We start from the raw sequence: 116,943 nt of genomic DNA, 5'->3' as shown, positions 1-116,943 counted from the left end.
TAAATGAAAAGTCATTGTAAAATGTTTTGATGTTTTTTTTTTCTCCAAGAAATATTTAAGACAGTTGTGATGGGAAATGTGATTAATGGCAATAATTTAAGCCATGAGTGCAAACAGCGCTGCTCATAAATTAAGGGAGTTGTCTGACAGCTAAAGAGGAGAGATGCTTTTGCTCAGTCACCGACATCCACAGCTTGCTGTCATTAAACAAACACACTGAAATGGTTTCCCGATTTCTACTGTGGAGTCGCCGTCTCTGCTTTCTCACCGAATCCCAAGGAACAGTTAATCAACAATTAGCAGCATGTTTGTCAGGCGTCTTCAGAGAGGAGCCAAAAATAATAATAATAAAATGCTTTTCTAGATGATCCTTAAGTCATATGTGGATGCTCTGATTTCATCTCCCAGGCTTCAAAGCCAGCGCTGTGCTCACTTCAAACAGCCGTCATGGAGTGTCAAACCCGTCTCCAGAAGACAACAAACACACAGAAAATGTTCATCAGGCCCGGCCAAGCGTCACCAAAGCAAATACAACAAATTGAAAACAGATGTCATACTTTGCTCCATATGGATTAATAAAACTGCCTGTCACCCTCCTTAGTATTTAATTCAGTGGTTGCATCCAAACTCCTCCACCTCTTGAACTTCATCCCAACCATTCTGCAACCATTTCTATGCGTCAGTAACTTCACTGCAAGCTTCTGCGTTATCCAGCCGAGAGTCAAAGTGAACAAACCAAAGTCTTTCTGAAAGCGGGGCTTTAAATCACTGCGTTTGTGTTTAAGCAATGCTAAAGCCATCACCTTTTAACCCCCGACCTTCTGACATCAAATGCACCCTGCAGCGAGGCAGGACTGAGGAACTCATGGATTCACTTTGGGGAAGATAGAAATGATGGACAACATTACTCATTAACGCAACAGACACAATCCTGATGTTTAAAAAATGTCAGGACTATTTGCTTTAGTCAGTCATGAAGTCTACCAGTGCTATTTAAACATAAAGTGAACATATATTGAGGGAAGCTAACTATCACTCCTGTTATGTATTTACTTTATTATTTTTGTTTAATAATAATTTAGACCTTTAAACAGGATTGTAATGTCAATGATGCACTTATTCAAATGATTAACAAACCAAAAGTTGTCCCAAAATTTGCACCCATATGCAGTCTGGAGACAGGAACCCTAATGTTTTTTTCTCTAACATTAATGCTTGTCTCATATTACAGCTAGACAGATAATGACGTTTTCTTTCATTCAAAATGTGAAAATACTATAAGAATGAAATGCAGCTGAGACTCTTTCACAAAACCTGACTTCAAAGTGGAAAAAGCAAATGGAAAGAAGCAGTCTGCAGCGGTGCATTTGAAGAAAACGCATGCCTTTTTTTTGTTTTGATCAGCATTTCTGTTGATAAGTGGGCGATGTGATTGGAAAATGGAGAGCTGCGTGAACTTTGTAAACACATTGCGGGTATGAGAAAATGTCAAGGCTCAGCTGTGGTCAGATTGCTACACAGATCAGTGAGTGACTCATTTTCAGCGTGTGATGCTGGTGTGTGTCTTTGTGCATTTGAGAGAAAAAGAGCAACGTGTTGTGAGCGCACGCCGCCCTGTGTGTCGAGCAGATGCTGCGATCGTTATCTCTCATTCATGGCGTCCAAGGAAATGTAGCGTAAGCTGGTTAACAGTCAGTTTCTCAGCATATGCCTGACAGATAGGAGCTGATAGTCTCTGACGTTGTTCATGAAGCCACCTGCTGCCTTGTTCTGTGGAAACTGAGGTAATGCTGTGTTGTTGCCCAACTCTGCGTGTTCTGCCACATTGATCACCTTCGAAATGTTAGTGGAGCAGCAGGATGCAATTCAGATGACAACGTCAAACCATTTAGAGAAGGCAGAACATAATTGGAAATGACAATATTTTGTGGTCACCAGCCCAGGTTAGACTTACTTAACATTATTTGTAGAAATAAGGGGGAAAATCTGCTGTACATCAATTTATTTAGTTGGTTTAATCAGGTATAGAATGTGAGAGAAAAAAAATTCAAATAAGATTAAGAAAAAAAGGAAAATGAAGTGATAAAGACTGCCATTTTCAAAATAATTTTCTTTTTCAATTCCAGATTTTCTTTTGAACCAAACATTCAGGAGAGGAAAGAAATTAGTAAATTTGGTTTTAAAAGTGAAATAGGATAAGAAAGGCATCAAGGCAAAGGGAAAAGCTAAGTTCAGTCTTAGAAAGTTGGTTTCCAATTGTCATACTCAGAAACTTCACTGTCCAAATGACAACCGACCTCTGACCTCAGTTTGTGAGACAACTCTAGAGGGTGAAAATAACATTTTATGGGTCAATTTACATTTTTCTTTATTGTCAAATGTCTTTCTTTCTCTGTCTCTGTGAAACATGGCTGACTGATAATTCAGAGATCCTCAGCTGAAGTGAAGGGAAGACTTTTGAAGAAGCTTCCTCAACAGACTCAGCCTCTCAGTTTGCTCGCAGAATCTTCTGAGCCTCCTGTGCGTCTTTTTGTCCAACCCTGGAGTTCAAAGCTCCAATGTTGTGAACAGGACTAAAGATTGTGAAAGGACATTGTATCAGTTACATTTTCCACCTGTGTTCTGCACAGCTGATCACTTGGTAAAGAAAAAAATATCCCTGTTTGAATATGTGACCTCAGGAGATCCTCCACTCTTGAAGTCATCCAGTAAAACTTTATTTATATAAAGTGCTTCTCATGCAATGCACAGCTCGAAGTGCTTTACATTTAAAAAGCAAAAAATAGACACAGGTGTTACAATAAAAGCCCTTTACTCTCACATACAACCCATGGTCCCACAAGCAATGAATACATATAAAGGTTAACTTCTGAAAGAAGCTTACGGCTGGGCTCTGCAGGAAACAGAACATTGGGATTTTTATCAGCTTCAACATTTCCACAGTGCCCAATCAGACCGAGACAGCAATGGGGTCCACTTATTTGTGAGGCTGTAGTGTTGAACTTCACCCAGCCCCAGCAAGGGCAAAAACTGCAGCAAAAACCCTGTGATGGGGCTTGGGGGGGGGACAAGAGGAGAGGTGTTTCTCTCTGGTTTGTCTTCTTTGTTTTCCTTTAGTGAGCCTCCATTTGCAGGAATGAGGGTGCCTAACCTGGAGGACACAAGTGTTGACTGAACCCAGCACCACTCAGACTAATGAAGACACTTGGACGAGCGGCGAAACATTTCAAGAAAGAAGATTTTAAGTCTAGTTGCCATGATTTAACTTCAAGAAAATGTCACCTGAATGAATAAGAACCTTCATTAAAACTTTCATAATAAAGTCCCACTCCAATCACCTTTTGAGCTATTTTAAAAGCATTCCCAGTGGTCTTTTAATCATGATTATATTGTTTTTAGACAAAATAAAAAATAAACAAACACGTCTAGAACATAGAAGCAAAGATCTGGTCTTTTTCAAGTGGATGCATCAGATGCATCAGAATGGAGTTTGTTGCCTGTCTATTGTAACCTCTATGACCCAGCTACAAGCTTTTTCCTCTGCTCCTGATTCACAACAATCTGAATAAAGAAATACTCATAAGCGTAATTTTGAGTTTAATTTACTTAATAAATGTCCTCCATCATCTGAAAAATGCTACAAGTGCATGTTAAAACGTTATCTTCATTGGAATGGATCATTGAGGAGAGCTTGAGTCACATGATCTGCATGGGTTTTTGCATTTCTAAATGAGACGATTTGAACCTAAAATTTGAAAATGATTCATATTTTCTGTTTCATACAAGGATTAAGTTATTTTTCACTTTAAAGCAAGAACTCTGTGATGGATTAAACCTTTCAACCATATTTGGATCAATGTTGATGACTGCTGCAGACCTCCATGAAACCTTGCAGTTGTGCAGCTTTGGGCGGGGCTTTTCTGTCAAGCATCCAGCAGCAGTTGTTTAAGCGTCAACAACCCCCTGAACTAACCAATATGCAAAACTAAAGATTAATGCAAGGAAATCTATATTTCACTTTATAGCACGATTCACATCTGCTGCCGATAACCACAATATAAAACCACAGACTTGGCAGCAGGGATTGAAGATCTGGGCCTGCCAGCACTTTCACCACAAACTTTCAAACTGCCACGCCGAACCCCGCCACCCCCCAGCCCCTACACCCTCCACACATACACACACACACACACAGAAACACACACGCTATGCTACATCCAGGATCAATGTGTGTACTGAATACTGGATTTTGTAATCAACACATTCTCCACATTATTCCCCTCAGGTGCCCCGCCAACATCAAAGGAGGTAAAGGATGGAGTGGTATCTCTGTGTGCCTGTGCCTTTCAGTGCACGAAGCAGCCCAGCTTTCAGCCCCGAGACACAGGCGGGGAGCAGCCGAAGAAATTTGATTTCATGACTACCACATTGCTACCCGGCAGGTAGGGCTGTGGTTTGTGAAGATCGCAGGTTTTTCCTACACCTGGTTGTGAGCTGATCACACCAATTCGGTCTTTATACCACAAGATCAGATATGAAAATCCTTGTGCGCACGCTTTTTATGGTTCTGCACACAGCAGAGGTACTAAAAGTATTAAAGTGTCACTCATTCATGGGGGGATCTAACTTTGACTCTGAAAATAACACGTAAAGGCATTTAAACATAGGAATAAAATATACGTTTCGTTGAACAAATTTACATTTATTTAATGTAAAAATGGAAATTATTCAGCAGGTTTCAATATTTGTGCTGATTTTCCCTAATTTGATGCAACAAACAAAACAAAAAATCAACTAATTGACATATTTAATATTGAATCTTCAAGATTGTTGGTAAGGTCTGTACAAACCAAAATATTCAATAATTGGTCCTCATGAAAAGAGATTTAATACTAATAATTATTATTATTATTATTTTTTGAGAAAAGTATTTCTCAAAGTGATATTTTTATGTTTTGCCGAAAATCAACATTTCCATCCATCCATCTTCAGAAGCCGTTGAATCCCTTTCAGGGTCATGGGGTTGCCTCACAGCAAGAAGACCCCGGTTCAAGTCCCGGCTGGGGGACCTGAAAACAGAATCATCAATGGGGAACCTTTCTGTGTGGAGTTTGCATGTTCTCCCCGTGCATGTGTGGGCTTTCTCCCAGCGTGGTTACTCTAAATTATCCTTAGGTGTGATTGAGGCTCTGCAACAGACTGGCAACCTGTCCAGGATGTCCCATGCCATCACCCATGAGGGGCCGGGATGGGCTCAGGTTTGATTTGTGATCTTCACTGGTGTCCATGGATTACATGAAATCTTTCCGCCTTTATCCACCTTTGTCATGGTAGGGAGAACACGTCAATGTAAGGGTGGGGGTCATCTAAGATAGCACAAGGGTTAATGAAGGAACAAAACATTTTACAGTCACAGTGGCATCCTCCAACTGAAGTTGGCTGAGCTGCCACGCAAAGGTGCTCACCGGCCCACCAGAACCTTCTTGCCAAACCCATGGGCAGGCAGAACAGGATCGGCACCGGACATTTTTCATTTTTACAGTAAAACCATTCCTTACATCTATTTCAGTGTTTCACCTTGAATTTGAAAACCTTCTTAAATTAAAAGTGAAAAATATTGAACCATTAAAATGATGTTATTAGAATGTATCATTTTTTTTGGCTTTAGGACAAATACCGGTACATTTCTCACATTAGAATAGGGGCTGTTATTCAAGACCATCATTCATTCTTTATGACTGAGCAGTTGAGCTTTATTTTGAAAAAAACAACAACCAATTGACATGAAACCAAACACATTACTGATGTTCATGTTGGATAGCTTTTTGGAATTGGAACTGATTTATTTCAAGCATTCAAAACAAGCAAAAAAAAAAAAAAAATACAAATGATGACAAGAGAGATTTACATATACATTATTTGATCGGAAAATAAGAAATCTAAAGTAAGAGATACATATTCAATTATATACATCCACATGTAAATGCTGTTATTATAATTAATCTTAATTATAAATATTTTTAATACAATGCATGACAGTGAATCCATGAAATGCAAAATTTGTCAAAAATAGTTTAATTAATTGCTTGAAAAGGAGTTGGAGAAAATTATATAATCCCGTCCCTTATATGCTTTTCTTAGCTATTTTACTTCTTTTTTTTTTACATCTAAATCAAATTGTGGTTCGTAACTTCTGATAAAAGACACATTATTCCAGAAACTTTACTTTTTTACTTGAAAGACTTGTATAGAGTTCCCTACAGCGAGGTTTACTACATTGACTCAGTCTTTATTTAGACTTTTGTTCAGACATGAAAACAGTACAAAGTTTTCCATAAGTTCTTCAGAAATGTTTGTGCACCAACTCTAAGATTCTCCTCAGATCAGGGAACATTTGCCCTGTTTTTTTTAACTCTAAATTCCCCCAAAAATATAACATTGTTAACTTTTGTTTAAGCCATTTGGCCACAAAAAACATCCATGATGTTTTCTTTCTACCAAACGTAGTGTTTTCTCTTTTACAGAAAAGTCTGTAAAAGCTGCTTGAAAAAGCACATCATTTAACAGCAACCACCCTGACTTTTTTCCTTTTCAAGTTTATTTGAGTCTTTTTTCATGCACAGTATCACATCATGTGGCTGAACTTTTGTCCACAAGACAACATTTTTTGCCTTTTACGTATCGAAGACAAAGTGTCCAAAAAAAAGCCTTTTAGCTATTTTTCAGGTCAGTTGCACTTTTCTATTGTCTTGTTTGAAGTATTTCCTCGTATTTTGTGGAAAATCTCTTGTGCAACTTCAGATGCACGAATTTCACTTTGAACCAGACAGTTAATTCCATTTCCACAGCACACAAAGTTACAGTTACCAGGGCGGTGCATGAAGATTCTCACATGTGTGTGATCAGCACTGACATCTTTCAGAGGTTGTGTAATTTGCTCTGTCCTTTAGAAGCATCGCCTTCACAAATGCTCTACTGTAGACGTGAAAAAGGCTCTTTCAACTGAAAGATAAGTGGAAAGAAAACCAGACCACACTGTTGTCTGGAAGTAAATACTGCGTTTGTCAAGAGACTGACGGTTAAAACTAAATGCCAAGTGCACTTCGAACTTCTAATGTACGAATATTCACACAAATGCATTCAGTCTTCCACCTTTATGCAAGCCACATCCACAATAAAAACACGTTTGCCATCTGATTTCTGCATGTGCACATCTTTTATACGTGGTCTTTCATGTAACAACACTAAATATTGCCCAATTTACTCATTTGGATACAAAAACATCATAAACCTTGTGTTGCACCCATATCACTTTTATATCTGACAGCATTCACATATGTGCTACTTTATATACATGAATTTACATAGATTTATTTGGAAATTAGCATGAAGGAAACCTTTTTTTTGTTTGTTTTTTCACTTTCCTCTCATCAATCAATCCTTATTTAATATCAAACCTAAAGTTAAACCAAGTCCAATCTAAAAAAAAACCAAAAACAATCCCCAAAAGATATCTTAACCCTTGTGCTATCTCAGATGACCCCACCCTTACATTGACGTGTTCTCCCTACCATGACAAAGGTGGATAAAGGTGGAAAGATTTCATGTAATCCATGGACACCAGTGAAGATCACAAATCATTGAAGAAAAAAGGTTCAGAGCACTGTCTGGTGGGTCTAGATGACCCAACTCCCAATGTTAAAGTGCCTAGGATAGCACAAGGGTTACAATAAGAAGATACAGGTAAATGTGTAATTAAAAAAAAAAAGTGGGTGGGGTGGGTTTAAACAAGTTATCTTCTTTCCACTTTCAATCAAGCGACTTGATTGCTTAAAATAAACCAGTTCCAAAGTTCCCATTGGAGAGCTTGCCTGTAGCCCATATTGACCAACAGATGGTGGTGTGGGTACCGGATGTTCTCGGGTTGCCGGATGTTCTCGGGTCCTTCGGGGGTCCTTCCAATGAGTTATATCACTAGAGGAGACATCACGAGGAGAGCACCGCCATCTTGGTGAGGTCAAGTTTTGAAGACCAAACCACTTTTTATAATATTTAATAAAGAGCTCTGTTTTTACTTTCAATCAGTTCATTATATGAAAAAGAAGAATGGCTTGAAATTGCTTAGTTTTGTTCAGAAGTACAAACTTCACGAGTACCCCTAACTTAACTAGTATTAGACTATTTAGATTTTTTCTATGTTCCTTTATTTTATTTTACTTATGTTTTTATTTATTTGTGTGTTATGTTCATTGTTTTTCTTTTTTCCCCTCTATTCTTTATTTTCTATGTTAATATTTTATTTGGCAATGGTGACTGATCTTCGAGGCAATATTGATTACATTGTTATTGTTCGTTGTTAACGTTAATGTCATTGTTAATGTATGATACCGCAATTGTCAATAAAGTTTTTTTTTAAAACTTAGCGACGTTAACTCATTGGTCGTGGCAACTTACAGCCAATCAAATAGTGTGACGTCATCATTGGTCGAAGGACCCCGAAGGACCCCGAGAACATACGGCAACCCGAGAACATCCGGTACCCACAGTGGCAGTGGAGCAGAACTACAAAACAACCAATCCAAGAATGATTTTTGAAGCTCTAAAGGATTTCTCAAATATTTTCAGAAAAAAAATTGAATTGCTTTGCTGCAAAAACAAATTTCTTAACACGTTTTTCAGTTTGAGAAATGTCGAATGCTAAAAGCAGCCATAAAAGAGTTGGTGTAAATCACGTTAAATGTATTATTTATAAAAGCTTTCCTGTTTTCTCAGCCCTATAGTTATCTTACAGTTTAAAGTCCTACTCCAACTATCTTTTTATCTATTATAAAAGCATTCCAGCTCAGACAAGTAAAATAAAGACGTTAATAAATCTATTTGTCTGCAATGGATGCACTGGAATGCAGCGGAGCAGGGAGCTTGTGACAACAACAACAAAGCTTTTTCAAATGTCTTTTTTTATTTTGTCTGTCCCTGATTGGCAACAATTTGCATAAACAAATACTCAGAAATCGAATTTTCACCCCAATTTCCTTCATATAGGTTCTCCATCATGAGAAAAATACCACAAGGACATGCTAAAAACACCAAAAACATTTTTTTTGGAGTGGGTCTCTAAGGAAGTATATCAAAAGTTGTCAAACAGCAAATACAAAAAGGGGTCACTTTTTCAGTACACCTTGACAGTTAATTCATCAGAATTATTGATTTTTCTTGAATTTATTCTGAAAAATAAATGTATTTCTTGAATCAATATAGTTTATAAACTCAAATTAATTAATTTATTTATTTTTTAAACTTGTCCTGCCTAACAGCTGGGCAAACAGATGAGAGCTCTTGTGTTGGACATATTACACTTGAACAATAGGGATTATGAATCTTCTGACAAACCAGAGGTATGTCTGAATAAACCCCTTTTGTAATCGAGGCCAAACTTTATTCATTTTAATCATATTTTAAAAACCTTTTGTGTTGGACCGGACGGAAAAGGAAAGGAGGAAAGAAGAGAGAGAAATGTAAGAGAGGGGGGGATAGGAGGGTGACCATGAACCATGAAACCATGAAGCAGCATAAAGCAAATGTGAAATATTTCATTCAATCACGCTAAATATTAGTGCAAAGGTGAGCAAACACCTGTGCTCGAGTGAGTGGTTATGTTTCTCTTAAATGGATGATGGAATGTAAAAAGAAGGGAGAGAGAGCCCAGTCACCCCCACACCATTGCCGCCACCATAACAGCAGAGGCATCCAGAACCCCCCCAACACTCGCACGGTAGCAGATAGTGAAACAACCACCCCCCAGGGCGATCACATCCGCCACCCAGGCCAGGGCCAGCAGGACCGCCACGGGGTCCCCCAAAGCCAGAGAGCAGGAGGGCATGGGGGGGACAGAGAGTGCAGCTCCAGCCCAACCGTCCTGGGGGAGGATCCCTCCTTCATGTGGGGACCCCTGAGATTTCTTCGTTTTTTTCGGAATCCGTTTTTTTTAGGAGTTTTTCCTTACCGCGAAGGGGGATCTAAGGGCAGGGATGCCAGTTTAGCTTAATCAGTTTGTTAGTTCAATTTAGTATTTTCTTATTGAATTCTATGAATTCATGATCCTTTTGAGTTTATGTTTCACTTTTTCAATTACCGATAGCCCATCGAGACGACCGTTGATGTGAATTTGGGCAATACAAATAAATTGAATTGAAATTGAACCAGGAGAGCAGCCCCCAACGGGGGCCCCGCCCCATAAAAGCACCCACATCCCCAGACGAGCACCCCGCCACCACCCAGGAGTTCTGGGCATCCCCCTGCCCCCCCAAGGGAGACCCGCACCGCTCCAGGCAGCCACCCACCCGGCCCACAGTTGGTCCAGGAGAGAACAAGGCAGGGGCCAGCCGTCCCCACCCAGGAGGAGGACACCCAGGTGAAGAGGGGGTCCACAAGAAGTGCTATAAACATGGCCCGCCCAGGCTCGCCCACAGTTGGAAATTTGGCGAGGCCCAACGCTCAAGGGCAAGGACCAGAACCCACACCACAGGGACTAGGACACCCCCCGGCTCAGATGTAATGTGATCCCCGGCTCCTGGCATTGCCAGAGAACTCAGGGATCCCCCTCCCTGCGTGGAGAGAGGACTGCCGGGCCCAGGAAGCCAGCACCAAGGGAACACGGCCGCCGTTGCCAAGGGCCCAGTACCCCCTACCAGAGATGGGGTAGAGGACAGATGGTCCGAGGTCCCACCATCCTTGTGAAATGCATGTGTGTGTGTGTGTTTGTGAGGGTGTGCATGTACGTATGTGTGTTGGTGTTGGAGTGTATATTTTGAGGGTTAAAGGGTGTGTGTACTGAGGGGGTGTAGTTAAAATTGGCGGGTAGGGCACTGAGGGGACATCTCCTGATTACTCACAGTGATGTCCCATCATCTTCCAAACAAGGTGCAATTAAAACCGGGGGGGGGGGGGGGGGGGGGGGGGTTTCCATACAGCAACCATGGGAGGGAGACCACTGCCAAGTAGCTCATCCCCCCCAAGGTGCATTGCAGGTTAACCCCCCCTCCCCCCCCCCACCCTAAGAAGAGATTATATGGGGAAGAGGGTAAGTCTGGGACAGCTGGTAAACTGTCCCCTGGTGGTCAAACAGCCAAGTAACTGCTTCTGGTGGCTTTAAATCATCGTCTTTGTATTTAAACGTTTTAGTTAAAATAGATTTAAGTTGCTGATATTCCAAGAAGTTATTTATTCCATGTTTGTCTTGCAGTTCCTGGGGTGTTATGAATCTTCTATCAATAATTAAGTGCTCTAGTAATGTTACGCCCCCTGCTTCCCAAGCTGGGAAGTGAATTTTTTTTTTTTGTTTATAAGGATGTCCGAGTTGTTCCAGATGTGTGTCATTTGAATTGACGAGTTTGATATTTTGAGAAATTCCCACCAGGCTGTTAAAGTGGTGTTTATATTAATACTTTTGAAACAATCCTATTTTTTAACTGTTTGGCTAATATACGGTAGATCTGACAGGTTGATCTTTCCACATAACACCTGCTCCAAGTCTAACCATGAGTTGGTTTCTGGATTATTTTTAAACCATTTTAAGATGTATTGTAATCTATTTGCAAGAAAGTACTTGTAGAAGTTGGGTGATCCTAAGCCTCCACAGCTCTTTGCAGATTTTAAAGTTTTTAGACTAATTCTTGCAGGTTTATTGTTCCATAGAAAGCTTGATATGGATGAGTCTAATGTTTTGAACCATTTTAGTGGCGGTTGTGTGGGAATCATTGAGAAGAGATAATTAACTTTTGGTAAGATTTTCACTTTAACTGTGGCTACCTTGCCCATAAGGGACAAAGGCAGGTTGGTCCAGCGTGTTAGATCGTCCTGTATGCTTTTCAGTAATGGGGTGTGGTTTAGCTGCACCAGTTCTGATAGTTTGGGGGAAAAATAGATACCTAGATATTTGATATTTCCTGATTTGACTGATATTGTGAGTCTTTGCTCCGCATTATTGTTCAGTGGTAATAAAACAGACTTATTCCAATTAATGGAATAGTCTGATATGGAGGAGAATTCATTTATGATCACTGCTGTTTCATTTACAGAACGTAAATTATTTAAAAACAGTAATATGTCATCTGCATGGAGACTAATTTTATGATGGCTGTGTTTGGTTTTAATTCCTTTAATGCTCTCATTCTGCTGCAGCCAGAGCCTCAATAAAAATAGCAAAAAGAGAGGGGGAGAGTGGGCAGCCCTGTCTGGTTCCTCTTCCTAGAAAAAACCTGTTGGAAGTCTGTTTATTAGTTCTGACTGATGCGTTGGGGTTGTTTTATAATATTTTAATCCAATTGATGAATTATTCTCCAAAACCAAACTTATGGAGGGCAGCAATGAGGAACTTCCAATTTACTATGTCAAAAGCTTTTTCAGCATCGATAGTATGGTCATTTCCTGGTTTTTAATAGTGGCTAATTCTATTATGTTAACGAGTCTGCAGACATTGTCACTCGAGTGTCTATCTTTGAGGAAACCAAGGCAGATCATGTGAGGAGTAAAACGTTGGTGCCAGTTGTTTCCAGAACTCTTTGAAAAAGTCAGCAGGAAAGCTGTCAAGCCCTGGTGCTTTATCGTTAGGCACTCAAATAAATTTAAATGCTGCATTTCAGTTTGAGTTTTTCAGTTTACAACTTATGACTTTTGATTCTGAATTTTGAAAGCAAAAAAACTATGAATGGAGTAGATCTAATAATGTGACTGACGTAAGGGTTTATCTCCTTACAAGGTTTAGTAAACAGTTAAAACTTTTCCAATTCAATTACTTTTCTGATTTGATTGCTTTCAAGCAATGAAATATTGGAATGATGCAATAAAAAAATTACTAAACACAGGAATAGCAAACCCGTTTCACATATTACCTATCAATTGATTGGAAAATAAAGAAAAATAAATGAAGATGAAAGAAGATAAAGCCATCTTCTTGACAATATTCCCTATTATCAAATTAACATGCTTGCAGTAGCGCACACAGAAGCCTCATTAGATTCATTTAATGTAATGATTAACAAAAACAGTCAAATGCAATTTGATTCATTGCTTCACATAAAGTGGGAAGAAGTAAACTTATATAACCCATCCCTATTTTGTTATTTCTTTATATATTTTGCATGGTTGTCCTAATTCAGTTCTTATCAGATCAAGAGCAGATTATTTATCAAGTTATAATATGAACTGTCCTCAAGGGCGAAATTTTATTTACAAAAGAAACTGATTCCGTCTAAAGGGCACACATATATGAAAGCAAAAATTTCAAACTTCTTTTGAAATAAATCTAAAAATGGTTTTAGGTAAAGTTAGTCGAGTATGTCACAACACTGCTGTAACTGTTCATTTAGCGAGTCTTTCCATGTTTCTCTGCCTACATGGGCTGATACATTTTCATTTTTCCCTCTTAATTGAAAACAGCTAATTTTTTCCTCATCCCTCTTTCAATAATTCAACATCAAAGTGTGTCTTTCCAGATCATTTAATACATTAAAACAGAAGAAAGAATAAATAAGAGCACCGGAAACTTAAAACCTAAATGAAAGTTTGACACAAAATGTCCAACTCCAAGGAAACAGCGAGACCACAACATCAGAGCCGTATCATCTGAATCTCAATAGAGGTTAAAAGAGGTCTGACTCTTTTCTCTGCTCATAACAACCAGGAGACAGATGTTGCGACACATTTTGTCGCCATAGCAATAAAGCCCTGTAATCTTCCCAGTCAGAAAAACCAGAGCAGATTGGGTTGTGTAGCTCTTCCAGTGTACTATCACTATAAATCTCTTTAAGGATGGACAACAACCACACTGGAAACAACAAATCCTGTGAGAATAATGTTTGTTCCCAAGCCTCCTTTGCTGATATGTGGTGATATACTGTGAGAAGAGTTCCATTCAGACGTTGTTTTGACACAGTCATTGCATGTTGGAGTAAAAGTATTTCTCAACTATAAGTTTGAGGTTAGTTCCTCGCTCTGTTTTATTACAGGCTCTGCCGGTTCTGAACAAATATCGAGCAGCTTATTGCTCATTGTCACTGTGTGAGTGTGTGAAGGCGCTTGGACACAATGGAGGAGAAAAATCTTAACGGAAGTCACACGAACGTAAAACAATATCAGCCTTTATTTGTTTGTTTGTTTGTTTTCCCCAAAAAGCTTTTCACATCTCATCACTGCTATAACTCAACGGCTTCTCCTTGAGATGAAAACTTTATCGTTGTTCCGACAATATTTTGGTCCCAGAGTTCGGTTAGAACTCTCGGAAAACACAATTTTCATTCTCAGTAAAACATGGGAGGTAGAAGTTAAGGAGAAAATGAAAAGGAAATAAGTTTATGTTCCAAAGGCTGACACAAATAAAAAAAAAAAAAGATTAATTTTCAAAATGAGACAGGATCACGCTGCATTACAACAGTCATATATTGAACTAACAAAGATGTGAATATAAACGTCTAAACTCTGATGGCTTTCAGTAATCTGAGTGGACTAAAGAGGATTTCTAAAACTCTATTTTTTGTTTACCGGATCAGGAATTACAGCAGATGAGTCATCAGACAGTTCACAATTCTAACACTTTTTGTTCAAATGCAGAAAGTTTACAGCACACCGTGTTTTAGGTCAATAAGATGTAATGGGTGCAATGACAAGCCTCCATAGGTGAGCTGACTCTGTCAATCAGAAGTGGGCCAGGAGCATATTTAGAAGGTCTGAGCAAAGAAGTAAGACCTTAAGCTTTAAAGACCCACTCTGGTCATCTTTGGAACTGTGTTAAAAGTGTTTCCAGTGGTCTTTTCATCATGGTTTTGTTGTTTTTTGCCAAAATCCCCAAAACTAAATTGTTTTCTAGGACATAGTTTCTGTAGAGCAGCAGGAGTTCATCTGAAATTCACCGCTCGGTTGTGGGTGGGACCGTTGCCATGACGTTAGCCTGCTCCTGCTTCCCCTCCCTGTAGCTGAGAGCTCTCCGTTTACACACTCTCCTGCTAGCTTAGAACTCCACACACCCCAAACCTAGCATTAGGAAGCAATATTGGAGAAAAAACAAAGGTGCACATGGATCCATTTCTCTCCAGGTGGATGCATCAGAACAAAGCATAGCAGGGAACTTGTGGCTTGCTGATCGTATTTTCTACGTTAAAAAAGCTCTTTTTTTCAACATAATGTTTCCATCTGCTCCTGATTCACAGTGATTTTGTTGAAGAAATACGCAGAAATGGAATTGTACGCTCAATTTTCCTTATATGTGTCCTCCATCATCAGAAAATACAAAAACACAATTTTTATCAAAGTGAAAACCTGCTATCTGCTCTGTCCTCTCAGACTTTGAGACTTTTAGAGAAGAATACAAAACATCAAAGCCTGAAATTTGTTATAATACCAGACAATACCAGACATTTCCTCACAGTCTCAAAAACAACCAAACACCAGTTTATTTTAGATTAATACAAACAACCACACCAAGTATTAGTTTTGTCATTTTTTAGATTAAGCTCTAAACAAGGAAACACTTAAAAATGTAGCAAAGTTTTAAATATTTTATTTAGATCTTGAAAATGTTCTCTTTAAAAGAGGATCGGCATAGAAACAGCAGCTTATTATAATAATGTAATAATAAAAGTATTAATAAAAGTACTGAAAAACAACAATTCTGTAATATATTCATGACTTGCAAGGTGCAGGTTCCCTGCACTAGAATAAGCTCAGAGATGTCTAAACATTTTGCAAAAGAGAAATCTTTTAAAATATGAAATTGTTTAGTATATTTCATGAAGGTTTTAAGGGTTTTTTCAAAAGGTTGACATATAAGCTTGATTAGTTTAAGTCAGTTTTGCGACTCACCCACATTTTCATGCAACCCTGAGCTCTTCTTTTTTGTAACGTTTCTCATTTTTCCACTGTGACAGAAGTCTGAGAGAAAAATAATGTGTACGTTATCCTTCCAATTGAAGGAAAACGTCACATGAACGTGAGGAAATGTCTGTTTCAAACACCACATTTATTTTCAGGGGAAGTGGGGAAAAAATATCTGGAGGGAAAAAAAGTGAAGTTTTTAGTGATCAAACCCAGATGGGAACAGAGTTAATCTTCCTGCTGGGGTGAAGTGGATGCTCTCTGCTTTTGTGTCGTTTTGATTTATGAGAGGGTTTTCTCTCATAAATGTAAGCGACAAGCCAGCAATTTCCAAAAAACATTCACGCAAAAAACAAAAAGCTTCCACTGAAACCAACAGCCAACGTCCAGCGGTTTTCCTGATATTTTTGAAATAAAATGTGTCTGTTTTGAAAAATTAGTTTTTAAGTTTAAGTTCACATTTAGAATATTTTGTTCATGCAACACATAAATGCACAGTTTTTTATATTTCAATAAAACAAAATCACATTCTTCTTTTAATTCCCTTTATTTACCTGAAGAGGTCAGTCTAGCTCCCTCTGCCAGCAGCACACGTCCAATCTGACCAATGATCTGCAGATCCGCAGAAAAAAGTCATTTTCACATTCAGGGACCTGAAACTTCAGCTAAGAATGATTTTAGCGGATGAGATGAGAGGAACACAGACAAAGCCGAATCTTTAAATACTGCAATGACTCTTATCGTACAATCAATTAAAAGATACTTTACATTTTACATGAAAATGAACCAAACATAGACCAAAAATATTCTTTGTGATACTTTAATATTTTATATTAAAATACCCAAAACACAAAACTTTTATGGATGAAATAAATTAATATCTATGATTTCTAGAGAAAAAAACAATCTTGTTTGGAATATTACATCATAATAATTGGAATTTACGAAGTATTTGGACAACCTTAAATATTTTTGTCGGATAATTTCAAAATTCAATAAATTTAAAAACTTTAATCAAAGTGAGACAATTTTTTTTTTTTTTGGTGTTTAACTGCATCAAGAGACAGATATAAAAAATACGGTCAACAAGAGAAAATGTGAAAGAATTCTGTAACTAATGCTTCGATCAATTTTTTTTTTTATATTCTGTTGTTTTTACAACTCGCAAGTTTTTCCTAAACTTGGCTTAAATATATAAACAAGCTTGCAAAAAGTTACTTAGAATTCTGAAAAGTTATTTTGAAATTATCAACTGAAAAATGTGTTGCTGTTTCCCCCAGTTGTTAATGAGCAAAAGTCATTTTAAACTTTTTATTTCTGCTTTTTTAGATGCAGACAGTTATTTATTAACTCAATGTTTTCTTTATTCTACAAAACCCACTGGCTTTTTATGGCAGTGTTTCTGCTTGTCAAGCAGAAAATGTGATTAAAGTCAACTTGACTCTTTTAGTGAAACATCTTTGTTAACTTTGGAGAAAATATATCAATTTTACACAGAATCGTTCCGTTGACATTTTACTATTAACAAGCACTTAGATCAATGTGTGTTTTAAGTAAATACTAAACAAACATTAGAAAATAGTGTAGTTTGCTCAAAGTATTAACAAAATTTTCTTTTTTAACTTTTTTCACCTTAAAACATTTTTTATAATTTAAATTTTTGCATGAGCAAACATTGAACAAATGTAACTCAATAGGCCATTTTTCCTAAAATATAAACATCTGTTTGTTCTTGTTATTTTTTTAAACAGCAAGAGTTCACAGATTATGTTAGCATTAATAACTTCTCAAGTAATATTTGTTCAGGTCAATAGATCACTTCTTCATGAATTCCTTTGCACACAGAAACATTTGGTATTTAAAAGTGCCTTCTATCATTTTAATGAGACTGTGGACTTAGAGACCAGGTTCCTTTCACTTCCATAGATCTTTTGCCCACCTCACATGATTTTATTTTATTTCCTTTTCAAATTTAAAAAGAAACACAAACATTTTATCCCAAAAAAACCTTCCTCTACAAAACAAAATAATAGCTGGTGTTTTCACTCTGACCTTTATTTAGGATCATTACACTAACATACATTTGTTCAAATAACACATTTTAAAACCAAAAAAAGAAATATTTAAAAATTAAAAATTAAGCAAAGACCTTTGTAGAACTTTATAGATTGATAGCAATTTACTTGTGTGTGTTTTTTTTTATTCTTGATCAGAATCTCTTTACATTATTAAGTAATTCATCTTTGTCATGTGCTTTATCGATATCTTATGATTTTTAATTCTGTCTGATAAAAATTGGGAACCGGATATTGATAAATCATGTAATAAAATGGTTACAGTATAATCGGGGTGGGATTATATAAGTTCGCTTCCTCCCACTCCCTTTCAAGCAATATTTATTAATATGTCTAATTATCCTAAGTTTGATTAGTTACTGTATGAATGTATAACTGATGTTTATATTGCTGTTGTGTATTATTTCTACTTAATTGCTTGAAATAAACCATTTCAAATCAAAATCAAATCAATTATTCCAGTTAATCACCACCATGTTTAAATTGTTTTAATATACTCCAATGGCTTTTTCTATTATTATTATTATTTAAATTTTAAAATATTACATTAAACATCTTTCCTGTTTGTGTCAGTCCCAACATGAATACAGAGGTTTCTTTTCTTTGCCCAGCTGCGCATATAAACAAAATATACAGAAACTAAATTAAGCCAAATGTGAAAGGTTACTAAGCTAATAAGTTCTAAAAACTCTGATTTCACACGTTTGTTTGAGCATACGGTACGTGGGCTCATCCAAATGTGAAAAGTATGGTAAAAAGGAAGATCATTACTTTGGCTGCAGGCAAAGTACTAACACTTGTTGCCCATTTTTAAACTACTCAATACTTCCCCTCATGTGAGGGTGTACACATGCACATACATTCATGCTTGAGTGTTTTTTACCCATGTGGGGCTGACTCTTAATCCTGCTGCATGGATTGAAATGGAGACACACACATGTGTACACATGCGCACAAACTCACAAACTCCTCCCTAAACCTAAACAATGATCCATCACAGGAATCCACATCCTCCTCCAGGCCACATCAGTCCCTTTTCTGCGGAAAAACTGATCCCAGAATCGGCTGCTAACTGTCAACTGCAGGACTCCAAACCACCCACTTCCCACTAGAAAGAGACCATAGGTTTAATGGGCCTGCCATCAGAGTAAATGGGGGCTTAGTTTGGGAGCGCTCTGATCTCTCTCTGGGTCTGTAACTTTTGTTTTGGGAAAAACCCCAAAAGAGGGCAAACACAATGTTGGCTTGAGTGTAGAGCTGGGTTTAGTTTGTGTCATTGTATGTGAATTATCTGGCTTGCTGCAGCTGTCATCAAAATGTGTGTGTTTGTGTGCGAATGAGAGGCATCAAGTTTTGCAAACGTGTGTGTACCTTCATATGCAAACGTCCTCTGCTGGCACACATGTGTTTGAACATATGAAAAGACTTTTTCAAAATAAAACCAAGTGAGATGATATAACATAATCTGACAGGATTAATGCAAACACAAGTTAGTTATTAACATTTCAACGGCAACTGTGTGTGTGTGTGCGTGTGTGATCATTCCTGTGTGTGTTGGTGTGCATACGTAATGATCATAAACCCCTCAAACCCTTGCTTCAGATGAACATGACCACCCACACGCTCTGACCTGCTCTACTGTTTATTTTTAAGTTCACATAAAGGACCATCTGTGGATTCTCTGTGGGTAAGTCATCAGCCTGACCACAAGCACCTCCCGGTTAGACTGCTCTGTCTTTATTTTTCACCATTTTCCAGCCTCTTTGCAGTTAAATCAACTGACTTGTAAAGGTGGACACAGTTGACATGAATGTTGATGCTTTGGTTCGTCGTGGTTTTTGTGGGAGATCTTGAACAAGGGACCAGTGGAGGATTGGTTTATTTATAAAAGAGCATAAATCTGTTCTAGATTCATTGCTAAAATTAAAAATGCAAAACCAACAGTTTATGGAGCTGAATGTGCAAAACTGTTGCAAAAAATTTTAATGGAAGTAGTTTTGGTACTCACTCTAAGCCTGGCCTAATCCTAGATTGTGTGAAGTCAACCATTTTTATATATGAGCAAGAAGTTTAAAGACTTGGAATGTAAAAGATACAGTTATGTATCAAAAAGGTTCTGGAAGGAAAAGCAGTATCAGTTGAAAACCACAAATATGGACACGATTATGTTGATAAAAAGGTATAAAACTGATTGGGAAGTCAATTTCTGCAAACGTTGTCAGTTTCTCTCCCTGGTGTTTCTCTGCTGTCTTTGCCTGTTTGTGTACATGTGATGCAAACAAGAAGGCATCCAATCACAAGCTTGTTTTTCTACGACGTCAGGTCCATTTTAATTGGCTGAAGAAAAACCACCGTGAGGGACGTGTGCACTAAACATATGTTAACCCTTTTATCACTGCACTGCAAACAATACCTCAATAAATTAATAGTCACATTTCTTTTAAACACAAAGACCCAAAAGGCCATATTTTAAAGGGCCAAGACCACAGAAGATCAACTTTTTAAGCATTTAAGTGTATTCCTCATAATAAACAAAGCGGTAGTTTGATCAATTCATGCATTTCCAAGTACCGGTATTCCAGGGCACCAGCCCCTTCCAATCCACAAAAATGAGTGAGTTCTCACATTGTGATGTTACAAAGTGGGGAACAGCCAAATTCAGGAAGAGTCTGTGCTGCCAGCACCACCCCCAAGCTAACACACCCACTTCCTAGGCAGAGCTAGCTGTGTTTGGCGAAAACATTTTCCTTTTCTATGCTTAATATGCACATCCATCTTTGCAAAAGGTTGGATGCTGTTTGTTTCTGTGGGCGAAACGCAGATACGCTGCAGAGGAAGGCTCTAGGATGATGTCATGAAATGGGCGGTGCCTTAGAGATTGAGTCGTCTTACATCCAGGTAGAAAAAAAGAACTTGCAAAAGTAACTCATATTAATATATGGTCATATGGATAGAGTTTATTCTGAAAGGCTTAAGAATAGCATGACAGGCCCTTTAACGTTTGAAGGTGTTATGTCCTATAGACATTGTGTTTTTGTTGGTTAAAATAAAAACAACAGCAAAAGAGTTTCTCTGTTAAAAGGTCAAATGAATGCAAAATATCCAGACTGTATCCATTATGTGGGAGAACTGGACTGTGTCGTATCGCCACAAAGTTAGTTGAATCTTTTATGTATCAAATGGTGGACCATGTTTGGACATGGTTATCAAATCATGTGAGATGGATTGATTCACAAACCTAAAAGTCTTCTCAGTATTAAAACAGACGAACTTGCTTTTCAACACTCTTTAGGTACTAAAATAAGCAGTACAGCACAGATGCTAAATACAATCTGTTACTTGAAGGGGGAAAAAAGTGACTCAAGTTGGAAAAGTTTGGAAGAAAAAAAACCTTCTGCTTTCTCAAGGTCCTCTGTCTTTTGATGAAACTTTGTACAACAGTCATTGAGGCCTCTTTGAGTGCGGTGAAAACACTCACCACTAATGTCAGGTTGGTTCAACAGAAGAGAAAAACAGCAAGGCCACAGTAACCAGACAGCTGCGGCTTTCAGCATTAAAAAATACAAGGATTAATGACAAAAAATGATCGAGAATCATAATTAAAAAAACAACCCATAGGTCGTTACAAAAATAGTTGCTACAAAAAACTGAAATGGGAAACTTTAAATTATCTTGATTCCACAAAAATGAATCAAAAAGCTTTTATCTGTTCTAGCTTTGTTGCTTTATATCTCTAAAGACCTTATAGGTTTTCGACCACAGGATGAACCCTCAGATCTCAAACACAATCTGCAGTTTGGTTTTAGTAGGCCGACACCATCCTTACACTGTAAAAATAAACAGTTAAACACCTCACGCTACAATTTAGCTTAACTAGAGACAAGAAAAAACCTGACGACAGGGCAGAAGCCCTTCGAAGGCAATATTTACCAGAAGACAATAAGTGGAGTAAAGTTTACCTAAATGTAGGCAATTATGTTCTCACAGTTCCACGCTTCTAAAAACCCTCTTGCAGGTGGTCGGTCCACCGGAGTGTTGCTTGTGAACCTGTCCGAACACTCATTTCCATGTTTGGCCATAAATGGAAACCAACACTTCTCTATTCTGTCGTTCAAATGTAAGAAAAGCATTTGAAAAAGAAACAAACAAAGAGGGCAGATAGAGCAGCTGAATCCACGCCTCGAGATTGGTAGTTAGATTCCCGAAGTACTCTTTAGTTTTGTGACTTAAGGAGCATCACTGGGTGTGTAAGCATTTTATAATGGGTATATGGTGAGAAGTATCAAAGCAAAACAACGTTTTAAAAAAAAACTTGTGAAAAGGCTTGGCTTAAGGATACAAATCCATGAAAAAAATTATGCTAAAAAATAAAGACGAAAGAATTTTTTCAAACTCGATGTAAGTTTTTTACTGTCTCCAAAATGCCCTTCTGTGATGTTTTGACTCAGAAGACTCAACATAAAACAAACAATGCTGTTTTTGTTTTATGATTACTTGATTTTCTTCCAGAGCTCCACTGCTCTATTTAAAGAAAGAGCTTGTTGAAATCATTTAATCAATCTGAGTAAGATTTTGATTCTTGTTCAACTGTGGTAGAATGGGAATCATTGTGGCCTTGGTGAAGACCAAGGTAGATTTCTGGAGGTTTTCTTTTTATTCTGGAAACACCCAAACTTATGCGCAAAATATCTGAAAGAGTCAGAAGTTGCCTTGGAGACCAATTCCGATCATCTTTTGATCTCTGAACCACGATTTTAATCAGAGTGGGTATTTAAATATAGTATTTCCCTTCTATAATATTTAATATTGTTAGAAAAACCTAGCCCTGCTTATAAAGTTTGATAAGCCAATTGTGATGGCAGTAATAAAATGCTGCCCAGATGCATTTTGTCTTAGCTGTCCACTCAGGAACAGAAGGTCTTGACGCCATGCTCAAGACTTCAGGGCCAGTTAGGGGTACATTTCCAGCAACACTCTTTAGGGGGTTTGAGCATGAATAAGGGGGTGAATAACCTTGGCAACAAGAAATCTACAACAGTCCTGGTGCCCCTCTTCATGGAAAGACACAAAGAGACGAGGGCATAGCAATACCTTTGAGGAACAAGTGGTTGCAACCATTGACTGTATATAGAAGATGAAGAAAAACTAGAGTGACCCCTCCTCCTCGAGTTCCAAACAGGAAGTACCTGCTGGTTCCAAGAAGCCAAAATCCCATAGACTTCTACAGAGAAGTAAACAACTGTTAGATTGTTGTTTTGTTATTGAACTGTTATTTGTCAGAAAAACCATTCACTCTGATACCTTTTCCTTAACATCATCTTGCTAATCCTAATTTTTTTCATTATATATTTTCTCTATCACAAGTTATTCAAGGTGTAAACTGACCAATCAGTTGCCTTCTGCATGTTGTACCCCTTGGCCCCCACCATGAACATTTGACAGATTCTCTCAAGCCGCTGCTGTGGACGTTGAAAAAACTTGCTCATGATTGGGGACAGTAGTTGCCACAGAAACGTTGACTCTGACCACTTGGACCAATCACTGTCATTTGGCTCCAACACAGCGGCGTTAGTATCACGGAAAAAATGACGACTGAGCTGGAGAAAAGGCATTTTTAATTGGTGACGTCACACCCGCTCTGTCCAGTTTTATATGTACAGTCGATGGTTTAGAATATGGCTTGACAGCTGGCATGGTGTGACTTAAATAAGGCTCCAGGAAAACCTGGCACGGTGTGGCAAGGACCCTGCTACTGCAGCAAAGAATCTCGTGCAGGGACCAGGTGGGCAATTCTGTCAAAACCAATGGTTAAGGGTCCAAAACATGCAGGAGAACGGGCTTGATTGTAGACAGAACTGACTCATAGTGTGACAAGACCACAAGAAGGAACAAAGCAGCAGATGACTTACTGAACTAAAAACCAGGCACTTCATTAAATACACTTAGAATGATTACATAAATGAAGACAGCTGTGGACAATTGTCGAATGAAACCAGGTGAGATTGTTACAGGAGGAAACATAAAATCTGAAAACAGCACGCGAATCAAGAAAACATAACAAAGGAAACAAAATGGCACAATCTCCACACAGACTGTATATCAGGAAAACAGAAGTTTGTTTGTTTTTATGAATCTTTAAAGTTCATCGAGGTTAAATGTGTGTTCATTCAAACCTCATTCAAGTTTATTATGTCATACTTTAAATAGCAGAGACGCCGCCTCAACTCAGAGAGATGACTATCTTTTCAGCGTTTTCGTTTATTCTGTGGTGAAGGCTCCATGTCTGTGTATTTGCACACATGCCTGCTTCTGCAGTTCTGCATGTGTGTGAGCGAGTAGCAAGGAGTGAATGGCTTGGCTCCACATCAAAGGACCCTCTGAGTCTCTGCATTAACGAGGTCCTTTGTTTCCTGCCTCCCAGATTACAGCACGTCTCCCCATGCTGCCAGTGTGTGCGCCTCTGCATTTGTGTGAATATGCCCGTGAATGTGTAAGAGTGTTAAGGGCACAGTAACCTGCAGACCAAAGGCCAAGGCCTGATCCTCCTCCTCATTTTCTTCCTCCAAACTTGCCAAAACCAGGCAAATGAAACCGGCTCCTCTGTATGATTTCACGTTGATTCAAAAGGCAGCTACTCATACCAGTAGCTTTATACAAGCACTTTTAGTGACTTTAAACATGCTGATCTATTAAACTCCATTATATTGAGAAGTATCCAAAATATTCTCCTATTTTTTAATCCTTTTTCCAATTAAAATCATCAACATGGCTAAATAAATCATACTTCCCTCTGGTGTTTGACTATTGTGTTACAAAGCCACGATGCAGCCAGCACAAGTACGAATGCAAACATTTACACCATATTTAAGGAGGTGGAACTTGAAAATTTTTGGTCTCACTGTTTTGACCTGATGAAGATGTAAAGGTCATGGAGATATGTTAGGGCGTCGGTGCAGAAGACTTGCAGCAGGCTTCTTCTGCCATTGATGTTGCACATTGCGATCATCGTCAGGTTCATCAACAATAACTCCAGCAGGGAGACCAAAACCCCTCATGTTTCTTTAAAGCGGAAAAGCATCAAGGACAAATAAACACAATCAATCAGCTCAAAATCTATTACATGAATTGTTGTGATGTTAAAATAAACTCCAACTATTTCTCATAATTTTACAATAATCTGTTTTCATCACAATATTCTAAAAATAGGCTGAAATCTTTTTTAGTTCTAAGAAACAATTAAAGACTCTAAAAAAATAACTTTATGACAATTGAATAAGTCTTGAAGAAGCCTGTGACTACATCAAATTGTTAAAACAAAACAAATCCCCAGGACCTGATTCATTTTATACGTTATTTCCCAGCAGACGGCGCTCTTTCAATTGGAAGTTTACAATGAAAGTATTTCCAATGATACCTTACCATGGAGCTTGACCCAAGGCCTTATTACTCTTATCCCAAAACCCACAAAGATTGACTCTATTTGATCATTGGAGACCCATCTCTCCTCTTTATAATGACTATAACATTTTAGCTTTAGTTTTTACGAAAAGAGTGATGATGAATAACGATCATCATGATATTGCAAATGTTGTTTCCCTTTTGGCTTTTCCCATCAGGTGTCGCCACAGTGAATGAGTTGCACGGTAAACTTGGCAATGTTTTACACCGGATGCCCTTCCTGTAGCAACCCTCCCAAAGCAACTGGGCTTGGGACCGGCACAGAAGTAGAGAAGGGAACAGGGAGCAGCCCGGAGTTGAACCCTGGTTTCACGGACGGAAGGCGCCGCAAACCAGCATGAGCTAAAGCAGCTCTCCCACTGATGATATTGCAAATAATATTTCTTTAGTTCTGGACATACTTGAGTACTCGTGTCTAAGCGCAGATGACTCATTTATTTTATTTCTGGACTTTTAAGGCTTTTGACACAGTAGAACCTTACTTCCTGTATCGTTCAGGACAAAAACTTGGTTTTGGTAACTACTCCTGTAAAGTCATTAAAAGTCTTTATGCCACCTGCTCTATTTAACTTAAGTCTGGTTCATCACCTTGGTTTGATATAAAACATAGAATTAGACAGGTATGTCCTCTTTCTCTATAACTATTTCTTCCTGTAGCTCAGCAACTCCGTGATCATATTAAATCCAGTCCATAACAAGGTATCTCCATCGCTAATAGATCCATTGTAATATATATATATACATCATATATACATATATACATCATATATATCTATTGTCATAAGTCAACTTGCAGATGATACGACTCTCTTTCTTAAAGACAATTCACAAATTTCATCAGCGATAGATATAATTAAGTGTTTCTCCAAAACTTCTCCCAATTAAATCATGTGATTCAGATTCTCTCTTTAATATCCCTGTAAAGACGTCAGTCGCATATCTTGGTAAAATAATACCCAAATTTGAAAATGATAGAGGCAATACTAACTTTCTTCCAGTTATTGATCAAATGAAAAAAGGTTTAACCTCAATCTCCTACGTGAACTTTCCATTAAAGGTTGAATTATCTGCTGAATTCTGCTTGCTTGGTCCATGATTTATAAACATAACCTCGAGTGTTAAGATATTTTCTGTACAAAAACAAAACTATCTTTACCAACAGTGGTTTGATAATAATAATATCAGATTAGTTAGTCGATGATTCAATCAGAAGAGTCAACTACACTTACACTGATTTCATCCAGTTCTATAAGATCCCTGTTTCTATGAAGGACTTTTCAGTTGTTCTTGATTCTGTTTCCCCCAACCTCACCTATCTTTTTAAGGGAACTTCTACTCCATCCGCTCTCCAACTACAGCTTTACGTGATGGACACTGTTGTCGGAAAACGTTGCCTCTCTACTTTGAGAAATCAAAGCAAAGCTGTCTAATGACTGTTTCAGCAGAAATCCCAAGCCATAACTTTCATGGACACATTTGTTGGTTGTAGGTCTGACTTCTGCCAAACAAATATCTTGTAAACAACAAAGTGAAAGAGGTTTCATTCAAGATCAGTCATGGGTTTTATCCAACAAATCAGTATATGAAAAGGCTAAGAAAGGATATTGCTAAAAACTGTTCTTTCTGTTTTCAATTTAAGGATACATTGATACATATTTTTGGGACTTGCAGGTACTCTGAAATTATTTGGGACAGATGAGCAAATCTGATAAAAACTGAAATTTATCCACATTTTACTTCAACATTGAAAAACATCTTATTTGCTTTTATTAATTATGATATAAACTCAATTTTATTAAAAAAAAATCTCCTGATTTTGTTAACCAAGTGTTATATTCAGTAATCCACATTTTTATTGACTCAAATTGGATTTTACTTACCGGCACATTCCATTTCCCCTAATACAAACAAAAAAGCTATTAAAACATGCCATTTTTAAACATAATTTTATTTTTGTGTATCTGTGCTTTGAATTTTTTTTTTTAACGCCATCTTCAGACATCCCTCCTGATGGCAAACAGTAAAAACAGTGGACTGAGGGAACTTGAAAGAAGGTGCTAGAGAACTGTGCAGGTGAGTTTACAGTTTATCAGTGCGCCAAAAACCAGGAACCCCTGTTTGGCAAAAGCCTTAAGAATATATGTTCTGAACACCAGAACACAAATGGTTAACTCTGAGAACCAACGGTTTGAATCAGGGGCACTTCCACTGTTTTCTGGAGGATTTTGGTTCAGATGACACAGATGCGACATGACTACGCCAAAGCTGACTACGGAGTCCTGAAAATGCAGGTTAGACGTGCTCAGTAATCCATTTGTGGTCAAAGTAGAATGTGCACCAACCATCCTCTAAATGAAGCTGACTGATCTCCAGAGTAATTGTGACTCCGTGGCTGCTGCAATAATTCCTTGTTTCCTCCCCCAACTCTGATGCTCTCTGTGTTCAGCAGGACTTATGTGAGAAACTGTTCTAAATGACCCAAATGAAGAAAACACCACATCATCTCACTGTTCAACATTTTCAATGAACCCTCCTGATTCAAACTACTATAAGGTCAAGCTGAAGACTTTGATGGACTTTCACTGACTTTAAGGTCCCACTCCCATCATCTGTTGATCTGTTTTCAAAGTGTTTCCCGTGGTCTTTTAATTATGATCATGCAGTTTTAGCACAAATCAAAAAGTCTATAGACTTCTGAAACAGTTTCTGCAGAGCGGCAATAATTCATTAGAAATTCACTTCTAAGTTGTGGGCAGGACTGTTGGCACAGAGCAACCCCGCCCCCTTTCCCTGCCGTTACTGACAGCTCTCCAAGTGGCTTACAGCCCCTCAGAACCCAAGCTAACATTATCGGTGCAACGAAAATGGCGAGCAATATTGGAGCTGTCCAGCTGTACAGTTTTGAGCCAGATGCCTTGCAGATCAGACAAGAATCAATGGATCTACATGGATCCATTTATCCACAAGTGGATGCGTCAGAATGGAGCAGAGCAGGGGGCTTGTGGCCCTCCCAGTGTCTTTTCTACATTAAAAATAAGCTCTTTTTCAAACAGCCTTTTCTTCCTCTGCTCCTGATTCACTACAATCTGAGTAAAGAAACACTCAGAAATTCAATTTTAAGTTTACTTTCCTTAGTACATGTCCTCTGGGGGGGGGGGGGGGACAAACCTACAAGAACATGTAAAAATGCAGCAAAAAGAAATGTGATTTTCATCACAGTGGGTCCTTAAACCCAGTGGGCATCATAGTGTAGAAATGTAGCTTGACTGAAATTTGTCTAATTCCATTTCTTTACTCCAAAGACCAAACAGTTCATTTGTAAATAATGTAAGTTCATATTGTTTTTAGTTGTGTTGCTTTTGGCTTGTGAACAAAGATTCATTTTAAGGAGAAACTTGAAGGGCCACAGATAGATGATGTAAAGAAACACTAACATGTTTTGGTCCAAAACAGTCCCATCTAAGTTGGCATCAGTGCTGCAGGTGAACGTCTGTCATGCTGGGGATGAAAACAAATATGAATGCATTCTCATGGTTGCTACAGGGGAGGTGTCACAGGAAGTGGGTTTCTTCTGCTGGTTTAAAAACAAAAGCCACCTGAGTTCTTTCCTTTCCATTTTTTCAATTTCATAAAGTAACTCGGAGGTGATTTGTTGAAAGAACAAGTCATTTACTACATTACTACATAAAATGATCCAGAGTTAAAGAGGAAATGAACCCTTTGGTTTCAAAAAAGGTGTTTCTGTGGTTATACTGTATGTTTTATCTATGTCTTCTGCATTTTTAGGCCATGATATAAAAATATATCATTTGTTTTTGCGATTCTTTGTAAATGGGGGGGGGGGGGTATTGACAATGGTTTAAATTGGTGAGAATTGCCAAAAATATCAGGCTTCAAACCATTGAGTCAGACCTCTGAAGGATGTTCCAACAAACACATTCTGTATAAAAAAAAGTAAATTTAATAAATCAATGACAGAATTAAAATAGGGGTTGGAAAATATGAGCCCACTTCCTCCTTTTCAAGCAAATAATTAAACTCGTTTGGACAAATATAATTGCATAATTTATGTGGATGTATTTATATGAATATTTTTTTTCTCATCAAATCACTTCATCAAATCATCCAGAGTTTGATGTTTAGATGAATATCTATTTTCTTCATTTTCTTTAGTATTTTTTTTCCCGATTTGCTCAAATAAATGAAATCCAAGTCCAAACTGTTTTTATAACAAATAAAAAATAAATCCATTTTACCAGATGAATTAGGAAGCAAAGGCTTTATCACAAATATTCCTCTTGTCAAAACCATCATTTTACTCAAGTTTTTTCTCTCTTGCCATTCATCGATCATTTCTCGCTGCTGCATTTCCAAACGCACAAAAACCAAAGATAGTTTATCTGTGACTGTCACACCTGCTAACAAGCTTCTTTCTTCCAACCCCCCTTGCTTCTTAAACTCGAGGAAAAGCTACGTAACAGACTGAACTTGATTGAGGAGTTCAGCACTTGAAACAAAGCTTGATGCAGAAGCTTATTTGTTACTATTTCCAGCCCCCACACGAGCCCTGTTTCACAAGCCGGGGCCTGATTTGTTTGTGCCCTATCTTTAAAAAGCTCATGAAATAAAGCAGAGTGGAGATGGAGACTTTCCAACCACAGATTGCTAGTTCCTTCCTCTGATCTTTAGAGGAGAGCGCACAACATTAGAAACTTTCAGGCTGGTTTGTTCCAAACAGAAATTTAGCTGGTCATGAGTCCTTTAAGTAAACCTGGAAAACGTGACTTTTTTCACTTTCTGTTTTCTTATTTGCTCACAAATGAAGAGGGTTTGTTTTGTTCATTTGGTCATGAATGATACTTTATCACACAGATGTAATTATTTTAATAGTTTCATCCCCAATCAGGACAACATCAAATGAAATTCATTGCAGGCAGACTGTTTGCTGGTCTTCTGTGGATCAGTGGACGGAGATGCAAAGTTGTTTCAAAGCTCTTCTCCTGTTTATGTTTGTTGATTTTCCTCCCCAAAGCCCGCACAGATCTGTGATATCACCTCATAAATGATTGATTAGGAGTTAACGAAGAGGTGAGGGGACTGCATTCTGCCAAATCAAAAGAGACAGATTCAAATCAGTAAACACACAGGATTCGTTAGACTCCTCACAACATCGACTTCAGTCTTTTATTTATTTCGAGCAATTTCCGTCCTCCCTTTTTTTTTTAAAGTCACCCAGCTTTAAAGAAAGTTGTCTGTGTTTTGCGAGCAGGAGCTGGAAATCGACCTCAAGTTGAAAACTTCCTAATTCAAACCAATGGAAGAAATCACTGAACTTAAAAGCTGCCTTTTATGATCTTTACTCTCTTAAAGAACGTTTGATTTTTAGCCTCCTACACATAACAAACCCACCCACACATACATTTTGCAACACCCGCATATTGAACTTTTATTTATTTATACATTTTTTTAAATAATAAAATCGAATTTCTTTGTTTTAGTCATTTAGACGGCAATTGCCTGCCAGCTCATAAATAACTAAACAGTCATTTTTAGGAACTATGTTGAATATTGAGGTTGGGATTTTACAGCGAAAAAATGGACATAAAACAAAACTGCTGAAATGATTGGTTGAGGTTCCACTCAAGCAGCTGCATGCTGCCTTCAAGGACATGCTTTTAATTGTAGGAAAACTGCCAATAAAAAAAAGCACACAAGTGGTTCCAGTTAAGAGCCGTTCGCTTGGATGTGGCTTCACCCCAATGAAAGGACATGATTTAATTACTCTACAGTTTTAATGCGCCTGATGTTTCTTCAGAACTCCTAGTGTGTAATTTTTTTTCTTCTTTTTTTTTTTTTAACCAATTCATCTTGAATTGGTTCATTGATTCATCTTTAAAGAAACAAACACGTTTGAGAGAGTTTCACCAGAGCTGACTAAATACTGGAGAGACATGTAAGAGAATCAGCTTTATGTGACAAATTAATAATGTCAGTGATGAGGAAATGTGTGAAACCTTCAGATCATGTAACCTGCCGGTACTTTTTCTAGTTTAATTTTATTACAGGAGAACATTTGTTGTGGGTTTTAGACAGTAGGGGGAGGGGCTTCTGTTGTTTTTAAAGGTATTAATTAGGTTTTTATGTACTAAACTAAGTGAAAAGTTTTATCAAGTTACACAAAAAAGGAGTTACAATCTATCATAAAGAGGACTCCGTCGGCTCTTTTATTTTGACAGGAAATAAGGGGCGTGCTTCCTCGCCGACAACAGTCCCGCCCACAACTCAGAGGCAAAATTTCTAATAAACAACAGCCGCTCTGCAGAAAACATGTCCTTGAAAACGACAGTTTTTTTTTAATTTTTACTAAAAACGGCTAAATCATAATCAAAAGATCACTGGGAACACTTTTAAAATAGATCAAAGCTCCATAACCATATGAAAAGTGGCACACGAGGACCCTTGATGACTGCATTTGACGTAATGGAAGCTGCAATCGACGCTAAGGCAATACACAATCAAATTCCTACCAGCACAAAGTTGCTGCGTTCACACTGTGTGCAGCCTTCTGGGCTCTTAAGGAAAACGGGCATTTCAGGGCTCAAGTGAGCAAAAATAACTGTGGTTTCAAAATGATATTTTATGCCAAACTGTGATTTCAATCAGCATCTGTCTCATTTGCTGATCCCGCTCAAGCTGTTTTTTGTGCCAGTAAATTATTTAGTGCAGCAACATATCTGTTTATTTATGTTCAACTCAGAACAACTTAGCTCGTCCCCAATAGTTAGAGCTGATAGTGGAAAAACATTATGCAATAAATTCACTGCAGAAGTAACATTTAATGGAGAAATAAATAAAGTGCTGTCCTAACTGCATTATTTTGGTCCGTTTTTGCTGTTTTTATTGCACCAGATTAATGGTAACTTTGACTTTCTATTGGTTGAGGTTTTTTTTTTAGGTAAACTCTCATCCTCCAGCACATTAATCCAGAACAAAGTAACGACCTGAAGAAACATTCAACTGTCCATCAGGACAGGAATTCCTGAGCTCAAAAAGACAAAAGATAAAAAATGACTATGGTATGCATAAAACTGTTTATTGAGTTCTATTTAACTTTCATTATTAATCCTAAATGTCTCATTCATCACTGCATTATAACGTTTTTCACAATATAAAGTAATGTAATCCTTAAAAAAAGGAAATACTTGAATTTCAATTAATATGTATCAACGGAATATTAGTTAATGCCAAACAATGCAAATTATTAATACATTTAAAGCTTTAATCTTTCAAAAACAAGGTTCAAGGTTCGCATGCAATGAATAACATAATTTTTATCAAATGTAAAGAAAATAATTAAATTTTAAAATATACATTTTTTTTATTTTTGAGAAAAACATTGTATTTTTTTTTAGTGGTGGAGGCTCTACAAGTTACTTTTTTTTCATAAGGTTTGTAATCCATCTCAGGTTTCACTCCTCTAAAAAAAAAAGTGAGACCTTAAGAAAAAACTGTTCATAGTTCTGAAAAAGTTTGGATGAAAACACTTTTCTCTTGCTTCTTCCTTATTTGGACCTGCCTAAAATGTACATTTTGTTTGATAGCTTGGTAATTTTTAACACAAGTCTTCATAAACGCATCACAAACTAATTTTGAACTAATTCAACCATCTCTTAATATGAGTATGAAGATTTTTCTCACAGTTTTTCTGTCACATTTTGCTTTAAAATGTGACTGTGCTCCCCCAACTTCTGCTAAATATAAACACGAACATCTTCCCATCAGAGACGTTTCCTTTATCAACCACAGACGCTGTGTTTTTCTGAGGTGAAGCTGTATCTGGGCTCACCTTGTGGGGTCGCAGCAGCCATGCGTTTGCTGTTGTGTGTGGGCTGCGTATCGTTTCTATCTGCTCGCGTTTCCTTTTTTGGCCTTTCCTGTCAACAGTTGCTCTGATGTCACAAACGGCACTCATTAAAATGTGAGATAAAAGACAAGGAGAAAGGATGTTTGTAAGGCACAAACCCCTTGACTGGCAGAAAGAGCTGATTTAAAACTAAAACTCAACTACTGTATGATCTAACAAGATTAGACAAACCACTCAAACAGAAAAAAAAAAAAGGACAACAAAGCACCAAATGCTAGAAATGCAGAGATGTCTGTCGGTTTGAGTCTTGCAGGTTTCAGATGAGACAGGTTACATGTTCATCTCTTGCTTTCTGTTTTGTGTCAGCCTTTCCGCAGACTTGCATAGCCTCAGGTGAACCTTTGCACCTCTATAATTAACATGTATACATTCATCCACGTTCTCAGGGAAGGTGCAGAAGGACCAGAGTGCGGCACGCTGACGAGACGCCGTGGCCCGAGCAGGAGTAGTGCTGTCTCTTTGGAAAAACAGCTGTCTATATTTAATCAAGGCGAATAAACATGGAGTTTAAACAACTCATTTATAATTTAGATTTGCATACATTAAAACTGCTCATTTTAATCTTTTTATTAATATGCGTCAACGATATTGTATAAATATGCAGTTTTATGCAAATATCAGGCCCCTTTTCTGTTTGTATTTAATTCTGTTCCCCAGCTGTGGATCGTCATTTTCATTCCAGGCAACAGACTAAGATTAAGTCGAATATTAAGTCACAGCATGGGAGTGTATAAATATTTCTCAATTAAAAACTCTGAAGACTAGCTAGACTACGAATTCAGCATTAAAAATGCATTGGCGTTTGGTGATGCTGGTGAATGGGGGGGGGGGGGGGGGGGGCAATTATGAGTTTGATAAGACATCAGAACTTCAGTGCTACATCTTTGAACTGTGTCCCCCCCCCCCACACACACACATCTTTCCCTCCTCCAATCAAGTAGTTGCAACATCCAGCACTTTTTGCTGTTTTGGAGACTGCTACAAAATCTGTGGGATGTAAGGACCAGCCAAAACACGCTGTGCCTCTGTTACTGATGAGCCTGCCTTCTGATGTTTTTACAGAACGTCCTACATTTCCTTCTTCCTGCACAGGCTGACTCTTTGCAGTTCAGTTCTGTTCCCTGATGTAGAAACAAATGCAAAAAAGGAAAAGAACTGAGCTGAAAATTGTGAATTAAGGACTAAAAAAATCTAATTAAGATGTGTGTGTGTGGGGGGGGGGTAATTTACAAATTTTGTGCATACTTTTATTTCTTTTCTGTCAAATAATCCCTCTGGTTCTTGAAAAAATTTGGATTAATATTAAAAAGAAACGTATTTACTTATTTAAGATCATTTTTAAAAATTAAGTCAATCTCTAGAATCAGAGTTTGATATGAAAATGCATCCTTTCGTGTTCTGGGCAGCAAAGTGTTACTAATGAAGTTAATTAAAGCAGCTCAAAATTAAACTTGATTTACTTGAGTATGAAGCACATCAACTGAGATTTTTTTTTTTAAACTTAAGGGATGCCACATTTAAATCTAAAACATGTAAATTCAAAGAAGAAAACATTGGAGTCCACTCTTGTTTCAAAGAACTGAAAGCTGTTGCTCTTCTTCTTGTGTGAGGAAGCCTCTGCAACTTTGCCCTTGAGGTTCCAACTTCTTGTTAGACAATACTCAGAAAATCTTCAAAGACTCCCAGCCTTCATGTTGAATGCTAAAGTTCATAAAAGCCCAAAAATAACAGACTGCACAGATAGCTCTGCTTCAGAAAAAAAACCTGGCAGCACCAGGTTTGCAAAGTTGCACAAGAAACCACAAGACTTTTGGCAGTGTCTTTGTGAAAGAAGAGAAAAAAAATGGAAATTTCTGGCTTTTGATGAAATTCAGACGGAGCATGTCACATCAAATGCCTCATGTGAGGTACAGAGATGGATGGGTGATGATTTAGACTCTGCAGTCAACGATGTAACCATGACCCGCTCTGTAAATGTGTAGCGCTGCTTGTTGTTTTATTGTCGTTTCACACAAAACTTTTGCATCTTAGCTTTTCAGTTAAAACATGAAGGTGGCATGCAAGAAAATGGAGGAGGTTCCCACATTTTACACATTTTTCTTATCAAAATTGTTCATTTTCTACTTTTCTGTAGCTGATTTTCTAAAAATGCATTATTAAAACTTGATGTTTTTTCTCCTTGAGCAAAGCAGGAAAAGGAAGTCCTTTTTCATGAAGATGTTTGATTGTGTGGCATGAATTCGGCACATTAAACTGAAAAAAAGTCACTAATTTAAATTATGGTAATTTGTCTGCAATTAAATTATTATGATTAACATAATAATTTGACACACCATGAAATGTACATATATAAAAAAAGAAATGAGAAAAAAACGCCCCTCAGCCTCCGCGGGTGGTTTCTCACTTAAAGGTTACATTAATATATAATATATATATGTATGTATGTATGTATGTATGTATGTATGTATGTATGTATGTATGTATGTATGTATGTATGTATGTATGTATGTATGTATGTATGCATGTATGTATGTATGTATGTATGTATGTATGTATGTATGTATGTATGTATGTATGTATGTATGTATGTATGTACACTCTAAAAAGGAAAAAGTTGATCCAAATTGATTGAATCCCTTCAATTGGTAACACCTAATTGAATTACAGTTTTTCTCAGTCGCTTTAGTACAATTCTCAGATCAGAATGAAATTCCCAAAACTATTTGTTCAATCTTCACATCATGATGTCACTTGTGCACATCATATAAGCAGTTTCTCACTTCTTTGAACAAGTTGCAATTGCTTTGGTACATCCATGCAAATGATTATGTACAATTCTCTGCTCTTTGCTACATTATCAATTGTTTATGTCATGTTGATCAAAATGTATTATATAGTTCACTGTGCAATAGTCGTACTCCTCAAAACACCTAGTCATTAGTTCATCGTATAAGTCATTAACTGCAAAATGGTTGACCAAGTTGTCACAATGTGACAAACATATTTCGCTGCATTGCAAGAGAGGATATTCGCTGTGATGTGGATGAGAATTTGTGGCCTAACATACAGCAACGACAAGAGGTGTAGGAAGACCACACCAACTCCTACTGCACTGCCTGTACTGTTGGACAGAATATTGTCCTATATTTTTTTCGTTTGTGTTACTGTTTGCAGTGGGTTTTTTCTGTTTGTATGACATGGTCTGTCAACAAATTACAGTTTTTCTCAGTCGCTTTAGTACAATTCTCAGATCAGAATTGAAGTTTGCAAATACGTGTGTGCATTTCTCAAAACAATTTGTACAAACAGCAAAACACTATAGATTTCTTGCAAAAGCCTGTAACTTGCTCAAAATCTTTAGTTCATCTCTCAAAACTAAGTCTATATGTCATTGAACATGTCAGTGCCATCAGAATGTCAAGTCCTTGTGTCATTGTTTACGAACAAGACAGTCAAATTACTTAGTCATGTTGTCAATATAACTGTGTACTTTAGAGTGAGGTTCTGATGGAAACTATGGCGAAAGTTTGGATGACAATTATTGTAAAATGTAAGTTACACCCTTTTTGTCTGATTCCAAGAGACTGGACAAGATTCACATTTAAACTTTTGTTGTTCATATTGTAATTTGTTGACAGACCATGTCATACCAACATAGAAAAAACCCACTGCAAACAGTAACACAAAGGGGAAAAAAAATGTACAACAGTACAGGCAGTGCAGCAGGAATTGGTGTGGTCTTCCTACACCTCTTGTTGTTCCTGTATGTTAGGCCTCAAATTCTCATCCACATCACAGCGAATATCCTCTCTTGCAATGCAGCATGGAAAGAATCTTTTAGTGTCTTATCCAGCCTCTGTAGGCGTCTGCTGTGATGTCATAACACGCTGCATCCATGGCAGCCAGTAGGGTCATTTGTGTATGTGGCTGGCGATCATAAACTTTCCATCTCCATGCTGAGAAAAATTCCTCAATAGGGTTAAGGAATGGAGAGTAGGGTGAAATGAACTCCATCCGCATCCTGTTGTGGGCTGCAAATCATTGCCTGATGATGTTGGAGTGATGAAAACTCACATTGTCCCAAAATATCACATACGTTGGCAGGTGATGCAGACGTCACCTGAGAGCAATTTACCGATTCAGGACAGATTTAGACAAAAACATATAATGGAGGTGTATAGAAATATGTTTGTCACATTATGACAACTTGGTCAACCATTTTGCAGTTAATGACTTATATGATGAACTAATGACTAGGTGTTTTGAGGAGTAAGACTATTGCACAGTGAACTATATAATACATTTTGATCAACATGACATAAACAATTGATAATGTAGCAAAGAGCAGAGAATTGTACATAATCATTTGCATGGATGTACCAAAGCAATTGCAACTTGTTCAAAGAAGTGAGAAACTGCTTATATGATGTGCAAAAGTGACATCATGATGTGAAGATTGAACAAATAGTTTCGGGAATTTCATTCTGATCTGAGAATTGTACTAAAGCAACTGAGAAAAACTGTACAATATGAACAACAAAAGTTTAAATGTGAATCTTGTCCAGTCTCTGGCAATCAAACAAAAAAGGTGTAACTTCCATTTTACAATAATTGTCATCCAAACTTTCGCCATAGTTTCCATCAGAACCTCACTCTAAAGTACACAGTTATATTGACAACATGACTAAGTAATTTGACTGTCTTGTTCGTAAACAATGACACAAGGACTTGACATTCTGATGGCACTGACATGTTCAATGACATATAGACTTAGTTTTGAGAGATGAACTAAAGATTTTGAGCAAGTTACAGGCTTTTGCAAGAAATCCATAGTGTTTTGCTGTTTGTACAAATTGTTTTGAGAAATGCACACACGTATTTGCAAACTTCAATTCTGATCTGAGAATTGTACTAAAGCGACTGAGAAAAACTGTAAGTTTATTCAACTTACTTATTTTTATGTCTATCCAACTTAAATTGATAAGTTGATCTAACTTCGATTGGCCTTGTAATTTTTATATCAAAGACATAAATGACCAAGTAATGTCTTGTATTACAAAGTAAGAGCTAAAATTCAATATTGGGACATAAGGTGTTTTTTCCGCACAGGGAGGTTGGTCATCATCCTCTACCAAACTCTAACTCATGATGCAGAAAGGAATAAACATAAAAGTTTAAATACTAGTTCAAACAGAGTAAGACAGCTAGACAACAAAACACATGGACAAAAACTCAAACTTAAACCCCAATCTGCTCAGATAGGCAAAGAAAATGGTGTCCTACAATTCCTTGCGCTGCCTTACGTTATGACGTCATGACGCATTGACAGCTTCACACCAAAGTCACACCAACTTCATTGAATTAAGTTAATTGAACGTAAAATAACTATGTCAGACAACTACGTGATATTTTTAAGTTGAATGAACTCAAAAAAATGATTTAATTTCACCAAACTAAATAATTAAGTTAGAACAATGTAAAAAAGTTCCTCTTTCCAACTACAGCCCATATACTCTTTTTAGAGTTTATGTATGTATTTATATAGATAGATAGATAGATAGATAGATAGATAGATAGATAGATAGATAGATAGATAGATAGATAGATAGATAGATAGATAGATAGATAGATAGATAGATAGATAGATAGATAGATAGATAGATAGATAGATAGATAGATAGATAGATAGATAGATAGATAGATAGATAGATAGATAGATGACTTTATTAATCCCACAATGGGGAAATTTCCTTCATCTGTGGCAGCAAAAACGACATTCAGAAATAATCTATATAATATAACATCAAAAAAAGACATCACAAATGACATTCATATTAAATAATTAAAAATATTAAGAATAGAATATCCTTGCATATTTATCATCTGCTTTAAACAATTTAGCGATGACGGCACCGTGCGTATCTGGGGTCCCGCCCCCTTTCAAGACTCACAAGAGGCAGATGGACCCCATGAAAATTGCAGTAACATGGACAGTTGTTGTTCAGTTAATTATGAAAATTATTATCAAAAATGAGATTCTTATTAAATAAATAAATAAATATTAAATAAATACAGCTGCAAAAGTGTAAAAAACATGTGGTCTGCAAAACATATGATCATCTGTAAAAAACATGTAAATCCTCCTTTTTTTTTTTAAATATATATATAATTTTTCTTAACAGGCACCCGAGTTGTGTCACAGTGGGCCCGTGAAAAGCGCAGAGACGGCCCTGGAAGTGATGAAAAAGCCTGTTGAGCCGGGCTCAGGGAGGTGATGTCTCTTTAAGAGGCTCAGCCGAAACAATCGTACAACCCCCCAACAAGTCATCGGGCCTGTCAATCATCCGGTCGGCGCCCTTTGATGTCGGGACTCCTTGCCTTGTGTTGAGCTCATATGGGCTGTTTGCTGTTGTAGAGAAACATTGGTCTTCTACCGATCAGGCAGCCGGGGGAACGCCACAACGCAACTTTTTCTGAATGTGCTGCGTCTTTCTCTACTTTGGAGGCGCCCAGACTGAGGAGCGTTAACAGAAAAGTCACTTTTCCCCACTTTTGTTTCTTTTTTTCATTTTGTTATTTATTATTTTTTTTATCATATAAATTAATAAGGTCGCAGGGGGGAGCAGACATGCCTCAGCTCAGCAGTGGCGGAGGGGATGACCTGGGCGCAAATGATGAGATGATTTCGTTCAAAGACGAAGGAGAACAAGAGGAGAAGATCCAAGAAAACGCCTTCACGGAGAGAGACCTGGCCGACCTGAAGTCCTCTCTGGTGAACGAGTCGGAGATCAGTCAGAGTCCGAGCGCGGCGGTAGGTGGCACGGTGCGTGAACGGCTGTAACCATGCGTGGAAAAGCCAGGGTGAAGCTGACGGCGCGCTGAATGAGCGCACGGCGCGCAGCCGATCATGCGCCCTCGGGAGTTACAGTAGTTAAACTCCCGGGCTGTCTTGTCAGAGAGGAGGAACGCAGCCAAAGTTTGATGAAGCTAGACCTCCATCCCGCATCGTTCGGAGCTCATTCCATGTTTTGTTTTCGCTCACTGTTCCAGGCGGCTAGACGGGGGCACCAGGGCGAGCAGAGGGGCTTCCCAGACAAACACCGAGAGCATCTGGAAGGGGGTAAGAGGACAATGACTAACAGTCATGGTGAAACTATAGCCACCTGTCAGTGTCACAGAGTACCGATTTATCTCAGATTAACTAAAACCTGGAAAGTTTCTACGGCAAAGTGTGGTCATCATTTAACACTTTAACCCCGAATATGTCGTCGGCGACGCTGAAATAACACATTTTTTTTGACATGCATATAACTTTTCAAATGTTTACATGACCAGCATCATTCAGTGGATTGTAAAGTGGAGAAAGCGGGGCTTTGGAATGATGTTGGTCGCCTAGATGGTAGTGGCCTCACAAGTTTAAAAAACACACACACACACACACACACACACACACATCAGCACTGGAGCTAAAGCTCTGGAGTTAAAAAAACAACCAAAAAAATTATCAAATCTCTTATACAGGTCATCATCAGAACAGCATTTTCTTTCCAAAATCTGCACAGAAAGTGATCAGTCAGAGTCTCCCAACTTTTCTTTTGTTTGTTTTTACCACCCAAAAAGAACAGAGTAATTCCCTCCCTACATGTGGGCACAGAATGTGTAGTTTGCTCTGCAACTTTAATTACAGGTCTGCAGTCAGCGTACCTCTTTTCAGTCTTCAGAAAGGAGAAAAATGTTCTCACATTGTGGTCCTTTCAGCTAAATCCTCCCATTAAAATCCAGATTTAAAAAAAGGCCTTCAGAAAAAGAAACAAATGTGTTTGGAAGAAAAAAAAGTAAGGTGGTTGTAGCTGCTACCAAATCAACCTGTCTTGCTTAATATGGGTGGTGGAAATAATCTGGGGGAGTTCACGCCTCTCAGGCTATAGGTGACGACTGTCATGGTTTTGTCTCAGGCATGATCTCCTCTCAGCTCATACAGGCGTCTAACATGATGTAACTACTGGGTAACAGCTCACCTGCTTTCAGAGCAACTTTCCCTTTGGATGCATATTTATTTACTTTTACTCCTCTCGCTATAAATCTTTTTCCTCGGCGCCGTGGAAGTAAGTTCCACAGCTATTTTGCTGCACATCAAAACTTTGATTTATTTTTTTAAACTACACCATGATTGCATCAGTTCAGGCTTGGACTCTGATTTTCTGACTCTTTTCTCATTCTTTTATTTAGTGTCGAAGCAACAAGATGGAAGCATGTACAAGTCGGCCGCGTATCCGGGGTATCCGTTCCTGATGCTGCCGGACCCTTACCTCCCCAACAGCTCGGTCTCTCCATCTGTAAGTCGGCCTGTGTTCCTTCTGCTCTCCTGCATCAGCAGCTGAGGGCAGTCTGGCCTCTCTGTCTGTGGAGTCCCCTGTTTGCCTTTTTTTCATGTTGCTTCTGCTGTTTTTTTATGTTCATAAACACAGAAATGTTGTTTTGAGTTTTAACTCTATTGGATTTCTGTAGTGATGCTTCTGGCGCCACATCTCGCTGCAACTGAGCTCTTCAGAATATCAGCAAAATTATTTAAATTATTAGTTGTTTTTTTGTGCTGGCCAAACACATTTTATTTTTTTTTTAGATTAAAGACATAGATGTGTTCATTCAGTATGTTAGGATTTTTTCACCTTAAATTGCAATTTGGACTCTTCTGCAACCCACCTCTTAGAGGCCCTTTAAAACACACGTTTAATATATATTTTTAAATATTTCTGCAGGTTTTAGGCTCAAATGATTTCAAAAGAGGTTCATTGTTCAACATTTCTTTTTTTCCCCTGTTATTTTCCTTGGGAAATATGAATAATTTGAAACAAGTCAAAAGTTTCACGGCATCTCAAGGGAAAACAGGAAACTGTTTTTGTTTGTGTCTTGGCTGAACTTGAAACACGATGGAGTCGACGTCTCAATGAGCCGAAAGCGACCGATGGGACGTTTGTCGTTGACTCGACAGCACTTCAGAGTGTTTCGCTGCTGAAACAAACAGCAGGCAGTCTCGTGCACGTGCTCCTAAGCGTGCATGTGTTTTTCAACAGCAAAATAGTCTACATGAGAGTCAATGGGATGCTTTAGGATGAGACATGCAGGTCAAAATGGAAAAAAAAACAGTTTTTTAGGATGCAACGTTAAAGTTTGCCTTCAGTGTTTATTCTAGGCCATCCCATGAGTTTATTTCTTTAAAATACCGTAATTCTCCTAATTTTATCTTTCATTTTTCATCTTTTTCTTGTAGAACATTTAGTTATTTATTAGCGGAGAGCCTCTTAAAGATGAATGCTCATCCAAAAAGCTTTAAAAATAAAAAGATTGCTTTGGGACATAATCAGTTAAATTCAAAGATACCTGTATTGATCCTCAAATTAAATTCAGATTGAGCTTCATTGAAGCTCCCGCACCCCTCTAAAAAAGAAAAAGGTTTGATGTGGCAACCTTTGCTAAAACTGATTTTGTTTGTTGAAGAAAAATCCTTAAAAACAAATGATTTTTGTGTTTATGAACTTCTAAGAGGAAGTCACGCTGCAGTGACTGAGAATAGAACGGATCAAAAGTGTCCTTGTTGTTTTCCTAATCATCTTCATACTTGGCGTTGTGTAACTGTCTACATCCGCCATGGTGTCAGACAACGCCAATGAGCAAGTGCGATGGTATTTGTCAGTCATCAGTGTCTCACAGCCTCCTCTTGGAGCTGCAGAAAACTCTCTTGTCGCTGACAAGAGCACTCTCTTTCTCTGTGTGTCTTTGAGACTCCACACAAAGCTCTGTTGTTGCTGCTTCCCCTGTAATTAGCTGGCCAGTTGTTTCGGGGCCGCAGAAACCTGCAGCTCGGAAGGCCCGAGAAGGATTCAGCTGGTGGACCTGGAAGGTTCCAGGGGGCTGTGCTGCCTTCCTGTGTCCGGGTGGGAGCCGGGGCGAGCCGGCACACGTTGGAGTTGACGGTGTCCTCCTCCTTTGCGGCTTTGCTAGACACATTTCTCAAAAACGCAGCTGGAATCTCTAAATAGAGAAAAATGTCATATTTTTGTGTCTGATAAGGAGTTAAAACAGTAAAGGTTTTCTGCATTATCTTGGTTTAAAAAGATTTTCTGAAAAAGGCATCCAATGAGATTTAATCTGATTTATAAGAATGCTAGTTTCATCCGCTCCGCCATTATTTCAGAAAGCAACAGTTTCTTCAGCTCAAAGTGTTCAGGATGTGCCTATACAAAAGAAAACAATCTACCTTTAGTTTACGTCCACTTTGTTCTCATTTGAGAATCAAACCCATTTTTAAAAAAATGGTCCTTTCTTCTGCGAAAATGCAAACAACCTTTAAAATCAGGTCAAAATTGATTTTTCCGACTAAAGTAGCTTAAAGAGCTTCACACAAAAACATTTTCCTATTTTAAAAACCAGAAGCAAGACAAAAAGACAAGTTATAAAGCAGAGTGTTCTCTTGTTGTAAAAGCGTCTGTCCTGATGTCATCCTTTACTAGTTAAACTGAGCAAAACTATTAGTCGGTTCCTGTAATCAACTCCCTCAGCTGGATGAGTGGAGGTCAGATGTGAGGTGTATTCCACTTTCTGGTTGTTTTTTTGTTGTTGCATAAATTCACTTTGGTTTTTGTTTGGAGACTTTCACAGAGATAGTTGAACAGAAAAGCGGCTTTGGCTGCGTTTGGCAGAAAAAGACGTGTCCACAAATTCCCAGGACTGTCGTTGTTCAGACAGATTAACATGTTGTTTCTTTCATCAAAACACAATAGATCGTATGTCCTTCACGAATCTTATGAGAAGCTTCACATCTCTGCTGAGGAACCATTGTCCAAAAAGAAGTGGCTGATCGCTGGAGCGGCTGCAGCTTTTCTGGCTCGGCCTTAATTCTCCTTACACATCATAACAAGGGAGTTTATTGTCACAATAATGGAGATGGCTAAAGTGGGTGTATTTGTGGCACATGGAGATATGGTAGCCTGTTGTCTTAGAACAAAGCTTCATCCAGACGGGTCTATTTGTTTCAGTTCATTACATTAAAAGTCTGCATTTGAGGCTTTTGCACGTCTTTGTTTGGATCTGGATGGATTCTTCTCAACTCTGCTGCTTCAGGCTTGCTAGTTTCCAGAGTTCCTGTTGTGTTTTTGTGTGTTTGGGGATGTGAGGATGCAGGTTGTGCGTTTGATCTTGGATATTTGTGTCGGGATCATCGAAAGGATGCAGAGACAGTTTTGTTTAGTATGTTTGAATCCATCGATTTGGTTCCAGTTTGTAGGTTTTTCTTCCTGAGCAGCTCAGTGAATCACAGACACGTCAGGGGCTGTTGCTTTATTTGTTACAGAGTTAAACCAACTTTAGACATAAAAGATGCTTTTAGTTTGTGATTTGTTCTCAAAGAGGATGAGGAGCCACGTTTTACAAGAATCATTTAAAGTGAGGAACAGTTTGAAAGCCTCAAACTGTTGGAAACTGTAAAGAACATGTTTCTGAGAAAAGAATAGAATATTTGTAAAATTATTATACACTCAAGTCTCAATGTCAACACACTAACACCTAAATAATAAACTTAAAAAGTTTAGGGCTTAAAAAGGCGTCCGTACCTCCAAAGTGGTGACGAGGAGTTCTGTTCCTCCTGTTGGTTAGAAAGAGTTAGCTCTCTATACGCATTCAGACGGTGAATAAAACAATAAAACATCAAATCAAACTTCCTGAAGCAATTTCACTGTAAAACAATGAGACTGTAACGGAAAAAGCTGAGAGATGGCAGCAAACCCCTACATGGGGCGGATTTTCTAATAGAGAATAATCCCTGCTGGGCTGATGGCTAAATGTCCAGTTTGAACGTCCTTCATCTGAACGCTGAAAGTGAGCTGTGATGTCTGCCGGCGTTCCGCTGCATTGACATCAGGGAGGCTGTGAAACTCCCTGTGATGTGGAAGCTGTGGTCACAGCAGCGTCATCGAGCTCCGAACACAACACACTGCTTTAAAACCCTTTCCCACCCACTGTACCTGGACACTGACTGTTAGAGGGCCTTTTTGGGGGGATAACAGTAAATGTTTGATTAAATGACTGCTTGACGGTATGCAGGGAACCGGTGGAATTTACAAGCCTGTGTTTTACAGCACACTGTGCACTGTTGTTGTCTCATTTGGGGGAATTTCCTGCTCGTTTGACACTTCATTTCACTGAAGTAGAGAGAAAAAAACAGTGAAAATTGACTGGAAGGGAGCTGAGAGGCAACTGACATGTTTGGGAAAGGAAACAGTGAAACTTTGTCATTTCTGAAAACTCTGTGTTTTTGTTTTGTTGTAAAAACTTTCAAGCATCTTTGCCCCTAAAATGCTGTTTTTTTTTCACCCAAAGCATGGTGGGAATGTGTGTCTGAAGCCCATTAAAGTCCATTTAGAAATCCGCATCTATTGCCGCTCTGCTCCCTCCCCACCCGCATGTCGTCTTGTATTATTCAAATGGTATGAGGTTGATCCTCCCAGATCAAGGCAGCAGCGAGGCTGTGCGCCAGCGTCTCGGATCTCACTACTTCCTTGTTTCTCATTGTAGTGCCGTGTTGACAGGGGGTTTGCTCAGCCTTCCCCTAGTCTCTTGGTAAACAATGGCAGCAACACGCGCTCGCCTCGCTAATCCCCCTCCCCTGGCAGACCTAGGGGCCGGGATGAGCGGCGCTGGGACCTCCCTGCCTCTGACTGGATACGATAAGAGGAGGAAGCGCTCAGATTTAAGGGCAAAAATGCTAATTTCATCCTTTTCACCTTAAATATTGACACTCAGTTGTACTTCGACTGAGCAGTTTATCTGACATTCACATTTTCCATGTAGAGATCTCAAAAAACTATTTTAAAAAACTGCCCTCTTAAGAGCAGAATGAGCTAGTTTTGTTTTTGTGTATCTAAGAGCAAGATTAAAGTGTAAAAGCTCCAAACTACGGAGAGAAACTTGCTCATGACAGTGATTTAAAATCCAGATTCTTTATATCTGCCAAGGGGAAAAAAAGTTGCCTTCTTTTAGTGTTTAAACATTCGATCCCCCAACTTTCTGATTGAAAAACATCTAAAACTGCTCTGCAGAAGTAAATAAATATCACATTTTGCAGCAAGGTGCAATGCTCGAAGTCCTTTGAAGTACTTTTTGTACAAATCATTTTTATCATAGTTTATACATTCAGCTTCAATGGTCACTTAAAGTTTTCCTAAAGACTCACTCCAGTGAAAATGGTATTTTTAGGCTTTTTTAACATGTTGTTGTGGCATTTTTCTGACAACAGAGGACATATATAAAGAAAAATTAAGCTCTACGTAGCATTTTTGAGTATTTCTTTATTCAAATGATTGTGAATCAGTTGCAGGCGAAATAATACAGTTTAAAAAAGAGAAAATACGCTGGGAAGGCCTGGTCCAAGCTGTTAGCTATGGAGAGGGGAAGGGGGGCGGGGTTACCCTCAACTACAATAGACCAAAAGATGATGGGAAATGATTAGCATACACTAACATGAGAGATCAGGTCTGAAAGTACAAGCATTTAAAAACAAAAAAAGTTTCATTAAAGCGTCATTTGGTGTCTGATAACTCTAGTTTCCCCATCTACTAAGGTTCATATTCTTACAAATGGTTGAAAATAAATGTAGATGAATATACTAACTGGAATTTAAATGTTAGAGCTTGAGAAGAAAGGAGAGCAAAGAGGAGGGAGAAGATTGGAATACCAATGACCACGAGAGCCTCCTCATCGGCCTTCTGGCTCTGAGGTAGCAAGCTGTGAAGAGACGCTGTTTAGACGACTCTTTCAAGAGGCGGAAATGTTTGAAATAATATCACAAGAAGGAAAAAAAACCCTATAGATAGCCTGGAGGTGTTTATACCTGTAATTATTCATCCTCTTACTTATTTGGGGCGCAGAGCGAAGGTGGGGTGGGGAAGCGGTGGAGCAGTAAAAGACAGGTGTTAGCAGAGGAAGAAGTGCGGCTTTTCTTTGATTTTTATTGACAGTTTTTTTCTCCTAAAGACTCTGACATAACACCGTGTTTTCCCTCGGTTGTTCTCATAAAGCGTCAAATAATGAAGACGGCATTTCCAGTCATTCCTGCCACACTGGCTGTCACCAGGATGAACCCTTCAACCCTCCTCCATGAGCGCCAGCGTCCCATCCAACATTTGTGCGGTTCTTCCTGTAGAGTGCTTCCTGTTGTGCTGTTGAAACACGCGGTTTAAAGTCTTCCCTATGAGGAAGAGAACAGGGAAGAGGCTTCGCTGCATTCCTGCACAGAGAAGCGGCGTGTTTTGGATTCCCTCCCCGTGGCGCGGTGCTGCAGGGTGTGTCTTCGTTGCTTCATAGCGTGGTAGATGTTGCAGAGAAGGAAGTGACTTGAAAAAAGTTGAACCAAACATCCGTTTATTTGGGTGGGACTTTATTTTAAAGGATAAAATGAAGCATAATTTCATGGTCGCGTCCCGTCTCTCATCTTAAATTTCCACAGAGATGTTTTCTGAGGTGTGTTTTGGAGGGGTGGGGGGGTTGTGCAAAAATGCACCCAGGTGAGTCATTGACCCATGGAATGAGAGCACGCAGTTTCTCCTGCCTGTGTGTTTACAGAGTGAGCTGTTCGGGCCTCCCAGATGTTTGTTCTTAGCTTGTAGTTAATCAGTGACAGCACTTTCTGACTCAAATAAGAAGGATGGCAAAAAGTTGGCTTATGTCCGTCCCCCCCCATGTGCTTTAAAAATGTCTTCCATTGACTGTAAATGAGAACTAGACCGAGTGAGTGTGACATCACTCATAGAAAATGACTGACCTATGGCTCCAACCTAATGAAGTCAATTCAATCGCCATCTTTTGGCGACATGGGGGGGGTTGGTCAACGTTTCTATGGCAACACCTTTGCCGATCAGGACTGAACTTGTTGGAAGTCCACACCCCTACCACTAGAAAGCAAGCTACACAAATGGTAAATGGCGCATACTTATATAGCGCTTTCTACCTTCTTACAAAGGCCCAAAGCGCTTTACAGTCACAGTCCCATTCACCCATGCACACACACATTCACACACTGATGGCGGCTCTGGCACCAACCTCCCACCAGAGGCAAGGTGGGGTTCAGTGTCTTGCCCAAGGACACTTCGACACATGGGCGTGCAAGGCGGGAATCGAACCTGCAATCTTACGATCATGGGTCGACCGCCCTACCGCTGCAACACAGCCGCCCGTGAAACAAAAATTTATCCAAAAATCTATCCATCGAACGTGGGGCCCAGCGGCCTCTACATGCTTTTTTTAAGGCATCTGATTGGTCAGTTTATAACTGGAACAACTAGCAATAAAAATAAAATGTCATGAAAAAAACATCAAGAACATGTTAGAACAAGGTCTCCGAGCAATAATGGTTTTTCTGAGAATTAAATGACTGAGTAATAGCTGTTTCTTTCTCTATTAAAGTCTATAGGATTTTGGCTTCTTGGTACCAGCGCATACTTCCTGTTTGGGAAACAAAGGGGGAGGAGTCACTCAGTCCAGTTCTCACATTCAACCAATGAATAGAAAAGATTCTGGGTGCTCCTTTGGAGATGCTGCTCAGTGTTAGGATGAGCCTGCAGGTTTACCAGCCTCATATCTGGATGGTGCTGCTGACATCACACTTCTTACCAACTTTAACGCTTTTTCTAATGGTCAGGTCGCTCATCCTGAACACTAATGACACTGACACGCCCCCATATGGTTGGCTGTTCACATATTTTGGACCTAAAACATTAATTTGAAATCTGTATTATTTTTTTTTTTGCTTTTTCTTTCTTGATGAAGGACTTTTAAGCATTAACTTACTTTGCAAAATCATGTCCGGATGCTGTGGCTGCTGGTTCAAAAACAGCGTTGGTGTCTGTGTAACATGAAAAAGTCTATAAGGGAATTAAAATGAAAATCTACTTCCCATTGATTTGGAGTCTGTGACCAGTTTTAGCCTAATTTTTTTTAAACAATGTGAATTCTGGGTTTTACCAGCTGCAGCACTGTACGCATGTTTTAACAGGTAGATCTAATGTTTGTTATTTATCCTTTTGATGCTCTCTGTTTTTATAATTGTTTTTTTTGGGGGGGAATTTCATTGTTATTCTTGTAAAAAAGCATTTTTAGGGGGAATAAAGCTGCAAATGAGCTTCTACTGAAAGCATTATGATATAGTATTTATTTGCCATTATCACGTCAAAGGATGTGTTTTATAAGCAGTTTTTCAGCTCATTTTGAGGCAGCTTTTAATCAAACGGCGCCTGATGTTGCTTCATGTTCTGCAGAAGGATCTCACAGTGATGAGCACAAACAAAGCTGCATCACGCTTTATAGGTCAGCGAGCCACACACCCATCCTGGTCGCTGGGCCTCAAACCCTTCCTGGTTTTGGGTCCTCGGTCAGTCAAGTGTGGATTTGTCCTCTTTGGGTTTATAAGATCGTTTGGAGAAATGTTAAGTGTAAGAAAGAAAGTTGGTGTGAGAGAAACCTTCTGATGAGCTGCTAGGAAAGCTATCCAGTTGGTTTTAAAAAGCTACAGTTTGATCTAAAAAACAAGGAAGAGAAAACCCGCACTAGCATGAAACGCTGCTATGACTCTGACACGGTGGTTGATGCGCTAAATCAAGTGATGGTCTCGTGACCGTACGCTACGCTGGATGTCTATGTGGGATTTTATTTTAAGGTCAAGTGACCTATGGGAATTAAAAGTTGTGTTTCGTTTCCTCCTCATTACTGTCAATAATCAGGGAGTTTCACAGAGCAGTCAAAACAGGCCCGGATGAGCTCCGCTCTCCTCCAATGGGAGCTGTCGCCCTTTTCCACTCAAAGGGAAACAAATGTTAGGCAACACAAAATCTTATTTTGTTGTTGTTTTCATTCATCTGAATGCTTCATCATTAAAACCTAAAAAATAGAAAATATGATTTTTATGATCGTTTTTTTTTTGCAGAAAACCTGCATGTTTTGTAACAATCTGTGGTCAGTCAGCAAACGTTGGTCTGTTTACAGTCTCCCACTGAGGTCTCTCACATCTTGATTGAGGTGGGGGGACTTTAAGAAGCATTGGTGGCAGTAATGGAGCTTTTTTTTTTCACTCCTGGTTTAATACATCAAAAGAAAAGAGCAAAGCATTCAAATCAATTGGAGGTTAAATTGTTATCACACCAATCTGTGAATCATATTTAATTAACCTCCTTGACATGAATACAGGAATTTATAGCTTAATGAGGACAGTCTGTGACCTAACCACGGACTGACAAACAGAGACGCACATTATTTGTCTGATAAACTCTCCTCATTTGGGGATTTTCTCTGTGAACAGGCGTCAGACGGTTTGTATCGACGCTCGCTGTTGATAAAGTTCTGCAATGACTTTTCCCCTCCTTCGGGCCTCAGCCTACACATCTGACCTTCGTCATTATTTTAATATGCACTTTATTAAAATAGGGTTCACAAAAATAGGCAAGTAAAATGAAGCCCAAACCCCATCCTCCCTCCGCCCCTCTCCACCCCATGCCCTTGGGCCCAGCCCAGACCAGCTGGAGCCTCCACAGCCGCATGAAGCAGCCCACCACACATGGCTGAGATCTAAAACACACACACACACACAATCCGGAGTGCATGTTTAATCTTTCTGTTTATGACTCTAGCTCAAGAAGGAGGAGCAAAGGCCTTTATTTGCTTTTCACTTCACACAAATGACACATGTGTGCTAAAATCCGCCACATGTTGTGCACATAATGGCTTCGAGCTTATCTGCACTTTCAAGTGTCTTCACTTCCTTCTTCTGCCTTATTTACACTGACACACTTACATACATGGTGCGTATGCACACACAGAGCTCAGAGCTGCGGCAGCTGAAAACACACAATAAGGGCTTTGACAAGAACACTGTACAAGCCACCAAATCTACGTTTTTCTCCTTCCAGCATCCAGCTTAGAATCGGTTCGTCTTAAGCTTTTAATTTGACCTTTTTTAGTTTTCTGCCATAAAGTTGCATGAGATTTCCTGGTTCATGTAAAGTATTGTCTGCTAATGCAAAAAAGAAGGCAGATCCTTGGAGAGATGTTCATTCAAACTCATCCAAGTGCCATAGGGCCAATCGTCTTTAGTCATTTGAGCAAAAACTACATCTGAATGTAGAACAAGAAATCCAACTGTTAGACACCTGTTTGCTGCATCATTACAACCATGTTCATGTTTTTCCTTATTAAAATCGTTGTGAATCAGGAGTAGAAAAAGACTGAGAAAATGCCCTGGGGGGCCACAAGCTTCCATTCGGATTTATCCACTTGCAGACGACCAGATCTAAGTACGCCAGGATCTGTCTTCAAACTGTACGCTGGAGGGCTCCAATGTTGCTCACTCTTTTATGTTAGGGAAGGGGAAGGGGGAACGGGGTTGCTCCACACTAACAATGTTGACATGGAGGATCTACCTGATCCTTCATTTGCTGGATACAATTGTGACGACCACATCAATGAAAGGACAAAAGGGATAGGAGTGATCCTGCAGTGTCTTTGTCCAGGGCTGGATTTCGCTGCCGAAATACTGAATTCATTTGATTTTGATTCAACACAATTAGAAAATGTTGATTGTTGTGTTTCCATTCGAGGAATTTAACACAACAGTGGCAGAACTTTAAACAAGCGTACAGTCTTGTTTTTAAAAGCTACCAGAAAACCTCTTTTTGACTTTTTAAAAAGAAGTTGATTTAAAGAAAAATCCATTCATTGACCGGATAAACTGATGCCTCCTTTATAGGGGAAGATTAATTTATTTTGACAAGTAAAAAAAACTATTTTATCTTTGTCATCCTGACCATGTATGCATCTAAAAATGAAATTCTGACAAAGAAACAAAAAAGATGATTCTCTAATGTTTTAACTGATGTCCATGCCTGGAAAACATCATTACAGATGACCCAAAAGGTTCTTGTTTAGTAGAGAGCTGAGATGGAAGCCATATTGAAAACTTACTGTATGTACAACCCAGTCACTGAAAGTCATCATCATTCTTAAAAATGAAGCTGGTAGAGTTTTATGAAGTAGTTGGTAGTATTTTATTGAAAGGCTGGAATCAGTGGAACAGCAAGGAATAGTCGGGATCCAGGCGAGATTCGGGGCAGGCGGCAGGCAAACAGAGTCAGAGACAAAACAGGGTCAGGAAATCAGAAGATCAGGGGCCTCATTTATAAAACTTTGCGTAGCATTTGCGTCAGAAGTGGCGTACGGATGAAACATAGGACGTGCGTACGCACAGAAATATTCGGATTTATAAAACCGTGCGCACGCACATCCTACGCACCTTTCCCTTAATAAATCACAACCAATTCTAAATGCAGCGCAGCTTTTGCGGCCTCATGACACGCCTATAGTTGCCCATAAATAGTCCGTGAAACGCCCACAAATGAATATTCATTGATTGCGAAACCATGGCACACACCGAGAGGAAATCAAAAAAACGTAACTTCACTCAATGTGAAGTAGAATTTATCGTTGGCGAGGTGGAAAAGAGGAGAAAAGTGTTGTTTGGAGGGCACAGTGTGGGCATTACTAATGCCAAAAAGGCACGTGAGTGGCAGACGGTGGCAGACGCCGTGAATGCTGTAGCCTCACAACCTCGGACCGTGGTTAAATAAAAAAGGAATGGTCGGACATCAAAGTCGAGGCAAAAAAACGTCTGGCGCTGCATCGCCAGAGTGTGTCTGCCACGGGGGGGGGGACACCGGAGCTGACCCCTCTTGATGAGAGACAAGCAGACAAGAATTGGGGAATCCCTTCAGTGGAGTGGTGACTGAGGCGCAGGGGGACGCCGACGCGCCAGATGCACCGGGTGACACACCCCCAAAAGCCCGCAGAGGTCCAACAGGACGGCTCGAGGAAGTGGGAACCGGCTCATAAGCCAGTCGTCCTCGTTTGCCAGCACGTCTCCTTGCTGTCTAAAGATGCGTTCACTCCGAATTCTTCCATTTGCCACATCTTCTAAGAGCGCAAGATCAGCCATTGTGCATCATTACGCATTGTGATGGGGCATTTTATTTCCCTCCATTTAATTACATCTGACAAGCTACAGATGTCGGTAATAATCGACGTGGAAATGGGAAATTGATCAGCGCAAATGTAATTTCTTGTTGCTTTCTGAATGGTTGAGACATACGCCATACATTGTTTTATCAAAAATAAAACAAACTAAAGGCATATGCATGAATACCATAATTCCGTACCTTATGAAGAAATGTTTTACTATGAAACAACTTTCCCTAGTGGACAATTAATGCATCTCTCTCTATCCATCTGTCTGTCTAGTTGCACCTATATCTGCTCCGCCAGACGGACACATTGACGGGAATGTCAGTTTTGTACATTATTTCGTTCTGTTAAATATATTATTTATGAGGATGAATTGCACAACATGCCAATATTGCAGAACATATTTCACTTTTCTTTTTGCAAATAAGTGTTCATTTGAATTTCTGTTGTAAACTTCGTTTGATTTTTTTGTTTGTTTCACTGCTGATCGATCAAACGGGTCTTCGTGTAGGCTGTTAATTGTAAGACTTTCTTTGTGAAGTCTTCATGTTATTTCTGAGAGGCAGTATTGTCATTTTCACTTTCATGTGTTTCTTCCATCTGCCGACGGTGTCGCCGTTTCTCATTTCATACGTTTTTGTGCGTACGCCTGGGTCAGAGCTTGCGTGAAGGACCGCACATTTTCCCGTCAAGTTTGCTTTTTATAAATCTCAACTATTGCGTAGAGAGTGGCGTACGCCTTCTTTTGTGCGTACGCAACGTTTATAAATGAGGCCCCTGGTCTGGATATACAGTAATGCTCAGTAATGCAAGCAGCATGGCACAAACAATACCTTGCACTGAAGAAGGCTCAGTGCAGTGTTTAAGTAGACTGTGCGTGATTGAAAACCAGAGTCAGGTGTGTGGCATCCAGAAACTGTGCGCCGGGGTTGCTGGGAGATGTAGTGTGTTTGGAACTCTGCAGACGGATCCTGCTGGTGACCAGAGGGGGAGACAAACTCTGACCTCTGACACAAATACTTACCGGTACATTTAAATAAGTAAATGTATGAATGGCAGTTTATTTTTTTAATTTGCTTTGATTTATTTGCTTTTTCTGATTTTCAGGAGAGAATCTTGTCTTAAGTTTTTAATCATATGTAATGATTATGGTAAAGGTGCAGATATTTGTACCTCCTGATTCCTGACTGTTGTCTGCCGAAATGTATTTATATCCACCAAAAACTACAATTCCCAGAGCCCCACGCCTTCACATTTGTTATCATTGAAAAGCCCCAAATGTCCTCTGTAGAGACCAAAAGGAGATAACTCGTAGGATGCAGTGGTTGGGAGATTTTCAGGTTCAGAAATGTCCCCTACAGATGACAAATTTCCTTTGCCGCAAGTCAGGAGGATTGAGGCAGATTCTTTCTGTTTCATTAATGGGTTGTACTGTTTTGCTGGGCTTTTTCCAAAATGTGGATTTCTTTGAAACAAATAATGCAAACTTTGAGTGAAACGCTTTGAACCTGGGAGCTTGTTGTAGCTGCTGGGATGTCCAGGCAGCTGTTGGTGACGTTCATGGTCTCCTGCTGGTTTCATAAACCGGATCTGAGGTCTGATTGTTTTAGATCATCGCCCTAAGCAGCTGATTTGTCATGTGACCGCTGATAATCTTGTGAAAGTTTGTGTCTGCATGAATGCTAAACAGCATCAACCAAGATACTGATGCCTGAAAGGAACTGTGACTTCATGCTTATGACCATCGTCATCTTCAGAGCTTTGCCGTTAACTTTTCTCTTCATGCAGCTTCTTCTCTGGCCCATTCTGCCACAATGGAGGCCTTAAAATCTCCAGGCTGAGGAGGACAGTCTTCCAGGCTGGAGACTGACTTTGAATCAAAGAGTTTTCAAACATCAGTCAGAGCAGGAAGGATCTCAGTTTTTGTGGTTTCCATCCATTTACAAGCTTTTAAAGTTATGGAGACACTTGTTTTTCATGGTATGTCTAAAAGGACCTATAGAACAAGAATGGACTTGAAGAAGAAAAAGAAAGAGAAGCCTCTGCAGGTTTTACCTGCAGTTTCTGGAAGTCACTGCTGTGTCCATCTGTTCATGTCGTTTTTGAGCTCAAGCGAGGAGGAATTCCCTCTTCAACAAGTTTCCTCATAAGAAGCTCATACATGCGTCAAATTGATTTCCTACTTTTGTTTTTGTTGAGCACAGGCGTACCATCACTGCCATTTGTGGGCATGGGAACCTTTTCCGCCGCCTTACGGGGAAAAGGCCCCGAAGCTTCCAGGACACGCAGAATCACGCAAACGCACAAACGAGCGTACATGGTGGTATTATTTTTCCTATCGACCTTTATCCTGTTGCCAGGGAGAAAAACAAAGCCGGTTCTGCTTATCCTGCCGGGGTTTGAGCTGATGGAAAAGGGGTGAAAAAGTTTCCTCAAGGAAACAAAAGAGTTGACAAACAAGTGGATTTCTCTGACAGCCCGGTGTGTATCAGGAAGTTAGGGAGCTCATGAAGCATTTTCAGTCAGTGATTTGAACATGTGTGGGAGTCTGTGACAAGGTGTTGTGGTAAATCGACTTGTTCGGGGCCAAACAAAAACTAGAGCAAGTGTTCGATGCACTGCACTGTGGTCGACAGGAGTGAGCGCGCTTGTGTGTGTTTGTGTGTGTGTATGCGGACAGCACGTGGGTGTGCGTGACAGCGTAGGTGTTGCATGTAGTACCGGACGCGCATGTGGGAAACACTGTATGCACAACAAGGACAGATGAAAGGGAAGAGGTGGGTGTGCAGGAAGTGAACAACAAAAGAGAAGTATCATCTGATTTGTCTGATGCGTACAGATTGAGTTGATCAGGCTCTGCCTGTCTGAGAGCTGATGGAGAGAAGGAGCTGCAGGAGAGCCGGACGGGAATTGAAAGAGGCAGACGGAGGGACGGTGCGACAGAAACGGAGAGAGAACAATGACGGAAAGAGATAAGTGCACTAGCGGAAGGGAGTTAGCAGTAAACAATGAGAAACCGGTAACCACGCTGTGCACCTGGTAGAAGAAAACCACAGCCCCAGTTGAAACAGACTATGACACCCTATGAACACCTTTAACCGTTTCATCACCGCACTCAAGGAAAAGAAACACAAATCCAGGCCTAATTGTGACTCTCGAAAGACAGTTTTTCACTTTCAACAATAGGAAGTGGACGTGTTTGAAGTAACCAAAGCGAGGTGCAAGGCTGCGGCAGTCAAACTGATCAAGGATCGTTTTCAATATCTTTGATTATTCTCTGTTTTGTTTTTTTTTTGGGGGGGGGGGTGCATCAAAACAACAGTAAAACAGTTCCCTTTGTGTTGATGCTGATATTCACACAATTGGTAGACTTTTAAAAAAATCAGCAAAGCAGGACTGAAGATTTTTCACTTGAATATCATCTTGCAGCTTTTTGTTTTTTTGTTTGTTGTTCTTCAAGCTATCACTAGATGAGTTCATTTTTTTGTGGCCAAAATCAAAAAGGAGATTGAAAAATATAAATCAGTATATTATTGATTGTTCTGTAAAGATATGGGTAAAGTAAAGGCTGTGCTGCTATGATGCAGGTACTTTGTATGATGTATTCTAGCAGCCATTTCTGTGCAAAAGGCCAATGTTTCAGTAAACTTGACCAAAAAAAGAAAACATGAATCTGGATTTCCTTCAACACATCTGTAAATATCTCAAAGGGGTTCAAAAGTTTTGGGTTGTGTGTTTGCTGCTCTAGTGTGACACAGTGTGGTTTTCTGAGGACACATCATATTTCTTAGTCTTCAACATTACTGTACTGTCATTTCAGGACAAAATAATCCAAATATTTAGTAAGAAATATATATTTTTGCAAAAAACATTCTAAAATGCCAGATCTATTTTGTGTTTGTGCATAATCCTTCTATCAAGCACTTTATGCATTTTTATTTGATCAGATTGACTATTTGTAATTAAAAGTTTTGAAGACCCACTCAGATCATCTTTGGATCTGTTTTAAAAGGGTCCCCAGTGGTCTTTTAATCACAATTATTTTGTTTTAGGCAAAATTTAAAAAAAAAAACTAGGACATAGTTTCTGCAGAGAGGCAGTAGTTCATTAGAAATTTCCCTCAGAGTTTTTTGCGTGGAGCAACCCCGCCCCCACTTCCCCTCCTTGTTGATTGGAGGTCAAAGCAGGAAGCTCGTGGCCCGCCCAGCATGTTTTCTACGCTACAAATAAACTCATTTTATCTGCCCCTGATCTCAACAATTTGAATAAAGAAATATTCAGAAATGCAATTTTAGCTTAATTTTTCTTCTATATGTCCTCCATCTTCTATAAAATGTCACAAGAACATGTTAGAAACCCCAAAAACATGATCTTAATCGGAGCGGGACTTTAAGTTGAATGCCGCTCTGTGTAAGAGGCTGGCTTAAATAGATATTTCATGTGGAGAGGACAGATGAAAACAGGCTAAGTTAAGACAGACCTGCAGTCTCCATTAGTGATGTTTTTATGGTTCCCTCGCTGAATTATCCTCCAATCAGAAGCAGATTTACAGCAGGCAAAGGCGCAGTCAGCCCGCAGGACCCCAGAGGACTCCTCTGCTGAGACGCAGAGCCAGGCGACCCTCATTCCTTCTTCTTGCTCTCCTTGCATCGCATTTTTCTTTCATTTTCATTCTTGTTTGTCGTCTATCTTTCTTTAAAACTGGTCCCAGTCTTAATCCAGGCAGTAAAAGGCATTCATCTCTTTTATCGAGTAGCATTCAGTCTGCAGTAAATCTCAGCTGACAATTTCCAGACCATCTCAAGGTTCAAATTAGCATTTATCAGCAAATCATCAAGTCAGGACTTTGCTGTTTTGATTAAGAGAAATGTTTATCTTTTATCAGAATGATGCAAACCACTTTGTTTGAAATCATATTTAATCAAAAGCAGAGCCTTATGAAATAAAAGTTCCTTTAAACAGACTTTTGGAGATGTTTTTCAGACTGATTAGATCTGCGTAAAGACAGTTTTATATGAATCCAGATGGGACTTTAGATGAAATTGTGGTTGGATGGAAAGAAATTTTTTCATTTCCTAAATTTCTAATAATAAAGTCAACCTAAATAAACATTTAAAATCCTATTGTGAATGTTAACAAAAATACCTTTTAAAGGCCATGTCAAATACATTTTTCACATTTTCCACGTATGAAATTTCGTGATACATGCGCGACATACGTAATTCATAAGTGTTTCTTGCGTCCGCCATTCATCGTTGTGCGCCTATGTTCGTTAGGAGTTGCGGCCGATGGGTCTTTACGTGAATCTGTGAATTGCATATGCATTTAGTATGTCAATCTAACACAATTTTGGAGCCTGATTTTTGTGAGATGCTTACAGAAATTTTTGGCTTTCCGTGACTGATCCACGTATGTCCATGTACGTCTATATTGTATACGGCGCACATATCAATACCAGTTATGTAATTGAGGCATGAATTCAGGACCAGACTTGGCTTTTTTGTGGATTTACGTGTTCTTTGCCTGGTTTATTCGTACTTCTTCTGTGGTTTTAACGTGGTTCTTTCATGATACATCTGTGAAACATTCCTGTAAAGACCACAACTTTTCAGACTTTTTCCACGTAATTAGTGTATGACCAGTTTTCATCTGTGCTATACGTGCAAAATGTACGTAGAGGTTGCATGACACGGCCTTCATGTTCACATCTTTAGTCCCTCCACTGCAAAAACAGACCCCTCAGAAACAGGTCAAAAATTCTCACCCCCCATATTATAAAAGCAATAAAAAATATCTAGTGGTCTTACTTAGAATTCTTATTTTAAGATCAAAAAACTTCTTGTCCCTAAGACATTTTTTCTCCTGTCTTGTCAAAGCTTTCTTGATAAGATTATTTTTCTTGAAAAAAGGGTCTTTTTCCTTTCTGAAGATTTCATTTTTGCAGTGCGCTGGAGTGTTTTTGTCTAAAGAAACAATCCATCCATTCATAAGAGACAAAAAGAGAAAATTATTTAAAAGAAACTTCTGAAGTTTTTTCCCTTTTGGTTAATCTATGTTGCTGTATTCTGGATTAAATGTAGTTATTTTGGATGAACACTTGGATAAAACTACGGTACCTGGATGTTGTCGTTTGTTTGCCTTTGGGTGTCAACATGATGTGGGGTCCTGAACATTCAGGTTTAAGATGGAAACCGCCATCTTGCTGTTCTCATAAACTTTTGTTCAGATTAAACAAGTCTCTGGTATACAGGGGGTTAGAGCTGGATGTGTGTGTGTGTGTGTGTGTGTGCACTCAAGTGCACTGTGTCTTTGTGTGCGATTGTGTGAACGTTCATTATTGTTGTGTACAGTTAAACAAGATTGAGCCTGTTGTGGTTTACCATGGAAAATAAAGGCTTTGAGCCTCACTGTCACCTGAAAGCTCAGCTCCTCCCTAACTCTGCGTGTTTTCTTGTTGCTGGTGGAACATTTTGCAGATTTGTTCTCTCAACAGCATCTCCTTTTTTCCTACACAACGTGGAAAAGTTGTTAACCAGTAAAAACAATCACTTCTAACGGAAAAGTAAAAAGCATCTATTGTCTGGTGACGTGGTTTAGGTGTGGTGCTAGGAGGAATACAAATTGAAATTTAAACTCTCTTTCTTAAAGTCTTCTTAAAATAAGAAAAGAAAACAACAATGCAAACAAATTTTGTGTGAGAAAGAGACTTGTGAGAGATTTGCATAGACATGAGTGACTATATGTATTTTCTGAATAAAACGTTCAAAAGCATTTAAATGTGTTGTTATCTAAGTTATGTGAAAATGCAAATAGAAACTAAAATGCATCATAAACAAATAGCTGAACTAACAAATAGAATAGCTGTGTATCTTTACGTAAATAAATTGATCTTGCTGCTTTTGGATCGAGAAATATGACACACTTTGTGTTTATGTGTCGCACAGAACAAAGATGTTCTTCTAAATTTGTATTAAAGTTTGGTCATTTTGGTGAACTGATCAGAGCTCTAGTTGTTACAACAGGTGGACTAAGAATCAGGCATCACAGTCTTATTATTTCACCTCTCCGTTAGTCTCATTGTTTCTGTGTTTTCAGGCCACGTGTTTAGACGATTAGCTTCAGAAGAGAGCGGTTTGAGCCCAAATGCAAGCGAGCCTTGAGGGCGGCACATGCTTAGCTGGGGCGAAGTGGCGCTGACGGGGTATAGGCCCGGGAACAATTATGGCTTGGTAGGAATAACGGAGCTGAGGCAGCCAGCTGCTGGATGTTCTTTGACTATGTGTGCGAGCTCACGCTTGTATGCGCTCGCTCAGGGGGCGTCAAGAGGGAGCGATGCTCTGTTACCGCATGTTTACATTACAAATCCCCACTAAAAAATTCTGCTGACCACACATGTGAACAAGAGACGCTTTTATAGTTAGGATGGATGAGCGTGATGGAAGGATGGTAAGAAGAATGTAGCAACCAAAACCAACCCACATTTAGGGAGAGGAATATATGGATGAATAATAAATGGATAGATATATCGATGAAGGACAGATGGATGGGTAGGTCGATGGATGAATGAACGGATAAACAAGTGGACGGGTCAATGGGCAAACTAATGGATGGATGGATGGATGGATGGATGGATGGATGGATGGATGGATGGATGGATGGATGGATGGATGGATGGATTTATTAATAAGCTGATTGCTAGTTAATGGATGGATGGTTAAAAATAAAAAGAAGAAGGACTAAATCCATTGCTGTATTTTAAATTCTAATTATTTGGAAACCTCTAAATCCTGAATATCAAGCTTTAAAATCTACTGCATTGGTTTGTTGTTGTTTTTTTGTTATTGTTGTTTTTTTTGTTTTTTTTGCCAATATCATGCTACTTTTTATATTTAGCTGCACTTTAGCCAATCATTAAAGATTGTTTCATAAATAAGAACAAATACCTGCAGGACACTCAAACTATCCCTAACTTTAAGGCGCTGGAGGATCATTTCAAATAGGTTTCAACAACTGAAATTGTTTTGATCAGTTTGCTGTAATGACAGTTTTGGAAATAAACTTAAAAGTTGTAAATAACCAGTTCTTACCTTGTGGTACAAAAACCACCCCTTTGCATGAGAGAGCCGCCCTGAAAACATTAAAGACAGTCAGTACATTTGCATTTTCTAACAGAAAACGATGTCATGTTGTGTAAATGATTGATTCTTTGATTCTTTCAAAGCTTTAAAACTTTAAAAAGAGTTTGAAAAGTTTTTTCCCACAAGGGTTGAGGTTGCATGCAGTCAGAGAGAAACTACATGCGGATCCCTCCAGAGCAGCAGAAGATGCTGCAGAGAAGAACAGGAGTGCTCCACTTAGAAAACCCCACTTCAGCTCATGCATGAGGATCCAGGGAAAAATGCACTTGACTTAAAGAATAAACTTGTGTGTAAAGTGAACAGATGATTAAAAGTGATTTAAAAGCCTTCCGCTGGAGCCAGCAGCTTTATTTTTGGAGTGATAATAACACAGTGAGGGTTCAGACACCATGTTATTTCCTGCAGTGATCGATAGCAGAAAGTGAACCCTGGAAGCCAAACGTTGGGTTATCTGGCGAGGACCCTCACACAAATGGAGGGCCCCATGATGAATTTTTTTTTTGCTATAAAAAGGATCGATGTGCATGAATGAACAACACATAAACACACAGGCGAACATTCGCACAAACAAGGCTGAAGCAGTGGCAGGCGGTCTCTGTGATGCTCCTGGGCCTCTGCATGCAGCTCTGCGGTGAAGCGCACCAGCATCGGGCCTTGCAGGGTTTTGGACGAGCTCCACATGTGGTCAGCTGGATCCTAGCACCCTCTTTAATGCTCCCAACATGAGTCCTGCAGAGTGCTGCTGCACGAAACCCTGTTAAGAGAGCGCGGAAAGCTTCTCCTCTTCCTCCTTGCTGATAAAAACATTGATTCATGTGTTTTAGACGCTGTTACCCCCCGAACTTCAGGTTGTAATCACAAGTTTACAGGAGAAAAGTTGCTGACAGACTGAATTAAATATGACTTTTAATAAGATTTCCAAAACTGTGGATAGGATTTCTCAATGCAGCTCAGAAGAAGGCTCTCAACACCCCAAGTTAAGTCAGTTTCACAGAAAAAACACGGGCAGACCTGCTGGTGAGCGCATCTCTTCTCCCCAGCACCCCTTTGAGTTTCAGGAGATAAAAGCAGCTGGCTCAACATCAAATCAATAGGCCCATCAATGGTAACATCTTTGGAAGATTAAAGAGAAACTCACTTAGAGGCAGCAGGGGAAGGTGCTGTGCTAATACGCTACAAGAACTGACCAACGGAGGGAGTTTTAATTGATGGATTGGAAGGAGATGGATGAAAAAGATGGGAGCTCGCAATACTGTAATGGGGTGGGGAGCTTTTGTTATCTCCTTTTTGTATTTGGACATGTTTTTTTTGACTGGCATTTGGTGTTCTGCCTAGGCATCTGTGCATTCATGGCAGAGTCTTTGTAGTTCTGGGTTTCATGTTGTGACTTTTAAATGGACCGACACACTTTGGCAAAAGAAATTCAACTTGGAAAAGGCTGTTTTTCTTTAGTTTACTAAAACATTTGAAATCATTTTAACAAACACTTAGATTTTCTTAAAATGGTTTCAATTTTAAGTCCCACTCCGATCATCTTTTGATCTATTTCCAAAGCGTTTAGTGGTCTTTCAATTATGATTACGTTGTTTTTAGCCAAAATAGTTTGTAAGGTAATTCACTAGAAATTTGCTTCTGAGCAACCCCGCCCCCCTTTCCCTTTCTTGTTTCTGAGAGCCACATCACAAATAATCTTGTTTTCCAACAGTGTTTTTTCTTCCTTTTCTCCAAATATTTGAATAAAGAAATAATCAGAAATGCAGTTTTAAGATGAATTTTCTTAATCCCTGTCCCCCATCATCCGAAAAAGGCCACCAGAAGATGGTAAAAACATCAAAAACATGATTTATTCTGAGTTGATATTTAAAGAAAGTTCAACAAGTTCTTTTACCGTCCGTGTAAAAGTTACCCAAAAATAAGAAGCTGGGTGGTTTGCACCAAAACCCTAAGAACTAACATTAAAGATGACAACTAAGTGTGTCACTGGCAAATTGTGCACCCCACCCCCCCTCCATCCAAAGTAGAAAAAAAAGAATACTTTAAATGAGAGCAGCATGTTGGGGGGTGTAGTTTGGAAATGTATTCTTTCATATTGAGGAGACCACAGGATGGAGCCTGCGCTGAAGTGATGTGTGTGGTTGTGGGCCGGGGTTTGTGCGCTCTCTATTTGAAGCCACATCAGAGCTCCGGGCCATGCGTAACCTGATCTGGATGGGCCGAGGAGGGGTCCCTCCACTGGATTCAGAAGAACCGCCGCTCCAGGATGGGCGGGCGCTGCTGTCAGCTATAGCTGCAGTCACGGTGACTCCACTCCTTCTCTTTTTTTATTAACGAAAGCATATTTTTTAAACCTGTTCTTCATCTTCTGCTCTTGCGTTTTTGGACAGTTGTTGATTCTTAACCTTCTATCCCTTTTAGCTGCTTAAGATTTCTGGGATCACAGTATTGGTTCATTAACAGGATGATTGGAAAATAGGAAGAAGTGGACCTGAGTCAGCAATCAGGACAGCAGCATCCGAAATAGATTACTTCCAGTTCAATGCTTTGCTTTCAAAGTAGATGTTATGGAAGGTTCCAGACTTTACAGATCCGTTCAGATTCCTTTTTTGGTGTTTTTAACATGTTCTTGTTGAATTTTTCTCATGTTGGAGAGCATGTATTGAAGTTGCATTTCTAAATAATTTTTATTGTAATCATCATCGTGAATCTGGAGCAGAAGAAAAAGGGCCTTCAGAATAAGCTTGTAGTTGTGATGTCAGCGCTACAACCGTCACAAGCTTCCCGCTCCGCTCTGGTCTGCTAATGTTAGGTTGGGGTTGCGAGCCGCCGTAAGCTAGCGGGAGAGCCTGTAAACAGTTGAATGATGGGAAACGGAGGCAGGCTTACTCTGTCACACACCTCATAGGGGGAGTTTTTAATGAAGGGGTTTTTTACGGTTTTGTCCTAAAAAGCTCCTTTTGAGTGCACAAAGAGCTGCTCTCTGTAGAAAGAAAAACATTTAAACAATGTTTCTGTTTTCTCTGTTAGATGAGATGGGATCAAGAATGTGAGGCTGTTTCTGCTTTGAAATCCACTCCAACAGTCTTATGGCTATCAAGGAGTTACACTGTTCATTAGCAATTAGAAGGACAAAAAAAAGCACGAAAACAGAGGATTTTCTGTTTTCTTATTCTTTCTCACCTCTTGTGACGTGTTTACGGACGCTGTTGCAGCTGTCTGCAGCCGTTATTCACCGTAGAGCAGCAGCAGCCGCCTGGGCCCTCCTGAGACCAAGCCAAACCACTTGTGGCAACAGCGACTCACAACGATAAAGGAGACAAGAGGAGAAGCAACACCGCTTCTTTGCAGGTGTTTGGCTCTGACTCCAGAGCCAAGGGGTCCATTTGACTGGAAAGCAGCATTAATCGCCTCTGTATAGCTTCATCTACACATCTGATTCAAAATATGAAGGCAGAATTCTGTTCTCAGTGTTGCCTTCCACAAAACAACAAACACATATGTGAATTTTGATAAAAGAAACAACTTAGTGAGATAGGAGCCAAAAAAAATGTTTTTTCTTTTGGTTGGTTGGTTGGAATAAACCTTTGGTTCCTAATCCACAGTTCGGTGCCGTGTCCCCTCACCACAGTGTTTACGTTGTCCCTTCAAACTGAAGAAGTGGGGCAAAAGATCCTTATTAAACGCCGGGACTTTTCCGAAGCAGGGTTAGCGTTGCCGTGGTAACAGCATGCCTCCCGTGTTTTCCTCGCTGCTGCTCGGCGTGCAGAGGAGCGACCAGCCCAGCAGGTGGGCCCGAGAGGGGAATGGAGGTGCAGCAGAGAGCGAGCAGGAGGGGGACGCCAGGAGGCGGGAAGCGCTGCACATCCAGACGGATCGGCGCAGCCGCTGGGGTTCGAGAAAAATGAATCAGACTGAATACATTAGAACATGAAAGGAGCAAAGGGGACATGAGCAATATCCAAAGCTTTATTTATACACTCATCCATCACTCCTTTCATCCCCTTCTTCTTCTCGTCTCTCTTTTGTTCTTTGATTGAGAAACGAAACTTGATCTACAGAAAAGCATTAAACACACCTCTGATAATCACAAAACCCTCCAATCCAAAACAAACCAGCTTCAGTCATTCTCCTCCTTCCTTTCTTCCTCTGTTGCTGCTATTAGTCATCTCTTTCTCAAGTCGATTGAAATTCAAATTTGCTTTATTAGCAGGAGAAAACACTTCCTTTCAAAGTGAAAACAACACGTGATTCTGAAGTTCAGCTGTGACTGTCGCTGCTTGATATGGAGAGACTTTTTCACAATGAAGCCATTTTCTGAGGAGCGCTGCCCTTTAGAAACACAGGGAGGGACATAGACTCTCACCTGTGGCTCATTTTTCACATATTTAGTTAAAGACCGTCTGCAGGGAAAATGGCGTTTTTAACATGTGTTTGTTCTGATGATATATATGAAGAAAATTAAGGCTGACAATTGCATTTCTGAATATTTCTTTATTCAAATCGTTGTGAATCAGGAGCAGACGACAAAATGCAGTTGAAAAAGAAACCTTAACAGTACAAAATATGCTATGGCCACAAACTCCATTCATATGCATACACCTACAGAAGATCCGCTTACATCTTCGTCTTCCTCGTCCGAACTGGCATCTGGCACAGAACTGTACGGCTGAATGGCTCCAATATCGCTCGCCATTTTTCCTGCTTTCGTAATGTTTAAGTGTGGGGTGTGAGGGGCTGTAAGCTAGCGGGGGGGAGTGTGTAAAGAAGGAGAAGGGGAAGGGGGTGGGGTTGCTCCATGCCATGTTTTCTTGGCTAAAAACGGCATAATCATAAATAAAAGACCACTGGAAACACTTTTAGGACAGCTCAAAAGATAATCAGAAGAGGTCTTCAAGACGCCAATGTAATGTACTTATTAAGGAGCGGTAACATTCATAAATCGTACGTTAATAGTTCGGTTTAGTCATACATACTTTTGGTCTGAGCCTCCAAATGACTACTTTAATCACTTATTTATAAAAAGTGAAACTGAAATTCCCCCCTCTTCTCGTTTCTGAAGTCATATTCTGAGTTTTAGGAACATCTGCGTTTGTCTTAGGAACCTTTGAATTTAGAAGTGAAACATATTCCTCATGGTAATGATTTAGAAAGACTGATTCTGTTTCGCCTCCGATGATCTCTCAGTCACACTCAGACACAAATACGGAGGAGCAATCAAATGGAGATTTTTCTGTTGGTGGTAAAATCAGCCTCCATGCATGTTGACTAATGAAAGGAACGAGGCTGGATCAAACACAACAGCAGCAGTTTTCTTTAAGAACAACAACAAAGAATCTCTTATCATGAATGTTCTTGAGAGGTTTTACATAGTAGATGTGAATTTAAGAGAAAATTTTCATTTTAGTGGTTAAAAATGAATAGAAGGCTGCAAAAGTTTAATTCAAATTGATTCCAGCAAGTGTAAATTTTCAAAAACTACAGCTTTTTAAACTACATTTGAGCTTCGTAGAATGCATGTTTAAAGGCAATTTAAAATGACCCGGAGAGTTTTGAAGCTCTGAGGCCATTCGCCGCACTCTGCTCGCCAGTTTGTGCTTTTTATTTTGCTCCCGTAACCCAAATGCCCTGGGATGAGATTATTTCTGATAGAAACATCAAAGCGGCAGATCAGACTGAAAGCACCGTGCTCATGCAGTCAACAGTTGACCTGCAGGGCAGAAAGCATGGACGCTAATTGCGTTTTGTGCTTCTCTAAAACTTGTTGGCCCGATTGCAGAGCGAGCCGAGGTGGAGCTCTCCGTCAACGCCCCGATCACCACGGACACGACCACGCCAGAGCAGCGTGTGCTGGAAAAACACTTGCTTCCTTTTACCATGAAGTGCACTTAAATCAGATGTGGGGTTAAAAATAAATCTGGGATCAGAAAAGTCGGATCAGACGCTGGAGCTCAGCTTCTGAGATCATTTAGGTGAACAAATCTTCTCTATAAAACAAAAGAAAGATTAAAGTTTAGATATTTATTAGGCTACAAAGCTTTAAAACACTTGAATGTAGGATGCAGACACCAAAATGATCTATAAGTATGGCTTACATAAGTTGTGTATTTTGTGCTGCATTTAGCACCATTTTTCTTTTATTTTTGCGGTTTGCTGAAACAAATTCCATAACCATGTGCCAAAAAGCCATTTAAAAAAATATATTTACAATAAATTCCTGCCTGAATTTATTCACAAAAACATTCTTTATTTCTTTTCAGGGTGGTGCTAAATGTTTGCAAAAGATTAAACGTTGCCAGTGATCAGCGTAGGGTGAAGAGTTTAAAGATTTAGTTCAGCTGTATATTGATTTGTGTGTTTTGTTCTTTTTAAAACATAAAATTTTAAATAATTTAAAGTTGCACTATTCATTTGAGACAAACTCAATAGTTTTTACTCAAGAAAAGAAGAAACGAAAGAAAGATTGAGACGTTTTGGTGAAATTTTAATTCTAATCATTACACTTAAATAGAAAGTGGGAAAAAGTACTTTCAATATTAGCCGTGCGATGCCTTTAATGTGGTTGTTCAGTCGCGATATTTGTATGCCGAGTGCATGCTGGCACACGGGAAGCGCGTCACTGTGGGGTTTTTTTCAGCTCGCTTTGGCATTTCCCATTGGGGGGGACCTGATGGGGTGTTCAGACTGAGCCGGTTAGTGAAAGCGATGCTCTGCAGCCACGGAGGAGCGCTTTCATGATGACTGATCCATGAAATCACTCATCTCTGCACGGGACGGGAATGCCCGACATGCTGCAGGATTCTAATATTTCACCGAGGAACTAACGTGCAAATGTTACTTATAAAATTGTTTTTCTATCTTTTTTTTTCTGCCAACCGCTAAATAACCACATCTTCTAATAACAGCCATTTAGGTTTGACTTTTTTTCTCTGGAACCATGACAACAAGTCATCTTGTCCTTGTTTGACTTTTCATGTACAATACTCTTATCAACCACATTTTTTGTTTCTTTTTTTCTTTTGCCTTTGCTCACTGGCTCCCACAAGGCAGACAAATATGGCTGTGGCCTCATGCAGCTCCACTATCTATTGTTTCTCTTTATGAGCAGCGGAGGACGTCTGCCTCTGGATTTATGTCCTCTGTGGTCGTCTCATTTCCTGCCGGCTCCATGTGTCAATATTTTCGTTGCAGACGATTGCACAAAAGTCACAAACAAGTTGTGAATTGTGGAAGTTAGGGTGGGGGGGAAACAAGTACACCATTAATTAGCCGGCTCCTGGACCAATCATTAGAGGTCATTTCTGCAGACGGAAACCGTCGCCGCGCTTTAAGAGAGAAAGTTGCCTGCTAGTCTGTCTCCATACAGTCATTAAGACGGCAGTCAATCATCTCTGAGTGCCATTCTTCTGACAGGCTCTGACTCTGTCACATCCACAGAAGCGCCAAAGTTTTCTCACTGCAGCCGAGATTACAGATCAAAAACAGAGGATGCACAAGTTGTGGATAGATTCTGCAGGCTTTTAAGATGCAGAAACGTAGATTCAAGATTGAAGATTTCAGTTTTGTTAAAATGCAATCAATTTTAACATAAGGCACAGATTCAATTTCTGTCCTCTCAGACCCCGGTGTGGACATGCAGAAAAAGAATTAATATAAAGACACAAAATTAGAATAATTAGTCAAAATAGTAAAAAGATCAAAAATACTCACAATTTATACTAATGACATAATAGTTACAGGTTATATTTTTGCAAATCCAGTTACAGTGCAATGCCTTATGCTTAATTTTAGCTGTCTTTACAGACCCATTCTTAAAAAATGGTGTTTTGTAGCATTTCTCTCATTGATATGCTTAAAAATGCATGTGTGAGTGTTTGTGAATCAGGAGCAGACAAAAAATCCTAGTTGAAAAAGCATGAAGTTGTGATGTAAGCGGGCCATAACCTCCCTGCTGCACCCCATTCGAATGCATCTACTTTAGACGAGCAGATCTTCCTCGTCTGAGCTCTCTGGCTCCAAACCATGCAGCTGGATTGCTCCGGTATTGCTCGCCATTTGTAATGTTAGGTTGGCGTTTTTAGGGGCTGTACTCTAGTGGGAGAGGAACCAGATGGATGACGGGAAGTAGGGGTGGTGTTTATCCACGCCAGTGGTCCTGCCCAGAACCCAGAGGCAAATTACTAATGAACTACTGCGGCTCTGCAGAAATGTAGTCCCAGAGAATGACACAGGTTTTTGGATTTGGGCTAAAAACAGCATAATCATAATTATAAGACCAGTAGGAAGGCTTTGCTAGGACCCTGGTATAAACACGCATAATACTAAATAACAATGTAAAGACAACAAAAACATAGAAATTATAAGTAAAACTAGGAAAATTAATTACAACATACACAAATGAAACAAGGATTAGTTATTGTTACAGGTTATTTTTGCAAACCCAGATATAGTTCTATGCTATATACCTTTTTTCATTAAATGTAAGAATTTTTCTATACAAAAGAGATATAAATATTCATAACAAGTTAGCATGAATGTATGTTAACGTTGACGGTGTCAAACACATGTTGTGCTAGATTTAAGCATTTGTCATTTATTGTTTTATTACATTACATCAGGTTTAGAAGAAGCCAACTGAAAAGATTGTCTTCATTGTGTATTAGCAAATTAAAAACATTTTTTTCCTCTGAATTCTTATGTTTTTTGTTGTTGTTGCTGTTTAATAAACTGATCGTTTATTGAACTCAAACCAAACCAAACCGTGACCCAAAGGTGACTCGTTGCATCCCGAGTGACTAGTATAATGGTGACTCTAAGTGTGTCGTCTGAATTCTTTTTGAAGAACTCCGTTTCTCCCTTCTTTGAATCTGGCCGTGGCCTCTTTTATGCTGCCACCATGTTTTCCCAGCAAGCGCCACATTTCTGTGCAGCACGCACCGCTGGACGCACAAAGCGCTCGTATGTCTTCCACGCTGTGGTCACTGACTCATCGTGGTCCAGATGTTCCAGCCGTGCCCCAGCGTTGGACAGCAGCGTGCACGAGCGCTTACACCAGATCCGCCTCCCCGTGCACGCACGCACGCATGGATGCATACGGGCGGTTGTGTGAGCGTAATTTGGGGAGTGGGCAGGCTCGGTGGGGGGGTTGTTTGGTGCTTTTTTTAAACACGGCTGCATTGTTATGGTTGCCCGGCCTTTGATGTTTCCAAACCTCCAACTAAGAGGCTCTCATTTTCGGCTCCTGACTCCCAGAGACGCCAATGATTTCCAGATTGGGGGAACCAACTCTTGACTGAAGACAGACTGCGGGGGCAGGATGACCCGAGAGCTGGGAGAGGGGGTCAGGAGTGGCCTAGTGGCACATTGTGCTGCATCTATCAATGAGATGGTGGCAGGATGCTTCCGCTTTGACCATGTCGGACCGGAGCTTCCCGAGTCTCCCCAGCTGGTGTCTGTTTGGATCCACTATTTCAATTCTGCAACATTTGATCCAAAAGAAAACTTCTTAAAGAGCCTCTCCGGTGAACATTGTCATTTTGGTGTTTTGAACACGTTCTTGTGGCATTTTTCTGACAATAGCCGAGATACCAACGACCAAAATGAAAACAAAAGTCTATCGGAAAAGGAAAATGTGTTTCAAATGTTCCAGTCAAAGTTGACAAGAGGTTTTTGTCTTGTGATGTTTATGTCACTAATGAAGGGCAGGATCTTCTTGTGTTTAATGTGGAGTTTTCCTTGATCTCAACATTTAATGGAACTACTGCAGATAGGTGGTTTTGTGGTTTTGGCCATTGATATATAAAGACAATTACGCTTACGTTTGCATTTCTTAGTATTTCTTTATTTAAATCGTTGGGAATCAGGAGCAAACCAAAAAAAATGTATCAGTGACGTTGAAAATACGCTGGGTGGGCAATAAACTCCCTGATCCAACAGGGAGGGGAAAGGGGGCGGGGTTGCCCCCAACTCAGAGGTGAATTTCTAATGAACTGCTGTCGCTCTGCAGAAACTCTGTCCAAGGAAATGACAGTTTTTTAATTTTGGATAAAAATAATCATAATTAAAAGACCACTGAATGATTTTACAACAGAATGGATTGGAAGGGAACTTCAACGAGCTCAAAAATATTTAAATGAACAAACTTTAGATAAAACATCATCGATAAATGAAGGTTTATGGAAAAACTTGTATTTTAGTTTTTATTTTTCCTAAAGCACATTTGTTTTTTCTGATCAAAAAAAATGTTTTCTTCTCAGCAAAGATCTAAAACTTCTCTTTGAAAAGTCAATCCGTCTTGTTCCGTCATATCAGACCCTTCAGAATGATTCTGCTCGTTCTCTTCTAGCTTTTCCTACAGCTGGGAGCTTTGGCTGCTGAAGCATTGATGTCTGAGTTTGGAGTTGCAATGTTCGCAGGATTTAGATCGGGACTTTCTGTGGGATCAAACAAGCGCAGACCGTTAGATCTCTAATGAGCACTTGTCACCTCGTATTTTTTCTACAGCATGGAATTTTGTTCTTTCTCTTCCTTTGGCTCTTTCTCTTTGTACGCAGGTGTGGGGAATTTTTCTCACGCGGCCGTTTCTGAGGTTTTATTTTTTTATTATGCCCCATAAATTCAAAACCGTCTGGGAAATGTCTGTAAGCTCACCCACAGATTTTTGAAAGAACCTCTGTTTTATAAACTGAAAATTACTGCGAAAACTGTTAAAATCGATTTAATTCTTACTTTAGGTTTCTTGAAATTGATTCAGCCTGTGGTTTTGTCACTGCAAAACTTTAACCAGATGAAAACGTTCAGGTCTGAGCCCGAAAATGATAGAAAACCAAAAGTAAATAAACTTTTTATTACATTCTCCTGCTTCAAACTTCATTCTCCGCCATGTTTTGGCTTTGCAGACTTGTATATGACTTACAACTAGTTGTTTTCATTTCTTTGACAGGAGGCTTTCATTAAGTGCAAGTCTGATCCATCAGATCACAACACAAGACGGCTTGATGAGAACGCTTTTTCTTATCAAACAGTTGGAGTGGAGCCACTTAAAAGGAGTTCAGACAGCCACGGAGAATGGACTGCAGACTCTGAGCGACTGTTTCTTCTGTCTCTTATTTCCTAAAGCCCGGGCAGGAATAATAGTGAAAGAAACTGAGAATTTTTAATTTGCCATCTCCATGAAATGTGAGATTAAAGACATTAACTCAAAAGCACTCTGAGCCAGCAAAGAGGACGCTTTAATTTCCTCTTCAAAAAAAAACAGCCCCAAAAAAACAAGAGTCTGATCTGCTAAGAGTGTCATCTGCAAACCAAAGAATACATTATTGGTGTTTCATCAACACAAGCTCTTCTGAACGCAGCGTTTGTGTGGCGAGCACAGCGTTTCTTCGCGTGTTTGAACCGCACACGTGCCCCGAGCGCCAACGTGTGCTCGCAAGGGTCAAGTTGGAGGGTTGTCATCACAAACAAGTGATGTCGGAAACCCCATTAACTCTTGTATTCATCAGCACATTTCTGTTCAAATAAAGTGAAGATAAAAGGCTGCAGCAACATGCTGAGAAATCAAAGGCCTTTCAAGTGAAATGAGACTACATACACACTCAGAGCTACTTTTACCATTTCCTGACGCACTTAAAAACGTATTGATATCTAAATGTAATATTTAACGTAATTGGCTCTTTGAAGTAATTACATCTTTGATGTCATCAACAAACTGGAGTTTTATTATTCAGCTGCTGCTGCGGTGTCTGAGACTGATGGTGATTGTGTTTTAGCAGCTTAATGCTGGTGAAGCCGTGATCTAGAAAATCCACAAATCACATAACAGTGACGAGAAATGCAAAAATGACCCAACTCTGGACTTGTGCTTTACTACTTTTTCAATAGTCCTCCATTAACCCTTGTGCTATCCTATGGGGTCAAGATGACCATTGGCGTGTTCTCCCTACCATGACAAAGGTGGATAAAGGTGGAAAGATTTCATGTAATCCATGGACACCAGTGAAGATCACAAATCATTGAAGAAAAAAGGTTCAGATGACTGTCTAATGGGTCTAGATGACCCAACTCCCAATGTTAAAGTGCCTAGTATAATATACTCATTTTCATTTCTTTGCATAGAAAACAAAAAAACACCTAAATATGTTTTCACCAAAATTTGCCCATTTTTTGCAGCGTTCATTCCCAGTTTTCTTGTCGCATATTGCATGTTTTGTCAAATAGTCCTTCTTAACATTAAACTCCTTGTAAAAAGCCACAGTCTTTTGGCATTTTTGGTGTCATATTTCACTAAAAAATATGCCAATTTCCACTTGTCCTGGAAGTGGCGGCCCTCGCTGTCAACGTTTCTTTCGATTCCCAGTTGACATTTTAGAAATGAGCTAGAAAGTTTGCATAGGCCAGACTTTGGACATGAATGAGTTAAAACCTTAGTCCCAACTCCTCATAGAGGTAGAAACAGACTGTCTGCGGACAAAACAAACCGGTAAAAACTTGCACAGTCAGTAGGGAGCCTGTGCGCTCACCTTACTAAGGAGTAGAGTGTGCTGTATGGACAACAACAGCATGCTACGTCCATGAACTCTTCAGAGGAGAAAGGCGGCTTTTCATATGAGCTTATGCCGATATGCAACACATTAGTCCCGTAAAATGTTGCCTCATGGCCCAAAGCCTCTTTTCTCAGCTGACTGCGTAAACACTTCACGACTGTAAAGTCTGGCGTATAAGCACATCGCTGCTTTTCTCCACTTCACTTCAACTTTTACGTAAATGACGTAAACGGTTAAAGAGTTACGGTAGTCATAAGATGCAGCCAAAAGCTCTGGTATTAAAGGGTTAAGATGCAGATGCTTCTGTCTACGACCCTCCACTGGCCCGGGCAACCCAAAAACCTGCAGCTCCTGTACGTGTGCATGTGACTAAAGTGACTAAAGTGTTTTTTTACAGTTTTCTGGAAAATCTCTTTAAAGGGAGAGCTGGGAAACATATGCTCATTCTTTTACTCTGTGTTCTTTGCATCAATTACAAAGAGCTCCGCCCACTTCCAGTTGCAACCACCTGTTTTAGTAACTCCAGACGATGATCCAGACTAGCTTTTTGTGCTGGTAGAAGCTTCAGAACAACAAGTTTTGGTGCTTTTTAACTGTCCAGATCCCATTCTGACCTCAAAGCCGTACCTCTCTAAGCAGCCTTTGCAAAAAAAAAAGCCACATTTCACTCACTCATAGTTAAAACTCAGCATCTACTATTAATTTAAACCATGAATTTATGCCCCGGTGATTTCTGTCAGCTTTAAAGGATGGGTATTTCATCCCTTTTAAATTAAAGGGTGAGTGAACTGCTGCATGTGTGTATTTGCACCTGACCTTGTTTTTTTATCAAAAACTTCAGTGTTTGTGATGACTTTATGCACTGATGCTTTAAGCAGTCTTACGCTTGTGTGTTCCCCGTATGCATGCGCACACTTGTCTGTCCAACAAAGGTAATTATGTGTAAGTTAAACGTGTGTTAGTGAGTGATGGGAGGGGGGAGAAGCACTGGGACTTTTTTTTTTCCTTCCTAAACACAGAGAAGTTTATAATTATGGGTTAAATGAGTGTTCTCAGTCAGCTTCCCCAAGTGTGTGTAAAAAAAGGAAGGCAAGGCAAAAGCCACTTCAAGGCTGACTAATTACCCAGAGGAAGAGAGGAAACATAAATGGGCGATTTTGCGGCTATAAAGTTACAGCGGAATGGCTACACGAACCTCGGCACGTGAAGCCGAGCCGCAGCTACCTCTGAAGGCTCTGAAGGCTGCCTCGCTCAGATCTACATGTGTTTTTGTGCTGAACATATCAAGAAGCAGCACATGTGTGAGCATGTCTGTGCATGCACTGATTTGTAGGAAGTAAAAAAATCATGGGCTCTTTTTCTTTTTCTCAGAAACAACTTTTTATTGAGAATTTTTTTAAAAAAAAGTCCCTTCCTCTCCAATGAAAATGCTGTTTTTAACATGTTCTTGTGACATTTTTCTGATGATAAAGAACATTAAGCTTAAAATTGCATTCCTGAGTATTTCTTTGTTCAAATCTTTGTGTATTGGGAGCGAACAGAAAAAAATCCTGTTTCAAAAAAGATTATTTGTGACGTAGAAAAGATGCTGGGCGGGCCACAAGCTCCCTGCTCTGACCTCTCAGCAACAGGGAGAGGAAGGGGGGGCGGGGTTGATCCGCACAAACGGTCCTGCCGCATCCCAGAGGCTAATTCTGTATTGAGCTACTGCCGCTCTGCAGAAACTATGTTCTAGAAAAAGACACCGGTTTGGGGCCAAAATCGGCCTAATCATAATTAAATACCTCTGAGAACACATTTTCAATAGCTTCAAAGATGATGGGAGTGATTCTTTATTTATCTATTTATTTATCATATGAATACAGGAGATTTCTCCAGTCTTTGCCCATTTACAGAGATTTGCTTTGATTTGTTTTTCCCTCATAGAAATTGATTGATCTTTTTTTTTTCAGATAGTTGATGCAATTTTATGAGGTAGGAATGCAATTTCTGCTTCACACTTAAGTCAAAACTTCAGAGCGGTACGGCACATATGCCCCCGTTTCAAACGCGTCTTTACAGCTTTGTTTATACAGTAGCAGCCAGTTTCAGAAGCTCCACGTCTCCTAACTTTAATGCCATCCAAGTGCGGCCGATGCTGCATGATGATGCAAAGTTGAGTTGGATCCTGGCGACATGACTTTGCAGTGATGCAGCATCATCCACATGTGGCATCACATCTTCTGTGTACAATAAGCCATCACCATGGCAACCTCCATAAATGGTCACATTTTGTTTTAACACCACCTTCTCCTGAAGCGAGAGGTTTTGTTTTGCTGTCTCTCTGCGTCAGAGAGAGCTTTTGGTGTTTTGATCCTGGCTCCCTTGTAGTTGTTTAGCATGCACTCGAGGATGCTTTTCTGTGCTCGTGTTTGGGAGACGGACGAAAGATGCTGATGGAGACGACGGGAGCAGGGTGTGTGAGTGTGTTAATGTGGGCTCCGGCGTGTGGAAGCTCTGCCTTTAAGTGATAAGGTATTCACTTTGTAACTCAGCAGGAAACCCAGCAGGTTGCACCAGATCTGCCCCTCTGTAGTGCTGCTGTTACACACACACGTACGCGCGCGCACACACACCAACCTAAATGCAAACACGTTTGTCCATATCAATTTCAAAATAAAACATTTCCGTAAAACTAAAAGTTGCGTATTTTAGGTCGTCTGCACACACAAATGAACTCGTTTATTCGACTTCTAGAAACAAAGACCTGTTCACACACACACACAAACAAACACACATGGCTAAGTTGTGTCCTGGTTAGCTGTGTCCAGCCTTGCAAAGCGCTGCCACATATCGTATGTCAGCCGGCATGCTCGCAGCCTTTAGCAATAACTGGATTTCACGTAAATTATTGAAAGCCATTTGTAAACAGAAACATGAAAGCGCACAAGCTCGCACGCAGTCTCACTTGATCATCAAAGGCTTATCGATCAAATAGCCCTCCTCCCCCGCCTCCCACCGCTCCTCCTCCTCCTCCTCTCAGTTCCTCTCTAATCCAATGGAAGCGAAGCACAGCCCATCTGCTCGGTTCCAAAAACACTTTTCAAATGTCCAGCTTTCTTTGCGTATGTCATTTGTGCGTGCATGTGCGCGTCCCTCTGTGAAGCGGATGCAAATGTCCCCGCATGAACACATTTCTTTCTTCATTCATCATTTCTTTGCTTCAAGTGAGATCTGTCCCAAGCAAATGACCCTAGGAAGACATCTTCAGCGCAGTTTTCCATATCAGCACGTCTGTTTGCAGAGATTGTGCATAAGATCAAAGCTGACGAAGGGTTACATCACTGCGATTAAACCGATTAACCCTTCATACATGACTATTTTGTTGTTATACCTTTTTCTAGTTGATATTTTATTTATCTGCAGAGTACTGTAGAGCAGAAACATGAGAGATTGCAGTAAAGGAACAAAACTCCAGCCTCAGCTCAGCTCAACGGATCTTGACAAGAAATTTCTCTGAGCTGTTGATATTGTTGTTTCTGCACCTGAGGTGTCATATAGGAAGCATTATTTACAAAAATGTGTGCATAAAAGGGGCTTTTGCACCAGGGGTTTGTTCCTAAAGCTAAGTAAATGGCGGGCATTTGGCGCGTGTTCGGGAACGTGCTACCATTTAGCTCAAGGTGTTCACACTGGACAAGCAGGGAGGGGCTTCTTCTTCTTTTTTTGTTTAATGTCTACTGTTTACTTGCAGACTTGGAAGAGGCTTGGTGTGAAATGTCAGAGTGGTGTTAATTTTGCATATCTTGCTCCTGGCTACAAAGTCCAGCACCATCCAAACGTCACTACCAAATCCATGTCCCTAACTGCTCAAAGTTCGCCTTAGTTTAACTGACAATGGGTTTTCAATGGCCTGAGGTTTTGTAAGTAGAGCCCAAAAATGTTCACAGAAACGTACAAAGCCATATGTGAACGTGAGATTTTGGAATGCCGAAGCCTAAAACGCACATTTATGCTAATTTGCATAGACCTTTTGTTGAAAGCAGTTGCTTGATCACACGTTGCCGAGGGCGATGTGAACATAACTTAATGATCGCCACCTTTTAACAAATGTAACAGATCCCCTTAGCTAAAAGGTCTCTCTTCAGTTGCAAGCGAATCCAGATGTGGTAGACTATAGTGTAAACACACACAGACTTCCAGAGGATCATTAGAGGAAGTAGAGTAGAATTAGTGGCAGATACGCTGTGGATTACAAGTATAAAAATAGACAAATACTTTCATTGTTGCATTAAAGCAAACCAAACCATAAACTCTGTAAAGCCCACTACACCACAAAGTTGACCAAAAAAAGTCAATTGTTTTTGGAATTAAGATTCTTTTAGAACGCTTTGATGAAATGCACCCAAAAATTTCGTGAAATCATTTCTTGAGATATAGATAGTATCAATCTGTTGCATGATTTGGTTTTTACTCACCACAATGTTAGTTTAAGAAGCAGAATGATTAACATGAGTGTTCTGAGGGGAAAGAAGCACCTCATTGATCCGGTCTCAAATTTGATCATCACATTTCTAACATGGTGTAATTGTTTAATGAAGAATTAATAATCAACATTTTTTTCAATACAGCAAGTACCGGCAGTCAGTTTCGAAAATTACCAAAACCTTTTTTTTCACCAAAACAGCAGCTATTATGAAATGAGCAGGACAAGTCCTTCTACTGCCCCTAGTGGAATAATAATGAACTGCATTGGAAGAAAACCTGGACCAAGTGAGATTTAGCAGGTTTTTGAAGAAAGTTTGAATGATGCTAATAAGAGAGGCGTCTCAGAAATCTGTATATATAAATGTGAACTGAAATGTGATTTTAATTTAGCATATCTCTGTTGTGTTTACAGTCTAACAAAGTGTCAGTGGTTCAGCAGTCCCACGGGATGCACCCGCTGACGTCCCTGCTGCCCTACAGCAACGATCACTTCAGCCCGAGCCCCCCACACCTGCCCACAGACATGAGTCAGAAAACAGGTGAGAACACACGCAAACTCTCATGCTATTTGTGTTGCTGGCTCATCATTCATTAACAACATCTGCTGCAGACCCACACACACACACACACACACACACACACACACAAGGGCCCGTCATTTTTGGGATGTGCGTTGGGGCTCCAGAAAATGTGACAGGACGTGAACGCACACTGGAGCAGCATCAGCTTGGTCCGCCTGCGGCGGTCCTCGGCGGTCCTCGGTGGCTCTGAAGTGGCCTCCTCCTTGAAGAGAGTCCCGACCACACGCGCACGCCAACGCGCGCTCGCACACTGACACACACACAAAGATGGAAACAATTAGGGGGACAGTCGCACAAACCATCACAGCAGCTCACACAAGGTTCTGCTTAGCAAGCGCCGCACATGCAAACACGCCGCTCTCTGTTTGGAAGTCCCAAACAAACACACCCAAACATCTAACCTCCATGGGAGTTTCTCCTCTCTGGAAGCCCTGGTTGGTCCGCCTGGCTGCGTCGCATGTCGGACAGACTTAAGTTATCCATACTGTCTATTGTAAAGCTTTTCTTTGAACACAGCTGAGAGGTTTATCATTTTTGTTTTGTTTTTGACCAACCTTTGATTTGGCCTGTCACTGAAGGAGAAGTGAACGTCTGAAGCCTCCAACTAAGATACTAACATATATGAATATTTTGCTTTCTAAGGCGGAATTTATCGGCTCAAGGATATCTGATTGATTAATTTGCCAATACACTACTAAAAAAAGTCATTCAAGCTGATGAAACTCCAAACATGAAAGAGGAGTGAGCCCCTAGTGGCTGTAACTGGTGTTACAATGAGGTGTATAAACTGCTGCTGTGTGCTCTTTCTTTGTTGTGGCTTAAGTTAGTTTCTTGTCTTCAAAAAAACTTTATTTTTATTAACTGTATTTCAGTAAACAGACGCTATCAGTGCAACAAACCTGTAACTCCTCTGTGGAAACTATTGGACATTTCCAGAGGAAAACAGTTGTTATTGGGCAGCTTAAAAGCAGAAAACTTTCTTTCTAGCACTTTCAACAACATCGGGGTGCCAAGGTGCTTTACAGTAATAAGTTGGATTAAAAGATATTTTTAAAACTGAGCAACTTGAGAACAAAAATAAAGATAAACTATGAAATCACAAAAGGCCATAAAACACTTGAAAGAAAGATAAGACTTCAATCAAACAAGTGAAGGAAAATAAGATACAGGTAGTATTAAAAGCCGTTCTGAAAAAATAATGTATTAATTGATGTTTAAAACTGTTTAGGTCTGATGTTATCTGAGGTTTGTCCCCGTCTATGCGTGTACCAATTAACAGTTTTGCAAAAAGCATTTTTCACACATGCTTATTATGTTTGAGAGAGAAAAGGAAAGAAGAGGAAAGCCCACACAGGCCAGGAACCTAAGACTTTTTATACTCTTTTTGAGAAAAACTAGACTAAAAAACAACTTTTGTTGTCTAGTTCTGTTGCTTTTTAGAACAGTAAAGGCGCTACATTTGAGCCTGGAGTTTCAGAAAAACAGCATCTTTCAGGCTTAAAGTCCCACTCCGATCAACTTTTGAACTCTTTTAAAAGCCTTGTCCAGTGGGCTTTTAATTATGATTATGCTGTTTTAGGCCAAAATCAAAAAGTCATTCTAAATTCAGCCATGAGTCGTGGGCAGGGCTGTTGTCGCTGAATAACCCCGCCTCCATTTCCTCTCCTTGCTGCTGTGAGCTCTCTGTTTCCACGCTCTCCTGCTAGCTTACAGCCAACCTGTGCAACAAGGAAGGAAAGAGCTTTAAATCTTCTGCTTTATCACAGGCATTTGCAACCAAGGGAATGATCATTCTTCTCATATAGAACTGCACTGATGGTTTGAGTAGAAATGGTTTATTTCAAGCAAACAAATAAGAATAAAAAAACAAATCTATAAACAGTTATACATATATACAAAGATGTATCAAACTTAGGATAATTAAACATAAAATTAAATATTGCTTGAAAGGGAGTGGAAGGAAGCGAATTTATATAATCCCACCCCAGATCTACTGTAACCACTTTATTACATGATTTATCAATATCTGGTTCATAACTTTTATCAGACAGAATTAAGACTCCTTAGGTATCAATAAAGCACATGAAAAAGATGATTACTTAAATCATTATGTAAAAAATAACTATTTTAGAAATCAAAATGGCAAAATGATTATGTTCATTATAAAATTAAAGTATATGATTAAAAAATAATACTATATCAGTAAAATAGACATAACACTGTTTTTTCATAGCAAAAATTGATCAAGCATCAAAAGTTAAAAATATGTTTCAAATGATGTTTCATTAGGAAAATTGTCATCAGATTCATGGCAGATTTACTCGTCAGACATTTGCAGATTTATTGTGTGGCATCAATGTTTGTTTTTTTTCTAAGCACAGCTTTTTCTCACAGCTGCACCTTCTTGAGCTTTCTTTGAGACTCCAAACGACATAGTTGAAATATTGCAATAAGGTTTTTTTTCAGACAGGAGTGAAGAGGCTCAGAGGAAAACAATAGTGACGGAAAACAGAACAATGAAAGCCTTGTACGGCTGAGATTAGGTATTAAACGGAAAGACCCGAGGCGATCTCCCGCCTGCTCCGTCTGGAAATCCCCGCTCTCCATCAAACACGCTCCTCGCCACTCTGTTCAGACTTTGTACGTCCACATCCGACAGGAACGCGGTGACTCAGCTGATAATGACAGACTGAGCCACCTCACACACATTCACACACCTAACACCTGGCCAATGCTGCGTGTCATCCCCCCCCCCCACACACACACACACATTCACACACCCCGTCCTGCAGCAGCTTACCTCACATCTATCATTCGTCAGCTGATCCAGGTAGGAGTCACTTCACTGGTGATGTCATTGGCTCGCCCACCTTTCCATCTCTGGATGTTCTGACATGTATGACTAGAGCTGATCCAAAGACAAAGTCAGACTTTTTTTTTCTTTTTCTTGCAGTTTTAGACTTTTATTTTCCGGCTGGTTGAGCTTCTATTTAGAAAATAATAATTTTTAATTCAATCACTGTTTGTATCATTTTACTTCCTAATTTATCTGGTCATACTAAAAATTAGAGTCCAACTTTAAAATTTCAACAACAAAAAACATTTTTTTTATTTTCTGTACCCAATTTAATTATGAAATTCTTATGATTTTCTTAATTTTGTTTTATTTTTAATCAAAATTTATTTTCTGTTTCTGTTTCATCGTAGCTGTCAGTTTAAAAACATTTATTCAAAAATATTATCGTTTTTAACCCATTTTTACTTGAACCTGCTTTTTCTTTCTTTTCTTTTTTTTGCATGTTTATGGCTCTAACTTTATTAGTTCTCCTTGGTTTCCATTCTTTGCTCTTTTCCCGGTCACCCACTCTCCGTTTCTGCTGCTGCCTAAAATTGGGACTCTACTTTTAAATAACCTCTTACCTGAAAGTTGGCCTAAATAATTGTGTGTGCGTCTTGAGAAAAGTGTAGCAGTTCAGAACTCTAGTCTAAATTTAGCTTTGATTGCACATCCAGACTTATTTTTGCTGTCAGTCAAACAAAAAAGATTGTAATTAGAGTAATGCTTTGATCAGTTTCATTTTAAAGGAGTTGTTTAAGTTTTAAACCGACATCACACAGACCCTCTTTGTCGATCATCAAGTCATTTCTGTCCTCAAGCAAAACCCTGTGTGGGGTTCAAAACCCTGTGAAGCGACTCCAGCATCGTCCCGCTTCTGTTTTCCACTGATGACTGTGGCTCAGACGATGGATTCATTATAAAATAAAGACCCGAAAAGCAGAAGTGAAACATCTGCATCTTCTGTAAGAAACGAGGACAAAAACAAGCTAAATATGTAGTTTTGTAGAAACAAAATGTCGATTTGTTGCATCATTTCACTTTCACAAATAAGCTGACAGTTTGAGTCATTTACTGCAGTAAATTGCTGCACCACAGGTTTTCTGCTTTTCTGGATTAAATCATGTTTTAATTTGGTTTGCAAATATATTTTTGAAACATCTTTGCACTTTTGCATCTCTGAGTTACCTAGAAACCTTTCGAAAAGTTTCCATGAAGAGCAGGAAACTCGTGGCTTTCACACCTATAGAGACCGGCTCTCTGCTGGTGTGGTCACTCCACTGGCTCAAACGTAACATTGTTACACAATTTGTACTTTTATTTGTTTTAGGCTTTTGAACTCATACTATGTTATTTACTTATTTGTGAATGGTTGCTCCAAATCAAGAGAAAACACACAAAAAAGCTACCTTAATGAAAGAAAAACCCAATTCATATAGAGTATTCTAACAGCTGTGTGCACTTTTCTTTGGTTCACACCTTTGAATTGACAGCCAGAGTCGTTTTGCTAGAAAAAAAGCACAGTGAGAAAATATGTGAAGCTACACAAATAAACAAAACATTTCAAAAGTAAGAAAAATAATCATTTTTATATTTTAAAGTTGTCCGTTCATGCAACAAAAAAAGAATCAGAATTTTAATGCAGTTTTTGAAATAGCTGTACAATGTGATTTGTCATTACCGCCTGTACTGTACACTACAAAGCTTTTTCTGGGCTTGAGCCCTTTTAAGTACACCACACAGGCCCATTGTCAAGTCATTTAAAGGCTCCGAAGCTGCAGCGCTTTCACTTTCAGTGGTTAGAACCACGACAGCACATTATCTGCTCAGGAATACTATTTTTGTCTCCTCGACTCTCATTATAACTCGCCGGCGTTCTAATACTGAGCTCCCACAGAGCCGGCATGATTCAAATGGCTCCCTTTTGAAGTGTTTCCCAAGACACCGACTCTACAAGCGTGAGATAGTCTGCAGCTTTAAAGAAAAAGAAAAAAAAGGGGGCATTCCAACAAAAAACTGCCCCATTGCTGCTGCTAATTTCCCCCTTCAGCTCTCCCAACAGCAGACAGGGCTGTTTGCTGATGCAGAAATGTGACTTCCAGAAACAGGTTTCCATCACAGCTGATTCAAATTTGAATTTAGGATTTTGATGCCAACTTTCCTTAAGGATCCATCGTTATCCACAGCACGTTTTTCCTAACTTCTTTTACTTTCAAATCCAAGAAAAGCTTCTATTTTGGCCCCTTTGCAGTGTTCTTTGATTCACTCAAGGCCTCAGTCCGGCTGAGAGGAGCCCTTGTATTGATAAGAACATTTTTATTTCTGTTTCACCTTGAGTTAAACTGAAGATGCTTAACAAACCCGCTGCAGGAAGGGTAAAATATTAACTTTTCCTCCATAAAACATGTAACAGCCACCGCACATTACTGAAAAATCAAAAGTACTGCAACAGACGGGATCCTAAACTTGTTAAATTTGGGTTTTTGGCTGCTCTTTCCTGCAGCAAAGACACAGATTCATGAAACATGATTGTTTGACTCACTGTGAGTCACCAAACATTCTCTGTAGGAATTCGTTTCGGCATAAACCGATGACTGATGCAGCACTTTTCAACAAAACGTTTGTTTTTGGGCTGTTATTGTCCGTCTCCACACGGGCTGTGTGTCAACAGTGGGGTTTTTTTTTTGTGGGGGGGGGATTTGAATTTACTTTGAGAAAAAAAGAACCTCTGTATGGGCGGGTTTGATGCATGCTGGGAAAAATTCTCTTTATGACCCAAAAATCCCCTCCCACAAGGGTTTAAACATCTGAGCTGCTCGTAAATGTCTGAAGAACTACTGCACTATGATTTGAGTTCTGCACCATTTAAAAAAAAAAGAACAATCCTCAGTGTTCTGCAGGACTGAAACTCTTATTTATGCAACAGAAATCAAATATTTTGATTTATTCTGCTACATTTTTGGTAGGTTAGAGGTGAAATTTGCTTTTCCTTCCACAGACTGAACTGGATCCGTGGTTTCTGAGTGGGGTGGAGGAGAGAGTTTTGGGTGATGTTAGGATAAAAAGATGAGACAGGGATCAGGGGAGGTGAAATGAAAGATGGAGAAGCGGGGTCAGAGGTAAAAGAGGGGTGATAATGAGGGCAGAAACCACGAGTCTGGATTGGGCGGGGTCAGAGGGCAGCCGCAGACGGAGAGGGAAGGGGAAGGCCAAAGTGGCGGGGCAGGTCAGCTGACTTGGCCACATTCCTGAATCCAGATTTATAGCAGCTTGGGGTCCTGAGACAGGCCCGGAGCCGCTGCCAAATTACAGTCATCTACAGCATTCCTGCGCTGCAAACACAGGTTAGCAGGCTGGTGGCAGTAAGTGCTAGGTGCTGCCTGTTGACAAATGACTTCCTTTGAAGGGCACCAAGGCAGAGACTGTCAGAGGGTCGTGCTTACTGTCTGCACTTCTTGTTGGAAGCATTTTTGCTTCAGAATAAAGACGAAGGACGAACGCTCGCGTGGATATTACAATGCAGCCACTTCACTGGAGGATCCTCTGGCATTCGCAGTTTGCAATCAAGATCGCGCTAAGAGCATCTCTGCCTTTTAATGGCAGGTTCCCAGGCAGATAATGGCGCTAATAGCACATCAGACCCAGGGCAGGGTCCTGACCCGACGGCTGCGTTCGTTTCAAGTGGCCGTTGTCCGACAGCGTTTTAAGCAACATTATGCAAATGAGAAAGCACTGATTTCAAACGTGTGTGTTTGTGTCCTGCAGGCGTTCACAGGCACCAGTCCCAGGACCTCTCAGGCTATTATTCCCTCCCTCCAGGTGGCGTTGGCCAGATCCCCCCCTCCATGAGCTGGTGAGTCCCACAAACGCAGTTTCAAGAGGGAACAACCACTGTCCCCTCAGAGCATGCAGGGTTTTCAGTGTGGATCAAGAAAAATTTGTCATCAAGTTTATTTTTTATATTACTTTCACATTTTAAAAAACATTTAAATAATTTCAATATTTTAGTTTCTTTTTTTGCTGCATTAATGAACTGTGCTGCAACAAAACAAGTAAAAACTCATTAAACCTGAATTATTGAGAACAATGAACCTGATCAGTTAGAGCTGCACACATGCATTAACCATTTACTAGATGGGTTCACTAATCTGCAGTTTTCCTTCACATTTTTGCCAAATATTGTCCATAATCGCTTCCCAGCATCACACGCCCCTGTCATTGTTCTACTCCCCTCTGACCTGGGTCAGCGGTGCATACATCACCAGCTCACCTGCTGTCAGAGGAGCTGATTCTGAGATTGTTGTCATGGAAACCCTACGCTTTGATCCTGTTTGTTCTGGGCTGGTAACTTCAAACTGTTGCCCCTGGTCAGAAGTGCTGGATAGCAAATAAAAACGTGAAAAAAATCTAGCTTCATCCCAAAATAATGATACCATCCCATAATAAAAAAGGCTTTTCCTGTCTGCAAAAGAGACGCCTTGATGCCACTTAAAGTTGGATGTGAAATAGGAAGGAAAAGCAGGTGAAACATTCACATGAACCCGTTCTGTGTGACTGAAGTTGAAATGGATTCTGATAAATATTGGTGATTTCCTCAGAAGATGGTCGTCAAAGTCCCACTTCTTATGTACTTTTAAAAGTTTTTTTAAATTATTTTTATGCTGTTTTTTGCCAAATTAAAAAAAAAAACTTTTGCTTTCTAGGACAAAGCTTCTGCAGAGCAGTAGTAGTTCATTAGAAATTTACCTCTGAGATGTGGGCGGGAGCACTGATACAGAGAAGCCCGCCCCTTTTCCCGGTTGCTGAGAGCTCTCTGTTTACACACTCTCCCATTAGCTTGCAGCCTCTCACACTCCCAAGCTAACATTAGCGGTCCAAAAAAAATGGCGAGTAATATTCGGGCTACATGAATCTATTTGTGTGCAAGTGGATGCATCAGAATAGAGCGGAGATGGTCCCGCCCACTGTATTTTCTACATGACAAATACAATCTTTTTCAAACAACATTGTTATGGTCAAACTACTCATTCATAATGATTTGAATAAAGAAATAATCTAAACATTCTATTATAAGCTTAATTTTCTTCATACATCTCCTCTATCCTGAGAAAAATCCTGCAAGGACATATTAAAAAAACACCCAAAATACACTGTTTGCTCTTAATCATCTCAAACTGGAACCGTGTTTGGCGATGGCATTCGTCCACGCCAGCAGTTCACCAGCGGAACGCTTCGATTCTCCTAAAGCTTTCAGGGTCCAACTCCCTGTCATGCTGGTTGACTGTAAAACCCATTTAGCCGGATTCTGATTTGTGCTACAACCCATATCTGTTTATTATAAACTACAGAAACTGTGTCCCATCCAAAAAAAAAAGTTCATGTCTTCCATCAAATGTCACAGAGATTTGCAGTGAACGCTTTCAAACTCGGTGTTCTGAGAGCTGCACGGCTCTGCAGGACAAGCCGCTGTCTGTCGGTCTGTCGCTCCACGTTTCCCAAGAGGTTTGATCGTTTTCAGGCAACGGCACTCGAGTATGGATTTTCACAAGTATTAATAACAGATAATCCCTGGAACCCAGATTATCTGCTTGTGAGCTTCTTTGTTGAAGGAGGAGCGAGTCTTTAAATGTCAGGCTGTTGTTTTCTGTAGGTCTTACTTGTCCTCCACCGTCAGCTCAGACCGTCTCCTGAGGTCTGTTGACTCTGAAGATGGAGGCGGGATGTAAAGCCGATGTCAGGAAATAAGGAGATTGACTTTATTTGCCCCTGCTGTGGTGTAAACATGCTGTAATCATAATCCTTCATTGTTCCGGACATTGAAAGTTGACTCAAACGGAGAAAATGCTGCAGATAATTTGGATGAGTTTATACTGAGGTTCTGGCTGTCGATGAATTCGGTAGAATGCCGTCCGAGTCGCTTCAACGCAAGTAAAGATCAAGAAAAACCGATGAAGCTGCAGCTTTCCTCCTCATCCCCAACATGCTCCTAGAAGGTTTTTTATTTCCATCCTGTCAGGTTGTCATCATTGAGGAGCTGTTGTCTGGGGCATTGTGGTTGTTGAAAGTTAGTTTCCTGCGTCGGCTGCCAACTTAAAGAAATGGCACCGGTTAGTGGATTGATTATTGGGCTTTGTGTTTGGTGTAGGTGAGTATTTTCACAAAACAGGTTTAGTTTCTGCTGCTTTTAGCGCTGATTGAGGTATTTTAAATTCATTCCCAGTGGTCTTTTAGCTACGATTATGTTGTTTATAGTCAAAATTTAAAAAAGCTGTGTGGTTTTCTAGAACATCGATTCTGCAGAGCGGCCGGAATTCATTAGATATTTGAATATTTAAATCTAGAAATACTCAGAATTGCAATTATGAGCTTAATTTTCTTTATATGTGTCCTCCATCATGAGAAATTTCCCACAAGAAGTGTTAAAAAAAACCAAACACCATTTTCATCCCAGTGGGTGTTTAAGCAGCTGAGGCCTGTAACCTCACAGGAGGTCAGAAACTTGCTTTAATCCGAAGTTCTGGATGGAAGTGTGCACGCTGAAGCTGCACCTGAAAGGAGAGGAGTTAGCGTCGGCAGCTTTCTGACCTGCACCCTGTCCACATGCAGGACCCCCCCCAGAGTGTCCTAGTGGGCTTTCACATTAACCCACTTTTGAGCAGATTTTTCCAGGAGATCGTCAGAAATCGCTTCATCGTGAAAGATTGTTTCATTTGAAAAATGGAAAATATTTGTAAAGGTTTTAAAAAAAAGAGAAAAGCAAAGGAAGTTCAATGAATAATTTTTGCAGTATCACCTCCAATTTATGTCAGAATTCTCCTTAAGGTGCCATGAGTCTGATCTTCATCCACTTTTATTATGAAATTGCCTCTAGAATGAGTTGAAAGTGGATTAAAATTCCCCTTAAAGGCTAAAAAGCGGAAAACTTTTCCATGAAGAGCTAAAAGCGACCACCTGCCGCCCTTCTCTCCCTCTGCTGTGCTGTGGCAGGCAGAGCCAGCCCGTCTATCCGGGCCTGTCCCCCTGTGGATTCAGGCAGTCCTACTCCTCCAACCTCCCCAGCGCCTCATCCTACTCCAGGTACCGCAGCCAGCAGGCTGGACCGAGCCAGAAAACCCCCCAGAAAGGCTTTGCATCTTCAGCTCCTGTTTACAGCACATTGAAAAAACAACAAAAAACCTCTGATGGAACAGATTTATCCAACGTCTGCTCTAAATGCTCTGAATGTGCTGTAACCAGGACCAGTCCATAGTGGAGGCAAACCGAGCCGAGTCGCAAAAACCCCAAATATCTGCTGTTTTCTGCTCTGCGGCTTTGAAGCGCTTCTTTATTTTATTTGTGTGTGTTCCTGATCATAAAAACAGAAAGAAATATGTACCAGAACAGTGGGCCTGCTGGAAGTTTAGCTTTGCAACACTTGATGTTCATATGTGACTGTTTGGGCCCCGATCTCTGCACACACAAACACAAAGTGTGAGTCTGCTTGCTGTACAAAAAGGCTTTCTGTGTTCTGCAGTCTGACATCACATCTGATGGTTGGGATTCCTGCACAATGGTTTGTTTAACCCTTGTGCTATCCTATGGGGTCAAGAAGAAAAAAGGTGGGTCTAGTGGGTCTAGATGACCCCACTCCCAATTTTAAAGTGCCTAGGAAAGCACAAGGGTTAAACTTTAAAAAAATATATGTAGAAATCGTTCAAGATGTAGTTTTCAGAAAAGTCGTCTGTCAGCATCTAGCTGGGAAAATCCACGTGTTATAAATTAAATCACTTTTATGGTTATTTTTAAAGGAATTATAAATTGTGCAGTCCCACTTCTTGCTGAAATTGTTTTAGGACATAAACAAACAAAAAACTTTTTGGTTTTTTTGCCTTTTGTTTTGCTCTTTTGAATCTTTGCCGCCAGCCTTTTTATAACGCTTCAAGTCTTTCACACCTTCACACTGTCGAGGTTCTAAAACGAAGAACGTCTGTCGCTCTTCCAAGAAACAGGGATAACAGAAAATCATTTGTGGCTCAATCAAAAAGTCTTGCAGCTTTTGGAGACTTTGTGTTGAAAAAGCCGAAACCAACCTTCCTCTTTGATGCTTGGGTGCCCTCTAGTGGTCACAAGTGTTAATCTATTAGCTGCAAGTACAGAAACTGATTTATAAACTTTGCTCCTCCTGCCTAAACTAGATGAAATGGCAATAAATAAATAAAACGTACATACAGATATTTTCTGTTTGACTACACAAAGTAGTCGATTTGAACTTCCACACACTCAGTGATCGTCCTGCAGGCTTTTAACGTGCTTTTAGCTCATTGCTTCTGCAGATCTGCTGCTGCTCCTGCTTCAGACCCAATCTGTCTCCTCTCCCACCCTGACCCTGCATCTCCCTAAAGGGAACTTTTTGTCCTCTTTTCTCCCCGGCACCAGGTTCCCACACTCTCTGATGCTCGGACCATCAGGCATGCACCCCACAGGGATCCCCCACCCAGCCATAGTGCCCCCTTCAGGCAAACAGGAGCACGATCAGTATGACAGGGGCATGTATGTGTAAGTATTACTCCCACACGCGTGCTTCGATCCATTGGTCTGTCACAGTCTGGCGTGCAAATCGCAGATCAGACTGATCCTCAAGTTTGGGAATCAAAGGTATCTCGCTTTTGTTTTGTTTGCTGTCGCCCATCAGGAAGCAGCAGGTGGAGACCAAACGAGAGAAGGAGCCCAAAAAACCCGTCATTAAGAAACCGCTGAACGCCTTCATGCTGTACATGAAGGAAATGAGGGCGAAGGTGATCGCGGAGTGCACATTGAAGGAGAGCGCCGCCATCAATCAGATTTTGGGACGGAGGGTGAGGGATGCACACAACCTAAACACAGAGGCTGCAGTTTTACACCAGCAGATTGTAAAAGAGCAAAGGTGGAGGTCAAATCCCACTGAAGGGTTTCCTGTACTAATACTGATAGAAACAAATGTCTGGAATCATGGCACCTGGAGCTAAAATCTTTAGACGACTTGAAAAAGACTAAAAAGAAGATTTGAAGGAGAGTTTAGGGAGACATGAAGGAGACAAAGAAGACTTGAAAAACTTGTAGAAGACTATAAGGAGACGTGAAGAAGACATAGAAGACTCAATGAAGACTTTAGGGAGACACGAAGACTTGAGGAAGACCTAAAGAAGAGTTTAGGAAGACATGAAGAACACTTGAAGAAAACTTGAAAAAGATTTGAAGAAGACTTGAAATTATTTTGAAGAAGACTTGAAGAAGAGTCACCATGCCATGATTCAACTTTATAACACTTCTAATTTTCCTATCGGGTTGTTCTTTGGTTCTCATGAGGATTCTCTTTTTCCCCATGACCGCAGTGGCACGCACTGACCCGGGAAGAGCAGGCCAAGTACTACGAGCTGGCCAGGAAAGAAAGACAACTGCACATGCAGCTCTACCCGACCTGGTCCGCTAGAGACAACTACGTAAGCACTGCCCGTTGTTCCTCCTGCTTCCCTGCTGTCCTGCTGCCCTCCACGCCGCCGCTGCATAAATGTGTTCAAAAACAACAGCAGGACGGAGTTTGGGATCCGTATAATCCTCATTTGGTTGCTGTGGGCACAGTGTGGTGGAATCATATAATAACTGAAGAAAGTAGAACTGTTTTTTGGGGTTTTTATCACAGCTTCACATTTACTTTAAAGAAAAGAGCATGGATTCCTTCTTCAGTTATGAAACATTAATGACGATATTGACAGACTGAGTTTGGCATAAAGCAGCTCCTAAAAGCTGGGAGCAGCCCCCCATATTTAGGCTGATGGGATTTCTCTCTTGTGTCATCACAAGAAGACCAGGACCTGTGTGCTGCATGCGAATAAGATGACTGATGTGGGGATGTGCTGAATCTAGGCTGCTGTGTGCCTCTGACTTCTCAGTTTGCTGTTGAACTCTTGCAGGAGGCGGGCCTTAGCGGGGTCGCAGGGGAAAAGAATAAAGCTGATTGGGTAGGGACTCGTCTTACGGTGAATTTATACCTCTGTGGTGGAAGATTTTTGAGTATGTGAGGAGCTGCATGAAAGGGCTTGTGGGTAATCTCTGTGCAGAGAGGTTTGCATGCAACTTCCAGAAGAAATCTGAATGACTCACACACTCTGAGCCTCACGTACGCCATGGCAGGTTCTGGTGATCAGTCACGGACACATTCTGCAAATTTAAGCCTAAAAATACAACTACTGCCTTTAAACACAGAGGTATAAATAGGCTCATGTTACCCAACTAACAGATCAGGGATGCATGTTTGGCCTCACTGCCCAAATCTGTTCAATAGTTTAGGTTTAGTCCCTGTTTTCTTTGCTGCTTCTCTGTAGACGGCCTGCATGGATAATCTCATGAACAAATTCACTTTCTTCAAGTTTTGGGTACCAATCCCACCCGAGGAGCATGAGTTCGTCCTGCAGAATCCCCTGTTGACGTTGTTAGGCAGAACTCCGCTAACCCGTGAGCACAGGTGTGGCGCCGCATGCATGCATCAAACAATGCAACTAAAACGACCGCTCTGCAAAAGTTCAGCAGCAGCAGCAAATCAACAGTTTCCAGATATCTGCAGAATCAGCTGAGCATGTCCGGTATGATCGGTATCATATTAGCATTTATGGTGTCAGAGCCAGGCTTGAATTATCTACAGGCGTCTGCAGGAGCCCCCTCCCTCCCTCCACGCCTGCACGCCTCCCTCTTGCCGCTCCAGAGTTTAAAAAAAAAAATAAAATAAAACAGTGAATGGGCCTTTATGCACAAATAAACCCCACATGTCGCCCCCACACCTGTGGAGGGCTTCTCCTGCAAGTCACCAAACGAAACAAAACCGCGCATGTAGCACTGTTTGCACACACAGTCACACCTCCACACACGGACACCCACAAATGCAAAGAGCTTCATTTGCAAAACGACTTGTTGTAACCACATAGACAATACTGAGAGCGAGCGGAGGAGGGGAGACATGGAAGCACAGGCAGCAGATTTCTGTACCCACATCCTTCATCTCAGCCAAATATGAGGCCTCACTTCACCCTCAGCGGATCCCTGAGAGCCGCTCTGATCTTCACCTCAACAGTCGCACGTTTCTAGATCCACCCAGCAGAAACACAAAAACCAACCTTTGTGCCTCTGTGGATCCGTTCAGGTGTCCAGCGGGTGTTTCTGCATGAACAGCGTTCACGGTTCTCTTGTTTCTGACTCTTGCTTTTCTCCTGCTCTATGAAGGCATTGCCTGACCCTGATGCTGGTTCCTCCTTTTGACTTTTTAACATCATTTGACTTTTTTCATATTTATTTTATAAAGAAAAAAAAAAGACAAGTCATTATAAGAATTTTTCAAGGGATTTATTTTTTAAATTGATGATATTTCTTGGCTTACAAGGAATCCTATTCTCTTTCAGCTTGACGGTGAATTGACTGCAGTCTATGAAACCCCGCAACTCTTCTCACTTTTTGGGCTTTGTTTGTTTTTCTCGCAGGGCAAGAAGAAGAGAAGAAAAAGGGAGAAGCAGCAGGACTCCAACACAGGTAAACATGAGCCTCCTGACGCAGACAGATGACCAGACGCAGATCCTGTGGGTTTCCGAGAGCTGCGTTTGCGTTCTGAAGCGCTCCGTCCCGCCGCCTGCGACAGGCAGGATGTGCCTCTAACGTCAAACCGCCCGCCCACTCTACTTTCCACGTAACTGGAATCAGACGTTTTTATCCCGAAGCGCGAAACTTCACGAGCTACTCCAGACTTCTGCGGAAACCAAAGCTTTACAGAAGTTCTCGTTTGCGCTTGAGCTTATTTTAGCGTTCCCAGTGGTCTTTCCACTATGATGATGCCGTTTTTAGCCAAAATCCCCAAACCTGGGACGTTTTCAAGGACAGTTTCTATTAAAAAATTGTCTTTGAGTTGTGGCCGTAGATGGATCTATTCGTCTGCATGTGGATCATCAGAATGGAGCAGGGAGCTCCGTGCCCAGCGTATGTTCTACATCACAAATGAGCTCTTTTTTTTTTCAAACTGCATTTTTGTCTGATCATGATTCACACCAATTTGAAAAATTGAAGACTCAGAAATGCAAATTTGAGCTGAACTTTCGTAATATGTGTCCACCATCATCAGAAAAGGGCCACAACTTGTTAAGTTGGTCGTCAACCCACCTTTGTGAATTTAGAAATCTAGAGTTTTCCATGTGTACATTTTTTTTTTTCAAATCACATCTTTTGCTAGTTTTGCGAACGTATCCCTCTTTATTGTGTGGACAGATGCAGGTAGGGAAACACTGTCCATTATAGTCAGCTGATTTATATGTTTGCCCATGAAAAAAAATGTCTTTTTTTTCGGTCTTGCAAGAAAAATAATCTTATCGAGAAAATGTTTCCGTTTTTTCTCAAAATAATAATTCTTGTGATCATAGAGTGAGGTAGAATGTTCTAATATTGGACTATTTGGATGAGGAAAAACAACAGTGGGCTGAACTTTATGAAGACAAAATTTGAATAGATTTGGCATTCATTCTTGTTTACTTACTTGTTTGTTTGTTTGTTTGTTTGTTTGTTTGTTTGTTTGTTTGTTTGTTTGTTTGTTTGTTTGTACACATATTTGCACTGTTCAGTACCCAGGTGTTTCTCTCGGAATCACACCAGGTCAGATCGTTCAAAATGAACCAATATTGACAATAAGTTGTATTATTAACCACAAATTATGATATGATCGAATCGTTGTTAAAAGGAATCGTTTCACCCCTAATATTTAACCAAAAATGTAAGAATTTGCAAGTCCTAACAATCGGAGGATCTTAGTCTCTGTTGTCATGACGATCTGCCTTTTTTAAAATAATGTAGTAAGCTTAGAGGTAGACTTCCATTTCTAAGTTTGTGTCTAGGAAGAAAAAGAAGAATTCCTGCTTGTTTTCTGTCTCTTCTTCCACATCTGCTGCCTGCTTTTCGGGCTGATTCTCCTGATGAGCGCAGATGTTGCATCGCAATGTCAACTAACAGTTTTGCTGGACGGCCTGCTCTGGTGCTCTGTGGTCTCCTTCTAACCTTTTCTCCTTTCCTGGCTCCTCTCTGCTCCTCCTTGTTTTGTGCATGCCGCTCTCTGCGATCAGACCCGGGCTCTCCTAAGAAATGCCGGGCTCGCTTCGGCCTCAACCAACAAACAGACTGGTGCGGTCCTTGCAGGTTTGTACCAAACTTTTGCCCCTAAACCCCAAATTTCATCTCCTGGATACGACCAACGTCCCAAAATGTTAGAGTCCCACTCCAATCTGATGTAAAAGTGTAACAAATATGACCTTTTCTCATCTGCTTCTGATTCACAGCAGTAATAAATACTCAGAATTGCAATTTTAGGCTTAAATTTCTTGATGTATGTCCTCCATCATCAGAAAAATGCTGCAAGAACATGTCAAAAACACAAATTGTTTTCATTGGAGTGGTTCTTTACCTCTGGGGCTTTTCATTTGTAAAGCACAGACCTAACTGCATAAATGAAGTTCCATAACTCATAAGCTCCACCCCTAAAGAAGTCATGTGTGAAGCTCTGCATGCTGTCTGTCACTAACCCGCCACTCTGAAGAAAGACTGCTGCAATAAATCCATACATTTGCAACACAACGGTTTGGTATCGCTGGGAATTTGGCTTTTATGTAACTAAAGAACTAACAATGACATATTATATTTACTATTGGCTGTGAAGTCACAGTCAAAAACAGCTCAGTGGTCGACCTTTTCTCAGATGAACAAAACACAGAGAAAGGGTTACATTTTTATTCATTTGCAGGGAGAGACGTTTCCGCCAAACGTTGTTGAGATTTGATCCCATGTTTCTGGTAAATTGGCAATAATTCCTCTAAAAAGACGAATTAATGCTAAGATTCTAAAAGATGAGGGACGAACTTTTAAAGCAAAAGTGACGGCACTCATGAAACTAGGAGTTCAAAAACATCACAAATGTAATCTGTTCTTGAACTTAATAGTTTTTGGACTGAAATTTTCATAATAAAAGTTGTTCAATTCTTTTTTATGCTTTTTTTGTATCTTAGCTAAGTTTTAAAAACTTTAACTTTAGTGTTTGAACAACGGAATGAAAAGATTTTTATCACTAGTTCATGCAGTTTGAACTGGATGTGGATGCGGGGGAAAATATCTGTTAGTTTTCTGAAGTTTCAATTTAATATTTAGAGTAAACAATAAAATAAGATATTTTTGATTTACAGACTTATCTGTTCTGCAGATTTATGTCAAATATAAAATTTAGAGCTCTGAAACTCAAAACAATTTATATAGATTTATAGATCTGCTACTGGTTTTAAAAGCTAAAAACTGTTTCTTAGATGAATATCTTTTTTTGGGAAAGCCCTTATTGTCATTTAAATTATTCGTTTTAAACTAAATGTTAACAAAAGTTGTAGATGTCTTTCAAAGAACCCCATAAAGGCCACAAACCTGAGGTCTGTGTCACAAAAGCTGCTGATATTTTTGTATAGTTCCTCCGTTTGTAGTGATGCATGTTCAGTTTGTGCGCTTGCACGCCGATGGCATCACAGCAGGACTCGGGAATGTGTGTGGTTCTGCAGAAAGACTTTCTACCACCACAGACCTGTAGCAACCCCGTCGTCTTCCCCACTACCACGTCATGGAAATCGGAGTGTTTCGGTTTTTAAGAGAACAAAGAGGGCTGAGTGTGGTTTGAGCAAATCCTTATCACCACAGTTCAACACTCACACACACACACACACACACTCCCTGCAGCGTTGCATTTTGACGGCATTCTTAAGCCCATCTGCTTTCAACTTTCTCCATTCATGCGATGTGGTGAGAGGCGCCTTTTGATGGTGAACTCTGACATTTAGAAATCACTTTCTATCGCAGTCCTGCTCCCTTCCTCTCCCTCTGTGTCTAAATATGGTTTAGCGCCTTTCCCTGCGGTTAAACCTGGTGACTCATATCGGGTTCTGGTAATGATCACGGGATCCTGTTAGGCGCTTTGATGCTGCACTCAGCGGTGCACGACTCTTCTTTTAAGTACAACACCTCACAAAGACCAGCAGGTCATCATGGCTGCCGTGAGATCCAACACCTCTTCCAGGTGGGACTCCATCCCTCTGGGGGGTTTTGTCAAACCTCTCAAGGTTTCAATATTTCCTTTTTTTGTTTTGTTTTTTGCACTACCCCGTAATTTGAGGGAAAATTTCTACATAGACGCTTTTTTTTGTGTCCATAATTTCAATTTATGAATTGATTGCATAACAAAAAATTAAAAGGAAAAGAAGATCTACGTGTATTTCTACTGACGTCAGAGCATAAACAGCTCAGTTCATCTGTCAGATCAATGAAGCATTAAACACAGAAAAAAGGTTTTATTTTTTATAATTCATTAGCAGGGAGAGACTTTTCTGCCCAAATGACCGTGTTGTTGAGGTTTGATCCCATATTTTGACCAGACTAACATGAATTCATATAAAAAGAGAAATGAACGTAAGTTTGGATCCTCAGAGATGAGACTTTTAAAGCAACCGTGATGTGAATCATTAAAAATTCAAATCTTACAAAAATATTACAAATATTCTTCAGAGGCTCTCCATTTTTAAACTTGGACTGAAAATTTAAAAATAAAATGTTTTAACATTATTTTATGTCTTTTGATGTTCGTGAAAGTTGGAATTGGTTTATTTCAACCAATCAAAATAAAAAAACTATAGTGGACAAACAAAAGACATTTAAATCTATACATAGATATAGAAAAATTAGGTAGATAAAACGGATTTCTGATCAAATGCAAACTTTTATTGAGATGAATTTGAGGTGAACGTTTCTTTTTTCCTCAAACCAGCATCCAAATAAGTTCTGCAGGAATTTTCCTAACTTTGTATTCATTTCTACTTTTAACCCTGGAGAACCCAAGAACAGATTTCCTCTGGGCTTTCAAAGTTAAGCTGACAAGTTGTTTTTTGTTTTTTCAGTTTGGGCTGCAGCAATTACAGCTGCCAAAAAATGTCAAATAAATAAATATATATATATATAAATAAATATTTAAAAAGTAAAGAGAAAAAAATTACTTTTTGCCAAATTTGACCCCTTGACCTCTCCAGGGTTTAAAACAAGTTCTCAGTGTTTTGTAAGCAACTCATGTTTGTATTTTTAGGCTTTTAGGTAGAAAAGGTGACACGCCGGTCCTTAAATTTGTGATTTGCCTGACAGGAAGTGGGCCGAGGGCTTGTTAACATGCATTTCTAGCATCAGAGCATGTCAGTGTGTGTAGTTTTGTGCAGGTGGCCGTTTGTTGGTGTGATCATTGACCTCACTGCACTGTGACTGAGGCCCGCTGACGTTTCCATCCACACTTTATTCACAGATAACTCTCTCTGACTGTTCTCAGGAGGAAAAAGAAGTGCATTCGCTACCTTCAAGGAGGAGGCTGCCCCAGCCCATCTTCTTCAGATATAAGTGCTATAGACTCTCCCCCCTCCCCTTCCCCCGCCCGCCATCGCCTCTACCAGCACCCCCCCTCTCCGGGCTACTCGCCGCCGCCCTCCTCCCCGTCGACACGCCTCCCCTTGCCTTCGCACGCCCGCTCGCACTCGCGCCTCCCCGCGGAGCCCTCCGCTGACAAACGCATTGACCCCCGCCCACCTGCAGCCAAACTCGCCCACACGCTCCTGGAACTGTCCAAGCAGACGCACTGCTCAAGGGCGCTGTCGGCCGCCAAGGTGGCGGGACTCTCCCTCAAAGTGTTGACAGAGACTCAGTGACCACCGCCCGCCGGGATCGCTCGCCTCCTCACCTGCTCCTCACATTTGTCAGTATTACATCATCGTCATCATCATCATCTCTGCTGGATCCAGAGGACTTCCTCGTTAGCTGCTCCATCCTTAACTCTCCTCCTCATCTTCATCACTAGATGCACTTGTGACAAAACAGTAATTCTTTGAACAGAAGTCCCATCTTTGGGTGTATTTTGGTAAAGTGGGGGCGTTGGTAGAGAGAGACACGCTTGAACCAGCTTCTCCACATCTGCATGGAGTTTAAACCTTCAGGTCCTGCTTCCACTGAAGCTAAAGTAGAACTGCACCACTCTAGCCTCTAAAGTCCATTTTTTAGAGTCAGATCAACCCACACAAATTTAAGTTTTTATCAACAAAAAGACAGAAAAGATTTGTTTCTATTGAAAGCAAACTAAAGTTTACTTCCAATTATAAAAACTGGCTCCCCCCCCCCCCCGGAAGTATTTCCATTATCTGCTCAGAGCAAACCATTACATCATGAGAGCGGAGCACTGACCATTACAACCTCAGATTACAAAAGGGAAGGATTGGTTCTTCTGTTTGCCTTTTTACGGAGACCCTTCTTTTCTGGATTTTGTTGTAACCAGCTGTGCGACTAACTGTATTTGTCATTCAAGCATTTAATGCAGTTAATAAGACAATTCCAAGTAACTTTTTTCAAGGCACTTCAGGCTCTCAAGCTTCAGGTTCAACTGTAACTTTTACTTCCATCTTTCTTAAATTCCCTTTTATTTTTGTGTGTATAATTTTAATGTTATTTTTTAAAATTAAATTTCCCATTGACTAATCAACAGCTCCAAAAACAAATCTGAGACCAAATGGGTGATATTGTATTGCATTCTGTTGTAAAGTCTTACATTGTAATTACACTTTTTGTATGTTTTTAAGAAAAAAAAGGAAATGACCAAAAAAAAAATGAGCTCAGTTTAAAACCTTTTTATTTTAAAGCAGTGTTTTTTGTCAAATAGTGAAGAACTGTTTTGGGGTCAGATGTTACAGCAGCAGTCAAACTATGTATTGTGTTTAATCTGCATGTTTGAACCTTCAAAGGCTTTAAGAGAATGATTTTGGATTCTTCCGCCAGCAGATGGCGCTCTTGTGCTAAAACTGCTTCATTTCAGGACATTTGAGAAAACCATGTTTGAGTTTTTTAATGTTTTTTTTTTAACCCTGTTGTATTGCTAGTATTTTTTTGTTGGATGTAATAAAATATAAATATCTCTTTTGACTGAAACCCTAAATCCCGTCAGAGATCGTTTGTTTGGCAGCATCAAGACACAAAACACACATTTGGTGGATAGGTTTGGTTTATTAAACCAGCATCAGCTCATCTCAGAAGGTTTCCAATTCCACACATGACTCAGGAAGGAGTCGCCGGACGCTGTAAAGCCGTCTCCACTTCACACAGCTTCCTTTAATGAGGCTTCACAAAACGGTACATTTACAGAGCAAAGAAACCAACATTCACCCATGACTTCTCATTTTCAAAAAAAGTTGTTTTATTTCTTTCAGCTAACCTAAAATACAACTAGCATGTCCAGTAAAAAAAAAAAAAAAAGTAATTTTTAATAGGAGTACAAATTGCTGACTGTTTTCTGTCAGTGCTCAATGTGAGTTTGTGAAAATGCAAAAGAGCCTTTTAACTTTAATTTACCAACACCACACAGGCAAATTAAAATGGTCATGCAGTAATAGGAGAATAGAAATAAAAGGAAGCGGGGTTTAAGGTGTAGGGAGGGGGGTGTGGCTCTAAATATACTAAATATTAACAAATATGAACATGGCCAGTGCAACCAGTTAGCAGGGACAATCCTTTTGGATGTGGTAGTGTTGAGGAAAACCCTGTTACTTCTCTTCACACCACTGGTTCTCTTTGCGTACCTGTGGACAGAGGGGAACGGTGAGCTTTCAACGCTTTGTTCAGCCCTGAGCTACACTCCCGTGCAACACATTCACATCAAATATTTCGTGCAATACTTTTTTTTTCAGTCCAACAAGAAGAGAAAAAAAAGATGGAATCAGTACCTGGGCTTCCTCCTCCTCTGTGAAATCATTTTTGATGTTGAAAGTCTTCCTGATCTCCTCTGGGGTTTTGCCTTTAATCATGTTGGCCACCGTCTTGCAGGTGACATCTAACAGACCTTTGATGTCCAAATAGTTGGCAGCCTAAACAGAAAGTAAATAAACCAAATGAAACCTTTAAGAGATGAAAAGGGCACAGTCGGCAGGAACTGGCAGACTGACTTGACCTAAAGCAGGAAAAAAGTTTAGGATGAAAACTAGACCACAGACACAAACAAACAACTTTGACTTTATGCTTCATGGGGACATTTGGCATGAGAACCAAGATGGAGGATTTTTCTTTAGAACTTTGTTGCACGCTCTCGTACGGGGTTGACCTGTACGGGGGTTGGAGGGTATCGGGTTGTCCGGGCCGTGGAGGGTCCTAGAGAGGAGTGGCCGCACCCTGAAGGGAACACAGGTGTGTCTTGTAGTTCCCTTTAGCCTGGCTGGGGTCGGGAACCCATGGCTCACGAGCCACGTCGGGGTGGGGGGTGGGGGGCAGTAGTATTGGTGCTCGAAGAAAAAAAAATCTGCTCCACTATCAGTTTCCTATTATCTGTTATATCACAGAGTTGGTACCAGCCTGAAACCTATGCACTGCCTTAAACTCACCACGCATCAACCAGACAAGACCATCAGCAAAACCACCATGCAGCACCAGAAGTCACATTAATGCTATGAAATCATCATTTATTAGCAACAGCATAATGTAGCGTCCCTTTCCCACACTGAGGCACAGAGACTTAATCTCTTTTAAGGTTCTTTATTCTGGTTACTGTAGGCCGTAACCAATGGCGTACAACTTATCCAGCAACTCCTGAATCTCTCCCACCGACAGAACTCCAACTTTTTATTCCCTCCTCCCTCACCAGCCCTCCCATTTCCATTATTGGGCCCACAGCTGAACCCCATTGGTCAGAACTCCCCAACGACAGGCTGAGCGACAGAACTGAGGGCCAACCAGCATCTCTGCTTGATGCGTTCAATGAACTCTGGAACTTAGAACGCAACCCAACAGCCACCCAGTCTAACTCAGTCCTCTACAATTACAATGTTATTGAAAAGAATCCACAGACTAATTGTAGTTTAGTTTTAAACATATTGAATGGCTCTCACAAAATGACATTTAAAAATATGTGGCGTTCATGGCTCTCTCGGCCAAAAAGGTTCCCGACCCCTGCCTTATGGGATGTCATGAATGGAATGTACCACTGTCATGTATCAGGAGGTTTTTGTAAGGATAGTGTAAAATGCCCACACTTCAAGTGGGTGAAGCAGTAACACAGTGCCCTTACACCACAGTCTAGTCGTTAGTAAGGCGCAAGTACTGACCCGTTAGCAACCTCAGGCTGAAGCCGCATGTGTTCAGGTGTACACACAAACTATGCAGTGGTCGTCTAATTTCCTACATTCTCACAGTCAGGCTGCACTGTAAGGAGTGAGCATTTATCACTTGAACATTACTGACATCTTGCGCAGAGATCAGGGTTAGGAGGGGCTGGAAAAATCTGTATGACACGCCTGCACCCCACTTCATCCATATGCATTTTTAAGCCTTCGCTACAATTTTTCACCCGCAGGATGTCTACTAAAAAAGAAAAAAAAATGGGCATGAACATTTTCACCCAGTGGTCTAAGACCTTAAAATTTCTTGCGGGCCACCTCCCTATTATTTTGCCCACAGACAGCCTAAACCCACCCATAAGGACAGTTGTCAGTAAAGCGTTACTCTCAAGTTAAGAAAAATACTTTTACTAAATCTTTTAGAAATTACACTCCAAAAAAGAAGAAGATTTTCTTTCCCCCTTTTGTAAAACAGAAGACTTTGTTTTTAATCAATACCATGGGGCTGATTTAAACAGCCCCATCTGCCCCAAGAGTTGCTCTCTGTCCTGAGCAGTGCTCACCTCAAAACCCAAAACTCAGATGGTTCTTTCAACTTCAATCCAACATTTGAGTTAAATGTAGCAACCATTTCTGCTTGTAAACAAAATAAGCGTGTGTGTGTGTGTGTGGGGGGGGGGGGGTTTCTGGAGTCACTCGTGTCTCACTTCCTGGAATGACTGGATCTTCCAGTAACCGTTTCCCAATCTCTCCTGGGTTCTGCTCGGGTTACCTCTCACATCACGTCACATGGCTGGTTTGTGAGAACCACTACCGGCTCTCTGACCGCTGACGACCCAACGGCATTAAAAAAACATCTTCCAGCTGTTGCCTGGCAACAAATGTTTAAATCATTTGTTACCCAAACAAAAGAGTCAGTTATAAAAAAACTATTACAAATAACCTTAAAAAATAAATCTAACAAAAAAGAAAGTCAACTGCAAAACTGAGAAAACTTCTATAAATATAAGTGGCTGTGTTGATAAAATACTTCACTTTTGGTTTGATTTACTATTTTTAATGTTAACCATTTCAGTGATGCAGCCTCACAATTTACTGAGAAGACCAAGAAGACAGCAAAAACAAAACCATCCTTGCTGCTTAACAGTGCTGGAAGGTATAGCTAGACTTTGGTCTTAGACATAATGATCCCTGGTGTCTGCCATCACTAGTAGTAGTCTTATTTAAAACACTAAGGTTTGGTACCCAGGTGTATTTAAATGTATTACCAAAAAACAGAAGTATTTTTCCATTCTGTTATTCTGACACTTTTGTCACACATGGAAGGAAAACACTTTTCTCCTTTAATCATGTAAGTCCCAGAACTCTTTCATCCAGCAAGTGCAGCAGTCAACAAGTGCTAACAGGGCATTTTAGTGGTACTTTTTGTTTAACGATTAGACCAAACAGAATTTATCATTTTAACTAGGCGTGTTTTTAAATTAATAAACTATGGCTGGGTTGATTATATCGATTCGTTGATCCAAGCCTAATGGATCAATAATCGATCCATTAAATTAGAGATCAATCTTTCATGCCTTTCCTTTACCGGTGACCTAACCCATAACAGCAGTAAACCCAAAGTCTGCTAGTTTGATGCTAACATCTAACAGAATTTCCCGTAGGACCACTTATGCTAACGCTTGTTCGACTGAAACTTGCATTACTGCCTAAATGAACAGCTTTATACACTCACAGGAAGGAAGGAAATGTCCAAAGTCTTCTAAGGAAACATTTTTTTCAAAGTAACTCTTTGCTCAATCTTCTGGAATATGGTGTAAGGCTCTAGCGTGAGCTCCACCTAGTGGACAAACAGAAACACCATGCAGGAGAGGCAGAAAATAATGATCTGCACATTTTTGTTGGAGCTTCTCCATTTGAGAAACCATGGAACACTGTGTGGTTTTAACGGCCTCATTGGTTTATTATTTACCTACCACATTTTACAGTATGTAAACTGTAATAGAATCAAATAGAATCTGGACATTATTGGTGACACCCAGCCCTAAAATAAACTATGTCAAAACGACGGTTACTGTGCTAAATCTGAAATGTACTGACCAGAATGAGCTCAAACAAGGTGCCCTGGTCCACTTTAAGAAACTCCTGGTCCCACACTGGGATATCATCTGTCCTCTTCTCTTTGTTCTCGTCATCTTCAGGAGGAGGGGGGTCATCTTTGTGATGGGTGCACCACTGAATCACCTAATAATGACACAGTCAGATTAACTAGCATCCATTTATTTCACATTTATTCAACATTTTAAAAAATTGGTTTTTTTAAGGGCACTGTAGCCGGCTGAAAAACTGTACAGATATTGAAATCTTTTTTAAATATTTCCTTATTTTCAAAAGAACATCTCAAAAGTGTTGTTTTTTTTCTACTTAATGCTTTTTTTCTAAATAATTTTCAATTAAATGTGAGAAAAGGTAAAAAGAAGCTAATATAAAAGGTGAAAAAAGGAAACTGAGGTCTGGAACAGTGAGATTCCTTTCACCATTTAAACTGACTAATCACATTTGTGAGTTCATAAAACTGAACAGCTAAGTCAATTAAGACCCATTCAAAGATAAGTTGTTAAAAGGTCAAACTTCTCAGAATTTGCAGCAGGTTACTTTAAATTTCATTTCATTCATAATTTATTTGACAAACCTCAAATGTATTTAAAACGCAAGCACTTAACTCAGTGTTTACAATGCTAGAATTATTCAATCACCACAGGTTAATTATAATTAAATGATCCAAGAGCATTACAAATTAAATCCTTGCTTCTGTACCTTTTTGAGAATGGCGGCATTTACATTAGGCAGGGGAACTGGGTCGTCGTCTCCTTCATCGTCCATCCCCAAATCTGTCCAAATGAATTTAAAAATGAGTCAAAACTAAAGCTGGCAGCAGACTTACTGGTTTAATTTAAACTGTGCAAATTCCACTGTGTCTTACCTTCTAACATGGTCTTGATGGTGACTGACTGTTTAGCTATCTCAACGTCCACCTCAAAGATTTCTCCATCAGAGCTCTGCAGCTTTATCGTGGGCATAATCTGAAGAAAAAAAACAAACAAGTAATGTATTTTAACACCGACAGATATAACTTCAGGTTAGCGAGTAATGACGTCCAACATGCCAAGCAGATGCTACACACAGGTTTACGTAGTCCTTATCATTTTAAAGTTTTCACCCAAAAACAATGTAAAATGTATTTTTGTTGCATTGACTGCTTGGGGTTAGCATGTAAATACAAGAGCTAGCTAAAGCTAACATTTACGTGAACCGGGAACGCGTTCAAATTTGTCATCTTAGTTGTCGTGGTTCTATTTTAAATGACGTTATTTCTACTACAAAGGTTAAAGATTAAATGTTAATCACGAAAAAAATGATATGACGACGTTAACAGTTAAGCTACTTCGGTGCTACTTCACAATGCAGGCAGCTTAGCTAAACGCTACATAGCTACAGACAGTTAGCAGCTACATCGAGGCGCTTCAAATGACTATGTAAATCACACGCACGCAACCGTTTGACCTCAAATCTCACGCGTAACTCGTGTAAAAAGATATATTCGCTGTAAAACAGATACCTACTGTGATTTTTGACGGAAATTCAGAGGCGAAATTCCCCTGTAGTTAGCAGAACGGGCCTTACAGACGCGTAACTCCCGAGAGCAGTTGGAAGTATCTGGATGGCAGGAAGGTGGGGGAGTCTTCTGCCGCCTACAGGCGGAAGGCCGTCATGACAAGAGAGCAAAGGGAGGGACTGCCGCTCTGCCGGTTTAGCCTGTGGTAGTGCGATTATTATTTAATGCTTTTGTTTAATATAACAGCATAGATTATTATATTAAAATAAATGTTAGTAAAATTATTTAATGTTAAAAAAATAAAACAAATCAGTTTGACTCCAGGTTTTCTTTTTTATCAAAATTTTTGTACTTAAATCTTCTTTTAGATTACTACTTACTAGTATAAAGATTTTAAAATGCGACTTAATCAGAAATAATAGTGTAAAAATATGCTATTCATGCAAACCTTTACAAGTCTGACCTATATTTTTGTTGCGTGTATTAGCACCTTTTGACCGCATGGTGGCGCCTGTTCCTTTCGACGTGTCCATTCGAACAGTTTCCTAAGCCAATTATATGACCCACTTTATTTCATTTCATTTATTTTTGCAATATAATAAACGCAAATCAATTTAACTTTACTCCACCCCAAGTAATTGCCACCTTTTTAATATTTTCAGCAGCATAAAATAAACAAAAACATCAATGTCACCTTAATCTTTATTGTTGAAATTTCCTATTACATAATATAGAATTCATGAATGAATGAAATTGAACATCCAGCATCTTATAAACCAAACTGCATTTATCAGTCTAAAAAGTTAGGACAACAAAGCCTTATGTATAGCTTGATTTAGGGGAATTTTATTGATTTGCAATATTTAAAAAAACATAACAGTGTGAATCTTTCATGTTTTTTTTATAACTTACATTTCTTTAAATTTACAAAAGTGCAAACAGAACGTACGCATTTTTCCTTAATATAAGCCAAAGCTGGTGTGACTCAAAGTGCCAAAAATGAAATCTTGGAGATTGGTGCCATTAGTCCAGCTACGTGCAAACAAAAGAAGGAATTTACACTTGACTTAAAGAGGAAAGGGGATATTTAGTACAGTCGTCAGCACTGATTATTAAAATGGTAATGGAACACACACCCTTTGGTCCACCCACAGACACAAAAATGCTTAAATAGGTCTAAGTGTGGATATACAATGTGCACTGCTGTGATGCTCCGAGCGGTGTCCCAGGATCCCATTCCACATTTGAGTTATTTTCAGCCGTATATGCCATTCTAGGCCTGGACTGTACGCATGGGTCTAATGTTAGAGTTTACAGGAAGTAGTCCGGGGTGCGGCGGGTTACATGGGGTTCCCCTCTGCGAGGCGCAGGATCAAACTGCAAGCTGCAGGACGAAAGGAAAAGTATTTTAAGACGTGCAAAAGTTACAATTCCCACCTTAAACTATTGCATCTGATGTTTTTAATTTATGTACTTACAAGGAATATTTGAGGGTGTCATCTAGTTCCATAATAGCTGCCTGGTTGCCACAGCGATAACAGTAGTTAGGAGCGCTGAATATCGTCACCACGTTCCTCTCATGGCACCAGTTGTAACCCTGAAGAGAGCAGATGTGTTATTTACAGGAAGAAAATGATCCAAAACAAACTAACACAAGTTCTACTGTTTGTCTTAATAAGCTCAAAATAGTAAACATTTTCCAGATGAAAAGTAAAAAAAAAAAAAAAAAAGTCAACGTTAGGTCAAAGTTAGGTTTTTTGAACTATGCACACCTCCATGACCAGCTGGTGGGCTCGAGAGACCAGTGTGAGGCGGTTGGCGTGGTTGAAGGTCTCAGATATGTCCTGACCAAAAGTGTAGCCTGCTCCTCGAGGAGAGATGCCCCAGCCGCCGCGGTCGTCAGGGTCCGACCACAGCAGGTCGCACATGGGACCCTGGAAACAGAGATCACAGGTTAGAACTGGAACAGGCCAGCTCCCGATTCTGACCGCAAACACATTCAACAGGCTATTTATCCTGGTGGCGTTTTATTTGTAGTTAAAAACTAAACACAGTAGGTGTAAAAACCACTCTGATTATTTTTTGGATCTATTTTAAAAGATTTCCCAGTGGTCTTTTCATTATGATTATGCCGTTTTTAGCCTAAATTTTAAAAAGCTGTGTTTTTTTTTTAAGGACAGTTTCTGCAGAGCAGCTGTAGTCCTTTATCGAGCCGTAAAGTTTTGAGCCAGACGCCAACTCAGACAAGGAAAACAAAGACGTACATGGATCTAGTCGTCTACAAGTGTTGGAGCGGAGCGGAGCGGAGAGCTTGTGGCCCCGCCCACAAATAGGCTCCTTTTCAAATGGCCTTTTTTCATCTGCTCCTGATTCACAATGATTTTAATAAAGAAATATTCAGAAATGCTATTTTATTCTTAATTCTCTCGATAAATGTCCTCCATTATCAGAAAAAATGCCACCAGCAGATGTTTAGGTTTAGACTTTTACCTCATGTGGCACCTCCTGCAAACGGTCCAAAGCCCTGATGTGATCCAATGTATCTATGGACGGGGACAGGCCTCCATGAAGGCAGAAAATCTGATGAAATAACAGAGAAGTTCATTTACCCACAGAATTAGCTCTGAATCTTCTCAAGATTTCCAGTTTAAAACAAACATCTTAAAACTACCTTTACTAGGTTAAATGGCAAGACAGAGCCAACCCAGTCTGTTGTGATCGTTTTGGTTTCTATCAGGGGTTCCTCACCTGAGAGTCTACCAGGGCAGTGAGGGGGAGGTAATCAAACAGGTCTGTGAAGTACTTCCAAACGTTAGCATTTCCATATTTCCTTAAGCACTCGTCATAGAAGCCGTAAACTTGTGTGATCTGTCTGCTCTCGTGGTTCCCTCTGAGGATTGTGATGCGCTCCCGGAATCGTACCTGTAATGCAAGCAGAGAAATCTAATTCACCTGAAAACACAATCACGAAACGGTCATTTGAAAACACCTTTTCTTTTTAATAGAAAAAGGGGTCACAAGTCTTCCATGACTCACTTTTAGTGCTACAAGTAAAGTGACGGTTTCCACGGAGTAGTACCCTCTGTCCACATAGTCCCCCATGAACAGGTAGTTTGTGTCAGGAGACTTCCCTCCGATCTTGAACAGCTCCATGAGGTCGTGGAACTGGCCGTGCACGTCACCACATACCGTCACGGGACATCTCACTTCCTGGACGTTTGATTCCTTTGTTAGAATCTCCTTTGCCTGAAAAGAAACAAGAAAAAGAGTTGATAGTGTCTTGTATAACAGAGAGACAAGACGTTGAAATGTGCAGATTATTTTGAGTTTATATCTGAGTGAGCAACACTGCAAATGCGTTACAATCCACAAGAGGTGTGTTTGGGCAAATTCCTACATGGTTCCTTCAGGATGCAGCATTTCCTGTCAATGATATTGCAGCTAGCATAAATGCTTTCTTAAGGCTGTGCGCTTGTGTCCTTCTTGCTGTAGAACAAACAGTTCTGGCTGTGCTCAAATACCACCAGAAATAAATGAAAATGGGGCCCCTAAAGCTAAAACTAGGAGAGATCGTTAGCATTTTAAAATGAAAAACAAAGAAGTCATTTCATTGGGCTCAACTTATTACATGTGTTATGGCCATAGCTGTTAAACACTCAGAAAAATACAGCTTTAGGCTGGGAAAAAAGTATATTTGGACTGTTATTGCTTCCTCCCACAAAGAGGTCTAAAAGCAGCGGATGCAGAGTCTGAGTCATTCTGCAAATGTTCAAAGTACAAGTCCTTGACTGTAAGGCTGCTTTTACACTGAGGTGGCCTAAATCAAACTAAAAATAGACGTATGATTTAAACAAATGTGGAGACTGAAATCAGAGTCTATTCTCTGAGTTTATTTCTGACAGGTTTATGTGAATAAAGGTTTGGTACCAAGACTAAGCAGGGCTGAAACTAAGAGGCAGGACATGTGCAGGACTGGCCCTGAAGCCGGGGTTTTTGACCCGTTCTTAGAGACCAACGTTGCATGACTGGCTCCTTCAAAGCTCTTTTGTGTATCCATGTGGAAAATCCATGCTGGAGGTGTGGTGTTTGTCAGCATTTACACGATGCTCCTCCGACCAAACAACGAGGCTGGCAGGCTGGGACTTGGCAGCGATGCAGCCAATGCAACGCTGCACACTGCTGACCTATATTCCACGTATCCGTCCTGTGGCTTTACCACCATGTGGCACAGGCTCTTTCAGCCGCCAGAGTCAGGATGGCAGCTTGACCAGAGCTTGTGCCTCCAAAGCAATTGAGTGACTAAGCCTGATGGAATATTCTAGACGTCTGCAGTAAAGTGGAACAGCAGCATGCACGTTTTCAATCCACTATTTGGAGCCACATAAAAGGAAAAACTAAGTGGGTCAGGTCAGCCTTCACTGCATTCTTCTGCTCTTCTAATTACTGCTAGTAATAGTAACAGTTCACTTGAGTACAATCACCCCCGAGTTGCCTCTGGGCAAAACCAAAACGGATCATTGACAGTTAAACACAAGTGGAAATGATTTAAAACAGAAACCACTAAAACAAAGGGAGTAATCTGAAGGGAAACAGTACCGTAAGAAGATTCCTGGCTTGTTTTGTCTTCTTTCCAACAATGTTTGAACATTTGAAACCACTTTGCACTGATTTCCCTGAAATAATCAGGTCCTTTTCTTTAAGTATATCTACAAATGTGAATGCCTGATACAATCAAAAATAAAATCCTTAATGTGAATACAACACATGTTGTGCTTTCTTGTTCTAGAGAACTGTCAGCTGTTTAGCTTCATTTCACTTCAAGGTTTCTTTTCTGTTGGAATTGTATTTTTCATACAAATATTTCCCTAAAAATGTAGCTTTAACTCCAGCACTGTTGGCTTTTGTTTGGACAAAAACAGTCAACCTCAGCCGTTCATCTGCTTCATTTTGGGATGACGTAACCTCAGAAAAACAATGAAAAACACCATGCAGGATTACTGTTATCTAATCCATTGCATAAACCCAAAGACAGTGTGACCTGCTGCTTTTGTCAGCAGTACAGCGTCCCACTGAAAGACAGGCAGGCAGATTTGGCACCAGGACCACACCTGACCTGTGGCCAACAGGGAGGCTCCAGATGATGGATGTGCTAAAGTTTGTCAGACAGCACACAGGCCAACCAGAGATGCTCTAATAATCCCATCAATGCATATGCTACTGAGAATCTCCAACCACAAACCATGATCTCATCTGAAATGTTTACGTCCAGAGTTTAGCATCGCCGGCTAAACCACAGCCGACATCCACATCAGCAGAGGCAGACTGACGGAATGCTGACACACTTCAGAAAACTATCATTCCAAATACAAGAATAACGACCAGTGTCTAAGTCCTAGGGCTAAGCCATTGATCAAATTAATGGACCAATTTAAACTTGTTTCTGGCGATTTAGTTTTTGGAAAATGCAGATTTTATTTTCCATATTCTCTGCTCTTTTGCACTCTGTTGTTCACAAAGTGCAGATGTGAAAACAGCAGCAAGCAAAGAGGAGCTACTTCAGTGAGACGAAAAGGCTGAAACCTCTCATCTTCTCATGAGGCGTTTTTCAGCAAGAAGACAGAAACAAAAACTGTTGTTTTTATCTGATGTTTTCATTATATTGCGACTTCCTCCCAGTTTGCATTTAACATAATATCATTTTTAAAATAACACCAATAGATTTTTTGAATGTAAATTGATGGAACATTTGCTTGGTGTTTTTTTTTTTTATCTACAGAGGTTTTGACTTTAAACTTGGAGCATCAAACCAAATGCAATAAAATCCCTTTCAAAGGCTGTTGCTACCAAAGATGCTCTGCCGTGTGCGTTCTAGTATTTCTCTTTATGAGATGCTCACAAAACATCTGCTGCATTGATCTACAAACATTTTTAAAACTTTTTTCATCTTATGTAAGAGTCAAATTCTCAAAGGAGATGTTAAAATAAAGTGGTTTTTTTTTAAATATATTCCATTAATTGTATTTTTCTTAAAGAGAGTAAAAGCAGGGAGAGAGAAAAACACGATTAAAATCTAAATTTGGAAATGAAAGGAATGAGATTTTATTTTTTGGCCATATTGCCCCGCTCTACTAGGTCCTTGTGTGCAGGGGGGAATTTTTGATCCCTCTCCTCCAGGTAAAATGCTGACCACGCACAGTAAAGTAGAGCTTTCTTTGTTTGTTTTTTTTAAAATAGCATTTTCACACAAACACGAGTTACATTAAATCCTCCAACGCCAAGGCACGGAGGTATTCCATCCTTCTAATATTTACACCTGACAAATCTCTAACTGTTTAGGTTTAAAGAGTCAAAAATCCCACAGCTTTCTGTAGACGTTTTCCATTCAACAAACAATAAAAAGGGACAGTGAAGGTAGAAAACTACGGTGGTCCTGAGGTGCAAATCACTCAATGCAAAAACATAATGAAGATCCCAACGTCTGCTCACCTGTTAGACAGGACAAGTTAAAAAAAATTATAATACAAAAAATTAAGAAATAAAGATCCCAGCAACAAATAAAAATACATTTTGAAAATCAAAACACAATTCAAAAAAGAAAAGAAAAAAAGAGACAAATATCATCATCATCAAATCAGTGAGATTCTATTTTGTTTCCTTTTTTAACATTTAATTTTGATTCCTGGAAATTCTTTTTGTTTTCCTGGTTTTTTTCCTGCATTTTGGTTTTTGGATCTTTTTTTTTTGGTTTCTAAAATGTAGTGTTGTGAAATTATTTGTTTCCGTTTAAGCCGTCATTTTAATCTTTAATTTGTTTTTACATCAAGTGATTTGTTGGTGTGATTGGCACTTCAGGGCCACCGTAGAAATACGACAAGAACAATGGACCGATCCATCTGAGCCATTTATTTAGCACTCAATTCTATTTTCACAGATAATTGACTGGAACAGAAATCGGGTTCCTGATAAACAGAAAACTTTACTCCGCAGTCATTCAAATATTGACTGAGTTACAGCAGATTTCATTACCAAGCAGGGCTTTGTAAACAGACTGCATTAGCAAAACACCTGCTGGCTTTAGAGAAGAAAAGAAGTCTTCAAAGAAAGGCAGGATTTTAGGTTTTATTTGTCTCGATTGGCTGTAAAAGCAGGGACTAAAGGTTGCCTGAAGAAGGCTCAGAGAAGGCTGGAAAGCAGAGACTGAAAATAGATTACACAGCACGCCACACCCCCCCAAAACAGAGACATGCTCGCTGAATCCTCACTCCCACTCCCATCCCCTTTAGCAGCAAAGGCTTTGATAGTGAAGGTGATTCTACTGGAAATCAATCGCCTCCTCCGCTGGTTTTTCATGTCAGGGAGGATGTGTGATGGGCGTGGCGTGCTGAAAATATTCCAGCTCTGAGCCGGGGATGGGTGCGTGCACGGAGACGTCTCCCTGAACCGCCATTCCCTCCCAGCTATTTTCATGGCATCTCTGCTCCGTCAGGAGGCATTCGTTGCCGTTCTTGACTTGTTGCCGTTTCCGTATCAGATGTCAGACGGTCAAAGTCAAAGCATCTGCTGCTTCACGCCACGACACAACAGACCCGCAGTTCTAACGACAACAGCTCCACATGGAGGATGACACAGCAAAACAATCATTTTGAAAGACAAATGGAGATTGAGAACGGTGTGTAATTTTAAAATGATGGCTCACAGGGCAACCGAGACAATTCTGTTTTTAATTTAATGGGTGCAAGCACAAGACCTGGGGGGGGGGGGGGGGGGGGTGTGCAATTTGAGTATTTCCTCACATATTTTGAGGAGCTAAAATGGGGAAAAGCTCAAACAGAAAAAGGTTTACAGCTGGAAAACATCAAACCAAACTGGAACAAGCTGCTTTCAGTCAAGCCCAGATGCCATGAAGCTCCAGATGCTAACGTTCAACAGACCTGAGCTGAAAGAAAAAACTCCATCTGGCTTTGACTTCAACCAGTAGAATATTTGAGAAAAGATAAGTTTAAAAGAAATCTCATTGGGTTCAAAGAAATAGCACTTTCACTCTACTCTCAGGACGAATTTTTCCTCTAAACCTAGAGACATTCAGAGCTAAAGATCGGCACAGAGATCGGGGTTAAGCCGCAGCTCAGACTGCTATAGTGTGCAGAATCTGTTGACCAGCTAATAAATAAAGCACAAGCATATGTAGACTTCACATCCAGCAAATGTCAACATCAGGGTTAGGGGTGGATAGGCTGCTACTTTATTAGCAAAGTCAGCAGCTTCTCAGCCTGGAAATGGTTTGCTAGCACTAGCACTCCACTTTGCAGGATGTATGACCCATCAAACAACCCAGGGACAAAAGGAAAGCATGCATGCATCCTTTCTAAAGATGAACAATAATTAACTGGTTGCCTCCTAACCATTATCACTACTTAAATGGAGAAAACCATTAGAACTCTGAAAATACTCTTCATTCATTATGTTAATTAAAGACCCACTATGATGAAGATCCTGTTCTTTGGTGCTTTAACATGTTCTTGTTCTGTGATGATGGAGGACATATATAAAGAAAATGTTGCTCAGAATTGCATTTCTGGGTTTTTCTTTTGTCAAATGATTGTGAATGAGGAAATGATCATCGGCACACAACCTCCCTGCTCTGCTCCGTTCTGATGCATCCACTTGTAGACAACTAGATCCACGAACGTCTTTGTTTTCCTCGTCTGGGCTGGCATTCACCCCAAAACTGTACAGCTGGGTTGCTCAAATACTGCTCAACCATTTTTGTTGCACTTGTAATGTTAAGTTAGGGGTGTGAGTGGCTGTTAGCAAGCAGGAGAGCATGTAAACAGTTGTTTGATAGGAAGTGGGGGCGGGGTTGCTCTGTGCCAACAGTCACAACTGAGGCAATTTTCTAATGCCACACTGCACAAACTATGTACGCCTCACCTAATGCCATAATTATTAGTAAAAAGAACCCTGGGAACGATTTTACAAAAGATCAACAGATGGGCGGAAGCGGACCTTTAAACTGCATCCACTGCAGTGAAGCGCTTTCAATGTTTATTTCTGCACCCAAAAGCCAGACTGGAAGCTAAAGAACCCTAAATGAATAAGAGCTTAAAACGGGATACAATATAAATGTGCTCTAAACTTTATATTCAGTGAAGATAAAGGTTAACAACTAAAAGAAGCTGACTAAACCATTTACGTCCAAACAGCCTGAGTTGACCAGAAAGATGCCTGATTAAAATGATGGTTTTACTGCTACAGAGTGGGGTTACTTTCAGAGCAGTCCCAAAATCGGGGGGCTTATTTTAGCCCCCGGGATGGGGGGTGGGGGGTAAGTAAAGCAGACTGGGGCTTTTTGCTGCAACAGCTGCCTTAGGGAGATGCTGCAGTCACCGTGGCGCCCGCGAGGAGAGCAGGGAGGGGAGCGCCGCTTCCAACGGGTCTGCACCCCGGTAAATCCCACGAGCTGCCCTCCGAGCGTTATTTCCTCCCCCCGCGAATGAGCAGACCGCTCAAAACCATCACAGAGTGGGGTTTGGCAGTGAGGGTCTAATATCGCGCGGTGAAATCTACACTCCTTCTACTATAGACGCCATCTTAAGAATCTCTGAAAAAAGCCACAAGGAGGAGGAGGAGGCGCGAGACCAGACGTTAACAGAATTTGGGGTTTAAAATAAACTCGTCTTACCTTTTCACACAACGTTTTCACCTGTCCTTCGGTTAGCTGTTTGCATTCGTTGAGCTGCTCGATCCACTGATCGAGTTCTTTCGTGAACGCCTTTTCTTCCATTTCTGCTGTTTTTTCTTCACCGACAGGCGCCGCGGCGGTTCACCAATGAGACTCCGACTTCCCTGAAGCTTACAAAACGTTGACCGCAGGAGATGGTTTCACTCCGACCGACAGAGGCATGGACCTCCAGCTGCCAGATCACTATGAATTGACAGAAGAGGGGCGGGAGACAGCTCTGTTTGGCGATCCACCCTGAAAAATGGTTCATGTGAAGACGTCAGTGGTCATACGCTGCATTTCCGGCGAAGATCTTCAAGATAAAAGCACCACGCACCAGACTTACCCTGTATATAATATTTCAACTAATTAGTGGTTCATCTGTTTTTGTTTCCTCAACACCTATTCTTTTTCCTCTATCAAATTTTTTTTCAAGATATTTATTTAGAAAAATCACGGTCAAATTAAAACAAACACTGTTTCTTGTTTCATTTCATTTTTAAAATGCTTATTAAATTAATTTGCTCTGAACAAAGTAAATGTAATATCGATTTATCAAATGTATTACTAAATTTCATCTGAAGTACCTTCTTGTTTATTACTTTCCTGTTGGTTTTTGCAAATGTAACTTAATTTTCTTAATGAACGATTTGCCTTTGTTAACTTTATTTTCTTTTGGGAAAAGGTTTTTGCATAACTAAACAAAATAGCAATTTGAATAAAAATAGTTACATAAAACTAATAATTTAATAGTGTAAAATCATTGCAGTAATTAAGCTGAAACTGTAAATAAACTAAATCAATTAAGCATCTTTGGGGAAAATCAGCCCTGATAACAATTTATTTCCAAATTAGCAGTAGATATACTACTATTCTTTTTAAATATCGACATTTTTTTTTCTTCAAAATCCACACAGTTGCTTAAAACAAATTTTACATTGTGTGAAATATCTAAGTAATTTTAGTAAAGAACATCCATAGACGGAGAACAGACACATTCTTAATCATTTCTTTTGTTTTAATTCTTTTAATTTTTTCAAATCTGACATACAGCATCTGAGTCCATTGCACAAGTTTTTCAAGTTGGAAAATGGTCATTCTGTAGAAAATGTGCAAGTACCACAATAAATATTAAACAATAAGTACTAAATTGTACCTGAGTGCAACCCTTATATGAAATTGTTCCGCTATTCATCCCTAATGTTAACTTGTGAAAAAGGTGGATGTTGTGTATGTTGAGCCAGCTACATTTTAGGTTTTTATTTGTGTTTTTGCTGGATTAAATTGTTATAGCTGACACAAAAAATGAGGGTCTGATCATCTGCAGTGATGTTTGGCAGCTAAAAAAAACATTCATTCGTTCATTCATTCATTCATTCATTCATTCATTCATTCATTCATTCATTCATTCATTCATTCATTCATTCATTCATTCATCTTCTTAACCGTTTATTCCCTTTCGGGGTCACGGGGTTGC

The 116,943-nt window shown here is 39.9% G+C and overlaps 3 protein-coding genes across 14 annotated transcripts; 1 reads left to right on the top strand and 2 right to left on the bottom strand.

The window, feature by feature from the left end:
- The first annotated feature begins 39,660 nt into the window (after positions 1–39,660).
- Positions 39,661–99,962, top strand: tcf7 (transcription factor 7). Of its 12 annotated transcripts, none has more exons than XM_023962228.1 (13): positions 39,661–40,147; positions 40,375–40,444; positions 41,554–41,660; positions 78,933–79,059; positions 85,703–85,790; positions 88,925–89,014; positions 90,353–90,472; positions 90,609–90,771; positions 91,288–91,395; positions 91,867–91,914; positions 93,424–93,472; positions 95,044–95,116; positions 98,316–99,962. In XM_023962228.1, exons 1-13 carry the CDS (start codon positions 39,953–39,955, stop codon positions 98,686–98,688), a joined length of 1,611 nt encoding a protein of 536 aa, XP_023817996.1. In that variant the 5' UTR covers positions 39,661–39,952; the 3' UTR covers positions 98,689–99,962. The 12 variants fall into 12 exon arrangements, with proteins under 12 accessions (XP_023817996.1, XP_023818000.1, XP_023817998.1 ...); XM_023962229.1 differs by having other exon boundaries at positions 39,662–40,135; XM_023962235.1 differs by having other exon boundaries at positions 39,662–40,147; positions 98,292–98,433.
- A 52-nt stretch (positions 99,963–100,014) lies between these two features.
- Positions 100,015–105,933, bottom strand: skp1 (S-phase kinase associated protein 1). Its single transcript, XM_023962241.1, has 6 exons — positions 105,753–105,933; positions 105,113–105,212; positions 104,947–105,020; positions 104,230–104,373; positions 100,747–100,887; positions 100,015–100,602 (listed from the first exon to the last, which is right to left on the bottom strand). Exons 2-6 carry the CDS (start codon positions 105,207–105,209, stop codon positions 100,567–100,569), a joined length of 492 nt encoding a protein of 163 aa, XP_023818009.1. The 5' UTR covers positions 105,210–105,212; positions 105,753–105,933; the 3' UTR covers positions 100,015–100,566.
- Positions 105,934–106,429: 496 nt separating this feature from the next.
- Positions 106,430–116,561, bottom strand: ppp2ca (protein phosphatase 2 catalytic subunit alpha). Its single transcript, XM_004076061.4, has 7 exons — positions 115,428–116,561; positions 108,782–108,991; positions 108,494–108,667; positions 108,236–108,325; positions 107,518–107,679; positions 107,224–107,342; positions 106,430–107,129 (listed from the first exon to the last, which is right to left on the bottom strand). The coding sequence occupies exons 1-7, from the start codon at positions 115,527–115,529 to the stop codon at positions 107,057–107,059; spliced, it is 930 nt and encodes a 309-aa protein (XP_004076109.1). The 5' UTR covers positions 115,530–116,561; the 3' UTR covers positions 106,430–107,056.
- Positions 116,562–116,943: the final 382 nt, after the last annotated feature.

This window comes from Oryzias latipes, chromosome 14 (genome assembly GCF_002234675.1).
Source record: "Oryzias latipes chromosome 14, ASM223467v1".
NCBI classification, from domain to species: domain Eukaryota; kingdom Metazoa; phylum Chordata; class Actinopteri; order Beloniformes; family Adrianichthyidae; genus Oryzias; species Oryzias latipes.
Note: the sequence above shows the minus strand (reverse complement) of the source record. Positions and strands in the feature narration are given on the sequence as shown.

Bases quoted from the DNA above. Each gene is read 5' to 3' on its own strand.
- tcf7 (XM_023962228.1), top strand. From the start codon at position 39,953: ATGCCTCAGCTCAGCAGTGGCGGAGGGGATGACCTGGGCGCAAATGAT. The intron at 90,772-91,287 runs GTGAGGGATGCA...CCATGACCGCAG, and splicing joins ATCAGATTTTGGGACGGAGG to TGGCACGCACTGACCCGGGA. The intron at 91,396-91,866 runs GTAAGCACTGCC...GAACTCTTGCAG, and splicing joins GGTCCGCTAGAGACAACTAC to GAGGCGGGCCTTAGCGGGGT.
- skp1 (XM_023962241.1), bottom strand. From the start codon at position 105,209: ATGCCCACGATAAAGCTGCAGAGCTCTGATGGAGAAATCTTTGAGGTG. The intron at 105,021-105,112 runs GTAAGACACAGT...TCATTTGGACAG, and splicing joins CATCAAGACCATGTTAGAAG to ATTTGGGGATGGACGATGAA. The intron at 100,888-104,229 runs GTCAGTACATTT...CTTTCTGTTTAG, and splicing joins CCTTGTTTGAGCTCATTCTG to GCTGCCAACTATTTGGACAT.
- ppp2ca (XM_004076061.4), bottom strand. From the start codon at position 115,529: ATGGAAGAAAAGGCGTTCACGAAAGAACTCGATCAGTGGATCGAGCAG. The intron at 108,668-108,781 runs GTGAGTCATGGA...CTTGCATTACAG, and splicing joins CTTTACTTGTAGCACTAAAA to GTACGATTCCGGGAGCGCAT. The intron at 107,130-107,223 runs GTAAGTACATAA...TTCGTCCTGCAG, and splicing joins GACACCCTCAAATATTCCTT to CTTGCAGTTTGATCCTGCGC.